The sequence below is a fragment of the Amia ocellicauda genome, chromosome 2, assembly GCF_036373705.1.
Source record: "Amia ocellicauda isolate fAmiCal2 chromosome 2, fAmiCal2.hap1, whole genome shotgun sequence".
Taxonomy (NCBI): Eukaryota; Metazoa; Chordata; class Actinopteri; order Amiiformes; family Amiidae; genus Amia; species Amia ocellicauda.
Window position 1 is genome coordinate 5,526,611 of NC_089851.1, and position 106,336 is coordinate 5,632,946.

General features: G+C 41.5%; 7 protein-coding genes across 9 annotated transcripts; 4 read left to right on the forward strand and 3 right to left on the reverse strand.

The window, feature by feature from the left end:
- Positions 1 to 4,062: 4,062 nt before the first annotated feature.
- On the forward strand, positions 4,063 to 21,519 carry wdr48a (WD repeat domain 48a). 3 transcript variants are annotated; one of them, XR_010820948.1, is made up of 20 exons: positions 4,072 to 4,134; positions 8,054 to 8,194; positions 8,570 to 8,648; positions 8,868 to 8,950; positions 9,807 to 9,936; positions 10,585 to 10,673; positions 11,410 to 11,511; positions 12,393 to 12,617; positions 13,290 to 13,364; positions 13,846 to 13,948; positions 15,921 to 16,018; positions 16,096 to 16,203; positions 16,973 to 17,069; positions 17,683 to 17,778; positions 18,569 to 18,674; positions 18,896 to 18,983; positions 19,162 to 19,238; positions 19,515 to 19,707; positions 19,791 to 19,947; positions 20,358 to 21,519. XR_010820948.1 is itself a non-coding variant. In XM_066716703.1 (19 exons), the coding sequence occupies exons 1-19, from the start codon at positions 4,087 to 4,089 to the stop codon at positions 19,887 to 19,889; spliced, it is 2,034 nt and encodes a 677-aa protein (XP_066572800.1). In that variant the 5' UTR covers positions 4,063 to 4,086; the 3' UTR covers positions 19,890 to 21,519. The 3 variants fall into 3 exon arrangements, 2 of the variants coding, with proteins under 2 accessions (XP_066572800.1, XP_066572789.1); XM_066716703.1 differs by having other exon boundaries at positions 4,063 to 4,134; positions 19,794 to 21,519; XM_066716692.1 differs by having other exon boundaries at positions 19,791 to 21,519.
- A 1,165-nt stretch (positions 21,520 to 22,684) lies between these two features.
- LOC136712274 (uncharacterized) lies at positions 22,685 to 31,180 on the reverse strand. The gene is made up of 10 exons (XM_066688742.1): positions 31,036 to 31,180; positions 30,169 to 30,307; positions 29,512 to 29,656; positions 26,999 to 27,254; positions 26,705 to 26,793; positions 26,315 to 26,619; positions 25,041 to 25,196; positions 23,582 to 23,718; positions 23,351 to 23,457; positions 22,685 to 23,167 (listed from the first exon to the last, which is right to left on the reverse strand). The coding sequence occupies exons 1-10, from the start codon at positions 31,178 to 31,180 to the stop codon at positions 22,862 to 22,864; spliced, it is 1,785 nt and encodes a 594-aa protein (XP_066544839.1). The 3' UTR covers positions 22,685 to 22,861.
- A 391-nt stretch (positions 31,181 to 31,571) lies between these two features.
- On the reverse strand, positions 31,572 to 39,858 carry gorasp1b (golgi reassembly stacking protein 1b). The gene is made up of 9 exons (XM_066716714.1): positions 39,700 to 39,858; positions 38,591 to 38,671; positions 37,960 to 38,163; positions 37,194 to 37,280; positions 36,814 to 36,944; positions 36,487 to 36,628; positions 35,623 to 35,752; positions 35,329 to 35,478; positions 31,572 to 35,230 (listed from the first exon to the last, which is right to left on the reverse strand). The coding sequence occupies exons 1-9, from the start codon at positions 39,760 to 39,762 to the stop codon at positions 34,971 to 34,973; spliced, it is 1,248 nt and encodes a 415-aa protein (XP_066572811.1). The 5' UTR covers positions 39,763 to 39,858; the 3' UTR covers positions 31,572 to 34,970.
- A 529-nt stretch (positions 39,859 to 40,387) lies between these two features.
- On the forward strand, positions 40,388 to 56,348 carry ttc21a (tetratricopeptide repeat domain 21A). The gene is made up of 29 exons (XM_066716730.1): positions 40,388 to 40,566; positions 40,824 to 40,950; positions 41,175 to 41,285; positions 41,660 to 41,826; positions 41,969 to 42,091; positions 42,313 to 42,470; positions 42,802 to 42,886; positions 43,142 to 43,240; positions 43,494 to 43,686; positions 43,975 to 44,072; positions 44,476 to 44,676; positions 44,814 to 44,943; positions 45,051 to 45,208; positions 45,355 to 45,564; positions 46,067 to 46,305; positions 46,623 to 46,695; positions 46,780 to 46,890; positions 47,153 to 47,291; positions 47,884 to 47,984; positions 48,426 to 48,614; positions 48,762 to 48,872; positions 50,156 to 50,237; positions 50,606 to 50,756; positions 50,890 to 51,051; positions 51,437 to 51,644; positions 51,917 to 52,141; positions 52,520 to 52,640; positions 53,154 to 53,221; positions 54,395 to 56,348. The coding sequence occupies exons 1-29, from the start codon at positions 40,540 to 40,542 to the stop codon at positions 54,470 to 54,472; spliced, it is 3,945 nt and encodes a 1,314-aa protein (XP_066572827.1). The 5' UTR covers positions 40,388 to 40,539; the 3' UTR covers positions 54,473 to 56,348.
- Positions 56,349 to 57,349: 1,001 nt separating this feature from the next.
- On the forward strand, positions 57,350 to 61,611 carry LOC136712280 (elastase-1-like). Its single transcript, XM_066688756.1, has 7 exons — positions 57,350 to 57,492; positions 57,922 to 58,031; positions 58,398 to 58,507; positions 59,178 to 59,306; positions 60,280 to 60,416; positions 60,654 to 60,799; positions 61,348 to 61,611. The coding sequence occupies exons 1-7, from the start codon at positions 57,459 to 57,461 to the stop codon at positions 61,609 to 61,611; spliced, it is 930 nt and encodes a 309-aa protein (XP_066544853.1). The 5' UTR covers positions 57,350 to 57,458.
- Positions 61,612 to 65,294: 3,683 nt separating this feature from the next.
- On the forward strand, positions 65,295 to 68,331 carry LOC136712287 (chymotrypsin-like elastase family member 1). Its single transcript, XM_066688768.1, has 8 exons — positions 65,295 to 65,325; positions 65,528 to 65,628; positions 65,896 to 66,002; positions 66,186 to 66,314; positions 66,874 to 67,010; positions 67,263 to 67,408; positions 67,550 to 67,696; positions 68,222 to 68,331. The coding sequence occupies exons 1-8, from the start codon at positions 65,295 to 65,297 to the stop codon at positions 68,246 to 68,248; spliced, it is 825 nt and encodes a 274-aa protein (XP_066544865.1). The 3' UTR covers positions 68,249 to 68,331.
- An 11,644-nt stretch (positions 68,332 to 79,975) lies between these two features.
- csrnp1b (cysteine-serine-rich nuclear protein 1b) lies at positions 79,976 to 96,287 on the reverse strand. Its single transcript, XM_066716744.1, has 5 exons — positions 96,054 to 96,287; positions 87,726 to 87,937; positions 84,712 to 84,971; positions 83,872 to 84,168; positions 79,976 to 83,587 (listed from the first exon to the last, which is right to left on the reverse strand). Exons 2-5 carry the CDS (start codon positions 87,907 to 87,909, stop codon positions 82,556 to 82,558), a joined length of 1,773 nt encoding a protein of 590 aa, XP_066572841.1. The 5' UTR covers positions 87,910 to 87,937; positions 96,054 to 96,287; the 3' UTR covers positions 79,976 to 82,555.
- Between the last annotated feature and the right edge of the window lie 10,049 nt (positions 96,288 to 106,336).

Here is a 106,336-nt window from a genome sequence, read left to right on the forward strand (position 1 = left end):
CGGATGCGTTCGGAGATGAGATGTCTGGAGGAAACGCTTTGGCTTGCAAAGTCCTTTAGCTGGAAAAATGAAAAGTAAAAACAGAAAATGCTCCGTCTTAGACTCAGATCCACACAGACTGCAGTGATCTGACATCATGGTGACTTGTTGGCTCTGCAATGTTTGGAAGGCAGCTTAATGTAACAGTCCAGGAAACCACGGGATATTAATTGAGTTGATGTTTGATTTCCTCGTGTTCGCCATGTAAACCATTTACTAATTAAATGTCACAGTATACCAGTCATTAGATTATCACCGCCATTAAGGAGCGGTTTACTAGAAATGCATCCCACAGCACCGACGTTCTGTAAATCTCCTGCGACTTTAATGCATTACAGGGAATGTATATGGCGCAGTTTACTTAATCATGTAACACGTGTAGCAATAGATCTATAGTTCTGCCCATTGAAATCGACTCCCGAACATTTTAGACCAAAATAACAAGGTCACACAGGCTTACTTAATAAATATGCAGCTAGGCATTATTCCAAGAGACAGTGTTACATCCAAAATGAGTAATTTTAAATCTCAGTGTTTAACACGATCACGGCAGCGGAAGAGAAGGCTCATCTGTCACCGCTCGGCTCGGCATAAACTGTGATGAGAGGGCATCTGGAGTGGAATTGCCTTTTTTATGTTCAGTTTATATAGTTCATGTATTTCATTTAAATTGTGTTGATTTTAGTAGATTTACAATTGGCATTTAACCTAATAAAAGTGACTGCAGATATTTGATTTATTTGCATCAGAGGCAATGTGTGGAATGAGCAGCCAGAAAGTGTCATAAGGGGACAAATCATACTTGGCCAAAAAAATGTTATATGCAACCAAAAGAAGTATTTTGTGCAACTGAAAAATGTCATACAGGACTAAAGACGTGTCGTGGGGGACAACACATTTCGACTGAGGACAAATAAGTGTTGCAGGGGACAGCCTAAATGGTTTCTGGAGAATCCTTCTAAAAATCATTATGATAGAAGTGATGATTTATTACCTAGCCAATTGACTTCCCTAATGCTGTACTACAATACAGTGTGTTGTAATACACCGGACTACACAATAATCATCTATTGTTCTTTAGATCGATTTAATTGGAGTGACTTGAATGATGATTTGAGGTTTCAGACTGAAAAAGGCAGTTGTTCAGCAGGGCCTTAATCACACAACATGGTGAAAGATATTACTTAAAACAGAGCCCATTGTGGTCAAGGTCTCCGGGCAGGCTTTTTCAGTTCCTCTCCACCTGTTGATAGAGGTCTGGCTCAGCTGACAGTGTTACTCGGGAGAAAGAAAAAGAAAACAGACTTCAGTCGTGGATGTTAAGGTCAGGGTCTGTGCATCGGTCTCATTATCACCCGCCTTCGAGCGTCTCTTTTCTCAGCTATGATAGTCACCGCTGCCACTCCTGCTTTAGAGTGGATGCCTCTTCATGGTGTGGTTGGTCCTGCTTTCAGACACCAAATGGAGCAAAGTGAGTGACGGTGAAGGAAAACGCAAACAAACAAGGCATGCCTGCAATAAAGAGATCCATGGCAAGACCAACACAGTGGCTCTCAGACTGCTCAGACTGATCGGCCTACATAGCTGTGTATAACGCTAGCCGCACAGATCACAAGGATCACAACCCAGTTTCGCAGAGACATTACAGTGCGTTCAGTTCACAGCACTGGGAAGGTCTGAGCGACAGGCGAGGGGGAGTCCCTGTGTGTGCGTCTAGTGTAACCTACAGAAAAGCTCACAACCAAAAGCTACGTTGATATAATAACAGTCACTGTATGTCAGATTTGTCAGCCAAAATAATATACATCATGTCAATTAAGGAAAGGATATGGAAAAGGCACTGCATGTCTTTTGACACTATTGTCATGACGTTAAATATTTTTAATGAGAACAATTGAGTTATAGTACGTTTTTTGTAGTAGATGCTGAGTAGAAAACTTGAACTAAATGACTTAAATTATTATTCCTCTTCTTGGACTAGAATAAGAGACTGAGCTGTGGGCATACTCAGAGCAGATGGCAGTGGGAAATATTGCATACATTATTATGACAAAGATGTTTTCAATGCATTCTTGGATTTTGTACATTGCAAAACTATTATTATATATACACTCACCTAAAGGATTATTAGGAACACCTGTTCAATTTCTCATTAATGCAATTATCTAACCAACCAATCACATGGCAGTTGCTTCAATGCATTTAGGGGTGTGGTCCTGGTCAAGACAATCTCCTGAACTCCAAACTGAATGTCTGAATGGGAAAGAAAGGTGATTTAAGCAATTTTGAGCGTGGCATGGTTGTTGGTGCCAGACGGGCCGGTCTGAGTATTTCACAATCTGCTCAGTTATTGGGATTTTCACGCACAACCATTTCTAGGGTTTACTAAGAATGGTGTGAAAAGGGAAAAACATCCAGTATGCGGCAGTCCTGTGGGCGAAAATGCCTTGTTGATGCTAGAGGTCAGAGGAGAATGGGCCGACTGATTCAAGCTGATAGAAGAGCAACTTTGACTGAAATAAGCACTCGTTACAACCGAGGTATGCAGCAAAGCATTTGTGAAGCCACAACACGTACAACCTTGAGGCGGATGGGCTACAACAGCAGAAGACCCCACCGGGTACCACTCATCTCCACTACAAATAGGAAAAAGAGGCTACAATTTGCACAAGCTCACCAAAATTGGACAGTTGAAGACTGGAAAAATGTTGCCTGGTCTGATGAGTCTCCATTTCTGTTGAGACATTCAGATGGTAGAGTCAGAATTTGGCGTAAACAGAATGAGAACATGGATCCATCATGCCTTGTTACCACTGTGCAGGCTGGTGGTGGTGGTGTAATGGTGTGGGGGATGTTTTCTTGGCACACTTTAGGCCCCTTAGTGCCAATTGGGCATCGTTTAAATGCCACGGCCTACCTGAGCATTGTTTCTGACCATGTCCATCCCTTTATGACCACCATGTACCCATCCTCTGATGGCTACTTCCAGCAGGATAATGCACCATGTCACAAAGGTCCAATCATTTCAAATTGGTATCTTGAACATGACAATGAGTTCACTGTACTAAACTGGCCCCCACAGTCACCAGATCTCAACCCAATAGAGCATCTTTGGGATGTGGTGGAACGGGAGCTTCGTGCCCTGGATGTGCATCCCACAAATCTCCATCAACTGCAAGATGCTATCCTATCAATATGGGCCAACATTTCTAAAGAATGCTTTCAGCACCTTGTTGAATCAATGCCACGTAGAATTAAGGCAGTTCTGAAGGCGAAAGGGGGTCAAACACAGTATTAGTATGGTGTTCCTAATAATCCTTTAGGTGAGTGTATATTACGGTTTATTATGCATGCTATATACTCCTGTTATAGTGTTGTATGTATTCGTAGGGAAACAGCAATTGTTATGACATCCAGAAAATACACCTTCAATTGTTGTTAATGTTGTTGCTTCACTTTTTATTTCTTCAAGTAAATAATAATCTTTCCCTCCTCTTTCCTCTGCTTTCCTGCTCTTCCCGCGGCCCACCCACCTACCAGTGCGGGAGCAACTTTACCGTAAAGACGTGAGTTTTGGCGCACTTTATCGGCCGGTCTGAAATAGTTGTGTATTATTTAAAAGATAATGCAGCAGGAAAGAAGAGAGCAGCTGCTGATTTGGGCTGCGGTGCATTTACTAATTCCCTATTTGCAAAAGCCTATCAAATTCAAAGTTTGATTGTGCACTGAATTCAAATGCAATGCCTTTATTACAAGGAAAAACAAGCTGCTTTCAGATGCTAAATTGATAATGAATCGACAGACTTGCATCGTGGTCGCACGTCAGAGGCCACAGGCGAGACGATTGGGCATCTGCTGTCGTTTCACGTACTTATTTACGCCATTAAGGAGTTTTTGATGACGCGGAGGAATTACAGCTGCGCCGCCTCACGCAGGTGTACGTGACAGAGGTCTTCCTCCGCAGCCTCGGCTTGATTGACAGCGGCCTTGCGGAAGTGCGTGCTGACGTATCTCGGAGGAAGTGACGTCGCGCTGTCAACATGTAAGATGGCGGCTCATCACAGGCAGAATGCAGCGGGGCGGAGGAAAGTGCAGGTAATTTCTCATTGTTCACAGGGTTTCGGCGTGTGCAGAGGCGCATACGGGCTCTATTTCCCGCACTCTCCCTCGGCCGGGGTGTCCAGGGCGGGCGAGGGGAGCCGGGAAGGGGCCCGCAGGCACAGCCGCTGCGCTCCGGTGCGAAGGGGGCAGGTGGTGGTCGCTCGGGCTGTGAGGCTGGGGTGGCTGGCTTGGCTTCGGGATTAAGTCATTGCACTGCAAGGGGACGTTACCGCGGCACGTCGTTGTGTTAAAGCAGATATTCAAGGAAGCAAACCGCCACCAGCCACCCGTAGATGAATGGAGAAAGTTTCGTTTACCATTCAGGGAGGAAAAGAAAGCGGTTACAGACAATACAAAAGGCCCTCGGGTTTTGTACACTTGACAGCAGCCCCTGTCGCCCTCACTTCGCCGCTCAAGTTGTGTTGCGCGGATAAGCAGACTCGCTACCTGCTTTCCTTGTGATTTGCCTGTTTCTGCAAACGTTACACTGACGAGCTGAGCTGAGGTCGGGATGGCATTTGCATAGATCGCAAGGGAATGACTTGTATGCGATGTTTGCAGATCGAATATGAATGCATCGTGTCTGCATTCATTATGATCTATTCTATTCTATTTTTTAAATCTTGTATTTGGATATAGCTTTGAATTACAGATTTCAGATGAAACCAATTACCAACATTAGCATGAATAGAATGTAGGAAATAATCAATTAGGCAATCATCAAAGCATGAAAGTTACGTGACGTGTTTCACCCCCCCCCCCCCCAACACACACGCAATTTGTGAAAGTCCTTTATCTTTATAGGATTCCACTCTAGCTTCCTGTTCCCAATAGAAAACCTTCTTTGTTTTGTTTTTATGACCAAATACCTTAATTCTACCGCCTATTGAAAACAAATCAAAAAAGTGTAGCTTTATTTACAGAAGCCTTTCGGTTTTCACTTTCTGTGCTTTAATATTTACTCTAATAGCTTGTAAATGTGTGGTACTCAAATGTGTTAAGTGTTTGAAGCCTAATTCTTCTAAAGCCTGTCTGATGTTTTCCATTGTATAAGTGCAAACTCACAGAAATTGCATGATTTGAGTAGGTTGGCTTCACCTCATCCAGATGTATCTTTTTTCTTGTGCATCAGTTATTGGGGAATGCATATGTGTAGTTGTGAAGACGTAGCCTTTTAAAGCCCAACCCAGGGCCTGTACAAAGTGCACAGATCCTTGCTGTGTAGAATAAGGAACACAACAGAGTTGGTGATTTACATTCAAAAATATTATACTGGGTGTTTTGAACTTAAGGAAATTGTGCTATTTAATTTAGCTGCATATTTCCGGAGACTGAATAGGACTATTGGGGAATTTGGTAGTTTTCTAGTATGCATGTTTTATTGATATCAATTAAGCAAAGTGACAACATTGAGGATAATGATCCCTTTCTATTTATTTTTTGAGCAGCCTTGCAACTGTACATCAACATATTTGTTCCCTAGGTCAGTCTTTCTTCCTTTTTTACTCTGCTGCAGAAAGACCAGAAAGACATCAGTTATGAAAGTTGAGTTTGTGTGGTTTGATGCAAAGTCTGAGACTTACACAGAGGAAAGGGACTGGTTTCTGCATCCTTTCCTGTATTTGTTGCCCTGGAACACTGGCTATATTTTAATCTTATTTTATGGGGAAGTGCCCAGCGTTTTACATGACTTTTTGTTTTCCGATTGTAATTAATTTGCCCTAGATGCATCCACTCCAGTTATAGTTCACACAAGTCAACACATTATGCTTTGCCTAATTAGACAAATAAAATCTATATGAATTATTATGAGTATAGGCTAAATGTGGAAAGAAAATTATGAACCTTGACGAGATGTTATTTTCGGATTTTGCAGAGTCATGAGTTTCTGCTAATATTCCCTTGGAAAAAAATAATCCAAAACTCGCTGCATTTCTGAAGAAACATAATAAATGTGGTAGCGAGCAAATTTTACAGCAGGTCAGCTGAGAAGGGAATATCTACCCCATATTGCTGATTTGCACAATATGAAAATTGTACAACTATTAAGGATGTCTGACAGTGTATTTGTAGTTACTATCGAGTCTACAGATTCAAAAGATCAATATATTTTGCACCTTTTGGGTGGTGAGATGTGTAAATGCATTTGAAGTTCATTTTAATATGTGAATGGATGTCTCAGATTGTGCTAGTTACATTGTCAAAGCACAATGACATTCATCTAGGTTTACTGCTGTACGTTACCTATGTAGTTGCCACCTGAGCCATGAATAACACCAAGGGGCATTTGACAGTCTGTTGCTAAATTCCAAATGCATTAAAAACCTTCCATGATGTTTCTGAAAGACTGACTAATCAAACTCAAACCCAGATCAATGCCAAAGGGCCCATGTTTTATTCAACCAGCTCACAACCCTCTGATGGCAGTAATGACATTCAACTCTCAACAAGTGTGTGGTTTGGATCTGGAAGCCTTTCCGTTATAATCTGTTCCAGGATTTGATGCTGACTGCAATCAGAAAATGGCAAATAACTACTAAATGTGAAAGAGAATGGCAGCACAATGACAAGGAATGCATTTTGGATTAAAACTGAAGCAGTATGGCCAAATTTGACATGGAAGGCTAAAATATGTTTGTCAGTTACCAATTCTGTAGATGCTGAAAGAAGCGTTTCTGCTTATGGCCAAGTTTTTACAGAACAATGACAATCAAAAAAGACGGTTAAACCGCAGTGATACTTCAATTTAATGGAAAATTGTAATGCACAGGACATTTTCTTTCATTAAACTGTAAACTGACACATAATGACCTTGCATTGTTGTTGTTATTGTCTTTATATGTAAAGGCATTGAAGGTTTGATTTCAGTATTTTATAGAAATTGTTCTGGCCATCATTGGGATTCCCCCCTCCCTGCTGTTGTTGACTAATTGATTTCCTATTAGTAAACTGGAACTTTTAAATGATTGACACATTCGACAAAATAATATTGTATAAGAGCTGTTAGTAATACAGGGATGCATGACTAAATAAAGGTCTGTACCTGCTGCAAAGTACTAATGCCTGTTCATAGAATGATAATTGAGATGATTAAAGGAATCGGGGAAATTCAATAAGTGGTTTAATAAACAGACTACATGACCACCTTGCCCTGGAAGGAATGAAGTGGAGCCTAAGAAAGCAGGTTGGATAAAATGCAGGCCCCTATTTGTGGGTGTTGGGGTGTGGCGGCAGATGGTAGATATCAGGATCTGGGAAGAAAAGTGGTCATCAGCAATAATATTATTGTTATCTTATTTTTTAGTAAAGTACCCTGTATTGGAAAAAATATTAAGATTGTGCCGCCTCTCTGTGTGAAGTGTCTCCTGTCTTGAATGCCTTGAAGCCCAATTTCCATTTGTGTCACCGGGTGCGTATGTCCCTACTGATCTGGAAAAGCTCCTCTGGTTTGATGTGGTCGATGCCCTTCATGATTTTGAAGACTTGAATCAAGTCCCCACGTAGTCTCCTCTGTTCCAGGGTGAAAAGGTTCAGGTCCTCAGTCTCTCAGTAGGACATTCCCTTCAGACCTGGAATAAGTCTGGTTGCTCTCCTCTGAACTGCCTCTAGAGCAGCGATATCTTTCTTGAAGTGATGGTTCAGGTTTTTAATTAAATCTTTATTTGTAATTTTATAACAAAAAAATATTTAACAGAGTGCGAAGTGACAGCATGTCTCTTTGTATTAGGGTTGGCATTGGAATGTGCTTTGATATGTGTCCGTCTAAATGTGGCCAGTGAGCAGAAATATAACTAATTTAAACTTTTGTCTCGGATTCAACTGACAGAATTCTGATGCGAAACGTTGCTCAATGACAGTGATTCCTGATATTCATGTTTTATATACGTATGCATGCATTTTCTTTTTCTCAAAGGTGTCCTATGTCATTCGAGATGAGGTGGAGAAATACAATCGCAATGGGGTGAACGCACTACAGCTCGACCCGGCATTGAACCGACTCTTCACCGCCGGCAGAGACTCCATCATTCGGATATGGAGCGTCAACCAGCACAAGGTAAGCCATTCATCGAGCTGCACTGAGATCATTAGTGCTGTTTTGTCATATGTTTTTATTTATAATCTGGTGACACATTTTCTGGCCTTCCCCTTATTGTTGGGCCAGTTTCCCTGTGTTGCCAAGTACGTTTCAAAGGCTGAATGATCTGTGCAGTCATCACTTTCACTGTTATATCAATATATATATGCATTCTACACTCAATCAAGTGATTTTAAACTTGCAAAATAATCATCCCAGCGATTCAGTATTAACTTGCATTGAAGAGGTTAATCTAATTTAAAGTTAAAGACATAGTACAGTATAATTGATGCAAAAAGGGACAAGACACCTATATTAGCATATGTCTGATAAGGTATGTATCTTACTTTGCAGCAAGATCCCTACATAGCCTCCATGGAGCATCACACAGATTGGGTGAATGACATTGTTCTGTGTTGCAATGGAAAGACTTGTAAGTATATCTTTTAGCTGCTGCTGAAGATACCTTCAATAGTGCCACTTCCTTAATACTCACCTGAGCGCAATATCTAAAAGATTAATTTGATATCCGTTCGAATGTAATCTTGGACTTGATTCAGCGCTTGGGGGATGTCCTTTATTTTGTTACTAGTTTTCTGTTGTTAAATATTAATATGCTTTGGTACCGATTTGTTGTTTTTGTGTGTTTCAGTGATATCGGCGTCCTCAGACACCACAGTGAAGGTCTGGAATGCACACAAGGGGTTTTGCATGTCTACGTTGCGGACACACAAGGTAAGATAGATAAATCAAGGCTCCTGACATTGAAGATGCTACAAAGACCAGCTCATGTATAACTGTCACAGTGAAGGTTGTCGGCCCGTACAAAGAGAGAGAAACTCGTCCACATTTGCAGTGACGTGTATTGAAGATATGATTTATAAACGGATTCAAAATAATATTAATACATCCGTGGAATTAACTTTTTTTCCTCCGTCTCTAAATACAATTGGGAATTCATCGTCAAACTGCAACCCAGTCTGTTATACTTGTTTTTGTATTTAACAGAGTTGTTGAAAGGTTAAACGTTGCCATACTTGTTTCGTCATTGCTTTTCTTCCGTAAGAATATATTTTGAAAAATGATGACAAAAGTATCTCAGATCCTCTGAATTTGCAACCCCCCCTTATTCCAGCTGTGCTGAATCTGAATCCTCAAAGTCTTTTGCTGCACTGGGTCTTTGAGATCCTCCAAAATGCATTTCTTTTGGATTAGTAAAGCAATTATTTTAATCCCATTTATATCCCGCATTAGATTTCAGTCTGTGCTTATTTCGGGCATGAAGCACAAGAATGCAAACCGCTATTTCGATTGAAGTGACGTGGAATAAAAATGGCCCAGCTCTTTCAGATTGTCAATATTGTATTTCAGAATATAAAATGTGCTTAATTGAGTGCCTTTGTAGTGTTATTTAGATCCAGCTGGCTCAGTGCTGAAGAAGACAGTGGACTAGATTTATTATTTTCTGTGTGTGTGGCATATGTGTGTATCTAAATAATTTGGGCAAAACATTAAATCTGCCCGGGTTATGACACAGCTGGGCTTCCCTGTGTCCTGTGTGATTAAATCTGTGATCCCTGTTCACGTGCAGGACTATGTAAAAGCTCTAGCTTATGCAAAAGACAAGGAGCTGGTGGCATCCGCAGGGCTGGACAGACAGATTTTCCTTTGGGATGTAAATACACTAACCGCACTGACTGCCTCAAACAACACTGTTACCAGTGAGTATGCAAAACTACGCTTGTACTATCAGCAAAGTTTGCCCGGATAGATTAACAAGAAATGTCTATTTATATGGGGCTTTCGTTTTTTAAACCTGTTGTCTGCTTAGCGGAATCTGAGATGCTGATTTTGTAAATTGAGAATTAAAGCCAGTGGCAGATTAGTGTTTTATTGCTACTTCTACAGACTGAACAGAACATCCCAGCTCGGGCTGACTTGCAGAGCTGGCTAATTTTCCTGCTGCTCTTTGCAGAACGGCAAACATGTTTTTACCATTTCTTCATGCGCGTCTTGAGCTGGATTCTAGTGTTGACCAGTACTGGAGCAAAACTGGTCCGTACCAATCGAAAGTGGGCCATACAGAGAGATCCAGAGATGACCAGATTACATTTAGAGTCACGTCTGTCCTCAAATTGTAGGTAAAAGCTCAAGCTTGTTAGCCACGCTGTAAAAGACAGGTCTGGCACGAATTCTGTTTTATTGTATAGTTAAAAATAATTTATACATGAGTGGACATAAAGTAAATGTAAGTACGTGCTTGAAAAGAAAAGGCGTAATTCTGTGTTTCCCATTTCTGTGCAACAGAGTTTCCACACAGGTTGTAAACTCACTATAATGTAACTTTTCTTTCTTCCTGTGTGGCACAGCGTCCTCTTTGAGTGGGAACAAAGACTCAATCTACAGTCTGGCCATGAATCAGATGGGAACAGTGATTGTCTCTGGGTCCACTGAAAAGGTATGTTTCTACTTTTAACGTGCCGGATGGACTTTTTGTTTAGGATTTCCGTGTCTAGAGACAATAATAAATGGTCCATTATAACTGTTTCCTTATTTGAAGCATGCATCAGTACTTATAGAATGAATCATTAGTTAAAATTGATGCATGAATCACATTTTGTGCTTTAAACACTTCACATGACATAAAGGAATAGGTTCGACATTTCACAAAGAGGAAAACGCCGTTATACAATGTTCTTCAACCCCTTCACTGCAGAGAGCAGGGATCAGTATCTGTCCAGGGGCTACCCACAAAATAGCTCTGTCACATAATCCGGGTGATTTCTGCGGTGTTAAAATGTGCACTCCTGTAATCCTGGCCAAATCGTATCCCGGCGGGATCAAATCTGATCGGATAAAGCCATTTCAGTGGGTGAAGTGAGGCGTCTTGCAAATCTTGGTCTGGGATTTGGTGGTTCACGAAGGCTTAAGTCCGTGTTATATCAGATCCCCTTAATATAGCAGAGATGTGCTAGAGTGACGTGTAGAATGCAAGTGTGGGTTATTGGGAGATTGTAATAAGATGTGTTCCTTTGTTTGTATCATTGTATTTACATTTAAATGGTAAAATCCCAAACATTTACAATATGGGCCAATGATTTCTTAACACCTTGGTGACTCTTTTTTCCACTGACACTTAACTGTTGCATCTTACATAATTTACCACTGTTAACAGATTGCTTGTTCTAATCCAGGTGCTGCGAGTCTGGGACCCTCGGACTTGTGCAAAGCTCATGAAACTGAAGGGACACACGGACAATGTGAAATCATTATTGTTAAACCGAGATGGAACCCAGGTACAGCAAACCAAAATGCTCTGTTCAGGGCATCCACGTTTACATTTGAATAACAAACCTTTTATTCTGCTGTGCAACACTCTGGTATGTATGGCAAGCCAAATTATCATTCATTTAAAGATATCTTAAAATATTTTGAGAGATCTCTAAATCATTTAAAGAAATCTGCAAATCAATTAGATATCTCATTTAAAAGTACATTTAGCGATATCTGCAAATAATTTAGAAATCTTTATAAAGCACCTTATTTAGATAACTATAAATGGTTTGCAGATATCTTGAAATGATTTAGAGCTATCTCTAAATTATAAATTGGCCTGCCATAGGTATTTGTCAGACTCTCCTGTCGTATCAGTTTACACTTCAGATTAACTAAACAAGTCATTGCCTCCTCTTTTCCCCCCATGCGTTTTGTAGAGTTGTAACTAGAACTCGTATTTTGGGTATAGTCATGGGGACATGCCGTTTGTATAACCCTTTCACAGAAACACTTCAGCAAAGATTATATATGCGTATCAAACTGCCTCAGTCTCTGGAAATAAGAATGGGATTTTATTAAAGCCCAGAAGACTTTACAAAGTGTCGACTCGTAAACAGCCTGGGAGATGTTCTAAAGAATTAACATGTAAAACAACGACGGGAATCACTTCAAATGTGCGCCTAGCTGTCAAGCGGGAAGGAAAAATAGATCTTCGTTTTTTCCTTTAACTTGAAAGCATGCATTTAAGTAGCTTCTTTGACCCCCTGATGTGAAAATGAAAACCACAATTGTGCCTGAACGGTAATCCCTTGGTTTAATGTACTTTAGTTGCTTTGTGAATCGAAGCTTCTCTGAGTTGTACTTTTTAAAATCCCTCATGCTAATGTTGTTTTTGGCACAGTGTTTATCCGGCAGCTCTGACGGGACAATCCGCCTGTGGTCCCTGGGCCAGCAGAGGTGCATAGCCACGTACAGGGTCCACGATGAGGGCGTGTGGGCCCTGCAGGTCAACGAGGCCTTCACCCATGTGTACTCGGGGGGGCGGGATAGGAAGATCTACTGCACGGACCTGCGGAGTCCGGACATCAGGGCGCTGATCTGCGAGGAGAAGGCGCCGGTCTTGAAGGTGAGGGGTAGGAACAGTGTTGTATGTCGTGTGTAACTAATTCGGCTATTCAGTTTCCATGAAAAACCTTGCAGAGACTTCCTGTTTTGTGATTAGGCAGAATTGCAAGACCAAGAAATTAAGTAATTTAAATTGATTTCTCTTGTTGTCTTGTGAGAAATGCATACCTCCAGAAAAGTAAGCTCGTTTGAAGGCCTTCCAGAACAATCGAGAAGGTTCCGAAGGGTCTCCATCTGTTTGGACTGTCTCTATTATTTATTTATTGTGAGAAAGTCAAAACTCGGAGTGGACTGATCAAGTCAGAGCCCCAGCTTCCTCCTCCGAAACCCAAGCTGCGCATGACTATTCTGCGGTCTGAGTCTCGTACATCGTCACATTTCCATTATTTGTGTGAGCATTTGTGTGATTCTCACTTACGCTGTGGTGCCCAGCAACACGACTCTAGCGTATCTCAAGGGATTGCTGTGGTGTTCTAAAACAGCTGGAAGAAAACCATGCACATCTGTATAAGCTATAGAGTCTTGATGCATTTATTGCACTTCAGTATGAGTTAATAATTTGTGCTCCTGCCCTTTGCATTTGTTCTAGATCGCAAGGTAAATGAGGCATCTTGAATTTTTTCTGTATCTTAAGTAGTTCTGTTTATTTGTTTATTTATTTATCCTTGTGTAGATGGAACTGGATAGGTCAGCTGACCCTCCTCCGGCTATCTGGGTGTCAACCACAAAGTCCTCCGTAAACAAATGGGTACGTACAGCCGTGTCCGAGAGCATTTGCATCAAGATGTGAAAAGCAGAATTGCCACCTGCCTCTGTGGTTTAACGGGCTGAGGAGTGCAATGGCATTCCTAGCAGAGGCTCATTACTGACTGTCACTTCCCCCGCTGCTGCCCATGTAAACCCCCTGGGAAATGTGTTTTGAGTGATCTGGTGCATTACTCAGGTCTGACACCACCCCTTTGCAGAGCAGCCATTTTGGATTTCTACAGCCGTCTCTCTTTAGAACTCAAGCACCTGATGCGTATTCAAATTGCTGGACAAAGTCTTTAAAGATTCATGTCCTTGGTGTCTGTTTAAGTGCTTTGAAGGCTAATGTATCCAATGGCGGGGGAACGTAAATAAATAAACACAAATCATGGGGCAGCTCTGTCTCTTTGTTTGGGCTGCAGATTGCTGTACTTGCAGGGACTGATTTTGTTTGTTTGCATGTTGTTTGTTTTGTTTTGCAGCCCCTAAAGGGCATCCACAATTTCCGGGCATCTGGCGATTATGACAATGACTGTAGCACTCCCTTGACGCCTCTTTGCACGCAGCCTGAACAAGTCATTAAAGGTAAACCCTTCTAATTGTTTCAGACACGGAGAAGCGGCGCATCTGGATGCGCGCACCGTCGTTTTCATAATCGAACGCTTGTCAGATACCATTAGACTGTAACCGTTTCGGAAGACGCAACTCTGACAAGCAAGAAAGTTACAAAGGTTTAAAAAAGGCTTAGTCCGCCTGTTGGGAGGCGAGAGGCGTCCCGTCCTGCCCCCGCACACGGTACCAACCAAAAATGATGTGTGTCAGCCCATCTTACGGGTTAGAAATATGATTGACACACACGCTACGCCTCAAATTACCCTGACGCTGAAAGAAGGGTGTCGGAGTTAATTGCGGGGCAGCCGGTGTGTGCAGAATACATGTGCCTTCCCTCTCCGTGTGTAGGTATGTGATTGAAGAGCTAGAGACATCCTGTCCCCCTCTCCCCGCTGTGCTGCGGTGACTCACGCTCATATCCGTGAGTCACGCTGCGTCTCTGGTGTGGGAGGACGCGGTTCTGCAGACACGCGAGGCTCGTCACCGTTATTCTCATCCCTTTTCCTCCAGGGCTGGATGGATCGCAGTTTGAATGTATTGGAGTCCAATGTCTTGGTCTTTGCAGCCCTTTTGGTTTTTGTCTTGTTTATACCTCCGCCGCCCTCACTCCAGGGGGGGGGGGGGGATTGGAGACAGGACTGCGTGCAGGTCCTTCGTTTCTCAATCGGCGGCGCCTGGAGCTCAGTATTGCTTCTTGACATCATACGCAAAGGGACATTTCTAAGTATACATCCTGCGTGATGCTGTATGGGGCTCTTGCTGGCGTCAGTGAAGTCTGTTTGTATAGTCTCTTCCATCAGCTGCTTAGGGCATCTGGCTGCGACTTTATTCCGCCTCTTGCATCTATTTTTGGATGGTCTGTGGTGTATACTTCAGTAAACGAGAGGCAGTCCATTCTCGTTGCTCAGAAGTGGAAGAGGAGATCGATTATTGTGGAGGTTGGCAGCCTCCGTAGTCTTTACAGCATTTAAAAAATATTTAGTTGTCTGTGATATGCACACTTTACATCATATTCGTTTAGTTGACCAGAACTGTTGTGTCAGAGGTTGAAGTTGATGCAGTAAGTGGATGATCTAGTACCAGGGTTCTCTGAGATTTTTTAAAAGGGAAACCTACACCTCTAAACATATTTTCCTGTATTAAGGGCTGTGTGGTTCTGAACTTGGCAGCGTTTGCCTCCGTAGCCGTTTTAAAGTGTGTAACTGGTCTATTATGCTACAGTAAACAAGCAGTTTCTTAGAACTCATTGGGAATTCAAATCGGGAGAAGTGATTAGCGTCCTCTGAGGACCCACAGCCCCAGCATCAAACACTTCTGCTGATTACATAAATTAAGAAACTGTACTTTGGCTAATCATTTTAGTGCACTTTGAATATTTATAGTACCTTCGCAAGATATTCATTTTTTTTATTTTTTTTCTCCTAATAAAATAGCCATGAAATACCAATACCCACATTAAAACTTTATTGGATTTACATGCATAGGACATAATTTCATGGTGAGCTCCTCCTAGATAAGTCATTATACACCTTTATAGTTCTTCAATATTGCAGACCTGTAACAATTGCTATAAGACAGTTAAGATGTACAACATGTACCAGTCTAATATGGATGGTTAGCCTCAACTGTTCTCCTCTAGGCCAAAACAACAGCAAATAAACCATTTTTAAATCCACTCCTGCATGTTTAATAGTGAGGCGAGTCAGTGGTGACCCCAATGCGGGTGATAGTATGGCAGAAGTTACCAAAATGGAGATCTAAATTAGCGTTTACAAAGGGGCAATGCAAAGATAAAAGACGTTCTTTAATCTCCTGATGCACAATGCAATGCACAGTCAGATAAAAGGCCCTTTTAGAAAGACTGAATACATTGATTTTAGGTCACATTTTCTGGACTCCTGCTTATGGAGACACCATCTCGCTTTGTTTTTGTTCTGTCCTCTAGGGGGAGCTAGCATAATTCAGTGCCACATCCTGAACGATAAGAGACACATACTTACCAAAGACACGAACAATAATGTGGCGTACTGGGACGTACTAAAGGTGAGTATTATACCTCCTTGTTTACATTTGCTTTCAAATGTGTAACCTCTAACTGGCTGCAATTCTTACTTTTCAAGGCGTGCAAAGTGGAAGACCTGGGCAAGGTGGAATTCGATGAAGAGATTAAAAAGCGCTTCAAGATGGTGTATGTGCCAAACTGGTTCTCGGTAGATCTGAAAACTGGGGTAAGCTTGTGTTTGTGTGTGTGTGTGTGTGTGTAGACATTGTTTATATTGTATTTGTATTGTGACAAATTAAATGCATGTCAAGGGTTGTATTCTGGATAGGCTATGTCACCTCCACCGATTAGCCATAACATTATGACCACCTGCCTAATATTGTGTAGGTCCCCCTTTTGCCGCCAAAACAGCCCTGACCCGTTGAGGCATGGACTCCACTAGACCTCTGAAGGTGTGCTGTGGTATCTGGCACCAAGACGTTAGCAGCAGATCCTTTAAGTCCTGTAAGTTGCGAGGTGGGGCCTCCATACATGAGACTTGTTTGTCCAGCACATCCCACAGGTGCTCGATTGGATTGAGATCTGGGGAATTTGGAGGCCATCATAATTTAGCCCTCGTCAAAGTTGCTCAGATCCTTACGCTTGCCCATTTTTCCTGCTTCTAACACATCAACTTTGAGGACAAAATGTTCACTTGCTGCCTAATATATCCCACCCACTGACAGGTGCCATGATAACAAGATTATCAGTGTTATTCACTTCAGCTGTCAGTGCTCATAATGTTATGGCTGATCGGTGTATATAATAAAGGTAATATTGTGGGGATGTTTTCCACCACTTGCTCCCACAGTTTCCACACGACCAGCAGTTGTGCAGGTCTGGTTCTGGTTCTTTCATTATGTAGTCTGTGAGATGGCAACAGTGATGTCGGTCTGGTTAAAACCTTGGTGCGCTTGTCATGCTGAAATACATTGAGGTTTTAACTTTTTCCGTAGATGCTGACAATCACTTTGGATGAGAGCGACTGTTTTGCTGCCTGGGTCTCTGCGAAGGATGCCGGATTCACCAGCGCAGATGGATCAGACCCAAAATGTATGTATTAAATCTGTGTAACGTTATATAGCCAATTACAAAACTAAAGCATATTGTGTTTAATCATTATTTGACCGATGTATGGACAACCACTAGACTTATTCTGTTTTTGGCCTTTTGTTTATGACAGTATCATGTATAGTTGTAGTGGAAACTATTAATTTCAAACCGTTTTATTGGGTGATTATTTTAATACATATTGTTTATTAGATCTACTCTATCCATATAATGACAATGGCACTGAAAAGAATAAACGGATTAATGCTTCGTTATTTTTGTTTGGTATATATATGAATATGTAAACCTCGCCCAGTGGCTCTTCCTAAACACAGTGATTTTACAATTAATTTCACTCTCACTATATCTGTGAATCTTGTGTAAGTGCTGTTTTAAGTATAAATAGAGTAAATAAGTTTAAAAAGATGTTAAGAGTTGATCAATGTTAAACAAGCATTAACTTCAGTATCTTTAATAGGAAGCTGTGGGCTTTTAAGGTAGAAAAAAAAATCCCACGCGTGCACACTAGGTTGCATGTGACTCGCCTCACGTAGCAGGTGGTCTCCGCTGCCTGAACGCAGCGGGTCTTTTAACGGGGCTGTTCGTCTGTGCGCAGTGAATCTCGGGGGGCTGCTGCTGCAGGCCCTGCTGGAGTACTGGCCCCGAACACACATCAACCCCATGGACGAGGAGGAGAATGAAATCAACCACGGTGGGCTTTCTTGCATTTCATTCCCATTTGTATCGCGTTTGTCGTAACTGAAGATGGCCGACTGTGTCTTCGTGACCTTCCTTTCACGTTCGCTCAGCTCATTATTGTAATTTGTAAGTAATATTGTAAGTTTTAATTTGAATGTTGTTCCTCTCGCAGAAGCCCAATTCCTGGATGAGTCATTCTTAAGCAGCATAAATTGCTATATAGTATTAAACATACAAGATTTAAGCAGGTGTGAAAAAATGCTGTAAAGTAAGAATGCTTTCAAAAACAGACATGTTAATAGATTATATTAATCACTTAACAAAATGCAAAGTGAGTGAACAGAAGAAAAATCTAAATCAAATCCATATTTGGTGTGACCACCCTTTGCCTTTGAACGGCATCAATTCTTCTAGGTACACTTGCAGAAAGTCAGGGATTTTGTAGGCATATAGTCAGGTGTCTGATTAAACAATTATACCAAACAGGTGCTAATGATCCTCAATTGAATATGTAGGTTGAAACACAATCATTAACTGAAACAGAAACAGCTGTGTAGGAGGAATAAAACTGGGTGAGGAACAGCCAAACTCAGCTAACAAGGTGAGGTTGCTGAAGACAGTTTACTGTCAAAAGTCATACACCATGGCAAGACTGAGCACAGCAACAAGACACAACGTAGTTATACTGCATCAGCAAGGTCTCTCCCAGGCAGACAGGGGTTTCCAGATGTGTAATTGTATGTTTTACATTTAACTTCTTCATGCTGCAATTTTGTATCTTACGTGTGACTATATTCCTGCAGTCAATGGCGAACAGGAGAACAGGATACAGAAAGGAAATGGGTATTTCCAGGTGCCGCCACACACTCCGGTCATCTTCGGGGAAGCAGGAGGCAGGACCCTATTCAGGCAAGTGTCTTGATATTCAGGCGTGTACTGTCGGGCTCTGTGGGGAGTGGACAACACATGGAAACGCCTGGGTCAGTGTCGGTTTTAAATGTTAATGTTAAGCTGTGCTCAGTGAGGTTTCACGTGGCAATTGAAGACCTTTAGCAATATGGTCTGTAGCAGGTGAGTGAATCAGTTTAGTTTGAGACTGAATCTGATTTTTACGGCTCGTTCTTCTGCAGATTACTATGCAGAGATTCGGGCGGCGAGACTGAGTCGATGCTGCTGAACGAGACGGTCCCGCAGTGGGTCATAGACATCACCGTGGACGTGAGTGTTGTGCGAGTCTGTGTCTGTGCATGCGTGTGAGTGTGTGAAGACCTTGCTGTGAAGGGTTGCTCCTTTGCCAATTCATATATTTCATCTTGACTCTTGGCCAAATAGTCTAATAAACTCTGTAAATTGCTTTTTGACCACATCAATTTATGTATTTATTATTATTTTCCAGAAAAACATGCCCAAATTCAACAAAATCCCATTCTACCTCCAGCCTCACTCCTCCTCTGGTGCAAAGACACTAAAGAAGTAAGTGAACCTGTCCGTCCTGGCTTTCTTTGAACCCGGTCTAAGGCTTGTCGGTTAATGACCGTAAAAACAGTGATGCCCGATGTGGACGAGCACACAGCTCAGGTCTGTTCGAATGCTTGGCCAAGAAGGGTGTTTAAAGCATCATTGAAAGTGACAATTGAACAGATTAGGGTTTCTCATCAGGTGCCATAGCTGTAGAGAATGCGCCTCACACTTTAAATACTACAGAACTCCAGTGTTTCCATCTGCTCTTCATTTGTCCCGTTTTCCCAGGGACCGCCTCTCGGCCAGTGACATGCTGCAGGTGCGCAAGGTGATGGAGCACGTCTACGAGAAGATCATCAACCTGGACAACGAGTCCCAGACGACCAGCTCGTCCAACAACGAGAAGCCCGGCGAGCAGGACAAGGAGGAGGACATCGCGGTGCTGGCAGAGGAGAAGATCGAGCTGCTCTGCCAGGACCAGGTGGGCCCCGCACGGAGATGCCACCGCATCGCTCCTGTGCTGCTCTCTCTCGGCATTTCAAACTGATCCGGTCTCTCTCCCAGCAGGTGTTGGATCCCAACATGGACCTGCGAACGGTAAAGCATTTCATCTGGAAGAGCGGCGGCGACCTCACCCTTCACTACAGGCAGAAATCGACGTGAGCCCGAGGTGGCGGAGACCCAGCGTCTGCCCGGCCGCCCCCCGAGCGAGCGCCAGCCTGTACGTTTGACCGCTGCACCGGCCCCAGAGTAGTACTGTAGACGCCCCGCGCCAGCCCGGGTTAGACGTCCCTCTCAATGATTAGGCCCGAGACGATCCCTAATGGTTGAGAGCTCAGGCTGGTCCGTATTGTAACATAGGAACATTATAGAATATACAATGAATCACTGTTGTCTGAATCAGGTGGTCAGAGAGCGTGGGGTCATGCTGTGTACAGTGGATCGGTTTAAAAATAATATCCAGGACATTATTATTTTCTTTTGCTTCCTAGTTGTCTTTTTTTTTTTTTTTTGTATGTATTTTCTTTTTGTTTTAAGGGGGCATGCCCGTTTTGCAAGACACCACGTTGGTTGTTTGTACACAGATTTTGTGATGTGATCGGTAAACTGCACGCTTTTGTGTTTTTTCAGTACATTCCAGACCAAGTACCCGTCTCCAGCCACGCGTTCGCCGCCGCGTTGTCGCTCCGTGCTAGTCGGGCAGTCGGATACAAAATCGGGCGGCGTGGTGAAACAATCGAGACCCTGCCCAGCCTCCCATAGTAATGGGTGATGGCCTGGCACGTGTGACTGTGTATTGGCTTGTAATACCTCATCACTACTTCGGAAGTATGTCTTTCCTAGCAAGACGTGCGACGGAACAAACGGCTTGACTTTTTAAGGCTGCGCAGCTGCAGTGTGTGGGAATACCAAGGGCTCCAAATATAAGGCATTATTAAGTTAGAGTCCCGTGGATTTACCGATACTTTAATGCTTTATGAGTGGCTGGCCTGTTGTCTTTTTTTTTTTTTTTTTTTTTTAATCCTGATCTTATCCATTCGTTGATATGAAGGCACTGTTTTCAGTAGCAGAGGGCATTGGTTTCTTTTCCTCTTGTAAATGATCTGTACTACCAAACCTTATTGTGTAGTAAGTGGTTTACTTTATCTTGGGGGAACCATTTTGGGCTTTTTTTTTTTTTTTTGTAGCATTTCATTTAGGGATTTTTTGAGGGGGGGATTAAACATTTAGCACAAGAATATTGTTCGCCTTGTAAAGAAGGCAGTGCCCATGTTGACAACAGTGGACTTCATGTAGGAATATCAGGATGTTCTTGTTGTTACCCATGACTGCCTGCGAAACATCATCTTTGTGTAGAAAACTAATCTCGAGTTGCAAACGAGTTTTGTTGAAGGTGAATATTGTCCAAATAGGTCGACAGAGCTGAGTCCATTTCGTTTCTTATGCAATACAATTTAAGCTGTGCTCTGCAAATCAAAATGTATAGAATGACAATGGAGAGACTTTACAGCACATCGTTCTAGATCATAACAAATATATTATATTTCAGCTTAAATAAAAATAAAAAAAAAGGAATATTTTCATTTGGGGTTTCATCCAAAAATAAATTTTAAACGAATCTCTTGCGTATGGTTGTTGTACAAGCTGTATATGAAGTTAAAATCTATGGGGAATATGTAAAGCTGCCATATCCACGACCCCTGTATTATTTATGCTCCCCGTGTTGATTGTAACTATATATGTAGTATATTTTGGTTTAATATCTGCTAAATAAATTGACCAATATAAAGAAGTGTGAAGAGATTTTTTTAAATATATTTGTCCAACCTTTTTTTTCTGCCAATGTACATTGATCCAAAGTTTTACAAGATCTGTTATCTAAACTAAACTAAAATCAGTTGTGAGTTACAATGTGGTATGTTTCTAGTCCTGACACAACTGTTGAAGAGGTGTCACAAAGTTCTCATTATTGGGATATGTCTGGGAGCAACCCAAAGACAAGCCAGAACCACAATAACGGACCGAGCATAGTGAAACCGTGACATTTAAACAGCCTTAAAGCCGTACCCAAACCTGAATAAATGAGTAGAGGAACATAATGAATGCAGATGCCTCCAAACAGGTGTATTACATGATACAATTAAGCAATTAGCATCCTATCATGGTCTGTGGCATGTAAACAAATGCTGAGCAGGCCCAGTTGACCTTGATTTTGGATCAAGATGGTGAGAGTAAAGGATCTAAGTGACTGTGAAAGAGGGTCATTATTGGGGTCAAATGGCAAGAGCTTCAGTCACAGACACTCAACTGGCTCGTGTTCTGGACAAGTGGGCGAGTGCATGTGTAGGACACCAAGAGAATGGGACAGGCCTGACTGCTGGACCCTACAGTGAGGGGGTCCGGAGGCTCTCTTGTGCTGTGGGGGGCATTTTCCTGGCATGGTTTGGGTCCACTTGTCCCCTGCAGGGTCACTGCAAATCATGACAAAGTTATTCTGAGTGATCACCTTTATCCTATGGTGACACATTTCTATGCTGATGGGAGTGGTCTCTTCCAGGATAACAATGCCCCCATCCACAGGGCACGAGGGTCACTGATTGGTGTGATGAGTATGAAAATGATGTGACTCATATGCTATGGCCTTCGCAGTCACCAGATTTCAACCCAATTGAACACCTATGGGAGATTGTGGACCGACGTGTCAGACAGCGCTCTCCACCGCCATCATCAAAACACCAAATGAGGGAATATCTTTTGGAAGAATGAAGTTCATCCCTCCAGTAGAGTCCAGAGACTCTACAATCTGTACCTGGTCTAAATAACTAATAAGTGAGAGTGCAGCTACAAAATTTAATTTTCTTTATATGTAGAAGTGAAGATGCTGTAGTGCGCGGATGTTTTTAAGTTTTTTATATATATATATATATATATATGACACAACAGCAAAAATATATTAAGGTGCAGTTTATTTCCTTGTAAGGATTTAAATGTCCAAATATACGCTTGAGGCACTCGAAGGAAGATTTGGCTGCGTTGTCAAACTAAAACATAAAACGCAAGTAGGCTGCTTAGCATGAAAGTACTTTAATTTAAGGTTGGTCAGCATTCCATAGAAGAATAGTCTCGGTCCACAATTAAGTTGGCTCTGCAGCTGGGGCCCTCAGTGTCGAGATCTTGAAGGGCGGGTTGGGGGTGAAGAGGGAGAGGAAATGGGCGAGCAGCTGCATCTCTCCTCGGGCTGGCCCGAGCCGCCCGGCCTCCTGCCCCCTACGGACAACACTGCCCCTGTTCGTTCTCCTCGGTGATCTCTCATTTCCCGGCACCGGCTCGCTGGGACTTCGACTTTTCTTCTCGATGACCGTCTGGTGGCCGAGGTCAACTCGACTGCCGTTGCAGCTGCTCTGGCCAGAAGGTCTGATCGAGCCCGTGGAGGACCTTCGCTGAAGACGGGGCGGAGCTGAAGAGGTTAATTTTTCGGGCTTATACTAAGAACAAAAAAACTAAAGGGTGACATTTGAAATCCCTCCTTTAATTCTAAGTTTAAAGATACATTGGTTGATATTAAAATGAATTATCTCTCCTATAGGATGAATGAACTACCATTTCTTAGTGTTCACCCTTACCTTGCGACTAATTCTGTAACACACTTCGTGAACGGGAACAAAGTGCCCACAGTTATCGAAGCACTGATAATATCTCTTTCCTTTGAAAACGCCATCATGTGTTCCACCTGTTAATATGAAATAAAAAATAAAAAAAACATCAATTGATTGTTTTTAATAGTAAATATGAACCGTGATGTGCAAATCGTACTATGATCAACTAGGTAATTAATTCCCGTTTTAAAAACTCACTTTGTTCGTCCAGTTCCACTCCGAGGAAGACTGCGTTTGCAGTGCCGGCGTCGTCCAGGTGTCCGATATAGTGGACCGTTCCAGATTGATTTCCGTTAACAATGATGTAGTCTTGTATGCTCACCTGCACCTTTTTTCTGGAATGCAATCGCAAATAGAAGGGGTTGGTTATCATCTTTTAAAACCTTCCTGATCATCTAAACAAACAAGTAATACACTGAGCAAACTGATCTGTTGTGTGATTGTGTGACGCAAAACAAACCTGAGTGGCTGATTTAATTAGACAGAGGATACCTGCGTTGTTTTGCTACCTATAAACATGGTTTTATTTTTCATCTTGCGTGGTCCAGCGGTCAGTTTGGTTGTGAGCATTTAGAATTCTGAGAATGCATGCGTGAATTAATGAATTAATGTATTGCTGAACCAACTGTGAGCAGCCCTCATCTTTTCCTGAAATTGTGACAGTAGTAGTATGAACAGATTCACATTTTTTATTTTAGACAAGACTGATTTCTCTAAGGCACTCATATACAGACGGGTGACAATTTAAAGGAAAAACCTGAATAAACGAGTGGAGGAAGATAACGAATGCAGATTCCTCCAAACAGGTGTACTGCATGATACAATTAAGCAATTGACATCCTATCATGCTCTGTGGCATGTATACAAATGCTGAGCAGCCCAGCTGACCTCGATTTTGGATCAGGATGGCAAGAGGAAAGGATCTACGTGACTTTGAAAGTGGGGTCATTATTGGGGCACGAATGGCAGGAGCTTCAGTCACGCAGTCGCTCAACTGGCTCGTGTTCTGGACAAGTAGGCGAGTGCATGTGTGGGACATCAAGAGAACAGGACAGGCCTGACTGCTGGACCCTACAGTGAGGGGGTCCGGAGGCTCCTTTATGCTGTGGGGGGCATTTTCCTGGCATGGTTTGGGTCCACTTGTCCCCTTAGAGTGAAGGGTCACTGCAAATCATTGCAAAGTTATTCTGAGTGATCACCTTTATCCTATGGTGACACATTTCTCTCCTGAGGGGAGTGGTCTCTTCCAGGATGACAATGCCCCCCATCCACAGGGCACGAGGGACACTGAATGGTGTGATGAGTATGAAAATTATGTGACTCATATGCTATGGCCTTCACAGTCACCAGATCTCAACCCAATTGAACACCTATGGGAGATTGTGGACCGACGTGTTAGACAGCGCTCTCCACCACCATCATCAAAACCCCAAATGAGGGAATATCTTTTGGAAGAATGGTGTTCATCCCTCCAGTAGAGTCCAGAGACTCGTAGAATCTGTGCCAAGAGCACTGAAGCTGTTCTGGGGCTCGTGGTGCCCAACACCTCACTGAGACACTTTATGTTGGTTTTTCCTTTAATTTGTCACCTGTCTATGTATTAATAGTTTCCTACAGTTCATGGAAAATAAGTTGAAAAAACAGTATAAGATTTCACCTCTGAAAATTGAGCAGAGATTTAAACTCCTTTGCGTTGTGCTTCCTGCCCTTGACGTGTCTGCTGAAGAAGCACAAGCAGCTGGTGCACTTGCAGCCGATCATAGGAAAGGGAAACAGAGACCAACCCAAGCTGGAGTCCCTGTGGAAGACAGCGCTGGGAACGAGAGCAGCATGAAGACACAACACTACTGGTGCTGCTTCTAGATACAATCATACAACTGGGGTCAATTATTATTAGACCTAGGGATTGTTGTGCACTCAAGGTGTCCTGAAAATGTATTTAAATATTTTTTGCATTGAAACAGTACTGGAAAGAAAATAATCCACAGAGTAAAGCAGTTACAACAAGGAGCCCTTTGAGTCTGTATACTTGTGTAGCCCAGGACAGACTATGTGGGGAAACAGCATAATTCAGCCTGTCAACTGCGTGACAGATTTTCTCAAGCAGGTCTTTGTTGCAGCTTCATAAAATGCAGCCTTTGTTCATCTATTCGGAGTCTGTTTATAGGGACGGCAACTCCAGGCCTTGACAGCTGGGCTACTGTAGTTTGCATTTCAAAATCCTCGTGCACGCCCCCACCTGTGTGGTTGTGGACAAATATAATATCTCACTAATTTACTATACGACTGAATTGTAAATTCCATTTTAAATGTTTCTTTAATATAATCTTACTAGCACAATTACTAAAATGACTGGTCTATATGTACTCATATGCAGTAAAAGATTACATCTCAAGAGCATTGGATTTGTCCTCCCCGCAGCAGTTACATCCAGCGTGAGTGTGACACTATGTCTCCGTGTCCACCGGGACACTCTGAGACGGAACGGGAAATACATTAACATTTTTGTCAGGCGTTATTTACACTGTTTGCCAAATTGAGTCCTGTTGCAACACTGCAATGACTACATCAAAGGAAGCGGGTTTAAATCCAGCCCTGTCTGCATTGGTAGGGTTATGTATTCAATGTTTAACCCAGGGCTAGAGTTAGACTACCCAGAATCCCATTAGTGTGTTTCTACCGCATTTCCACTGCCTAAACCCAGTGGAGGTGTTTTGAACTCCATATTTTGGTTCTGGGTAGGGATGTAGTTCCGGCTAATTAGGGCTAATAATCACTTAATAAGAAATCCACCAAACACAGCCTACACCCAAGTCTGAAGCTACACCCAATCTTCCACTTACTTTGTACCTTCCACTTACTTTAGTATGAGAAATGTATCTAACACAAGGGAATCTATCCCTGACTCCACCTGAACTCTAAAATCCTCACCTGTGTGACTTCTGATTATTTCCTCTGTGAGACAGGGACTGCAGATGCTCAGGAGGTGTTTGGTTTTCAAATGGCCCAGGTGGTGTCCCCCCATCCTCTAGGAACCTTGCCTCACCCCCTACAGGAGAGTCCTGTGCTTCCCGAGAGGTTTGTGTTGATCTGTGACAGACATCCCGGCCGCACTGGCTTTTTGAGGAGACGGTTGTGGCGCACAGAGATTGTGCTTCTGAGCGCCGTGGTGAAAGGAGATCTGAGATCTGAGGAGTCTGTTGTACTTCAGTCCTCTGCTGCCAACACCGGTCCTCCTGGCAGAGGTAAGTTAACTGTTAGATATAATAACTAACCGACTCGTCAACTGTCACACCATGAAAGCTTAATAATAACAACTACCTCTGCGCTCTTGAGACAATCCCTCAGCTTTTTTATTTGTCTCCATGCGTTTCCCAAGTCTTCTGTCAGCCTCGAATTCAAGAGTATCGCTGCAAATCATAAGGGTGGAAAGTCAAGCGTTTCTATGAACCCGTTTTCCTGTGGAGATTTATAAGTCTTGAGCTGAAGCACCTATACAGTTTTTTACAGGACAATTTAACTTTTCACCCGTGGAATGTACACTATTTCAGATTGTGTGTTTAACTTTATTCCCGATTTCTGCTTAGGACATATTTAACGTATTACATCACCTACTTTCCATGAATCGATCTTCACACGTCTTCTCCATGAGGAGACAGGGGCTCTCCACCTGAACTTCCTTGGACACCAGCATCTTGGACTTCCCTGCTGGTTCCACTTTCGCTGGTAGGTCCGAGTCCAGCGTGGTGTCGGCAGAACTCGACCCAGGATTTATCTGCATTAGCTGGTCATTTCGACAGGACTCGGTCTTCACTGCCATTGGGCTCAGTGCCGAGTCATCAGGTGGGTCCCCGTGGCAGATAGCTGTAGTCTGTAACCAAGAACAACACTTTATTATCAGCTGAAGAATTAGATGCCATAAAAGTGCATGTTTATAGAGCCATGAACAAAACTCAAAGGGGGATTTATACCAGGTTCTGACACATTTAATAATGACTTTCTTGTTTAACCTATATGAATAAAATAGATACAATCAATGCATATATCAAGAGATTAACTAAAACAAAATTCTGAACATCACTGCCCTTGTTCTCAATTCTACACTTTTGACAAGATACCCTAACATCCTGTTTGGCCTTTTTTATTGCTTCCACACATTGTTTGGATGGAGAAAGTGAGGAGTCCACGTAGACTCCTAGGTCTTTCTCATGCGTTCCAAAAATGGAAGAACAAGATGTGGCAAATGTTCTAAATGAGTATTTCACTGAGGTTTTTACAAACAAACACAAACAAATCACCTGAGCCAGATGGGATATTTCCAACAGTACTTAAAGAAATGAGGGAAATGATTTATAGGTCGCTAACTCAATTATTCCAAATGACACTTAGAACAGGGGATGTGCCAACTGACTGGAAGACAGCAAATGTCACACCAATCCACAAGAAAGAGGACAAAACTGAGCCAGGAAATTACAGACCAATCAGTCTCACCTGCATCACCTGTAAAATGTTGGAGAAAATTATTAGACAGAAAATAGAGGAGTGTCTTAATGAAAACCATATTCTTGGAGATAGTCAACATGGGTTTAGACGAGGCGGATCATGTCTTACTAATTAGAATTTTTTGAATATGCAACTGCAGCTGTAGATCATGTGAAAGCATATGATATGATATACTTAGATTTTCAGAAAGCTTTTGATAAGGTTCCACACCAAAGACTGAACCTCAAATTGGAAGCTGTAGGCATTCAGGGTAATGTAAGTAGATGGATTATGAACTGGTTGATGTCTAGGAAACAGAGGGTGTCGATTAGAGGAGTCGCTTCTAACTGGAGTGAGGTTGTTAGTGGAGTTCCACAGGGATCAGTACTAGGGCCTTTGCTTTTTCTAATCTATATTATTGATCTGGACTCTGGGATAGTTATCAAACTTGTCAAATCGGCAGATGATACTAAAATAGGTGGCTCAGCAGACACAATCTCGGCAGCACAGGCTATTCAGAGGGACTTAGATAATATTCAGTTGTGGGCGACACCTGGCAGATGAAATTCAATGTGGACAAGTGCAAGGTATTACATGCAGGTAACAAAAATGTCCACTATAATTACACTATGGGAGGAACAGAACTAGATGAAGTTCGACCACATTAAACCAGACGAGCTTTTCCAGATCAGCAGGGACACACGCACCCAGGGACACAAATGGAAATTGGGCTTCAAGGCATTCAAGACAGAAAACAGGAGACACTTCTTCACACAGAGAGGCGTCACAATCTGAACAAACTCCCCAGCGATGTGGCTGAAGAGACAATTTGGGAAAATTCAAAAACAGACTGGATAGGATCTTTGGATCACTTAGTTATTAATGGACACCAAACGATGTTCTAAAATATTAGCCTGGAAACGTGCTGATTCGCAGCTACCCAGCTTTAAAAACATGACTGTGATTACATTTTTGTTTGAATCCTTCTGTTAACTATACTGATGTTGAGTCTGAACACATGCAGGCTTTCAAGTCTATAAAGGTCAACACTCAGCTCAACAGTAAGTAAGGTGGACCAACGTTGGCAACCAGACGCAACATGATAAATCACACGTGTCAGTTCAACGTCATTCCTAAAAGAGAGTTTCAGACGCTTCGATGAGCTTCTTTTCTTTAACATCTATGAGAAATGAAGCACAGAGTTCTCTACAGAGAACACAGTGTTATTATGTCCGAAAACGTCCCACTTGCGTTTTCTTTTGTGAAAATGCACGACCAGTGCTTTTCCAGCTTCTCTTGGATCACTGTGTTCGGCGGGACTGGACAATCTCCAGCATGGTATCTCTAGGGGGTGATGTTTATTGAGCCGCTCCCTGGGGAGGGAGGGTGAGGGTGGTCACAGTTCATCAGACAGTCTCACAGGCAGGGGGGATTCTGTGACCCTGGAGTTCCCTCTGCTTTAAATGTACTATTTATACACAACTGCTGTTCGACAGAGTCAACGATTACCACAATTAACACCAGCCTTGGACTCAAGATCACAATCGGCACAAAGCAGTGAGATGGACCCAGAAAGAAAATACTTGATCGTACTGCACTGAACAATACATGGGAGAGTAACAGTAAGCATTAAGGCATTGATTCACCTGCTCGGAGCGTGACTTCAGTGTTGAGTCAGTGGGCTCAGGCAATCTGTCCCGTGAGCTGGACAAGGCCTGAGGTCCGAAGGGATGAGCATCTTTCTGTAATCGGCTGATTTTCATCTGCTGGGACTGGACTATTCGTTCAAGCCTTTTAAGAAAATAAACAACGAAAGGCAGATCTACCAAAACTGCCTTTGAACTTAAACTGACGTAGAAAGTTCGTGTCAATGCAAATGTACCCTGGTCAAATACAGTATGAGCTATAAAAACATGTGTAGATTACATGGGATTATCTAATAAAAAAAATCAAAAGAAAACCCCACGTAAATCAGTTCGGCAAATGTTAATCATCTCAGACTGCGTCCTTATTCAAAACGTGCAGATACAAAAAAATGCTTGTTCCCTCAGCACATTTTGATTACAGCTCATTAATCCACTGATGAGAGACACTTAAAAAAGCCATTAAGTGCTGGTTGATAATTGGCAATGTATGTCACAACAGAGCTGGTTTCCAGGCAACTGTGTTACAGTGGATCGCTTATGTCTCTTAAACAGTGACACAGATAAACATAGTTTTATATAGAAATACTACAAGAAAAAGTGCACAAAAGGGGGCTATTAGTATTTATTTGATATTTTAGAGTGCCAGCCATACTGTACCTCCTTTTGGACTTCATGAGTTGAGCCACATTAGAACAGAGGGGGATGATTCCTCTTCTTGTGCTCTGGATGACATAGGCCACCGCTTTACTGGCGATTCGCTTATCCTCTTCAGTGCTGTCCACCTCCGAGATGCTGCCTTCAATGCAAACAAATCAATACATTGCCAGTTATGCAGCACATAACACACATCTCAATGTGCTTGACATAGCTTTTAAAGTAAGGTAAAATATGCACATCAGGTACAATACATAACTGAGTGCCAAATAAATTCAACTGAATTAAAGCACACAGTGAAATTGACTTTGATGTAATTAAAGCTAATAAACAAGTACAGTTTGCATGATTGATCTGTTTCTGTTCAAGCACTGTAACACAAAGAATATTCCTAGAATATACAGGAAAGCTACATTAGCACATTTGAACATGCTGTTCCCTTCAATTTAACCCTCCGATTATAATGAACAATATTGATTACCTGTATGAAATACTCCATTTCATTTCACCTTTCAGAAGAGCACTGTGCGTATTTCAATTATTAACACTAACCTTGGTTTGGGGTAGACGCCTCCCAAAATTGTTTATATGTACTGATAATAAAAAGACAGCTAATGTGTTATATTCAGTCGACGTATTCGCACAGCTCTTATATACCTGGGCTTCATCGGTATTGAAAGGGAGTGAAGTGCGATCTGTAACCAATGCCCCCTGGTTGTGGCATAAAGCTCAGCACCAAGTAATAATACAAATGTGACACATTTTAAAGATGTGATACTTGTCTATAGGCACCTTATCAAACTTTCAGTGCAACTCCAGGGGCACCCCAGGTGAATTAGTCGAAGTACATAATAACCGATCAACACGCACCTCTTAATGATGAAAAACCAAGGCGCGCACACGCAGTGCGGAGGACCTCACCGAAGTGCAGGGCCGAGTAGTTGCTGCTGTCGTCCCAGGACCTGCAGCAGCTGCCCAGCTCGGAGCTCCTCTCGCTGCAGGACGGGCTGCGCATGCCTGCCTGACACATTCAAATCAACCTCAGTGATCCCATGCCAGCCAAGCTACAAGAGACATCTGAGCAGCCTGCCCCCAGGTGCGGAGGAGTACCTGAAGACACGGTATTGCAGTGCCGTCCCGGTCACCCGTAACTTCAATTCATCTTACTTTCTTGAGATGCAATACCGCTTTGTATATACATATACAACTACGCGAGAACAAAACCTTTAAACAAATAGAAAACGTGAGCAAAAATATAAAAGCAATACCTGCAGTTCGTTTCTATCTTCTGACTCACCTTAAAACATGTAATTGTGGCAAAAAATAGTACAGGAATAGTACAAGATATATATCTTCACTGCTGTGTGTGAAATATTCTTGAAATATAATAAGACCAAGACACACAATTTTAATGCTTTGTGTTTTATTTGTGTAAGGTTAGATCGCTACATTACCAAAAGTCCCAATGCATCTCTTAGTCTGTTTCAAAACCTACAAAGCAGACACACCCTGCATCCCAAAATTAACTTAAATATATTTTAAAAAAATGATAATAAAAATCCATTCAGTGTTACTTTCACACCCAGTTTCTTTGACTTCCAAACAACCATATGTTGCCTTAAAAGAAAATCTACATTTAAAAAAACAAAATCCTGCTAGATTGTTAAATCTACTATCAAGCAGCGACAAATTAGATTTACAGAAAACATTATGGATAGAGTATGTAAATTTATTCTAATCTGTATTAAAATACAAAGAGAGAACCAGAAGAAGGGAAACAATGATTAACATGTTTTTGGAAAAGGGCAGCAGAGCTGTCGTCTGCATCATCTCACTGCGCAGGGAATGCAGACTGCAAGCTGCAATCTTCCACACTGAAGAACGGATACCTTTGTCTTTACCAGTAATTGCATAGACCCCCATCACCCCAAAATAAACTAAATCAGATAGTATTTCTATGTTTTTTTACACTGTAATGGTCTTGTAAACAATAACATGAAATATTAATTGGAAGAGAATAAAACATTCTGTATTTGTCTTCTGATGTCTAATAAAAATCCTTAACAGTCCCATCATCTATAGTACATATGACTCTTGTGCATAGCAACTTTCATCAGGAAAGCACGTTGTATCTTGGATTTACTCAAGATTTTATCATACACGCGTATGGCCTATGAAATAGTTTATACAAACAGTTGGAGAGGTCTGTACAGTACCAGGAAGAGAATCTGTGTAATCCGAGGGTTTAGTGCAACACAATATATACCATTTCATGTGCAAAAACTAAACTAAAAGTTATTCTCATAGTCCATAAAGGTAAATATATTTTCTAGACAGAAGTACAGAAAACTGCAAACAAGAAAAAGATGCTATTCACCAACCAGGATTGTTTGGAGTAATTTCTGAGAACTTGGAAAAACACTCCCGAGTGGAAATGGTACTTATTGTGAGTAAGTATTATCTGTATCAGAATAAAATGAGGAATATAAAGAGGAACAGAGACCGCAACAATATAGCACAGAGATGTATCTAACCATGTGTTTCCTCTACTGTTTAAGTTAGTTTCCTGTGGTTTTCCTTTGATTGAAGCTGCTGTCTGTCGGAGTCTCTGACAGCTTTTGGAGAAATTACACCTTCCAGCAAATCCATCAGACAATGGCTCGAAAGAAGGTTTTTCTCTAGCAACTCAGACATAAAAAGCAGGGTCAAGGATGCATGTTTTCGTATTAGCATTAGATTTAGAAGCTGTGAGTTTAACTCATCAGGATTTGAAAACTGAAAAGAAAAATCATTAAAGTTAAAGAAACAGGTGTTGTTAAATAACACAATATTTTTCCAAACAGTGCAACCTATCCTAAATTTTAAACAAAAATCTAGTGGCGTCTAAACGTGGATCAGCAAAACAAAAGAAATATCCTTTAGCCTGTTTATCATTTCTGTGCCAAGCTATCTTTCAGATTTAAAAATGAAGGTAAAATATTTTCCATTAACTTCAGTACTATATATATGACTGAGTCATTACTTAAGTCAATTCTTGTGCATTAACACATGGAAGTAGTACTAATTTATCAATTAAGCCAGCCACAACTCTAATGCTGAATTAATCTGAAATGCATTCATGTTTTAAGGAGTAAAAATTGAATATAAAATTATCTGAAACATCTAAACCTACATCATTTATGTTTTTAATGATCAAATGTGAATTTCACCGACGGTTATTTCGAAATTATTTTTTAAATAAGAGCAGGTTTATCTTTTCCCTTGAATGGGGTTATAATTTATAAAAAAGTGATTGAAGAAAAAATGGTCTCATGTTTTGCAGCTTCTTGCCTCTGTACTTGTCCGACGCATGCAAAAGATTCACAGAGCACACCCGTATCGAGCATAATCTTCATCTTTCAGTTCAACAATGAGAAACGCAAGACAAAACAGTTCCCATACACTGTAAAATCATTTCTGAATCTCTACAAATTACCCCGAAGATTTCACGTATTTCAAATAAATAAATAAATAAAATGACAATCAAGAGATTTCTTTGTCAGACTACTTATAAAGGGGATGAGTCAAAAAAGTAATGCCAATATTTTAAAGCAAATCTGTCCCTTCAGAAAACGATGATAAAAACATGGATTGGAAAGGCTAAAAAAATATAATTTCACTGTGATTCAATCCCAGAAGACACACAGAATACAGGACATGACTATTCTAATAAGAGGATGACACCATATAAAGACCCTTAAAAAGTTAGTTTCGATTTCTGTTATTAGTGTCCAGAGCTTTGGCTTTGCTAATGTGAGGTACTGGAAGCTGATGTACCAGGGAAACTCAAACATTGATGCAATGAAGCTTAAAATGCCGCCTTTAGCTGCCTGTAACAATTTATACACAGGGAAAATTTCAGACTGTGCCGAATTTGCAACAATTTCCTGACAAAAAGTGTCAACTTGTAACTACCCAGGTAGTGATCACAAAACTGTGGGTTTAAAATGTCTCCCCAATATGGATAACTAGTTTATCTGATTGTAAAACATGTCAACCAAAAAGCAGTGCAGTGAGTTAATGTTTTGTCCTTCTGAGGAGAAAGTCTCCATATATATATATATATATATATATATATATATATATATATATATGGTGCCAACAGACTGACATATTGCATAGGTAGAGATAAGACTGAAAAAATATTTCTCCAATAATTAAAAAAAATAGAAATCTAAGGCCTGGGTCATATGAGATTATTGTAAACCAGACGCCATTGGTTTCTGCGACACCGAATTCACCGTTCATGGGATAGATTTAGTTTTCCAGGGTCCCAAAAACGGTGAAAAGGCACCAGAATAACATGTGGGCGAGTAAATGTACATGCGGGAGAGAAAGAGACTCGGTCACATATACAGTATATATCATCAGTGTGTGTCGAGGGGCCTTTAAATCGTGTCTTGGGCCTCTTGGAGTTGTAGTAGTGAAATAGTAAGTGTATTGACACTAGAAAAACAAATGTAACAACACAATGTAAAATAATGATGTATATACTTCTGGATAACTGTAATAATAATAATATATTGATAGTGCTTTTCATCTTGAAGGAAGTTCCTCCTCTTTCAGTGTTTTACTTTTGTTTCACTGTAATTTCGGCAAATGCAATCGCATTTGCATTTTTCAACCCCCCCTAAAACCTCTGGACCGTCACATCCAAAACTGCACTGCTGCTGGTTTAAAGTGACCTATAAGGAGGGATCTTAAACGTCATCGCATGAGTGAGCATCTCAGTAGTTAAAATCGGTTTGGTGAGGTCCAGAGACCCCCTACTGCGGCCCGCTCTCCGCAGCAGCCGTGCGTTCCTCCTTGGGCACCATGTCCCACTCGAGAGGAGCGCCCGTCTGCGCCAGCACGTCCCGGGCCTCGGGCAGAGCAGCACCGGTGGCCTCCGGACTGTCACTCTCTCCCGGGTGGAGGTCGGGGGGCTGTAGGGAGATGGAGTCGTCCATGGGCTCCACTCCGAGCTCCTTAATGTCATACTCCAGGAGGTCTTCTGTGATAGCGGGCAGCTCGGTCCTGAACTCGTCTGCCGAAGCGATACAAACATTCGTTAAGAGCAACACAAACCGGGCCTCGCGTCAAAGTGGATGCCCTGACACAAGCGGCAGCTCATCCTCCACTTACCAAAAGCAGATCCGTTCTCCTGACTCCAGGCAGCCCTGTCGTCCATAAGCAGGGAGGGGTCAGCCATGTCAATGGGAGGCAGAGACAGATCCAGACTCTGGCTCAGGTCTGCGAGCTCTGGGAACGGCGCCCCAGACAGATCAGTAAAGCCTGGTGTTCGGGAATAGAGAAATGCATTGGTTAAACAACAACAACGACATCAGTTACTTGGGCCAGGCTCTGGACTATCAGACACGGCACTGCACTTCATACAAATCATTTTCTCTCCACGCCGATTGTACACCACCACCACACCTGGATCCATGACCCTCTGAATGGGCGGTGGCAGAGGGGAGTCCTCCATCATGTGACCTGAGCTCAGCCGGGCCGGGCCCTCGTCCGCCTCACTCTTCCCTGCCTCAATGGAAGGAGCCATCAGAGGAACCTGGGACCGCAAAACACATCATATATACACGTATCACTCACACGGGCATGAGCGTGTATGCGGGGGGTTGTAGAGTATGATGGTTTTACACTGGGGTGCCATATTTAAGTCATTATGTAAACATCTGGGAGGGCTGAAGACCGGGGGGTGAGGGGAAGGCTTTATTTTTTCCCGCAGTCCTCCACAGAAGTCTTTTCCTGTCGTCCATTGTTTTAAATGACATCACCTCAAGTATCATAAATAACAGTGTCTGGATATCACATCCTAATCTGAAATCCGATAGATTGGTGCTAGATTAGAGACAGTACCATTCTACAGTGTCTATTGAACCACCATGAAATCAGGAACCTGTACTGGCAGGTATAAAAGGAAAGCAAAAGAAAACAAAGAAACAAAGAAAAAAAACTGAAACTCTGAAGCCTAGTTCAAAAACAACTGTCAGGAGGTCTGGTAGAAACATTTCCAAACGTGAAAAGAAATTAAAAGCTCAATCTATATGACTACATACCCAGACCGGGACCAGAAGACACAAATGGACATTGAATACAATAGAATTGTTTACTCAAAATTCTCTGGAATGCTTTAAGGAATGTTACATAAGGAGATCGTTACATTAACATGTTTGTCGAAACTAGTCAGGCAAAGCGGGCTGAATGGCTCCCTCCAATCTGACTTCCTTCCTAACGTTCAATGAAGAACAGTATGTATTAGTCTTGATTGGACACGGTGAATACCTCAGTGTAGCCATTGCTGGGCACCTCCAGGCGAGCGCTGTCTTCAGGCAGTGGCGACGGGGGCTTGAGTTCACCCATCTTCGGTGTGACTGGTCTCCCGGGGATGCGATGCAGGTAGCCGTAGCCGATGCCACACCCTAAGCTGCACACACGACAACAACACTGTAACGCTGCTCACAAGGCAGGAGCAGAACTGTGTTTGGTGACTTCCACCCTACGTCTTTTCTGACGCATCATTTAGATCAGTGGAAGAGGTTATAATGACACTGAATGTGTGGAAATGGAAAGCAGGTCTTGTCCTTCCAGTGAAAACACCCAATCACATACCTTCCTTCCCCACCCCAGGCCCCATTGGGGGTGACCACCACCTCTCGGCACAGGTCGGTCTTGGTGTTGTACACCAGCAGCTTCAGCGGCTTGCCCTCGTGCGACTCAATCAAGGAGAAGAAATCTTCTGACTGCGGCGTGGAAGAACAGCACAATTCAACACAATTTCCTCCAGAACCTCTAAACGCACCAGTGATTTAAACTCACGCGGTCAAAGCTCTGAGCTGGTCCACATTTACGGCAGGTTGAATACCTAAAAAGCCTATCTTCCTTTCTAAGATATCTGAAGTGTTCGTTATGTGTTTTTATTATTGATTGACAGCCTGGCTCCTGTATTCTTGGGGGAAGACCTGGAGAATATACAATCAATCCACACTCACATCTTGCAGCACCTGATCAGCTCCTACGATGAAGTCTGCGTGTGCCTGTAACCCCGCCAGCGCCGCAGGTGAATTGGGATCAACGTCCTGAAAAGAGGAACCTGTATTAATCACTAGAACCCCTGTCATCAGTACTTATCTTAATATAAGAACATAAGAAAGTGTCCAATCGAGAGGAGGCCATTCACCCCATCGTGCTCGTTTGGTGTCCATTAATAACTAAGTGATCAAGGGTGCTATCCAGTCTGTTTCTGAATGTTCCCAAATTGTCTCTTCAGCCACATCGCTGGGGAGTTTGTTCAGATTGTGACGCCTCTCTGTGTAAAGAAGTGTCTCCTGTTTTCTGTCTTGAATGCCTTGAAGCCCAATTTGCATTTGTGTCCCCGGGTGCGTGTGTCCCTGCAGATCTGGAAAAGCTCCTCTGGTTTGACAGTATTTTAGGGGTTAACAAAAAAGGGAAGCTAAAACAGATCCAACTAAATCCCAAATTAAATGAATTAGACATTAGGAATCTTTTCATCTACTGATGAAAGAGGCGTGTGAATTCCCATCGATGTTTTTAGAGAGCGTTGCTCGCTTCACATTGAACTACCCAGGCCTCCCAAAGAGCTTTCCATTAAACCCAGGGGATAATATTGGATGAAAGGCAGATGCTTAATATACTTCTCTGAGGAATTAATGGATAAAGTAAAGTCTCCCACTAATGATGTAGTATCTTCTTTATTTGAGCAATTTCGTTTATAGAAGTTTAACAGTTTACACTTACCAGGACATGCCACACGTTTTCGTTGGCTCCCTGGAAACTGCAGAACCTCACGCTGGCTCCCAGCAGGCCCTGTCCGCCCCACATGTTACTGGGAATGACCTCCACCTCCCGGACTTTCATGGCTTTAGTATTGAAGACTTCGAGTTTCACCGGCTTCTCCACGTTGGCCTTGAGGAGGTCCTTCAGCATGTCATTCTCTTTATTCTAGAGACAAGGTGATACAAACGCACAATACACAATAACCTCTTGTAATACAACAGTTCCTGCTGCCATAAAAATAAAATGCTTGCATAAGTACAGTGCCTTTCAGTGGTATAGTTTATAATACAAGATTCCTATAGATTAAGTTTGAATTAGTTATTATCATGGCACGTTATGGCACTACGAGTACACAGACTGAAAGGAACGTAAATCCGAAAAGGACAGGAAAAAAATAGACCATCTATCCAAAGAAACCCCAGTAACTTCTGATGGCAGATACCATTCAATAAAACACGTGGCAACAACCTGGGAATTATAAAACTGCGTTATTGGAAGCCCGCCAGCTGCTTTCATGCACACAATAAACCCGGTGTTTGTTAAATTGGTGCTGTGTTGAACTGTAAACAATGGCGTCTCTGCAGGTCCTTACCAGTCGTGTGTTTCCTATTGAAATTATGAAATCGAAAAAGGGTTCCAGTCCAGCTTTCTCTGCTGGAGAGTTTTCCTGAACCTGAGGAGAGAAAAGTACTGTAGCAATGACACTTGATACACACATACACAGAGAGACAGACCACGCGACTGGTGTGATATTTGAATGCTAGTGTAATTGCAAATATTCATAGTATAATTTAGGTCTCATTAAATTACCCAATCCAGGAAGTTGGCACTAACTATAGGCCACACATTTATTTCAAGAAACACAGCACAGTAAAAGCAAGGAAATATAATACACAACATAGTGATTTGATTTAGGGGTAGTTCGGGAGTAGTTCAAGCAAGAGCAGATAATATGGCAATAGTTACATCAGTGGGTAGTCAAAATGTAGTACACTTATAGTACAAATACATTTTAAATACACCAAGCAATTTAAACTACATGAGTAGAGAATAAAATGAGCTATAGTATGGAGCATCATAGTAAGCAGCAGATCAGTGCAAGTTAAAAGTGCAATAAAGGTTGAATGGCATGTCAGGATACCTAGGTCTATCTATATGCATATCTCTGATAAGTGGTTAAATGAACTCCAGGGTACCAAAGTGAACACCTCTAACACAAGCCATGAAAGCACCCGCTTGACTACTTGCATTAGTTGAATAACATTGTATCCACAGTAGACTCATCTCATAATAGTTTATTGCGCAAAAACATATGTAAATGTATTATTATGGAAGAATTCCTGGTTTTAAAAAGCAGACAGACCAGGGTCGCGTGTTTAAATGTGCATGTGAATGTAACTGCGATGTGGGAGCCATTCCTGACAGGTTTCCACTGGGATAGCTGCCTGGCATGATCACTAAATCACTCCTCACACATCAGCACTTGTGTCGTTTTATTTGCTTCTTTACTGCTCATTCGTTACATTGTGTCCTTTCAACAGAGCATTGCACATGGCAGGGCGCTGATCAATGCCAGTGCCACCTCATCAGACGAGAGAGAGTGGGCCGGCCTAAACAAGCAGCTACTACAGCAGTGCTCCGAAAGTGTGGAGTAAACCTGGAGTAGCGACACAAACTGCGGGAGAGAGAGCCATGCTGTACCCCGTGTACGTGGTAGCCGTCCGTCCCTCCGTCAGGCACGTCCGAGCTCTGTGACAACCCCATCTCTCCGGCCTGCCTGCACACGGCGCACTTTAATACAGTCAGCAAAGAAACAGGGAAGCAGGATCTATCGCTCTGTAGCCATATTGACTGCACTCACTCTGCCAGGCCGGAGCAGCCGAGCGCAGAGGGCACCGGGCAGCTGTGTGCGGTGTCATTAAACATGTGTATTGTCATTTAAACAGTTTCACTTTTCACTGAGCGAAAATGCATCATATTTCACTATTCATATGCACTATATCTCACTATATGTACAAGTTTAAGCTGTATATATGGGGTAGTTATCTGTATTTTACGTATTAAACAACAAATGTGATTAAGTAGATCATAACTTTGACCTACCGGCGACTCGCAGTGTACAAAACTGATTTATCTGCTAAAAGACACTTTTGCCATTTGCGATTCGCGGGGGGGTCAATCAAGAGTTTAATTTTGTCTAGTCCTAAGTTTGGTTTCGGCATTGTTTTCAGCATTTTACCCTGGTGGTGTAATATTATATACACGTTTTGCATACGTGGTTAAACTGCCTATACAAACAGATGCAATCATTACAAATACATTTCAAAATTGCTTTGCACTTCAGCACAGGGAGCCGAGTCGCCTGACCGGCACTCGATTGGTTTTCCTGGATTGAGCCGCTGCGGTTGTGAGGCAACCGAGGACGCCCGAGCCGGTAAAAGTAACCAGAGAGGGTTGCGTCACAGTACCTGCGTGAACTGACACAAATCAGACCCCGCCACAGTGCATAGCATCCACCTACTGATAAAACACAGACCCCAAATGGCAGAGACGGATCCAACATATCTGGTAAGTTGCAAACAAGGACAGAAGAAGAAAATTGGTAAATATTATAAGATGTCATGTTGTGACAGAAGTTTGTCAAGTTCACAATTACCCCCTAAATAATATGATTAATAATACTTATGATTATTATTATTATTGGCCATTAGTACTTAATACATTAATATGCAGTTGTTTTATGTGAACCCTAATGTATATTTTGTACACAGAGTGATAGATAGTTCAGCTCTTTAAGGTTAATCTTTGCATGTTTTGTGTTTCAGGCCTCAATAGCCTACTTCTTCCAGGAGGAACACTACCGCCAAGTCATCAATATCTCAAATGAATACTTACAGAACTACAGTGATCCAGTGTCCCAGTTTTTCAAAGCCTGTGGAATCTTAATGGAAGGTGACTATCAATAATACATTCAATTAGTAGGACATTTAAAGGACATTTAAAGGACATTTAAAGCTTCTCCTCTGGTCAGAACTTCCCCCCACATTTCCTGAACTAAAATGTAGAATTTCTACATGCTACTACAGTTGCTCATGTTACTGCATTTAAATGCTTTTCTGGAAACAGGACTGTCATCCTGTATGTCACTATGTATTCCCGATGCTCCTCCAAAACAGGTCGTGTCCAAGAAGCACTGAGAGAGCTGGAAAGGGTGAAGGACAAACTGGATATAGCCCTGTGTTGTACTATGGCACTTATCTATGCACACAAACAAAGCCAAACCATTGGTAAGTGTTGTATGATTTTATTTTGAGTAAATAACAGTAATGTCCATTAGTCTATTGATGAGAGCAATAGAGATGCTAAAATCCGTGTTAGTTGAAACATGGCACTACAGCCAATTGTGAAGGGTTTGAATGCTTTGCTGGTTCTGTTCGTTGGATATCATTTTGGGACTTTGTTGAATTGCCACATAGTCAGTGATTGATCATTTAGAGAGAGCTTGAACGCCTGCAGGATTGTGTCTCTCTGGGAGCACGGGCAGCCACCGCTGGAGTAGTTCATAATATTACTGGCATTTCCCTCTGAAGACAATTATAACAGGGAAGGGAAAACGAAAGGAAATGGTGTCAGAAACCAGAACATGCATTTCTGTTCAAAGATCAAGAGGCTCTGGCGGAACTGGACACTCAGCTGAAGACCAGCAGGAAATCAGCGGGAGAAAAGGCGCTTTATTATGCTGGGATGTTTCTTTGGCTCATGGGGCACAGTGACAAAGCCAAAGACTATGTTGGCAGGATGCTGAAGATATCAAACTCCTCAAGAGAGGTGGGTTTACTACATAACTCTATATAACTACATACTACATAACTGATAACTTTGCTTATGCATGCATTTGTGGAAATTACCCACAGTTTTGTTTGACCCAGATGCATTTCTCTGTATGATTTGTTTCGATCATCTTGAGCAGGGTCTGATACTAAAGGGATGGATAGAGCTTGATTCAGACAAGGAGTATAACAGAAGCAAGTCCATCAAATACTTTGATGACGGCATACAGGACTCCACACATGTGCTGGGCTTGATGGGAAAGGTATTTTGTGAACCTCTGAGAATGTATATTAATTTAGAATTAACAATTATGTACTATAATGTGATTATTGTAAGTTATGGCGAACTTGCTCTCTGTCTATTTCTGTCTGTCTGTCAGTCTGTCTATTCACACACTCATATAACGTGATTTGTTATTGTTGTTATTCAAGACTTGACAATTTTGTGGGAATGATTCTCACAAAAGACTGGTTTACTTTGCAGGTGAGGTACTTCATTAAAAGACAGAACTTTTCTGGCGCCATTGAAATTGTGAACCAGATCATTGTGGCACAGCCTGGTTTTCTGCCAGCCTTGATCGTTAAGATGAATCTGTTTCTAGCTCAGCAGGACTGGGAGCAAACGATGGAGACGGGTCAAAGGTCAGCAGGAATCTCGAAAATACTCTTAGATTTTTTTTTTTTACCTTAACAGATTGAAACTGATATTTGTTTCCATGAGGTAATTAAACCACCAAGCAAACAATAATCATCATTATCATCATTTTACTTCAGTCTTTGACATTTGAGTTTAATTGCACATAATAGATGTCAACTTTAGGATTAATCCAAAAAAGCAAACGTGTGGGTTAGAATTGATATATTTTTATATATAAACTCCTCATGGCCAATTAAATCTGATTCTATAATCCTAAAGATGTTCTTGTTTCATTTCCCCGGTTTCTGATCATTTTCATATCTATTTGTATTCCAGAATTCTCCAGAGAGATAAATTCAGCTTAAAAGTCCTTCAGATCATGACAGTGCAAGCTTTAGCGAAGGAGGGCGATTTATCTAAGGTACAGACGAACCTGGAAATGGGTAGTGTAATAATAACACTAATATAAAAGGCATATCCAAATTAACATGTTAGGAACTTTCTCAACAATAAATGCATATTTCACTAAATATAACAATAAACAGCTATTTGGTAGCTATAAGTGTTATAGCACCGGCTGTGTTTGGTAACCTTCTTTTTTGTTGTCAAGATTCATGACTAACATTGCTTTGCTTAATATGACAAACATTGCCTTATATTATTTAAAATGTTCCAGGGGATGGATTGCTTACAACGGCTTATTAGCGCAGCACAGACGACCGAGCCTTGCAACCCAGCTCTGCATCTCAGTCTGATGAGGCCTGTTAGCAGACTGGTAAGCAACATATTTCAGAAAGCATCTCAGTATAGCTGTATTTTATTGTATACACATATACATTGAGTATTAAGGAAGTACACACAATACAATTTCACTATGAAATACAGAATATGGTTACATACAAAACGAAGTTGATACAATCTTTCCCCCTTGCATTTTGAAGGTGTGTTTCCAGTATTACAATTTTTATGATCACCATTTTATCTATAATCCTGCACTTTAACAGATTCCTCTTTGTTTCTGTCTATAGTGTGGAAACAACAAAGAGATCCTGCAGAAACTATATGACTTTGCCGAGTGTACCTTCAGGCTGGCACCTGCAGATGCCAGGATCGCCAATGAAATCGGTCACCTGCTTGTTCTACAAGAAAGGTTTCCAGAGGCTGCAAAATGGTACTCGAACGCACTCAACCTTGATGGAAGCAGTGTCCCAGCGCTGGCAGGTAGCTTTCTGATAATGTTCCTCTTGAGGGTTACTGTGTGTTTACAGTAGCTTTCTTAACGTATTGGTGTGGACACTGAGAACAAGTATTTTGTGGGTCCTGAGGGTGACTCTGCTAGGCAGTGACTGACATGGTTAATAAGTGCATAATAATAATAAAAATGTGTTTGCAGAACCGCCCTAATGCCACTACAGCCCACGGCCTCAGGTTGTCTATAAACACAGGGTCCTAGGTGCTCTGACACACTAACCTTCCAGAGTAAATAAGAGTGCTTTACTGTTCTCACAGGAGTCATAAAATGTCAGCTTTTGGAGGGGAAACTTCTCGAGGCGGAGCAGCAACTGGAATTTCTCAAGGAAGTGAACCAGTCCATTGGCAAGTCAGGGGTAAAACACCATTGTCCTGCTGTGCTGTTTAAAGTGTGCTATGGCCTGTCGTGCTTAATAAGGTGGCTGTACTGGGCTTACCTCAAAACATCCATCTATTCAGATTGTGTGGCTTACACCAGAATTCTTGCAATGTCTATAATACAGTTTTTCTGTTTAATATTTGGGAAATTATACACCTATAGTTCTTCAAAGGGATAGTCATGGAATTAAATTCATAGTGTGATCATTTTGGTATAACAGACAAGTTATCAGTATTAGTATCCTGCAAGTCACTTGGGATAAAAGTGTCTGCCAAATTAATTAATAATAATAGCTGAAATCCTACATGTAAGAAATGTAATTTAATGTTTTGGCATCCAGTTTTTAATTGAATTCAGGCTGATGCACTGATGTATTTCAGGAGCTGTCACTGCTCCAGGCTATGCAGGTTTTTAAGAGAGGAGCGGGCCAGGAGGCGGTGAGCGCCCTCCTGAAGGAAGCCGCTGAGCTGCACTTCCTGGCCATCGAGGGCCTGCCGCTGGGAGTGGAGTACTTTGAGCGGCTCGACCCCGCCTTCCTCTTTGAGATTGTGAAGATACACCTGGCTTTCTGCCTCAGCAAGGTAAACTGTGTTACCTGGAATGTAAACACTGACTAGCGACATTTTCTAAGATGATATCATGGTTTTCTTTCTCTGGATGTACTGTGTTTATGGATTTGTCTCTCTCACTCACTGTTGTCCTCCATTTTGTATTCCAGCCCAGGTCCCCCAGTCAGCCCCTCTCCTTTGGGTTGAAGCACTCATCTATGATCTTAGATCCCGTGATTAAAACAGCCCCTGGTCTGTTGCCTGCCGCGTTTCTCATGGCCAAAGTGAAGTTTTACTCAGGTAAGAAGATTGTGAGATGTCTGAGCTGTTTGCCCGTCACATTATGAATTTACTTCTCTGCGGGACTGTTGGTTTGCCTTTTCAATGAAGAAAAATTGTGTTTCTAGGTGACCTCCTGGCAGCTCGAGGTTTCTTGACTCGCTGTCTAGAGCTGGATCCCACTATGGCCGATATTCACCTTCTGCAGGCCCAGGTTTACTTCTGTCTGGAGGATTACAAAAAGTGCTTCCAGAGCCTGGAGACAGGAGTGAGCCACAACTTCCAGGTAAAGGCTGATGAGTCTCTATCCAGTCCTCTTAGTTCTTCAACACATATGAGACTTGATTGAATCCTCAATTCAAGGTGTACCTTCACATTCAAACTAAAGCCATGCCATTCATCTCACCAGCTGTATGCCTTCCCTTGTGCCAGGTTAGGGAGCTTCCTCTGTACCATCTCATCAAAGCCAGGGCCCTCAAGAAGACTGGCAGCCTCCCAGAAGCCATCCAGACCCTGAAGATGGCCATGGGCCTGCTCGGGGTGCGTAGAGGAGCCAAGGGGAAAGACGCCGCCATCAGCATGAGTGACCGAGTTTCCGTGTATCTGGAGCTGGCCGAGGCTCTGCGTCTGAACGGGGAACAGGTGAGCGGCAACAGGGCTTGATACATCCCTCTGCAATGGAAAACCATTTCATATTTTAAGTGTTCCTCAGTTCTCCTAAGAATTGGGTCCTCAAGTAATACAACAATATCATGAACATAAGATCATAAGAACATAATAATGTTGACAAACAAGAGGAGGCCATATCCTCCATCGGGTTAATTTGATAGCTAGTACTTAGTGATCAAAGATTCGCATCCAGGCTATTTAAAAATGGTCCCAGGCAGTCAGGTTCAGTAACATGGACGAGGAGTTTGCTCCAGACAAACTCTAGTGTCTCCCGTTTTCTCTTCCAAAGGCCTTTGGAATCAGTTTCCATTTATATCTCCTAGTCATTATTTCTTTATTGATCATGGAGCGGCCCTCTGGATGTTTTAACTTTAACTATTTGTGAGTCATCTTTTTTTGATTGCCACTCATGATATGCTGAGGTTTTCTTTGTCACGTTTTGTTCACGTCTCTTTTTGGTGTTTTCTTCACACAGCATGAAGCTACAAAGATTATGCAGGACGCCATTGTGAACTTTGCAGGAACTCCCGAAGAGATCCGTATTACTGTCGCCAATGTGGACTTGGCTCTGGCCAAAGATGACACAGAGACAGCATTGGCCATGCTTCGAAATATCAATCCCAGTCAGCAGTATTACAGCGAGGCTAGAGAGAAGATGGCCGCAATTTACCTTGAGAAACGTAAAGATAAACAACTATACATAGCCTGCTACAGGTAGGTAGCACACTGCTGTCCATAACTGTGCAAATATCTTATTCATCCTACACAGAAGCCATTTATGATGGGCTGCTCAAGCACACATTTTACATTATTGTTTTCTGCGAAAGCAAAATCTGCTTCAAAGCTCAATTTTATATGGATGCTTTTGCGGTCTTAATTCCAGATTAAATTTTGTGGTTTTGTTTCTTTTTATTTTTTTAATGCTTCTGCTGTCTTACATTGTCCTCTGTTGACTTTATAATCTGTTTCCTGTCACAAAAAACGCATACGGGCTCAGACAAGCGCTTCAGTGCTGCGTGTTGTCATTGCAGGGAATTATGTGAGGACGAACCAGGTCCCCATACTAGTCTCCTCCTTGGGGACGCTTACATGAAAATACAGGAGGTACGACACCGTATAAAACATCTTGCATATGTGTATTTAAACTGTATGCATTTTGAAATATATATAAAACGTTCTGTTCCTCAGCCCGAAAAAGCCATCGAAGTGTATGAAGAGGCACTGAAGAGGAACAAGAGAGATGCGACTCTGGCAAGCAAGATAGGGCAAGCTTTTGTAAAAACCCACCAATATAACAAGGTAAACACTAGAGGTAAATAGTACGTGTTGACCAGAAAAGTGAAAGTGTCCATCAGATGCCTTACAATATAAATGGCATTTAATTCCTAAGTTCTCAAACGTCCGATTTAATATTTTGTTGAGGTCATGGTGTCTAAGTGGTTAAAGTTGTTAACCAACTGAATAACTGGATTATGTAAATAATACAGGTCATGGTCTTGTGATGGTGATACAGTACGTGCATTCCATATATGGTGATAATTTCATTCTGATTGTCTTGCAGGCAATAAGTTATTATGAAGCAGCTTTGAAGAACAGCGGGCAGGATTTCCTTTGTCACGACTTGGCAGAGCTTTTGCTGAAGCTAAAACTGTATGAGAAAGCCCAGAAACTCCTCGACAAAGAGCTGAGCCACGACTTAGGTGAATTACGATTAGAAATGGCTGTGAAGTGTAATGGAATTTGATTATTATTATTATTATTACTATTACTGTCATGGAAGTGGAATTTATCTATGATGAATACATATTTGTGAATTTATTGATCAATTTATGTTTTTAATAAAATACAATATTAGTACAACACAGTAGAGTAGGAGAACAAAACAGAAACCTATTCTAAAATAATGAAGTTCGGTTTTAAACACCTGTATGTGTTCTTATATTCGCAGGTCTTTCCACACCTCTCAAAGATTGACATTATCATTATTTTATTAGAGGAAAAAATCACATACAACATATGGACATAAAATAGGTTTTAATTTTAAAGTGTATGTATGAACACTATGATGTAGACACATAATATAAAAGTAAAGTTTATGGTTCTGTCTGAAATCTGCTCCAAATGTCCTATGGCCAGATTGTGTTGTTCTACGCACATTTTAAAGCACTTAACATAAGGAATTTAGTCTGCGAAGATTAAGAATTAATTCTTAGGATTTAATCTGCTAAGCTTTTGACTCCTACTACAATGCAATGTGTAGATGATTGATGGTGTTTTCAAATGATGTTTTAGCACATGACTTGTCTACGATGATCAGAGATGTGAGCAACTTAACTTTACTGGCAAAGGTCTTCATCTCATGGAAGCAACCTGCCATGGATACGCTTAAAGAGGTGAAGCATTGGACACAGTCGCCATAGTGTACACGTTCATTAGAAATAAGGGAAGCCCCATGTGTTTTACTGTCTGTGGTTCATTATTCATTTCCGGTTAATTTGGAATTAAATCACATAGGAAAAATGTGTCTGTTTTGACAGTGCAACCAATAAAACGTGAGAAGAATAACGCAGTTTGTGGATTATACTGATTCCTGTTCAAAATATAAAAATAGACTGGATAAAGAGTGCTATTTCTTAAAAATCGATATTTATTCTTTTATCACAATCTCTTTGTTTATGTTGATTGGTGTAGTACACTATGTTATTGAAATGGTTGTGCATTCTATGAAAAAATCTGTTACAAATCTATTATCATTCTTCTTCTCATTATTAATATTTATATAGTTGATTATTGTGACAATTATAATATCTAATATATTACTTTTGTCCTGTAAGGCTTATGATATTCAGATAAGAATCCTGAAACGGCTTCCACTAGAGCAACCAGACATATTACCAGCGCAGCGACACGTGGCGGCTGAGATCTGCAGGCACGTTGCCCAGCTGTACCAAGAGCAGGGCGACTTCGAGAAGGCAGTGAAGTCCTATAAGGAAGCTCTGTCTTTCTCTGATGGAGATAGCAAAGTGAGATTTTTGATTATTACCAGTGTCTGTCTTTAATATAATGTATTCATAGTGTGGGTTTTTTTTTTTGCGACAAGGCTTCACAGGAGTAAACTCAGTTGCCATAACTCAGTGGGAGATCATTGTGTGTCTGCTCTGCCATCTCAGGTGATGCTTGAGCTGGCACACGTATACCTGGAGCAAGGAGATGTGGACGGATGTCAGCATCAGTGCGAGATGCTGCTCCAAACAGACCAGGACAGTGAAGACGCAGCTATGGTATTCCTTCGTTTGAATTTCCCATAAACCAACACCAAAGCGACTGCATTTCTATTGTCTTGTCCCACTCCAAGATGCAAACATGCACACATCAGGTTAAACCATAGAACTAGTAACTGCATTTTAATTTAGTTTTTTTATTATGTATTTAAAGGATTATGAGGCCATTCGTCCCATTTTGTTAGCAATGGTAATCCACAGAACCTGCTTAAAGGATCACAGTGATTCCCCATAAAAATCAGTGCTGTTCCAGACCAAATAAATTATTTATGATCTATTAAATCTGAGCACTGTATATGACAGTCAAATGTTACCAAATATACAGTACTGTGCAAAAGTTGTAGGTAGGTGTGTCAAAATAGACATGTTAATAGATTATATTAATCAATTAACTAAATGCAAAGTGAGTGAACAGAAGAAAAATCTAAATCAAATCCATATTTGGTGTGACCACCCTTTGCCTTTGAATGGCGTCAATTCTTCTAGGTACACTTGCAGAAAGTCAGGGATTTTGTAGGCATATAGTCAGGTGTCTGATTAAACAATTATACCAAACAGGTGCTAATGAACATCAATTCAATATGTAAGTTGAAACACAATCATTAACTGAAACAGAAACAGCTGTGTAGGAGGAATAAAACTGGGTGAGGAACAGCCAAACTCAGCTTGAGGTTGCTGAAGACAGTTTACTGTCAAAAGACATACACCATGGCAAGACTGAGCACAGCAACAAGACACAAGGTAGTTCTACTGCATCAGCAAGGTCTCTCCCAGGCAGACATTTCAAGGCAGACAGGGGTTTCCAGATGTGCTGTCCAAGCTCTTTTGAAGGAGCACAAAGAAACAGGCAATGTTGAGGACCGTAGATGCAGTGGTCGGCCAAGGAAACTTACTGCAGCAGATGAACGACACATCATGCTTACTTCCTTTCACAATCAGAAGATGTCCAGCAGTGCCATCAGCTCAGAATTGGCAGAAAACAGTGGGACCCTGGTATACCCATCTACTGTCCGGAGAAGCCTGGTCAGAAGTGGCCTTCATGGAAGACTTGTGGCCAAGTCTTGTGGCTAACTAACCTTGCATTTAGTTAATTGATAAATGTAATCTATTAACATGTCTATTTTTGAAAGCATTCTTACTTTATAGCATTTTTTCACACCTGCCTAAAACTTTTGTACAGTACTAATATATATATATATATATATATATATATAATTACATTTATCAATTATATATATATATATATATATATAATATATAATTGCATGAACCCTCTCCCATAGGTAATGGCAGGTGTGATGTTCAGAAGACAGGAGTTTGAGAAATCAACACTGCACTGCACACAGCTGATGGAACGGTCTCCAGGTACTGACATTGACCGCCCTTTCCACTGAACAAAACATTGGTTCAGACATTGCATTTCCCCTTTAAGTCCACTGAAGTAATGACATTTAATCATCTAACACAGTTTCCCTTTTAGTTAAAAATAGATGAATAGAAACTGATTTCTATGTGTACCTAAATCAGGAGAGTAGTGAAAAAGATACTTTAAAATTTTTGTTATCAAAGGCATAAGGGATACATTCAACAAATTAATGTTAACTCTATTTTGAGGTCTGAAATTGTATATGTAGGCCAGCATGAATTAAAAAATCGAATATTTCTTTAAAGACTACAAGTATGGCAATTTGTGTAAAGATGACATAAAAACAAGACCCTCATTGCGTTGACAGGTAACTTCGGTGTCCTGGCTCGGGTCATTGACTTGCTGAGGAGGACTGGCAAACTCGATAATGCGCCGACCTACCTGGCCATGTCAGAAAATCACTCTAGCAGGGCAGCGATGGAACCAGGGTACAATTACTGCAAAGGCCTTTACCTGTGGTACGTCTATACATGTAGAATATATTGGGTTTATAATTTAAAAAATATTAATTCCATAATATTTAACTTGCTAAGTATTTACACTGCATCGGTTCATAAATGTATCTCGCTATTGATCCACTTATTTTTCCAGGCATATGGGGCAGCCCAATGAGGCTCTGAAGCATTTCAACAAGGCCCGTAAAGACACCGACTGGGGTGAAAAAGCCGTTTTCAACATGATTCAGATATGCCTCAATCCTGACAATGAAACGATAGGAGGGGAAGTGTTTACAGCTTCTGACGAGGAGACCAGGTACACCAAACCAGGGATTGTAATCTGCACCGACCGTTCCCCTGCAGCTCTCTGACTCTGATTACACTCTCACCACAACCACACGGGAGCCACACAGGCCAACACCCTACACTGCAGCCTGCAATAATGCTCCCCAAGGAACGGCAGTGCTGGGACAATAATCCCGATTGTATCTCACCCCCACAAACAGGCGCACACACAGTCAAATTAGCGCTCCACCCCTCCCTGTATTTCTCACTTCACCTGGGCTGACATTTTGCTCCCTGGCCAACTATCCTCAGATCGTATTTTGTAGGATAGAAAGACTGTGTTCATGTTTTGTGGATTTATCCTTTTAGAGGAATTACTATTTAATATTGTTTGTTTGTGCCATTACTCACCAAAGCAGCAACACCAGCTATGAAAAGGAAAGGAGGGAATTAGGGCAGCTGGCAGTGAGGACGGCAGAGAATCTACTGAGGGAGTATCATCCTCGAACGAACCTGGGGCGGGCGCAACTGATGCTGCTGAAGAATCGCTGCTTGCTGGCATCCAAGGACCCCAAGCAAGTGGAGACGGCCCTCCTCGCCTTCACTGGAATGGCGGCATCGGAGGTATTGATGGTCGTTGGCACAGTAATTTAATTATTTTCTTTAATAAGTGTATTCTTTGGGTTTAAAATTAGCTATAATTATCTGTAGAAGAGTACACTCTCTTGCTTTCCAGAAGGAATGAAAGACTCATTCCAAACCCCTGGATGGTTCTTGATTACACCTATATACAACAATAAGCACGACTTCTCTCTTTCTGTCTGTCCATCTATCCATCATCCATCTATCTGTCCATATGAAGTTCTCAGTAGTGGGTATGACTTGATTTCTTTCAGAAAAATCATCTCCCATCTCTCCTGGCAATGGCTCAAGCGTTCATGATCCTGAAACAAACCCCCCGAGCCAGGAACCAGCTGAAGAGGCTTTCCAAGATGGAGTGGACTGAGACCAACGCCGAAGAACTGGAAAAGGGTTGGCTGCTTCTGTCCGACATTTATATCAGCGCCGGCAAATACGACATCGCAACAGACCTGCTGAAAAGGTGCTTGCTCTACAATAAGGTATGACTCGCAGTATTTATGGCAGATGTGTTTAATGTTGTATAGGAAACCTGGTCCTCAATTTCAGATACACTCTCTGAATTGTAAGATGCACGTTGGTATGGATCTAAAGTTTTGGATGAATGGTATTATAGGACACACTTACCAATCGAAAATGGAGGTTTTCCCATATCTATTGGGAAGAATTCTGTCCAACAAAACCACCATTGAGTTGGAATTAAAATGTGTGATTGGCGGTTTGGTCATTAGTTGTAATTGGTCCTCGTCTAATTCAGTCACCTGTTTGCTCAATTTTTATTTTATTTCATATTCTTCTGGCTGCAGAAGTTGGGTTTGGGCTGTCTTTATCTGTGACGCTGGTTTGTGTTTATCTCTCAGTCCTGCTGTAAAGCGTTTGAATACCTGGGTTTTATCATGGAGAACGAGCAGTCATACAAGGATGCTGCAACTTACTACGAACTGGCCTGGAAATACAGCAACCAGATGAACCCGGCCATTGGTAAGATTCATCTGTTAATAATCGTATTACATTTCTTGGAAGAGGTTTACAGTGTGCAAATGTATATTGATTGATTTGAGCTAATCGCTGGTATGCACAAGAGAGGCATAAATCAGATAATGCTAAATCAAACATGTATTGTATTGAGCCAACAATAAAAGTGTTTATATAAGAGTATCCTGTTTCGTAGCTCTCATGTGAAATGTTGTTTCAGATCGAGAGAATCTAAAATAAAAGTTTATAAAAGTTGGGTGAAAATGTGAAGAGCAATCTAGGCTGTGTTCAATTTTACAAAAAACATCTATTCAAATATTACACAGACAAGGCCTTACCCGCCTTCTATGAGTTATACGAGTTTCCCAATGAGATTCACGATCAGAGATGGTAACAGACAGAAACAGGTCCACTGGCCTCTCTCTCTCCACACTGAGTCAACCCCACAACCCGCTGAGGGCACTTTAGTTTTAATTCTGCTCATTTGCAATGATCTTTGTCTATTATATCTATCTACAGGTTTTAGGCTTGCTTTTAATTACCTGAAAGACAAGAAATACCCTGAAGCCATCGATGTTTGCCACAAGGTATGTATATAAAAATATAATATTCAGATTTCTAACTCATATCAGTGAGTTACTGGCTTTGTCAATGACGGAAACAAAAGAGAAAAATGTCATCACACATAGCTTCGGTGGCAACTTAAATATCTTCGCCTTCTAACAACAGAATCCCACTAGGATCATCTTTACCACTTCCTTGCTTATTATTAACGGTTTGGAGTATACACTGATCAGCCATAACATTATGACCACCTGCCTAATATTGTGTAGGTCCCCCTTTTGCCGCCAAAACAGCCCTGACCCGTCGAGGCATGGACTCCACTAGACCTCTGAAGGTGTGCTGTGGTATCTGACACCAAGACGTTAGCAGCAGATCCTTTAAGTCCTGTAAGTTGCGAGGTGGGGCCTCCATGGATCGAACTTGTTTGTCCAGCACATCCCACAGATGCTCGATTGGATTGAGATCTGGGGAATTTGGAGGCCAAGTCAACACCTTGAACTCGTGATTCATCAGACCAGGCCACCTTCTTCCATTGTTCCGTGGTCCAGTTCTGATGCTCATGTGCCCATTGTAGGCGCTTTCGGCAGTGGACAGGGGTCAGCATGGGCACCCTGACTGGTCTGCGGCTACGCAGCCCCATACGCAACAACCTGCGATGCACTGTGTGTTCTGACACCTTTCTATCAGAACCAGCATTCACTTTTTCAGGAATTTGAGCTACAGTAGCTCGTCTGTTGGATCGGACCACACAGGCCAGCCTTCGCTCCCCACGTGCATCAGTGAGCCTTGGCCGCCCATGACCCTGTCGCCGGTTCACCGCTTTTCCTTCCTTGGACCACTTTTGATAGGTACTGACCACTGCAGACCGGGAACAACCCACAAGAGCTGCAGTTTTGGAGATGCTCTGACCCAGTCGTCTAGCCATCACAATGTGGCCCTTGTCAAAGTCGCTCAGATCCTTACGCTTGCCCATTTTTCTTGCTTCTAACACATCAACTTTGAGGACAAAATGTTCACTTGCTGCCTAATATATCCCACCCACTGACAGGTGCCATGATAACGAGATTATCAGTGTTATTCACTTCACCTGTCAGTGCTCATAATGTTATGGCTGATCGGTGTATATATATCATTGTTAGATTTAATCATTGTCTTATTAAGATGATATAGGAACGTGTTTGCTTTTTAATTTGTAGGTTCTGACCGACCACCAGAGCTATCCGAGGATTCGACAGGAAATCCTGGAAAAGGCCCGGATTTCTCTCAGACCTTAATATACGAAGAGAGAAGCCTTTTTATATAATACAGTTGTTCTCTTTTAATTAAACATTTAATTATATGTTGACAGGTTTTAAAAATTAGTACTATATAAAAGAACATTGCATTTATATTCCTTAAAACATTATTTATGTGTTCATTGCCCTAGATTAGAATGATAATTGTCTTGGAGAAGTCAAACGAGGGAGTAAACAGACAAACAAACACGTCTCCAGGATGTTGGGTTCGTTCTCAGGGAACACAGCCTTTAACAGCACAAATAAACAGAGCAGTTTAACAATGCCCCCTGCGTTATTGCACATTAAGACTTGATCTGTCTCCAGGGTGTGATTATCACGACACTAAGCTTGTAAACCCTTTGGAGTTGAGCAATAAATCTCCCCAGGAGGCTGTGATTTTCAGCCTACAGTGACACCTGCTGGGAAATTAATAATTTGCCCCTCAAAATCGTTTTCTTTGGACACAATAGTGTATAGTTGCCACAGTCTGCAACAGCACACACACATTAAGATAACCTGCCTTAATGATAGAGTATGGCAAAGATTAAGTCTTCTTAACATGTATGAAACCTTTTATCAAATACTGTGTACAGTTATTATTATTATTATTATTATTATTATTATTATTATTATTATTATTATTATTATTATTATTAGTGGAAAATAGACACTGATTTTTTTCCCTGGCATAGAAAATGTAGATATATGAATATTTTAATTACAATCTGAAAATATGAAAAGCTACCATTAAAGCCTTAAATTCTTGAATATTTACCTCTTTTTCCTTGAATTTATTTTCCCTATCTTTAAATTAAATGGTATTGCTTTGCTGTATGCGAGACAGGCAGCTGTTACCAAAAATATGTGATGCATATCGGTCTTCCAGAGTCTGAATGCATTTTAAAAGATCAATATTGGTATCTTTAATTCTATAATATCGATTGTCTCCTATATTGTGTAACAATCATTATGCTGTATACTCAATTTGTAAATCTAAATGAATAGTAACTAATGTTAATGCAAAGCTGACAAATTATTACTGACAAATAGCTACGTGACACGATTAAACTTTAATGTTGATGAGAAGTAAGCAGCTGAACTCATGACAAGGTCTACTTTGGGAGTGGAAATTGGCAATTTGGTGATCAGATAAAGCTGTGTATGTGAATTAAATGACCCTCGGCATAATATTTCACAAGTAACGGGGACAGTGTTGTTGTCATTTTTATGAAGACAAACATCACGTATCTCTGTTTTGTCTGTGGCCCAAAGCTGTTGTGCACATTCTGACGTCAAACGCTGGACCCCGGGCCTGTCCGGAAACTGACCAACTGTCACTTACTCTGCAAACTGCAAAACACTAAACACACACTAAATGGAGCAAAATATCTCAAGTGTCAAATGTTGCATGCTCCAGATCGTGCTCTTTGCCTGGCACTGTTGTGGTTATTATGGTTCCTTGTTTCTATATTCACTCATACTGTACATACAGAAACACGACGGTTCATCACACGGCTCCATTTGGAGACGTTAAGCCACGAGATGACAGGATCTTCACTCCCGATGCGTCTCCCGTGGCTTCACGTCTCCCAAACGAACACAGGCTTGTAACACTTGGGCATTCGTGTGGTAATTATGAACAGATTAGTGCTGGAAAATGGTAAACTCAAGCAGGGGATAATGTTACAAATGTGCATACCGCATCTTTAGATTTTAATTTAGACTTGTTATTAATGCAAAGGTTTATAGATGCAAATTGAGTAGATGTTTAAGTCACTGTCATGTATTTGTTATTCTCTGTCTCTGTTTTTTTCTCTCTCTGTCACCTGACATCCATTTAGGGCCCACGCATTTTCCGATTGATTCCTCTTCTCATTTGTCTGGCTTGTTGACTGTTCCAGCTTTTCAAAAGATGTCCAGAGGAATTTTAATTAATTAAAACAACAACAACGACAATCATAATACATGTCCCGCGTTTTGGCTGATACTATTTTTGTTCAAGAAAGAAACTATAAATACCAAAAAAAACTGAAATACAAACTGCTTGGGGAGTGAAAATGAAGAGAAAACGATCAACGCTGCATAATGTGGTTTAGCCTTGAATTCTGCGGCGCGTTGCTATACTTGCAGCCTCAGCAGGGCCGTTTTTGTGCTGTCCCAGCGGTTTTAAATGGCAGGTGACATTCTAAGCAAATAATCCACCAAATATTATCAGTAAAAGTACACACAATATGACATGAAAGAAGCAAATTATATAACAGGTAAAAACAAGCTGACACGCCAATAAAAACAGCCTCCGGTTCGAAAAAAACGCACTGCAGAAGGACAATACATTTAAGTTGCTGAACTAAGTTAATCTTCGAGATGCTTCACAATCATTGTGCGCCACACAGCTCGTTTTGCTTCACCCAGCAATCGAATTACAGTCCCCAAAGCTTTATTATACCTACACAATACTAGCAGATCCTCCATCCAATTGGTGTGTCAGGTCTCCTTGCTAATATAATGTAGACAGGTTGGCAATCAGGGTCAAGGGAGGAAAATAAATAAATTAAACATTTGCAGAGATCCCGGTACAACGTGCTCTAATATGGGAACCTTTTACAGAACTTATTTTGCCCAAATTGACTTATTAATGAAGGTAAAAACCTCAAGCAGTCTTACTAATTCAAATATTGTACGCATACGTATTGTACAGATATTTAATAGCACAAATTAATAATAAAACTTATGTCTTTGAAACCTGAATGCAGTTTAAATGATTCACCGAAGTGTCGTAAATCTGGAATACAGCTAAACATGTTAACAATGTCCTTAAATAGTCTCAGAAAAAAGCCAGGTTTTGTAAATATTAGATATTGCCTGGTAGACCTGATAGAGGCTAAAGTTATCTTTTTCCACGGGAGCGCTAATAATTTTTCCAGCCCGGACACCTATAAAAGTGAATATGTTGTGCTACGGAGGCCTACATTTCTAGCTGAAGATGATGCTGTTCCTTACATTGTTGTCCTGCCTTGGTAAGTCACTGCAAAAGCATAACAAACTGAAGAAGATAAATACAATGTAAAGTTTTAAATGTTATTCAGATACTGTATAAATATGGAAAGCATACTTTGAGGTAGCAAGTGAAATACTAGTGGTCAATGGAACACCTCATCAGTACAAGTACACATACAATATGCCAGGTAAGAAAAACATTTGGTGGCTGTGATAGTGTAAATAGTTCACCATCACGATTGATTTCCATGCATTGTCTGTCAAAGGTTTACACACATGCACATGCACACACATGCAGTTTTAACTTCAGTGCAGGGAAGTGGAATCTCTACAGTTTTCTCTAGACAGAAACCCGTGCACGATGATTTGAGTCTAGTTATCGATAGTTCACTGAGGTTTTGACCGAGCATTGCCTTGTCCTCTCCTTGGGGGGGGCTGTGCTGTTCCAGGTGTGATACATGGGGGTCCTGCTCCTTTACACCATGCCGTACACAATGAGAGGAGTGCCGAGAGAGTTGTCGGAGGGAATGATGCCCGTCCAAACTACTGGAGATGGCAGGTCAGTATTCCCACAATGTGCCAGAATCTAAAATCGGCATTATCCGTAACCCAATAGCATTGATCGGGCCTGCAGGCTTGTATTGGCAAGTTCCCAAACGTGGCTCTTGCATTGCCCTGCAACTAAGATCCTAACAGAGGTAAACGGTAATAATTTCACATTTTACCTTTGTGATTGTGTGACTTTTGAAATGAGCGATTTCACATTTACTATTACAGATTGAAATTTACAGAGTAAAATAATTGTACTTTGTCCTTCTAGACCTTCCTTGGGTTTTGGGGGATATTTGAAACATCCATACTAATGTAAAAAACATATTTTCCACTGGTTTGTAATATGCACTTTGTTTCCCACACCTCCTCACAGGTCTCCCTGCAATTTTCTTATGAAGACAACGAGACTTACTTCTACCACACCTGTGGAGGCACCCTCATTTCTCCCACGTTTGTCATGACTGCGGCCCATTGTATTCTCAAGTAAGAGCAGGATATTGAATTATTTTTAACAAAATGGATGTGCGGAGGCACAGATCGGCCCACACAGCCCAGAGAATGAGTCACGGATGCAGCAATGCACTTTGCTCGCAAACACAGACTCCTGAGAGGTTTTCTTTTCTGGTTGTTCTGGTCACAGCTTGGATCTTTCTATACTGTTATATAATTCATTCAATGTGTAAAACAGTAAAGGGACCATTTAAAAAGTAATCAATTTGTCTGTTATGGTTTAGCACTTATTGTACTAATGGTCAGAACACTTTCTATACCCGAAGAGATCATAATTTTCATCAGAATAGCTGGCACAATTAATGTACAAATCATGTGTTTGGACTGATCTGTAACATACATTCTTACCACACAACCCTTAATCATTTTCTCTTTTCTTCTGTATTAAATCATCTTCATATATCCTCAAATACAAAGGACTGTGATGAATGAAAATCTAATGAGACCAACTGATGAATACAGGAATGTTTCTGTAGGTTACAATAGTACAAATTGCCGTCTTCAATCCACACATCCTGTACTACATGTATCAGACTAATCTACATTTCAGTTCACCCCTTGAAGTTTATGACATGTCAGGGGAACTTGGATATCAACAGAAGTACTGCCTAATCCTACTTTCTCTCTTTCTCTCCCTCTGCAGCCCTCAAGGTACAAACTATCGTGTTGCTTTAGGAGATTACAACCTCTTTGAGTATGAGGGCAGCGAGATCTTCATTCCTGTGAAAAAGATTGTGCTGCATCCCAAGTGGACCGGTGACCTTGGCAATGGGTAAGAGCGGAGAAAAGCTTTTGACTTGACTGTAAAGTGCTGATTTCCTTGAGAATGTCTTTGAGAGGTTTTATTGAGCAGCACAAGGAAGGCAAAAAGAGTTCGACACCATCTGATTCTGGGCGGACACCTGGCACTTAAAGCTAGACGTCAACAAATGCAAAGTGCTATTGTTCTCGGGGGTACCAGGAATGAATGTGAATGTACAGTGAATGAATGTTAGAAAGTTACTTAACAGATTCTGAGATCACTCTGAGTCATTATTTTCTTCTAGACTATGTGGATTTGAGAATGTAATGGTATTTACCTTCTTGAATGTGACTGATGAAGTGGATTTCAAGCAATGAAACAGGGCCATGAGTTTACCAGTAGAATTCAAGAATACACTGGGACTGAGGAAGAGGTGCAGGGGTCCGAAAACTCTGCCTCAAAGGTCAAGCCAAGGTCAGGCTGAATCCCTGGCGAAAGAAATCCAATTAGTAAGATGTTTATTAGATAACGGTATCTAATTCAATTAAATGGTGTCTAAGACCTTGAAACCGAACACAGATAAAGTCCATATATGGGAATAATTGGAAGAAGTGATGATTATTCATTAAATGCTTATTAAGTCTTCTGTGACCTTGTGGACGACTCTCAGAAACAACAGGAAGGTTTGTTATCAATGTCACCATGTTTACCTCATCCTCTAAATGTTTCAAGCCAGGGAAATCAGAAGTTTTGAGAACTGAGTGTCTCCGTCTGCTACAGACTTCTCAAGACACAGAAAGAAAGGCAGATACACACAGGCCCTGAATTAATGAATGAATGAATTCAATTGGATGTCTGATAGAGTTTCTGATCAATACTAGAAATTCTCAATATAAACTAGCAAACCAGATGGACTGAATGCTCCCCTCATACTCGTAACCTTTTTACGTTCGTGTTCATTTTTGATTATCTTATATATTGAAAGAATCTCATTTTATTTTAGATTTGACATTGCCTTGTTGATGCTGGCTTCCCCAGCCTATGACAACGGCTTCATCGAAATGGCCAACCTGCCAGCGTTCGACCAGTCCCTTCCCCACGGCTTTCCCTGCTACATAACGGGATGGGGGCTGACCCAGTGTAAGTGAAGGAAGCTGACAAGAACAATCTAGTGACTGAAATCTGTGTGATGGGATAACACAGCCATTTGCCGGTATTGTCTCCTGTGGTTGTGTTTAATAACAAGATTTTTGATGAAGAGCTTTTCATTTTTAAACCACAGTTATTGATTTTATTTGAGGATTCTTGGGAAAAGTGGCACTTAGCCTTAAATATTATACTTCTCTCTCTCTCTCTCTCTCTCCCTCTCTCTCTCAGCTGGAGGCAGTGTTCCTGCCATTCTCCAAGAAGCTGTGCTTCCTGTAGTCCAGCACTCGGTCTGCTCCAGTAATGAATGGTGGGGTGGCCTTGCGAAGAAAAGCATGATCTGTGCAGGAGGAGACGGCTACTTGGCTGGGTGTCAGGTAGAGACGATCCCATTTTCTCATTAATCTGAGTATTTCTAATTCTTGTCCCTCTATGCGACCCATGTACATCTTTCTAATTCCACTTCTCCTGTATATCCGTCTGTGATATTTGTTTCTAGATCAGTTGAATCCCCCTGTGCCTAACCTCTGTCCAGTCACACACTGTCACTAGTAGCAGAAGAGGGATTGTCCTGCCAACACATGGCACACTGAGGGTCTTTTATCTCAGCGGACCCAACCTGACTCCTATAAGAGTGCTTTAACCACTCAATGGACTGGGAAACTATCATAGCTAACTGAATTATCTTCTGTGGAGATGTTATACTGCCTGCCTATTTATCAATGCATTTCGTACATTATTCATGTGCAAATCTATCTTTATTGTCAGTATTGCTGATAAATATATATTTCTCATCATTGTGTAGACATCTGAAATGGAGTGCTACACTTTCACCAATCTATTTCATAATTAAGATCCAGATGACAGCTTTTTAAATCAAGGAAGTGCGCTGCTATAAAGCCAATGCTCTGAACTCTTACTGCAGGGCGACTCCGGTGGCCCATTGAGCTGTTTCACCGACGGCACCTGGAAGGTTTACGGTGTTGTCAGCTACGGCCCCGCTGGGATGTGCAACACCTACAGGAAGCCGACCGTCTTCACTCGTGTGTCTTCGTACGTCGACTGGATCTTCAGTGTAAGCTTTGATTCATTCTGCCACAATACCCATCTTTGTTTTTCCAGGAAGACAAACACACATACACGCAAGAACACCACAGTTTTATCAGAATCAGTTGAAGAGTATAATTGATCAATTGATTCCAACTCAGACACATATGACACAAGTACAGGGCTCTTATGATCCAGCTGCAGTCCAGCCCAGATCTCATCTCAATCTGGTGAAGAGGCTAGCTGCTTAAAGTGACCACCTCACAACCTCATTGATAGTCCTGAATATGTATTATAGCAAGCTTACATCATTTTAGACACCAATAATTAATGGTATCATCGAGAGACAACGGCTGAAGTAAACACATACTGTAAACACTGCCACAGTTAAAATGGACAGTTTGCACAAACTTTGGATCACCTGTCTTCCTTTTCTCAGCTGACTTTGCTCCTATGTGATACGTTTTGCACGCAACTCAATGGCTTTGTGTGATCTTTATGCTATTTTAATGTAAATATGTTCTTTTTTTTCTAGGTCATTAAAAATAGTTAGAAGTGAAGAGAAGGCATCATTTATTGTGAAATAAATAAATGTAAAATAAATATTTCATTTTAAAAGTATATATTGACATTTTTGTCTCATGTTGTCACATTTGTTGTATTTATTGCTTCCAACGCAACCCTCACAAAGACAAGTTTGCATAATACACAAACAACTTTACCACCTTAATCTCAAAATCAAAATCTAATACTTACTCTTACCCAAAATTGAATCCTTTACTAACCCTAATCTTCCCAAATTGTTATATTACCAATTATCTTAACCCAAACCCCAGTCTAATGACTTCAACTAAACCCAAGCTGGACCTGTGCCAAAACCATCATTAAAACATAACCTATACTACTTGAAGTCTAAGATGGGAACCAAAAACTAACCCAACCCAAACATAAACCCTAGGATCAGTGCTATTTAATCCTAAACTTAACTGTTATCCAAATGTTGTATTACTAGGCTGAAAATACACTGACACAACCCAAATGTAACTAACAGCAGCCACAACCCAACAGCATAATCAAATCAATCCGGCCACTGATCCTGCCATATTCAAGCATCATCACTGACCACAAATTTAAAGTAACATTAATACAGTCTGAAAGCAGCGCCAGTTCTAACCCTGTCCACAATGCACATCTTTTGATCACACTCAGTCATGAATATATGTAAAGAACAGGTCACAAACCTTTCAGTATTTAAGAAGACTGAGGGACCTGAACCTTTTCACCCTGGAACAGAGGAGACTACGTGGGGACTTGATCCAAGTCTTCAAAATCATGAAAGGCATTGACCACATCAAACCAGAGGAGCTTTTCCAGATCAGCAGGGACACACACACCCGGGGACACACATGGAAATTGGGCTTCAAGGCATTCAAGACAGAAAACAGGAGACACTTCTTCACACAGAGAGGTGTCACAATCTGAACAAACTCCCCAGCGATGTGGCTGAAGAGACAATTTGGGAACATTCAAAAACAGACCGGATAGGCTCCTTGATCACTTAGTTATTAATTGACACCAAACGAGCACGAAGGGGGTGAATGGCCTCCTCTCGATTGTAAACTTTCTTTCCAACATCATCTTCCTAGTCTGTCACTTTTTTAACTCGTGAAATGCATGACTGAATCCAGAGAAAGTTTTATTACTCCTGGTGTCACCCTGGTCAGGACTGTTTCTTGCCTTTTGGGGGCCCTAAGCAGGATTTGATTTGGATGTCCCCCCCTCACTTTTTTTTCCTGATCCCATTTTTCCCAATGACATAGGTTTAGTGCTTTGCACATTTTTGCCCCAGGCTCATCAGCAGCACGTCATGTGTCGTCTGAAGTCTGTCAGTCAACAAAGGTCCTGACTGATATTTATTACACACTTTGCCTCCTCATAGTTTACTAAAACAATACAACAATATGTTGCAAAATCATGAATATAAAAGTAGGGTTTTGATCAATACACAGATCAGTAGCTAGTGGTTTTCAAACTGGTCCTGGAGTACCCCTTGCCCTGCTGGTTTTTGTTCCAACTGAGGTCTTAATTACTTATTTGATTGGTATATTGCTTTGATAGGTCAATTAAGCAATTTAGACCTCAGTTGGAACAAAAACCAGCAGGGTAGGGGCTACTTCATGACCGGTTTGAAAACCACTGGCTCAGATAAAAATGTACACCCACTTAAGAAACATGACACAAACCAATGATACATTCAATCCGTATAATATTCATTATTCCCTATCAGTGGGGTTGCAATTTAAACACACAAGTCTTCCGAAGAAAGCCGGGCCGATATTGTGTTTTAATTGCATTTAATGCTGAGAAGCAGCTCCATGTAAAGTCCAGTTTACCAAAAGCTTCGTCTTATTCTGGACTTTTGCGGTTTGCTTGGACCTCCCACGTCGCTCAATTTACTATAACAGCGCATAATAATATCGTGTTTAGGAGGACGAACAATTGTTTTAGTTATTTTAGAGTATGTTTAATATTATAAAAAAAATCATCATATTAATCTACACTTTTTTTAAATCTGTACCTAGCTCGATCCTCCCTCGACACTCTGCCAATCACTGATGCTGCAGAACTAGACTGCAGTGTTGCAGCACAGAAACGCGCAACATTGACAAGCCTCTTGCAGATCCTATTTAAGGTCAAACTCGCTACAGATGCGCAGCCACATGTTTTAATGAAACGCTCTTTGGTGGCCGGTGAGGTGAACTTGGACTGTCCACATAAAATAACGAGAAAACTAAACATACAGACATTTAGCTACACATTCAATGTCATCGTCATTAAAACAGTCAGTATGCAAGCAGGCTCTGTACAGTGATACAAACGAAGCATAATCACATAATATTACAATACCTTTCTCTTGTGCTTGTATTTCCTTCAGTTTATTGGTAAGCTGGGATTTCTTGGTCTTCTCTCCGCCAATCCTTTTTTTTTTCCTACTACACCTAACACATACCAAAACCAGATTTGTGACGGGTTTCTAGAGCATTACTTGTGTTTGATTGCATGATCAAACATAAAATCCAATCTGAAAACTGATCACTGTGATCAATTATAGAAAATTGAAAATATATTCAATTTATTAATAATTCGTTTTTACTAGGGTGCCCCCTAGCGGCCGGGGCCGTAAGCAGCCACTTATGTCTCTTACGCCTAGAAATGGCTGAAAGTATGTCATTTTCACTGTTAGCTCACTGAAAGAGATGTGTTAAACACTGAATTCTGGTTAAACCCTTCCTGTGAGCAGCTTAGTTCACTTCAGAGTAAGTGATTAGAAAGCAGAGTGTGTGAGAAATGTAATGATGTTTTTGTTTTGTCTAAACTGTCATCTGGGAATCCGACAGCTGCTTTTGAACAGTTGCTGGACTGATTTTTAAAATATGAGGACCATGAAGCGAAGGACCTTACATATCAGCTAAGGTGATATTCAGACAGTCCTTTAATCTCTAAAGTATTTCACCTTTACCTTCATAGAATATGATCTCCACATGAAAAAGCAACAGTTTTCTTGAACTATCAACCCCTTGACTTATTTCACATCTAATTAAAATAATGTTGACAACTGGAAAATCGAACAGCTGGGAAAATCTCACCTTCTCTCTTATCTTGAGGTATTTAAAGAAATAAAAAGGTTCTGTTCTGTTCTATGTTGGCTGAGACCCCAGTCAAGGTCATGTTTGGTGAAGTTACCCAAATGGCATTTTGTCAAAAATGAGGAGAGACTTATAAAATGGAAGCTGCCCCTGGCGCCTGGCTCTCAGTGCTTTCAAAATGTGGCGCCTGTTCGTTCTGCTCCTCGTTGGTAAGTCATCTGAGAAAACATTTCCTCTACAGTAAATGAGATGCTTTAAAATATTATTGTGGATTTGCTGTACCTGTAGATAGGTGTGTGTGTGTGGGGGGGGGGGGGTCTAGTTTATCAGGGTAGAAGAGAGACTTTACAAAACTAAACAAAAGTAAAAAGTGTATTTGCTCCTCTGTGACAACTCTGCAATACCCTTTAGGTTCTGCGACAGCAGGTCCAGCTGAGAGAGACTTCACTATCATCAACAAACCCAAGGTGGTAGGAGGGGTAGAAGCCAAGCCGAACAGCTGGCCCTGGCAGGTAACTGCAGCGTTTCCATTTGGAGAGATCATTGTGTTCATTGCTTATTCTTCCTCTGTACTGTTGAATACCTTTGTGAGAAAGTCACTTACAAACACACCATGCTGGCACATTGATCGTGTTTCCTCCTGTGTGGGACGCCTCAGGGAAACGAAACACATATACAGACTGAATGCAGAGTAAATGACAACTGTGGCATACATTACTTGAGCGATGTCAGATGAATATGCTATAATTCATAATCAGATGTATTTGTTTCCCCTTTAGATCTCCCTGCAGTACACCTACGTTAATGCCGGGGGCTGGGGCGTTGTGTGTGGGGGCACCCTGATTACACCCAACTGGGTCATGACTGCGGCTCACTGTGTCGATTTGTAAGTTGGAACAAATGGAAATAGAAGTCTTATTAAATTTAAGAAGGGGACCCACCTTCCCTCAGCCCTTCGCACTGCGCCAGAACCAGTTCAACATGATTACAATCAGAGTTTTATTCACATTGTGAGGATTGTTTGTTATTTTTTATTTCTGTACTAATAAATGTTGGCTGTATTTTCCAGTGACGATGGCTCCATCTACCGTGTGGCTCTGGGGGAGCACAATCTGTTTGTGTACGAAGGGACTGAGTTTTACAGGGATGTTGTTAGGATCATCATACACGAGGAATGGACCGGTTCTCTGGCTAAAGGGTGAGCATCAACCCCGAATACATTCTCCATTGTGTTCGCACTATTATTAGATGTCGCTTAATTCTGATCTGAATTGAATTTTACTGACAACATACTTACAACATATGATAATATTCACTTGTTATTGTACAGTACATGATATCCAAGCTATGCATGAGTCACAAAAGTTTGCAATCTGTGGACACACCGTGTAAAGAATATATTTAAACCAAAAAGCTGATTACAAGCAGAAAAGGCCACAACATCAATAGATGCAATTATTTCACTTCACTTATTCTCCTTGGCAGTTTCAATTGTTGCATAACTGTAAACCACCCACTATTGTTTTTACCTTCAATTCTTTATGTTTGAGTTTGTGTACTTTTTTTACATTAACTGTATTGTCTTGTGAAAGTTCTGGTTATTGTAAAACCTTATTCTCTTGCTCACGTGTGATATAAAACCTTACCACAGCCAGTTTCTTATTGAAGTCATGTCTAATGGCTTAAGTTTGCCAACAAAGTCATTGACACACAATGCCAGCTCAGTCCATGTAAACTGCACTGCTCTGCCGGTACAGGTTCGACATCGCCCTGCTTCGCCTGGCCCAGCCTGTCTATGACAGTGCCACCGTGCAGGCGGCCGCCCTGCCTCCCGCTGGTGCCATCCTCCCCAGCGGATTTCCGTGTTACATCACCGGCTGGGGCTTGACTGAGGGTAGGACCATTGCACATACACGAGGGTGCAATCCTCTGCCAGACTCTTTAACCGCCACAATAATTCAGTATATTTCTTGCATGCAGGAAAAGGAATGGCGAACAACATATAACAGAAACACAAGGTTTAAGGGTGGGGTGCCATGTCTACGACCAAAGTCTGTGACTGTAATTGAGACAAATGAACAGGCAGTGAAAGCCAAGTGAAGCTCGGCACGTTGTGACAGCGCTCTTCCATCCATGTCCTCCACAGACAGAGGCGACCCGTCTCCCGTCCTCCTGCAGGCTCTCCTCCCCGTCGTTGACATCCCCACCTGTGCCACCAACGAATACTGGGACTACTACGCCCAGGAGAACATGATTTGCGCGGGAGGAGATGGGATGCTGGCTGGATGCAATGTAACGGCTTACAAACAAGTCATTTTACTGACACCTCTTTACTTGACCTCTCTGTGTTGTTTATATAAAAGAGGACAACACTGTGCACTGATTTAATCCATGTTTTGTCGTTCAGTTAACCCTCTAGCTTTCCCCCCGCAGGGCGACTCTGGTGGGCCCCTGAGCTGTCAGGTGAACGGAGTCTGGCAGGTCCATGGCATCGTTAGCTTCGGCCCATACATCTGTAACATCTACAAGAAGCCAACCGTCTTCACTCGAGTTTCAGATTACATCAGTTGGATGAAGAATGTAAGTCTTGTCTGTTTAATTGCTTTTTAGTGTTTTCAGATATCACTTTTAAGAAACAAATTTTTAAAATAGTCTCTTTTACAAGGTTGTCCTGACATTGCTTTATACCAGGCAAATTGAGCCTAAATGGGTCTGGATATGTATTATTGTTGATGATTAAATGATATGTACTTATCCTTATTGCACAAAATAAGTCACTAATTATGTATTTTCTGTTTTCAATGTTAGTCTAAACATCAACCAGCTTTGGCAAAGAAAATAAGAAAGATTACAAGCACATTTTAAGTATTCAATTGTTACATAACTTTAATTTACAGTTATTCTAAAGTAAATAGTTTTAGATTATAAATAATTCTGATAAATGTTCAGTTGAAAGCCGGATCCTGATACAGGATATTGTGTCTCAGACACCATGAAAAGCACTACTCATGAGATTAAAACACTAGACAGTTGTTGTTTTTTGCAGTGTTGTGCAGTACTTTTGTATCATGACCTGATCTTTATCACAATTTCTTCCTTCCGCAGACAATGAACCTTAATGGAGGCGCTTAATTGTTTTTGTTTATTTTCCTGTGATGTGAAAAGGAAATTATGGAATAAAACATTCTTAAAACCTGCCTGTTTTTAATCAAATGAACAGAGGATTGTGTGTATGTATCTGTGAATAGGTGTGCGTGTGTCAGAACAGAAAACTTGTCCCTTGCATTTATTGCTAATCCAATTGTCCAGTAACCAGCAGAGGGAGATGTTGTCCCACGTAAAACCCTGCAGTTTGTTTTATCATATGAGGCAAAATAATCAATGCAATTTAGTTTTGGCAAAAATAAACCACGTCTTTAGTCTGACGGTCCTGTGTGCAACTGAAGAATGAAAGTTTTGTTCTTGAATGTCCTGCTTTGAGTCGTGTCCTCAGTGTCCAGAGGTCATTAAAACTAGGAGACAGATGACCTTCAGCCCTCCTTTAGAAACTACTAGCCCAAGCAAACTGGAGGAAACAACACTTTATCATGTTTATAGGGATTGTTTTTTGAGCTGGCTGAGCTTCAGTCCCACAATAACAGGTCATCAATTAAAGACTGTTTTATTCTTCGGGAATCCATTCTCACTGACTTTTTACAGTATGAGAACATTAGTGCTATGCTATGCTATGCTAATTTAACAGCTCCTTGTTACGCTGATGTTCCCAATTTAAAAACTAATAAATAACTCTGAGTATAGACACTCCAAAGCCATAGAGGTATAAACACAGAAGAGACGGCCCGGTGCACAGCTGGACACAGGCTCAGCTTGTGTCTGTGGAACAAGACAGGGAGACGACACAAGAAGAAAGCTTGCGGCATGTTGTGCTCTGAGACAAGGACTTCTAGATATTGTTGCATTTTAGGATTCACCGCTGACAAAAACAACAATTAATGAGAGGCAAGTGCGAGTCGGGTCAGTACAACAGGTTTTAGGCACAGGGTTAACTGTCAACCCTGTAAACTACAACAATTCCCCTTAATAACCAGATCCCCTAGCGATCTGCCCTGCCCCCAACACGACGCAGTGACAGACACACACAGCAGCCCCTCCACCCCACACAACAGACCCAGATCACTGTCACACAGCAGCACTGCAGACACAAAGGGAAACGGGCGCCCTTGACGCGTTAGACAGCTGTGAAAACATCCTGTCACTGTCAGACAAGTGCACTAATTGCATAAATTGAAATTATCTGTGAATAATTCCAAAAAATGCTTTCCACTTTTCCAGCCTCACATTCTAATTGATTAAATACATCCAAACTTACGCAGGAATAAAATATTACACTGTCAAGTCTTTCCCTCATTTAAAAAAGCTTCAGAAATGATGCTCCTTCAGTCTGGCTTCATTACCTGTGCCCCGAGGCCCTGTGATCAGTCTGGTCTTTGAGACATCGATACACGGTTATATTTGTGAAGATTGGAACTGAATGCAGTATTCCAGATGTTACCACACAGCTGTTGGGAAAAAGAAGCGGAACAAAAGCACTAAAGCACAAGGACGGATGCATCTGATGCGAGGATAGAATCGATAAATCAGTAATTGGACATTTGAAAGTCAGGTTGATGTTATACTGTTGTCAATCAAGGCCAAAATAAACAAAAAATATGATATCCTCCTCTTGAATGCAAATATAGAAGAATTACAAAAAATACCTTTCAGTACTAAGTGGAAACCATAAATTAATGAATCCGGTCACAGCAACTTGTATTTACAGTCTTCAATTTAAGGTCAAATGTTCAGCCTGTCAAATGTGTGATAGATTATATATTATAAATCACTGGCTGGCTGTCACTAGTTAAGGGCACCGTAAAGCCCTTAAGGGCAAAGGGAAGAAAAGCCCAAAGTGAAGTCTCCTTTGCTAATCACAAAAGGGGGCATTTGTGACTCCATGACTCATTTCTCTCCGGCAGCATCGCCGCTCTTCGGAAAGTTTAAGCTCATGTTGTATTGCCATGGAAACCGCAGTTCTCTGCCTCCGGACCCCCTCTCAAACCGCCAGGGTGCCGTGCCAGAATCTCTCTGCAGCGGCTCGGTTTGGGAAGTAGATCAGTCTGCAGTCAGGATACAATGAATTATTTGGAAGAGAAGAGCATAATAAAAACAGTATGGGTTTTTCATTCCGGCTTGGTAAATACTGTGTTTACGGATCAACCCTCAATAGCGCTTGTTGGATGTCCTGGCTGGCTGTTGTGTGTTTCTCTGGCAAAGTAATCCCAGATTTGCTACAGAGAACTTTGCAGAATTATACTATATTATTATTATTATTATTATTATTATTATTATTATTATTATTATTTATTTATTTATTTATTTATTTATTTATTTATTTATTAGCAGATGCCCTTATCCAGGGCAACTTACAAAATATAAGCACAATACAAAGTGCAAAAATACAGTGCAGTTCAGTGTATAAAACATTACAAATTCCAATTTAAATAATACAGTGCAATTCAAAGCATAATACATTGTACAAATTCCAATTGACACAAATGTATACAATATATGAGGTCTTACATCCTGGATTGTAAAAGCCGAGTGCAGACAAGATGTTAGGTCCCAGTCAAGGGCAAAGGGAAGTGGGAGCATAGGGGAAATCAAAATAACAGTACGAGTACTAGTAATACAAGGCAAGTAGTATGATAAAACAATGTAAAGTGCTATTTTACAGGAGAGTAAAGGACTAAATTACAAGTACTGTCTGAAAAGATGTGTCTTGAGTAAGTGCTGGAAGGAGGTCAAGGACTTCAGTGGGAAGGTCGTTCCACCATTTAGGGGCCATGAATGAGAAGGAGCGGCTCTGGAGGAAGGGGAGTGCAGAGGAGGCAGAGTTAGTCTTCTGCCACTGGAAGAGCGCAGTGGTCTGGAGGGGATGTATGGAGAGAGTAGCGTGTGTGAATCGGGGCAGAGAGAATACCAGACGAGCCGCAGAGTTCTGGATGAGCTGGAGCGGTGGGTAGTAGATGCAGGCAGGCCGGCCAGGAGGGAGTTGCAGTAGTCCAGGCGGGAGAGGATCAGTGACTGGACGAGCAGCTGAGTCGAGTAGTCAGTGAGGAAGGGACGGATTTGGCGTATGTAGCTCAGGAAGAATCTGCAGGTCCGTGTCAGCGTGGTGTAGGAGAGCGCAGGATCGAGGGTGACTCCTAGATTTTTAGTGGAAGGAGAAGGAGAGAGTGTCATAGATTCCAAGGGGATTGAGATGGAGAGATCAGCAGAAGGTGAGGAAGAGGGGGGGAAGAGGAGATCCAATTTGGAGAGGGTGAGCTTGAGGTGGTGCGAGTGCATCCAGGTGGCGATAGCAGACAAGCAGGAAGAATTGTGAGAGGGGATGAGGGGGTCAGAGAAGGGAAAAGACAGGAAGATCTGGGCATCATCTGTGTAAAAATGGTAATAGAAACTATGGGATGCAATGAGGGGGCCCAGGGAGTGAGTGTAGAGAGAGAACAGGAGCGGGCCCAGGACGGAGCCTTGGGGAACGCCTGTGAGGAGAGGTTGGGGGGTAGATGAGGAACCTCGCCATGTCACTTGGTAGGTCCGGTCACTATACTAGTGATCATAACTTCCAAGTCTAGCTGTTTATGTTTTTTTTTAAAGGATATAATGTATTCAGGTCAAGAATGTGTCAATTCAAATAATGACAATGAGTCCACTGGAGCCATATTGCACTGAATGTCCTGTACTGCACATTCAGGAAGCAACACACAATCAGTTTGTTTATTGGAAACTTAAAAGCATATTATCACGGGTGGTAGTGACAGTTAATCCCTTAAATCTTTGACCAGGCCACCCTGAGGATTACTGAGGATGGGGACCCTCAACACTACCCCCAACAAGCCCTCAATAAAGCCCCTTCCCATCCGCACAGTGCCTTGTGTCTTTGCCAAGCCTCCTGCCTCCTCTCTACTGTGTGTCGACACAGGGCGAGCTGAACAACAGCTGCAAGGAAAGGTATCACTTCACTTCACAGCCTTTTCCCCGAAGCCGCTTCCAGCCCTGCCAGGTGCCGCCTCTTCTCTCTCTCTGCCGGTGCTGGTGCCGTCTATCCCTGCAGCCCGACTAACTGAAAAGGGAAACAGGTGTGTGCGAGTCTCTGGATTGGGAGCCGGCCAACGCCCTGACCGGCAGGTGTGCCTTTCAGTCAGTCACTTGGCTCCTAGAAAGAAAAAAACAGGCAACAACCACAATTAATGAGATATGCAAACAATCATTAGTGAACGGAAACCAAAAGAAAAGGAATAATCGATTAAGAAACACTTTAACCTCTCTATTTATTTCCTCTTCCAATTACTCACAACACATCCAATTAACATCATAGATTACTACGTTTTCTCAGGCTGTCATATCTGGTTGAGCATTTTTCTCCCCAGCTGCGCAGACACTAGAGGCATCAATGAGTTACCAAAGGCCATTATATTAATGCACTATAACAAGGGAAGGCACATATCACTGTTCCAACTGCAATAAATAACTGATTGAAATATTTATAAAACACAAATATGTTATCGCAACCCTCCAGAGAGAAATATCTATGAACCAAACAATACAAAGGTGCAGAAACAGTCAGAAATAAACAGTTTCTTTGCACCAGCTGACAAAGGATGTCAGTAAAATTGAAGACAAGAGCAAATGACAAAGAATTCTTGAGGCAACAAGTATTAAATACGTCCCAACTGCCAGACACACCAGCGAACATCTCTATGCAACTATTTATAGATTTAGCGTAGGCGGTTACAAAGTCAGTTTATTTGTACACAGGTGTTTGCTATGTAATGAAAACAAATTCACATTCTGCTACACAAATGGATTTGAATGTCATTAAAGACAGAAATCCGTTGATTGATTTACTGTAATTGCTGGTAACAACACAGGGAAAATAAAGAGCAGATGGAGGGGTTACCAGATTTGCTACAGCTCCAGCCATCGCCACTGTTAGCGACTTTCCATCAGTAATAATAATCCGGTCATTGTGTTGTCATGGTACTATTCTCCCGTTGGTACTTCAGGAAAGCAGTTTTAGACTTCATTACTCTGTTAATGACTCCCACTTTTATTTATTAGTGCCGAGGAGGATATTACTGGTATGTTTTATTAGTCATGATATTATTATTATTATTTTTCACTTCTGGGACTTGCACTCACAGAGAACATAATGTGATAAGAGGACCTCCTCTAGATCGTTTTATTATTAATTACCTGCTCAAGTTGTAGAAGCTAATTCAGTGGGATTCTTGAAAAATCATCACAATGAGGTTGTTGGAAAAGTGAAATACAGGCAACGAAACACGTAAGATGTCACACAAGTGTGGAAAATGGGTGGCAATCTTGAAATTGAATATATAGTGAAGAAATATTTCCTACAGAAGCACAGTCATTCTGCTTCCATTGCACAGCTCCTGGATTTGAAATGCACATCTGATGAGAAGTCAAATTTGAATCTAATCTCGTCTTAAATCTTTGTCGGGGGGATCCCAGCGCATGTACTCATGCATTATCTGACACTATCATGACAGTCTGCTTTGCCTCGTGCTGTCAGGAAAGATTCACCACCAAACCTCATGCAAGTTTATCTCTAAATTAACCTTTGAATTCGTGCACCTTTGACATGTTTTTTACAGTTTAATTGACAGCATCCCACGTGCCTTCACTGTGCTTATAGACAACCACAGTAGGTGATATTGTAAATGAAGCTTCACCTAGTGACATCCTACATGAACACAACGTGACAAACAGGAGCTCTTTGCTGCTTTGCTATAGCAGATATTTTTGTAGTTTTTTGGGGAGACAATAAACCAGATGTGACCAGAAGTCTGCCTCTTTGATAGAACTGTTCGAGTCACAGACAGCTGAAGACTAGAGACACGTGCTAAATGGGTGTAAAAACATAATTAGCTCAATTAGGTAGTACAAAGCTCAACCAGTTGAAGACACTGTGGCTCTTAAACATTTCGTCTCGTGCTCCTCTCCAGTAACTCACCAGTAAACCGAGCTTCCCACCTGTGGAGCGGATATTAAAGAAAGTCAGAAAGGCCCTTTCCATAAACAGGTCATGAATTCTAGTCAATATAAAACCCTGCCAACTTCAATTATAGTTATAGCTTCCAGCCTCTCTCTCCAGGCCTGCCTTACAACGGAGGTTTACAATAATACCAACGCAACGTTTGCAGGTTGTTGGCCGCGTTGCCACGAGTTCACAGGAAATATTCCAGCATTTCCAAATAAAAAGCATCGTCTCAGCACATCTTATGGCGGTCGGGGTGACGTCAGTCCAGAAGATGACTGTTTCCTATTCACGTTGCAACTACACAGCCCTGACAATTTCGTTACGGTCGTGCATGTGTCACCGTTGTCAGCCATTGCAAGATTAAAGTCTATTATTACTCTGCTTAGATGGGATAATCTGCCTCCTTCATATATCGATAGGATCCTCCCAATGGGATTCATAGAGGAGCAGAACTTAGATCAAGTAAAGATAATAGCTCACTTTTATCAATTTTATCTTAAGGACCTTTCAGAACAGCTTTTATCTGGAATATACTTAAAGAACCCGGGCCTGAGAAGACCATTAACAGTTTGTAATGTTAATACTCTCGACTATAGCTCTACTACAATAACAGATTACTGTATTAAGATGTTATTGACAGCACTTCTGATGGTGCTTCTCATCAGCAGCATCGTAATCATTTTGATTTGTCTGGACAGGAAGTAGTTTGTTCTGACGATCAGTCCTGTATCAGTGCTATAAAGCTGGAGGTCAAGTATTGAAGTCACATTGAAGGCTGTCTATCTGTATGAATTAGTAAAGATAGCCCCCTGAATGTACGCGAGAACAACACAGAGGCATCACAAGAAAACATGAGATGATAGGAAGCAGGCATCTGGAGCAGGGAGTCATAAAACTGTATCTTAGTAATCCCATCAAGGTTTTGAGATGCATACAATTATTTATTTAGTGCATAATGAACATACTATTAACTATTCATCATCCTGTCATATCACTGTCACGAATGTGATCTGTTGCTGCTCGGGTAATAAGCATTACCTCCATGCTATGAATATATTTCAGGACTTAGTCATATTAATATTCAGTCATGTAACACATTCATCACAAAAGGGAACCTGAATGGCACTGCTGTTGCATCTGATGGAAGTTGAAATGGGACAATGGTCATTAATCGATTAAACCACGTTTGTCGTAGGTTTACTGTCTTTAAATTCTCTATTAATTGTATAACTTTATTTAGCTCTCTATTAACTTTAATGTCTGCTAGAAGCATCCACATTATTCTAAAACTACACACACACACACACACACAAAATACAGGGCACCTTTTACATTAGAATTGTTTTAGGATTATTCAGAATACATGGTAATATATTACAGGTTTTTTAAAGAAGGTCCTCACTGATTAATTGGTTTTCTGCACAGGGGTATGGCGTCTTCAGATTGTGTAATGGTATTTTATCCCTAATCACTTACCTTGAAGCAGAATGCACCCTCAATCCTATGGATTATGCAGATTAAATTTGATTCGGCGCTGCACCTGCTCACTAAATTGGCTATTTCATTTATCTCTGGTCAGCATCCTACAGGAATGTGGATTTCATTGTGTCGTCTCCCTGCTGCTTAACAGTCCGCACTTAAGATGCCACAAAATGTCTACAAGCTTAGTTCTTATGCAAAGCCAAACCTTAAACAATTTTCTGAGCCCAGAACTTGAAATGAATTATAAATTGGAGGAAAAAAATCCTTTGTGGGGGATTGCAAATGTCTTATATTGAGTTGAGTTTGGGAAGGACTACACATGCAAATTATAATGAATAAATAAATAAAATATCTCCACCTTCTGCAGAAAGACATTGGGCAGGAAGCAACATGGCACAATTGCACCAAAAATATAGCAAGTGTAGTTATATATATATATATATATATATATATATATATATATATATATATATATATATATATATATATATACACTAACCTAAAGGATTATTAGGAACACCTGTTCAATTTCTCATTAATGCAATTATCTAACCAACCAATCACATGGCAGTTGCTTCAATGCATTTAGGGGTGTGGTCCTGGTCAAGACAATCTCCTGAACTCCAAACTGAATGTCTGAATGGGAAAGAAAGGTGATTTAAGCAATTTTGAGCGTGGCATGGTTGTTGGTGCCAGACGGGCCGGTCTGAGTATTTCACTGTATATTCTGTATATTCTGTATATTCTGTATATTCTGTATATATTCTGCTCAGTTACTGGGATTTTCACACACAACCATTTCTAGGGTTTACAAAGAATGGTGTGAAAAGGGAAAAACATCCAGTATGCGGCAGTCCTGTGGGCGAAAATGCCTTGTTGATGCTAGAGGTCAGAGAAGAATGGGCCGACTGATTCAAGCTGATAGAAGAGCAACTTTGACTGAAATAACCACTCGTTACAACCGAGGTATGCAGCAAAGCATTTGTGAAGCCACAACACGTACAACCTTGAGGCAGATGGGCTACAACAGCAGAAGACCCCACCGGGTACCACTCATCTCCACTACAAATAGGAAAAAGAGGCTACAATTTGCACAAGCTCGCCAAAATTGGACAGTTGAAGACTGGAAAAATGTTGCCTGGTCTGATGAGTCTCGATTTCTGTTGAGACATTCAGATGGTAGAGTCAGAATTTGGCGTAAACAGAATGAGAACATGGATCCATCATGCCTTGTTACCACTGTGCAGGCTGGTGGTGGTGGTGTAATGGTGTGGGGGATGTTTTCTTGGCATACTTTAGGCCCCTTAGTGCCAATTGGGCATTGTTTAAATGCCACGGCCTACCTGAGCATTGTTTCTGACCATGTCCATCCCTTTATGACCACCATGTACCCATCCTCTGATGGCTACTTCCAGCAGGATAATGCACCGTGTCACAAAGGTCGAATCATTTCAAATTGGTTTCTTGAACATGACAATGAGTTCACTGTACTAAACTGGCCCCCACAGTCACCAGATCTCAACCCAATAGAGCATCTTTGGGATGTGGTGGAACGGGAGCTTCGTGCCCTGGATGTGCATCCCACAAATCTCCATCAACTGCAAGATGCTATCCTATCAATATGGGCCAACATTTCTAAAGAATGCTTTCAGCACCTTGTTGAATCAATGCCACGTAGAATTAAGGCAGTTCTGAAGGCGAAAGGGGGTCAAACACAGTATTAGTATGGTGTTCCTAATAATCCTTTAGGTGAGTGTATATATATATATGAATATTAAATTGTAGGGATAACTGACACAATACAAAGGCTTACAGACAGGTTACAGGTTTAAAAGGTGATTATTATTAGAACCTATTACCATATCTATTTCAGGATTAGGCTGCGGAATTTATTCTCTCATATATATCAGATTCACAGTCAGATAGGAGAACATCTTCAATCTGTGAAGCAACTGCAAAACAACTGCATGAAGACCTTGCCTGTGCTGACTGAAGATTGCATTTAGAGGTTTATTTGAAGGATGAGTGACCAAATGCAGTGTTAAAGAACAGATCTGTTTGCATCGGGTTAGAGAATCCTGTTTTAAAGCCTCTTCTGAGCATTTATTTATCATAAAACTGGCAAAGGAGTAACTAAAGTTAAGCCTCTGCCCTCCAGAGACAGATGCCCCTTCCATGCTCAGCAATCCCACGTGTTATTGCTTTCCTAGGCTGTTGCTCAGTGTTCGCCATAGAGCTCCTTCACAGGTCAGGATTTTGCATTTGTTATGTAACCAGGATTTGCAAGAAACACGCAACCCTTCACAATTTTGACTTTTCTCTTCTCTTGACTTTATTTGAAACAGTCATTCGGTGACTAAGTAGTTTAATCAAAAGTGTTCATGCAAAACAGGGAGAAATTGACTTGTAAAGTTCACCCACACCCTATGTTCATTACTTTAATCAACTGTAATATCTACAGTTTCAATTTGAAGGGTGTATAGCCTTAGCTTGAATCTGAACAACACTAAAACACTACTAATTTTCCATAATGTAAATGAGACCTTAATAGCTTTATTTATTTATTTTACTGATTTGAATCCATTACAAAATGACATTTTAGACTAATGTTTCTGCATTTTAATTACATTGCCTGAAGCTACTAAAGACAGTAGGGGGGGAATAATTTGCATGTCTTTTCATGGTTGGAAGATTTCCAAATCAGCAGAGATTTTTACCTTGGAAACTACAAATAAATAAATACACGTCGATTGTGGCACATTGTCATGGCCACCAAAAATTACGATGATTGCGGATGATGGCGGTGAAAATGAAACTCTGAACCTTGAGCTGGCCTTTTCATTTAAACATGTTCCCATCTTGAATCCAGCTTAGAGCCAAAGTAATCAGGACCAAATAGTTATCGACTCGGCAACTTTGTGAACATGGAGGGACCTTGTGTTTATTATAGATTATATATATATTTAATGTATATTATGACAGAATACTCAATTTTTAATTGGTTTAATGTTTTTACAATGTGACATTGCTATGATGTCATTATTGGACAATATCATTCAGACCTTGTTTATTTCTTATAATTCCAGTCACCACAGATGCAAATAAGGGGGCCTTTCTTGAGTTGTGAGAAAATATGCCAAAACCAACAAGTCTTACAATAAATTCCATAATGTTTTTACACAATTTATACTATTAAACAGTCAAATATACCATCATGGCACAGTCTTTTTTGAGGCTATGAACCAAAAACACACAGATCTGAAATTCCAGAACCTGTTCTTGGTCTTTTTTCGGAGATGTCTTGTTTTTATTCTTTACCAATGACACACACTGCCATGGGAACAGACCGCTGCTTTGGAAATAGTTTGCAACGCATCAAAACCACTGACCACCGCCCTGTTTTTAGAAACTAAACTGGAGGAGATTGGAGATGTTTCCACAGCACTTTGAGCATCATATGGTGTTCATGAGGAACTCGTCTTAAAGTGGCACTTGACAGTGCAGGATATCCGTCTCAGGATGAGAATCTAATCGGGGGGAAAAACTTAAAATCTCAACATTTACTCTGAAGGATTTTCAAAAGTTTTTTTCTCCTAAAGACTAAAATATAATAATGATAGATTGCATTGATGTTCAACATAATACCTCAGAATACCTTGAGCTGATTTTTGGCAGCTTTGCAGATGGTTAATAAACTGAAATCTCTTCTATATCACAAGTCAAGACCTGCATGAACTGATAAAGATCATCCTCCAGAGTGAAAGTACTCAGTTATGTCAAATTATGTCAATAATAATAATAATAATAATAAAAAAAAAACAGCTTCCTAAATGATAGCATTACATATATATTAAATGTTTTTAATTCCACCATGGATAAAAGCATCCTTTTAATTTAGTGTAAGCACAATACATTATTCAATTTAGATTAGCAGCATGTATGTCAAAAATACCCAGGTTTAAATGTATTTTAATATCAAATACAAAAAGTTCTAAACATTAAAACTGTTTTGGAAATTGGTTTCCTATAACCACTTGTATTTTGTATAACAATTTTATGGCATGGCAGTAAACATTTACATCTCATCTCACTTCAATAAACTAGAATGATTTCAGGTCTCAAGGCTACAATAAACTCTGTAGAGAGATCAATAATAAATCAGCGAATTTTACCAAAATCCATCTTTCTAAATTAGCAGTGAATACTTTATCTGCATTGAAACCTTGTAGTTGAAACACACTCGTAAAATTTAAAAATGACAACAGGAAAATCAATCAAAGTTTGGACATTTATTTGAAGTGATGGAAACATTGTCATATTGCTTGTATGAAATGAAAACAGCTTTATAAACAATGATTTCTTTACAGTGAAAAAGTAAAAAATATGAAGCAGCAATCTTTGCTCTGCAGTACCTTTTAAGCAAAAAAGAGAAAAGTAAATCTGTACAACAGAAAAGGCAAAAGTAAGAACATTGTGAAGCAAAGCCTCAGATCAATAATACAATAATTGGAGTACATTAATAAATACCCAAGATTTGATGTCTTCATAACAAGCAATATTTGTACAAGAAAAAGACAACTTATTTACAAAACACTGCCTTCTTGTTGGCACAAAACTTAAATAAATTATAAAGAAAGCATATAAAGGCAAAGCGCACATATTTCCAAAGGTTCATTTTGTATTTTTTATATAAATTATATGCAGAGAAACCGAGGAATGTGGAAATAAATATAATAGATAAGGGCCTGCATATGCATAATGCCTGTAACAAACAAAACGGTCGTAAAACCAGATTAGTATTGATAGGATATGTAGTTGACTGTAGTGCCCTAAAAGTTTCAACACAGGGGAGATTTAATGCATGTTCACCCTCTGATATCGGCTCAGCGTCTTGGCCAGTGAATTAATGTGAAACCAGCAGTTTATACCTAAAAAACAGGCAACATTCCTGTAACAAAAGTGAAAAGGGTTTATAAATAGTTTTCCCAACCATTACCAGGGATTCAAAATTAATTATTTTCAGTAACTTTGCGACTGAACTCTATTTCAACCAAACATATTTTAAAGTACACATATGCGGATAGGTTGGTGTAGTTTTGAACAGCAAGACGGGTTTACAAATAAGCGAATCCCTTTTGCCATCATAAAGACTTCAAATTCCGATTAATGCTTCAACACTATAGGCATATATTTATATTTATAGTTCTCTTTATATTACAAATGCTTCAAAATTGGAAAAGGTTTTATACAAGTATCTGATCCTTCTAAAATAATTTGTCCCCGATACACATTAGAATTTTTAAATTTATTTTTAAATAAACAATTTAGTTACAAAAAATTAGAATAATTATTTTTGATATACACATTTTACGCAGCGATGCGATAGACCCATGTTTTATCACGATTAGAAGGTAGATCACTAGGATATTAGTACACAGTTCACAGTCCTACATCTGAATAAGGCCGTCCGTGCATTTCAGGGACTGTTTGAAATTGGTTCCTCTGCATAACAGGCACATCCTTTGGTCACCGTCACCTGAATGACCAAATCTCTCATTTGATTTAATAAATAAAAAAAAAAATGAAATTAGGAAGATAATTTAAGCTGAAATGCATTTGTTGGTTTGTTTTAAAGAGGAAACTATAATTTGCTCTATGAATCTTCTCTGGATCTGCACAAAACTACGGACATCTATCCTCCGTGGATTCCCAGAACATCCAAGAGGGTTTCCTGTCCAAAAAGCCAACTGAACTGCAAAAAACTAAATGCTTGTATATTTGTTTTAGTTGGTAAACATGTCGAATAGATGACTCTTTCAGGTCCACATTACACAACCACAGTGCTACTTGAAACATGTTTTTTTCCTTCTCCTCTTTCTTAAGTTCGGTGTTCATAAAATAAATACAGATGCACAAAATAAATTAAAAGTACATGTAATACTTTTTTTTAGGTATTACAGAGTTATATTAGTTTTGTATCTCAAGTTAAGCTTCAGAAGAAATTAATTGGTAGCTCGTAATAAATAATAAATGCTCAGCATGGCGTACTACGTAAACACTTTGTACTGTTGTTCTGAAACCACAACAACATCGCCAGACAGACGGCTCTAAAGGGGCAGAGAGAGAAACGATGACCACAAAATACTTATTTCTGCAGCAGTTCATCGGGTTGAGATTTCACAGCTGACGTTGCTGCCCGGGGTCTCTTGCCACACACACACCACCGAAGTACCGTGTGCCCCATAATGGGAAATTGGGTGGAATACTGGTGTTCGATACATTTCAAGTGTCTTCCAGTCGGAACGATCACACTGTTCTAGAATCACTGCAGTCAAATGACAATGGGCCTGTGGAACATGGCGTGCTTTTTAGGGCTAAATATGAAAACACTCAGATTGAATCACAGCTATGGTCACAACACACTTCGCTGAAGAGTTCTAAGTCCCTGAGGCACACTTTGAATGATATTTAAAGATGACCCATATTTTTTTTAGTTTAAATAAAATAAATTACAAAAAATGTGGCAGCTCCGCGTCTGAGGAAAATGTATTCCTGAGCTTCTTACAAAAAGGTATCAGAAGCTAACGTTACAGAGAAATTTAAGGACAGATCTATGAATTGACCCATTGACTTCTCCAGCTTTTCACAATGTTAGCTGCCATGTTGTACTGCAATGACAGTGGATTTGATTTACTAACATTTAGTAGGCCAACAAGAAATCGCATTAAAAAAAAAAAATCACAGCTTTCCTTAAAATCAAACATTTTGCTCTAAAACTGGTTGTTTAAAAATATATATACAGTCCTCACTCAATTACAGATTTATATTGTCCATTTTGCACAGATTTCCGTTATTCAGACCTTCACAGACTCCATCATGGATGACTTAATGGCTTCCTCCAGGAGCTGATTGTCCGTGAAAGTGGCGGGGGGTTCCGGGACGGATTCGGACAAGCCGATGAGCGACTCCAAAAAGCAGGTACCGGGGTCACTGGCCTGGGGGAAGCTGGGGTAACTGGGCAGCTGAAACTGATAGAAATTGTCCAGATTCTCGTACTCTTTCAACGAGTTATACAGCGGGCTGGGACTGTAGCCCGGGAACCCATCGAAGAACTCCAAGTCCGAGTCCGAGGACAGGCTGAGGTCCATGTAGCTCTTCGAGGAGTGATCGACCGATGGGGACGGGGTGTTGGGGAAAGGCGGGATCGAGTTACTGTTCTGGAACAACGTCGTGTCCTGGTTGGCGTTCTCGTCCAACAAGTCCGAGATGCTTGATCGGCGATTGTCGACGTGGTTGCGGTTCTGGTCGTCGGCGCTCACCCGGGGCGGTGCCTCGTCCGCCATGTTGTCGTTGAAGAAGTCCGTGGCGCTGAAGTACCCGAAGCCGACCGGCTGCTGTTGGCTGCAGCTGAAGTCGCTGCTGCTGCTGCAACAGTCTTCGTTATCAGAGTCGTTGAAGCTGAGGATCCTCGCCAGGCCGTTGTCGTCCACGTCGGACTGAGGCTTGTCGGACTGAGGGCTGTTCCCACCACAGGGACCCTCCGAGTCCTCGCTCTGACAGGAGAAGCTTGACGAGTCGGTCATGTCGCTGCTGCAGCTGTTCTCCCCGACCGGATCGAGCTCGGTGTTGAAGTGGAACGTGGGACTGGCAGGGACAGTCCGGTCTTCCTCCCGGGGGAAGCCGAAGCGGTTCTCTTCTGGCTGGGGCAGAAGCCGGCCCACCTGGTCCCCAGTGTCGGGACTCTCCTCCAGCCTCTTCTCCAGCTCCAGTTTCATGATGGTGTGGATGTAGTGCGTCTGGACGCGGCTGGAGTTGAACTCAATCCGGCCCTCCGTGTTGCCGCAACCGTCTTTGGTACAGCCACAGGGGAAGGAAGAGTGGTCCATCTGTGGAGGAGGAAGGAAACCAGTCGAGACATGAGCCAAGTGAAACTTAACCAAACCTGGAAGAACTTGTCACGTATGAGGAGTCAGAGTTGAACCTTTCTAAGATCTACACAAGATTAATAGAAGCAAATCCATCACAAACTGTGGGGCCGGTCGGGACAAATCTCCATCTAGTAGAAGAACCGTTAATATCTGAGGTATTTTCCTAAAGATATCACACTCTTTGCAATGTTATTAAAGTTATTAAAACACAGCCACCATTTTCCTCCTTCTCCATCACGTACCTGACACTTGATGCCGGCCAGGCTGCAGCCGCAGGTCTCAGGCTCGCAGAAGCCCTGGCAGTCGCAGCCACAGTCCTCCCTGGAGAGGCGGATCGAGTGCAGCTCACGCTTCTCCTCCTTGTCGATCTTCTTCACGCCGGCGGTCTTGAGCAGTGAGTGCCTCCTCTTCGAGGGGTACGGGTGCAGGAAGAAGCCGTCCTCCAGGTCCACCCCGCTGATATCAATGTCGTCCTCGGATATGTCGTCTACCGTGAGCTGATCGGCTTCTTCTGACTCCCTGGTGCCGTTCTTGGTGAGCTGTGGAAACGATCGTGTACAGAAATTTAGACCATTGTAATACCTTCAGGGGCCCAACAAAATAAAGGCAAATGAAAAGCTACTAAACTGGAATTACAATATGAATTGAATGAGCTTTCTGCTGCTCAACCAACAATGAATGAACCTTCAGATTTAGTTTAATCTTCGTTTACTTCAGCTGCCAGAGCTGCTGTTTTTGTGTTTCAGGAACGCAGGCCAAACTTAACCAGAGCTGCAGTTCGAATCTCTACACATACGTGCGGCATCGAGGTCTCAAATTTAAGGAAGAGCCGAGCTGACAGTTGGCCAGTTTGTGGAATCTGCTCGTCTCGCACATTCAAACAGAGCTGCTAACAAGGGCCGAATTTGCACGCCATTCAAATCGGCAGCTGCCAGGCTTGTGTAAGTGGATAAGCATCAGTTTTGAGGATGTGCTGCAGCACTAACAGTAGGGGAAAAAACAAAACAGACTAGCTAGTTGGTTGCAGGTGCACCCTTCCCTTCCCCACAAAACAAAGTGGAAATGACAGGATGTAAACCGACCTTTAGTTTCAGGGCTTCCAGTTTCTCCTCCTTGAGACGGTATTTGAGTTTCTCCCGTCTGAGGTGCTGCTGCTCCAGGGCGAACTCGGCCAGTGTGTACTGCCGGCACAGGCTGTGCTGCTTCACCATGCCCAGGGTGCATCCGCCTCGGCTCGGCACGCTGGTGAAGCCCTGGCAGCGCGGGAAGAAGAACACTGTGACGTGGTCGAAATGCACGGTGCCCTTGTGCTCCCGCTTGGTCCTCTTCAGGATGGACGTGACTGCGGAGGAGAGGAGAGAAATGGAAAATATAATTGACCCTTCTCAAAAAAGCTTTTCTTGAATTCCTTCGCGTGTAACTACTGCCTTTTTCAAGGGAGAATTGGAAAATCACCGGAGAAAATAAAGGCTACAAAAAGGTTAGTTCATTTTCCTTACAGATATTGATTACATTCAGCGGGATTCGAAACACAAATCTGCATAGTTTCCTGGATGGCCACTTTGTATTTTTTGGAGAGAGAGAGAGAGAGAGAGGAAGAAAAAAAAAAAAAATTAAATGTTACCAGATGCATTTTTTGTGTAAATCAAACTTTACTTTAAAAAGAACAAGGGGAAAAAAAGCTACCCAATGAGCTGTATTATGACTATTGAATTGAGGAATGCGCGACTGGGCAGCATGCCAGAGGTAATTGGAGGATTTTAGTGGAAGGAGACTGAAACAGCTCAGCAACACTCATGTTTCCAGATAAAAGTCTGTAAACACAGCCAGCCCTGGAGCCAAACAGCTGCTGCGATGACATCATCCACTTCACCACTAGGTGGAGCATTCTGTTCAAACTAAACTTTGAAACTCTGAACTCGTTACATAGTAGTCTAGTATCTGTACAAGAGTGTTTTATTGCATATGAATGCCCATATTTCCTTAGAGAAACTTTGAATTTCTGGATACCAATACAGATTTCAGTATCACAATTTTAATATACTGCATACTACTATACACAATCATAGTACAGTTTGCGCACACACACCTTCGTTTTCATTAATTTACACAATTACCCACACCCATAGTCTCCTGCCAGGTGCCTATCGGATGGGCAACAATCAGATAAAAGTAACTCCAAAAGCACACAACCACCAACAAAACACTAAAAAGGTATGGCTTTCAACCTTAACCATATTAGTGACTTCATCCGCCCCTAACTGTAAGGGTTTAAAACACAGCCTCTTCTGAACAGGCAGGAATTCGTTCAGATGCATTAGCGTCTTAGTTGGTCCAGTCATCATTCCTCACTCACATTATATATATATATCTGACCATTTTCATGCCAAATAATTAGATCTAACCAGTAATTTAAAGCTCAAATGGGAAACGGCCTTCTTTGGTTACAGGAAAAAAGCTAATAATATCATAATTACACAGATGAAGTATGAGTTCTTGATAAAAGGAAAAGCTAACAAATAGATCAGAAAAAAAAAAAAAAAAGGCTGGGACTGGGCCCACTCAATATGCCAGAGGGGTGCAATTACTGCAGTAAACCTCAATAAACCTTGAACCCCAAAGCTGCTGAATGGCCCAGGGTAGCTTAGTGGACAAGAAGTGATCTATGAGTTAAACTACAAAATAAAAAAATAATGCAAAACAGAAAAGGGGTACCACAAAGCTCATATGAAAACCTACATAAGGAAAATAAGCCAAAAATCAAATGCAGCTCTCCGCTCCGTGTGAGTCCAAGCCAAACAATATTTCTTTATTAGTATTAAGTGTAGACTCCCACTCTTCCTTGCAGGAAGGATGTATAGGATATTCCACCCGCCCCCCGAAAACCTCAGAGAATCATACATTCTCCCCTTGAAGCTGGCCGCTCACTGATGCTTATCTTGTATGCACAAAATGTAAAAAAATCATAAACAGCTGTTGTATGTTTAGCGGCCTGACAAGGATTTGAGGAGGGGAGGTGGCCGTCTGGGTTGGGTCTCGCACACGGGCCACAACTGAAAGCTGCGGGTCTCGTTCTCATTCGCGTGAGCAGAAACAAAGTGATCTCTGCGTGCTTCCAAGTAATTTCTCTTCGACACATGAGAGACGCACCTGAATTATGTCACGACTACAATGGGGGAGCACAGACAGACACTACAGCCTCTTATCTGCAAGTGCTGCTAGTTCTGCACCCGTCTTCCTTGACAAAAGTAACACATTACACAATTCTCCGTGTCCTTTTCTGTTGCCTGTGCATTCAGCATTTGAATAAAAGGGGGTGGAGAAGGAGAGAGAGGAAAAAAAAACCTTCCTTTTGCAGGTTGTGCAAACATTGAGACTTATTCAGAGAACCACAGCAGACTTTGACCACAAGATGTTTCTTTAAAGCATGACCAAGAGGCCGTGCTTTTCCTGTCAAAGACCTGACTAACTGCCTTCTCTGAAGTCTTCATAGATTGTTCCTCAAATTTGATACCCACAACAAAAATAAAAACACTACATCTTCGCTTGCACTCAAAATAGATCAGAAGCTGGCCTGAGTCTTTACAGCTTGGTCAAGGATAAAAGTTCTTTATTTCAATTATAATTTAGAAGCTTTGAAAGTGTAGATAGTGTTTGTTTGGGGGGTGGGGGGCAGTTATTCCTCCAGTAGGCAGGAACCACTTATTGTGCCAAGTGGAAGGCCTGCCTCAGTAAAAAGCTTTCGCCTTCTCCCTCTACAGCAGCACCTGTATTGGGATTGTGCCGAGCTGCCAGACAGAGCACAGTGTGTTCTCTCTGCCAGAGCGCCACGCACGTCACCAGCCAGCCTCACTAACTGGAGTCCAGCCCCAGGATCTTAAAAACCCCCGCTTACAAATGTTTGCACTCCCTCCTTTATCCCTGCAACCTTTTCTACTGTGTACCACTGGCGAGACCCATGCAGGATTCTGTGCATTGACACTTCTATCTCTCGCTCCCTCCTTCTCCAACAAAAGTTTTCATTCCTTTTAAAATGCTATCCTTAAACATTTCAGCTCAATATGTGTATGTATTAACAGTTATAATAGATACTCACTTGGAAAATTGGCCGCTGGAGAGTTGGGATTGCTAGGCCTGGAGTCCAGGGTGTCAGAGTAGCAGCTCTCCCCATCCGAATCCCACCCCGATGAGGTCGAAGAGGAGAGGGAGGACGGGGAAGAGGAGGAGTAACATTGGTCTTCTTCAACCTCGTTGAACTTTCTTTTGAGGGTCCCACTCATGGCTCAGCTGTTGTGTGTGGACAATCTGCTGGAAGAACAACACACGGGGGGGGAGTTGGTTTTAATAATGTATTACAAACATAAAATAGTTTCCCTCAAGTGGCTCATAAGCAAACCTACATCCAACCGGTGTAGTTTAATTAGTCAATGGGGAGTTCTTTCACATCAATACTAAAATAAAAAAATGTACATTTCACACACAAAAAACTACATTTAATCAAAAAGCCAATGCTTTAAGCAAACACTTCAAGATGACTAGGAAACTGCAAAGAGCTACCCAAGCAAGGCCTGACATTTCGTGGAACAATGTACCTTTTAATACATCTAATTAGCTGTGCAAATAGATTGATCTGTAGACAATAGGCACCACTAAACCAGGCTGCTAAGCAAACCAGCTCCAATTAGACACATTTAGTGGCCTGCTTTCACATGCTCCCCGTGAACACTTTGGCAGATCCACGAGGTTCGCAAAACACACCAAAACCGAAAGCCGCGATTTCAAAGCCTGTCCCAAAGCTAGACCCAGCTCCCTCCGTGAGTAGTGCTCAACAGTACCTTAACTTCCGAGAAATGTTTGTTTGTTCAATGTAGGAACAGCTAATCACTTCAAAAAGGGAAGAAAGAAGAACCACAAAAGTCAAGGAAACGCCGACTTAACGGAGGCTCATTTACATACTAGTCAGATGTCAGTCAAACCGATTTAAGTGCCTTACTTTTGTGATTGGGAGTGGAAGAGCTGGGGGATTTGAAAGAACTGCTATCACATACAGAAGAAACATTTATCTCCAGCCCTTCCAAAGATGCTAAAGCCATTTTATAACTCTCTCAGTCAGGGTCCCCCCCAGTCTGTGCTGCTTGTGTGGATTAAACCTGTCAGTCACGATGATGGACGCCTTTTGAATTTCACTCCCAGGGCCAAACAGGTAGTTGTCAGCAAAATAATCCAACATTATCATCAGATGAAATTTCAATTAAAGCTAGATATGAACTTGGAACTAGTCTGAATAATAATAGAATGAAAGCATTGCGGTTTATTTATGATGAATCTTTTCTCCCATGAACAGTAATCAATTTTCATAATTTGGCAAATTACTAAAAACAACGACATGATCTATAGCTAAAATCTATTTTAAGCAAACAATCCCCTTCATCACGATACTTAACCACAGCCGGCTCTCTGGAACCGATAGGGTTAGCCAGTTTACCAGTCCCATAATTAGCTCTAACCGATCACGCTCATTAATTAACAAAGAAGCCAATACGACAGCTTCCGCCGAGGAGCAGACTGCTGGCGTCAATTACAGGAGGGACTCCAGAGGGGGAGATGGTCTTAGCCTGTTATTAAATGAAGCATCAAATGCACACACATCAACTTCAACAGCAGTCAGGAGGAAGGGCTGTCAATTAGGAGTACATTTCCCAAGTTTACCGCTCAGGCTACAACCGGGCATTAAGCAGAATCAGACTTCCTGCTGACCTCTGTGCGACCCTGTAGTAAGGGCACCTGGCACGGACTGCCAGAAGCTCAAGGCGAGTGTAAGCATGTGTCAAATATCACCGAAATGACATTTAACATATACAACAACTTCTGTCCAGCTGGGTTTCGAGAAGTAGGTGTTGCTGCTCATGAGGGTGGGCGGATCACGACCTTTTCACATCGGTGCTGATGCAGGACCAGCCGAGTCATGCGCCGTGACTCAGCCGATGTGACTGACCACTTGAGGAAAACATGAGGCCTGAAGGTTCCACCCGCGGGCATTGTGGCCTAAAGCTGATGTACAGTCTTCAGCCAAACACGAACTCCAGCGGGTGAATGAGGTCATCACGAGCCAAGATGCCAACTGAGAAACTTACTCTGCTGAAAAGATATGCAATTGACATCTAGTACAAAAGGAAGGCTTAATTGAAAATAATGAACCTCAGAGTTTGTGCAATCAAAAGGACATTTGTGGTGTGGACTTGGAGTGCTTCAAATATCTCTGTGCTGTTCATTAATAAATTAATTACGTAAAACCAGAAAGGAATGTCTCATCTGAATACAACCAGATCGAATCCTCTTTCAAAACCTTTGCCGCTGCGAAGCCCATTGCTTCGATCTTTAGCACACTTTGAGAAAAAACCAAGAGGGCAATTAGATGAAAGGAAAAATGTATTTCCAACCCTGCAAAATTCCCAGGTAATACGATGAAAGCACAACATGAAATATGTCAAGTTGTCAAACTGGAAGAACCTGAAGGGATCAAATAGGTATGCACACACCCCCCCCCACTCGACACTAAACCGACGTCGATTCTTAGAATATTTTTAACAAGACGCTCCGTTTGTTCCTCCACCCCCACCTCCTGGCACACCGCGTCCCGAGCGTGCGGCCCTGTACCTGAGGAAAATGCCGAGCGAGTACAAAGTGCACAACAGATAATCTGGCCCTGCTGTTACTCGAGCAGAATTCCACTTTCAAGATACAGAAGCCGTCCCTGAACAGCCCTCAGGAGCACAGAGCCGCGACCGCCGTCCAACCGGGAAACCACATGCCAGTTAAATCTTATCAGTGCAAGTTATGAAATCGCTTTGTTTACCCTTATGGCTTCGGCAATCCACCGACATTAATATGCAGTTTTGCAGATCAGAGGTTTTGGCTCAGAGATTGCAGCATCAGTTTTAATGCAGTTATTTATTTCTTAGCCTACGCCCTTAGCCAGTACAAGTGTTTTACATTAAAGAAAAACAGCTTCCAAAAAGTTGTGATCAGAAATATGGTCTGTATAAGATCAAACTTAACTGTACTAAACACTCTTGATGTTATTCTTTGCTAATTATGTTACTGGAGGAACAGGAAATACGGAGCTCGTCTGATACAGAATTCATGTTTTGTATGGATTTGCCCAAGCTTCTCTGATGCTTTTCCATGTGCATGCATTACCCCAAAGCAATTCTGATCCATCTATGAATCTAAAACAGCCTTTACAAGGAAGTTCATCAAGTCAAATTATGCTTTTAAGACCCCTCCCCCCTCTCCATTATGTTTTACCAAGAAAAAGTCTGGTGACATTTTGCTGCATTGCTAAGATGCTCTCATATAAACATAAGAGGCCTGTTCCCAGTCATGCATATAAACACTCACAGCGAGCTACTGCCAGTGCACAAAAATTATAAAGAACGGATAAGCACCAAAGTAAAAGTGTATCCTGAACGTGTCTAAAGAAGTACTATATATTATATATTCAGCTGTGGTGATAGAACATTGTTTAAAAAAAAAAAAGTCTGCAGATCACTGCCACTCAACATGCAACACTAAAGCAGTACCTTCCTTAAATGTTATCAGGCCAAACAAGCAGACTGGAGTAATGCACAACTATTTAAGGATCGCCGTCATGAGGCAAGCTACCAAAAGCAGGTCAGCCACAATTGGCATGCAAAATGTCTGGTACGAAAATGCACTTCTTCCAATCCATAAAAATCGAAGACAATGGAAATAATTGAGAAGGGCCTCGTAATTTCCCTACAATCATTCCAGCTAAATATTTCACATGGCGAGCCAAATGACTTGTTGAGATGTCACAACAATGCCTCCGTTAATGGGCGCCTCCGAGGGGGGTCTTTTCAAAGGATCTGGATTACTTGACTCGACTATATCCTGTAGAGAGCCATTTCTATTGACAGCAGTGAAATCAGAATTCCTGAAGGGAGGATGTGAAAGCAGACTGGACTTAAAAGATCTTTCCCCGAGTATTTGCTATTTAAAGAAAACAATTCATATTTAGTTTCAATGCTCTGAAACAGGGAAACGTGTATTAATTGGAGCTATACCAATTAATGAAAGATTATAGATACATTGTAACTAATAAAGCACCAAATTCAAATTGTAGTAAAAACAATGTGTCATGCAAAATAATCTTAGCATTCCAGGCCAAATCCCTGTTAGCTGAGATACCACAAACCTTAATGATACAAGCGTAATATTACTCCACCAAACAAAAAACTAAAAAGTATGTTCTGCTTGCTCTGGGGAGGCACTAAGACCAGCCTCACCTTCTGCTTACAGCTGCAAGAAACCCGATCCTGGATCAATCCTTGGTGCAATATTGATTAGACCACCTGCCATTGAGGAATTTCTGCTAAAGGGAGAGAAACTCTTCAAACAGCCATCTTGTCCAAACCGCTCTTATCTCCTTTAATGGCAGTCTAGAGGCATAAAGGGCAGGCCTAGTGCATGTAGATGACTGTCCTTTGAATCGTTCACCTGGCAACTCCTGTCGATAACCCGGAGAGTGTTCACGTCATGCAAACGAGCATGAATTGCTGGGGCAGATTTGCATGGCAAACAGTGTGGAGGAGCATGGGAGTGCTATCTTTCAAACTATGTACATTAAACACTTGTTTCACCGTTCTGCTTCTTACTGTGCTTTAATAATATACAGAGAGAGGGAGGGAGAGTTATTATTTTAGGGAGTTGCGTAGTGTTGAATATTATTATTCATGTAAGCTGGGTCTGATAAATAAAAATAGAATATAAACTGCACAAAACTAAGTGTCAAACAACTCCACCTTGTGGTGCATCAATGGAAAGTACTACACTTTACCATGTATTTATTTTTCTCTCAATAAACTAATCCTTGCACAGTACACCTCGCCAAGGAGACATTCTGTTCCTTGGCCGCAGCCGTTCGCTTGTTCATTCCAGAGGGGAAAGAAAGGCTTTTAAAAAAAAAAAATAATGTGACGGATCAAGCCCACAGGAATTCCACTCTGGCACCACAACTCCCACTGTCCTGGGGATAACATGACAAATATTTAACCCAGATGTGCTCCTCTCCGTTTCTTCCTCTGCACTTTGTTACTATTCCCACAGGAACAGACTCCACTCCAGATACGTCGCCAAAAAAAAAAATGTTGTGTTCTGCACATATAAAGCAGGAACATCCAAAAACAGTAAGGTCTTAATTAAGAAAGGTGAAGATAAATGTTCTTGTCTGCACACAACACAAACTGCACACACCCTATTACAGCACAACACTCCCTTGTGTCTTTCAGTACTATTTAGCAGTAAATACACATACAACCTGGCTCAGGAACAGATCTAGCTGTTCTTTACTTGTCAGATAAGAAAGCTCTCTTAGATGACAAACATGCAGCAGTACAGACAGTTACCTGAAACGGAAACCAGGGATTACCCACTTGCATGGTTCCTGTGAGAAATTAAGAGGAGGCGTTTCCCATAATAATTCTACACAAGTTCCTGAAGTGCCTATCAAAAAAAAGTCTCATTGCCAAGAACAGTACAGCACAGTTCAGACCTGAGACAACCGTAACAATACAAGTACAGAAAGTACTGCCGATTACATTCTTTAAACACAAGAATTATTGACTATTAAGACCGAGACCAGTTATATTCCTTAAAACATAATGACTCATTAAAAGTGATTAATGGCAACTTCCAGTTAAAGTAATCTCATTTTATTTTATTCTGTCTTAAGATAAATAATCTAATTCTATTTGTGAAGCATTGGACTGTGATGCTTTTAAATCTGCACGGTCATCTCCTAAAGCAGGCCAGTCTGTCTTCAGGCAGTCAGAGAGAGAGGGGAGGTGGGGGGGTATCTTGGGTGAAATCTGTCTGGGGCACCGGGGTCACCATTCCCACTCCGCTCCGACAGGCTTGTCCACAAAGCAGATGGATCCTCGGCGCTGCATCTTTTCCAAAGGAGTGATCTTGCAGGAATACAAAAGCAAACCACTCCTTCGACAGACTAACGAGTGCCAAGCAGCACTGAGATACGGCGCTCCTTCCCGGGGCTTTAAGCACTGAAGGCCTTGACTGATAAGGGCGTAATAAAACTGAGCACTTTCCTACGACTAGGAAATACGCAGCACAACACACAGATCGCTCCAGACAACTCTTTCATGAGGTTTCACCCGTGCGCTCGGAAGACAACCGCATCACGATTGTGAACAATGAAGTGAAACAGGAAACCAATAAGACAAGGCTGCAGGAAAAGGGGGTTTTAAAATGAAAGAAAGGGGCAAACAGAAGGGGGGTTTTGGCAGAAAAACAAGATATAGTATGCTTAGTTTATTCCTCTCTCTGTCACTCGTAATAAATAATTCAGAGCTATTTACTTGGACACATGCAGGTGAGGTAAACTGCAAAACAGTCCATTGACATTAATTATAACAAAATCCTTAAAGTGGAGAGGAAATGTTACCAAAAAATGCACCAGTAATTGGACAAGATGTGAAGTAAATTCCCACTTTATTAAAAGGCTAATATCCTGTGGTAGGAACGTTCCACTGTAACATTGCGATTGTATGAAATGTTTCTTCCATGCACCACTAATATAACACGACACCAGTGCTAATTACAATGGCTGCTTAACTAATTACATTTTTTTGTATTGCTCTTTTTATAGCCATCTCGGGCAAATTAAAAATACTTCAAAGAAACAAACGACTTCATGCATTACTGCCAAGACTTCAACTTCAACTATTGCACCCCTTCTGGTGTGTGTATCAATCAATATTCCTTATCAGTTCTTTATGCATTGAGCCTTAAGGTTAGTTTACATAAAGGCTTGCATGTTTAAAAAGGTGCAGACATACACATTTCTGCTCATAAAGACATGGGGGGAGAAAGTAGTCAAATCATCATTAAATAAACGAAATAAGACGCAATAGAGGCAATGACGTACAACACACATGGAACTCCAAAACCACATTGTGACGAAACCAGCCAATTGACACCACGGAAACTGTGCTTATTTGCATAATTTACAGGAATTACAGGCTGAGAGAGAAACACAGACGCATCCATTAGAAAGGAAATCACACAACAGTTTCATTTCTGACCTCTAGACAAGGGTGGTATGTGAGCAGACAGGAAAACAAGTTGCGTCTCCACAGAGTCCCCACAGAGCAGACAGACCGTCTCTCTCCCAGTCCCGGTCCACTGACTCCAGGGACACACTGCCTGGTCCCCGTCCTCAGCCCGGCGCAGAGGTGGACACTTGACGGACAGATCATTAGATCCCACCGCTTCAACAGGGTTCAGACACCAAAGCGCTTGTGGTTTAACATAATTAACCCGTATTTGCTTAAGATGCCACTTCATCAATCCCAATGCCATTAGTCACGACCTACACTACTGACCTACGCTAGCTTTATTTGAGTAGTATACATCTAATTATGATAATTAATAATAAAACTAATTAAAACGCCGATATCAGAAAACGTCATAATCAATGGCCGATGTTAACCGATAAATCGATTAGCGTGTGAATCAATGACGTAGGCAGGAGACTCACGACACGGGCAACGTGCCGCGTTGCTCATCCACCGCTGACCTCCTGACCCCGGGTGATTAATGCTAATTGCAATTAACTGCCCAGTCTCTGGTCTTAGACACCGCAGATCCGATCAGCTCTTGTAACAAGCAAGTATCCTCAACCGAGGACCAGGGGTCAGCCTGAGCTACTGTACACCGTCTCCCCAACGACACAGCATTACAACCACGACAGCATGAATCAAAAGTCCCGACTTGGTCACCCAACATATGATCGCACACGAAGAGCCAGGCAATCCGATATGCGCGGCTGTGCAAGTCTGCAAGAGCACTCCCGGCTAATTAATTAATTAATTAATCACAGTGGAAATATGTCCTAATCTTCGCTACCTGGAGGCATGCAGCTCTGAACAAACGGGTTTAAATCCCTCACCTTTTCCGCAGCGCCCTTCAGTCAAACCCACACTTGTAACAATAGTAAGTTACATTTGCTTTTGTCTAATAAGTCCTATCATGCAATGCATTTGAATGCACGAGTTTAAAACACAAAAGCTGCCCCGGTGTGTGTGTGGAAAGCAGACGGAGTGCATGAATAAACCCGGACCACAGTCTACACAGTGCCTTTCCGACAGGGCTTTAAAACAACTCCACTTTCGCCCCCTTTCCAGAAAGTACAGCAGAGGTCGGTGCCTCAGCAGCCCAAGACAATCCCAACTTCCCAGTCCCACAGAATGACCACCCCTGCTTTTTGTGTCCCGGTTACATACGAGAGGTAGCATTCAAACTATGTGGCTGCTGCCCAGGCTGCCCAGCTCCTCACACACCAGTCCACGTCCAGAAAATGCCCCCGAGCAACCCAGTTACTCACCAAGAGCTCGCCTATCCGTCCACCATGGGGTAAAAGGTGGAAATCCGCAAGAGAAATGAGTGTATGTATCCCACCCGTCCGCGCTCATCCGTGCATAGTCTAGACTGCTGCTCGTCTGGCTGCGGTCCTCCTCCTCCTCGGCAGCGCGGCCGCTCGTCACTGGAAAAGTCCCTCCCGGGCGTCTGACGCAGGCGGTGACAGAGAGAGGAGAGCCGGGCTGCCGCCGCTGCCTACACGGCTTCCTGCCTTCCCAGCACTGGCTGTCTCACGTCTGCGCAGCCAATGAGCGGCCCGCCTGCCCGCCTGCCCGCCTGCCCGCCTGGCCCTGGGGACATGTACACGGAGCCGGGATCGCGCAGTGCCAGGGTGAAATGAAAGTAAAGGGCGAGGAGCGCGAAAGGCGAAATAAACTCCCTGCAGTGTCCAGTTACAGTGGCTGTTGTTCTGTTGCTGTTGCATGAACATTGCCGGGGTGCAAGTTTGTAATATGAAGTGTGTTTTGCAATTGTAACTGGGTGATCACAGTTTTTTTTTTTCTTTCTTTTTCTTAGTGTGTTGTGTGTTAACCAGGATTAAGACTGAATCTCCCAGTTCTGCGTCTTCATATAAGCAGATGTATTGTGCTCTGCGTCGCCTCATAGACATTTGTGTGCAAATCAAATGACTTGATCAGTTTCACACCAATAGCTAGTTTTATAATTGGTTTTGTACAATTATTTCTATGTGGCCAATGCAGATTTCTCTTTTGAGTGAGTTATACTATTTTGCTTGTATAGTATTATTATTATTATTATTATTATTATTATTATTATTATTATTATTATTAAAGTCTCTGATTTGAAAAAAAGGCAACTGCTTTCAGTTTAGTTATGTGAGCATTGCATAATTTACATTTGAAACTTCTTTTTCATTTGGTCCTTCTTTGAATATAACATGTCAACTGTACTTTTATTAAAATCTTGGAGTCACGTGACTTTATTTAAAGTGTTGTAAAGTGGTCCTCCCTAGAGACAGGCTGCATTGAACACAGATGGATCTATTGGCTGTTGTTAGAGGCCTCTACCCTCTGCTTGTTCAAATATAAACTAAACACACAGCCATTCTCTCTGGCTTTCCTGTGAAACTTGGACAGGGGACAATGTTCAGCCAGCCCGTCGCCCCCACGCCTCATCTCCCACCCACCACAGGTTCAACATCCTTCCTCTCTGCACTGTTGACAGACTAATAGCACCGTCGGGTCGGGGTGTAGGGCTCTGATTAACGCTGCCGCTTGAAAGACGTGAGTCAGCTGCACGTCTCCAGCACACACCCTGCCACACAACTCGTGCATTTTGAACTGCCATAGCTTTACAGTTCACAGTCTTGCAGAATCCAGATCACTTCCAACTGATAAAGAAAAGCAAACATAATTAAAATACAAACATAATGTATTGGGAATTTGAAGTGAAGGAAAAACACTGAAACGTTGTGCAGATCGATACCCTGCTGACAAAAAACCTCAGGACATATGGCCTTTAAAAAACATCAAGAACATATGCCTTGTAGGTCAGAGGTGAAAGTCAACTTCACTAGATATTTTTTGCTGAATGGTTAATTACTGCTTGTGCAGCAAGATTCATTTCAGACGAGGCATCTGCATTTCACAGGATCTGCCCATCTGTGGTAGCACTGGCCAACACCCCAACGCACGTCGAGCACGACTTTCCGAACATGTACGAGTTGCAAAAGACTAAAACAATAAACATAAAAATCATAGTTCCACAATAAAGCCGTTGTAACGCATCCAACAACATCAAGAGCAGAGGTGCATCGTGCACTGTGTGATGCACGTTTCCCCATAGCTGACTCCCAATGTGGCATCAGTTAAAGAACGTCTCATATTTGATTACAGACCCGCAACAGAAGGCTATTCTTTTAAGGTTGCTGTGCTGCTCTTAGATACATTTTCTTGACAACAATCCAGCACCACAACATTCATTACAAGACACTCTTTGTGCTCCCCGGTTCATTCCTGCTTATGATGGATAAGTTGTGTTTCTGCAGCAGCACAACAGCTCGGCTGTGTGTGAGAATCGAGGGGTCAGCAGGCTCGGAGTTACGCAATGCAGGACTTAAACACTAGTTACCGAAGGGAGAGCATTGTTTTTGGCACTGGGGCAATCTGGTTAAAATACCAACGTGCATTTCAACACAAGTCTCTTATTTTTCTTCTGTAGTTTCTAGTATGACTTTAAAATTTTCACCACAAAGGAGACACTGCGTCTGCTAAACATCGTTAATCACAGCAGAGATATTCATCCAGATTTGCAAATCTTTGGTTGGGTGTTAACATATTTCCTCTGTGGAGTATTTATAGTGTATATTAATCCTCTGCTGGTCAACTGATGCCTTTTCTCTTGCATAATTTAAAAATAAGTAATGCCAACACACTGCCGATGTAAATAATGTGTCTTAATCAGTAAGACAGAAAGGCGTTGCTTCAGAGAGGTAAGTGCACGTGCTCAGAGATGCAATTGAAGCCTTTTTTCAGCATTTTGTTATCCATCGGGGCACAATAGGGAGTTCACCTGATACCACTGTGAAATGCAGTGAAACTAGATGGTTGTGAAACTTTCATTGGAATATTGTAATTATTGTGTATGGATCCAAACACGTTTTTCCAGTTGACTAATTATTATGCCCATATGCCTGAGAACATTAATCAATTTTAAGTTTAGTTCATCAGGTTTGTTTATAGTGGAACTGAAATTCCTAAACACACACACACACACACACACACACATAAGCAGACAATCAAACTAAAATAAACACAGAATACAGAATGCGCAGGTAACACAAACTCAGTACACATTGAAAGAGCATACTCTCATTGTTTTCCTTTACTTGTGAAAATGTATCACAAACATGCATGGAAATCTAAAGACAGTGTCATCTGCTCTCGCTTCATTGTTCCGTCACTTCAGTATTTAATTTAGTCTCATGTGAAGAAAATGTTTTTACCCAGAACTAGAAAGTGAAACACATGAATGTGCAGAGGAGAGATGAACCTTCAGGGCTGCAGCATCATTCACACCTCAGGTGCCTGCGAAGTTTCCAGGGCGGAAGGTCACATGAGCTCCGTGGCCATCAGCTATTCAAATCACGCTCAGTCTAAGCAAACCTTTTATGAAAATATGGTTCACACCAGGTTTCCATAACAAAGACCTGCTGCATGAATGTATTTTTCTGTTTGTATTATATATGCTTGAAGTACGTAGGGGATAATTTACCCAAAGTGTTTTGAGATTCTTTTGTATGTTGTTTTATGAAGGAACAATTAGACCGAAACGGTCCTACAATCACAGTTCATACAGTCACAGCAAGAGAGATGTTTTAGACAACATTATTTTAGTATTTGTAAGAAAAAAAAAAAATCACTTGTTAAATATTTCCAATAACTATGAAAACAAACAGTATTTGAAATATCTGTATTGTATTTCTTAGGTCATCAACAAATACATATACAATTACTTCTTTGGACTCAAATTATCATAGAATAGCGTTTCATTATGAAAAAAAAATCCTTTATGTTAATCAAAAATCAAATATATATATATATATATATATATATATATATATATAGTACTGTGAAAAGTTTTAGGCAGGTGTGAAAAAATGCTGTAAAGTAAGGATGCTTTCAAACAGACATGTTAATACATTATATTTATCAATTAACAAAATGCAAAGGGAGTGAACAGAAGACAAATCTACATAAAATCCATATTTGGTGTGACCACCCTTTGCCTTCAAAACAGCATCAATTCTTCTAGGTTCACTTGCACACAGTTGTTGAAGGAACTCGGCAGGTAGGTTGGCCCAAACATCTTGGAGAACTAACCACAGTTCTTCTGTGGATTTAGGCAGCCTCAGTTGCTTCTCTCTCCATGTAATCCCAGACAGACTCGGTGATGTTGAGATCAGGCCTCTGTGGGGGCCATACCATCACTTCCAGGACTCCTTGTTCTTCTTTACACTGAAGATAGTTCTTAATGACTGTCGCTGTATGTTTGGGGTCGTTGTCATGCTGCAGAATAAATTTGGGGCCAATCAGATGCCTCCCTGATGGTATTGCATGATGGATATGTATCTGCCTGTACTTCTCAGCATTGAGGAGACCATTAATTCTGACCAAATCCCCAACTCCATTTGCAGAAATGCAGCCCCAAACTTACAAGGAACCTCCACCATGCTTCACGGTTGCCTGCAGACACTCATTCTTGTACCGCTCTCCAGCCCTTCGGAAAAAACTGCCTTCTGCTACAGCCAAATACTTCAAATTTTGGCTCATCAGTCCAGAGCACCTGCTGCCATTTTTCTGCACCCCAGTTCCTATGCTTTTGTTCATAATTGAGTTTCTTGGCCTTGTTGCCACGTTGGCTTTTTTGCCGCAAGTCTTCCATGAAGGCCACTTCTGACCAGACTTCTCCGGACATGAGATGGGTGTACCAGGGTCCCACTGTTTTCTGCCAATTCTGAGCTGATGGTACTGCTGGACATCTTCAGATTGCGACGGGAAGTAAGCATGATGCGTCGTTCATCTGCTGCAGTAAGTTTCCTTGGCCAACCACTGCGTCTACGGTCCTCAACGTTGCCCGTTTCTTTGTGCTTCTTCAAAAGAGCTTGGACAGTACATCTGGAAACCCCTGTCTGCCTTGAAATGTCTGCCTGGGAGAGACCTTGCTGATGCAGTAGAACTACCTTGTGTCTTGTTGCTGTGCTCAGTCTTGCCATGGTGTATGTCTTTTGACAGTAAACTGTCTTCAGCAACCTCACCTTGTTAGCTGAGTTTGGCTGTTCTTCACCCAGTTTTATTCCTCCTACACAGCTGTTTCTGTTTCAGTTAATGATTGTGTTTCAACCTACATATTGAATTGATGATCATTAGCACCTGTTTGGTATAATTGTTTAATCAGACACCTGACTATATGTCTACACAATCCCTGACTTTGTGCAAGTGTACCTAGAAGAATTGATGCTGTTTTGAAGGCAAAGGGTGGTCACACCAAATATGGATTTGATTTAGATTTGTCTTCTGTTCGCTCACTTTGCATTTAGTTAATTGATAAATATAATCTATTAACATGTCTAATTTTGAAAGCATTCTTACTTTACAGCACTTTTTCACATATATATATATATATATATATACATATACACACTCACCTAAAGGATTATTAGGAACACCATACTAATACTGTGTTTGACCCCCTTTCGCCTTCAGAACTGCCTTAATTCTACGTGGCATTGATTCAACAAGGTGCTGAAAGCATTCTTTAGAAATGTTGGCCCATATTGATAGGATAGCATCTTGCAGTTGATGGAGATTTGTGGGATGCACATCCAGGGCACGAAGCTCCCGTTCCACCACATCCCAAAGATGCTCTATTGGGTTGAGATCTGGTGACTGTGGGGGCCAGTTTAGTACAGTGAACTCATTGTCATGTTCAAGAAACCAATTTGAAATTATTCGACCTTTGTGACATGGTGCATTATCCTGCTGGAAGTAGCCATCAGAGGATGGGTACATGGTGGTCATAAAGGGATGGACATGGTCAGAAACAATGCTCAGGTAGGCCGTGGCATTTAAACGATGCCCAATTGGCACTAAGGGGCCTAAAGTGTGCCAAGAAAACATCCCCCACACCATTACATCACCACCACCAGCCTGCACAGTGGTAACAAGGCATGATGGATCCATGTTCTCATTCTGTTTACGCCAAATTCTGACTCTACCATCTGAATGTCTCAACAGAAATCGAGACTCATCAGACCAGGCAACATTTTTCCAGTCTTCAACTGTCCAATTTTGGTGAGCTTGTGCAAATTGTAGCCTCTTTTTCCTATTTGTAGTGGAGATGAGTGGTACCCGGTGGGGTCTTCTGCTGTTGTAGCCCATCCGCCTCAAGGTTGTACGTGTTGTGGCTTCACAAATGCTTTGCTGCATACCTCGGTTGTAACGAGTGGTTATTTCAGTCAAAGTTGCTCTTCTATCAGCTTGAATCAGTCGGCCCATTCTCCTCTGACCTCTAGCATCAACAAGGCATTTTCGCCCACAGGACTGCCGCATACTGGATGTTTTTCCCTTTTCACACCATTCTTTGTAAACCCTAGAAATGGTTGTGCGTGAAATTCCCAGTAACTGAGCAGATTGTGAAATACTCAGACCGGCCCGTCTGGCACCAACAACCATGCCACGCTCAAAATTGCTTAAATCACCTTTCTTTCCCATTCAGTTTGGAGTTCAGGAGATTGTCTTGACCAGGACCACACCCCTAAATGCATTGAAGCAACTGCCATGTGATTGGTTGATTAGATAATTGCATTAATGAGAAATTGAACAGGTGTTCCTAATAATCCTTTAGGTGAGTGTATATATACAACAAATATACATAAAATGTTGTGTAGGTATAGAGTCATCAAAAACATACATCCTTGTCTGAGCTGAATGAATGTTAGGACTTTTTAAATGCACTGTCCCATAAACTCAACCATTATGAGAACATTATAATTAAGTGCCAGGAGTACTGTGGCTCATGATGAAAATAATTATACTTCAGTGCACTGTAAAAAATATATTTGGAGCCTGACTTCAGCAGGACTATTATTTTAATGAATTATAACAATTGTGGGAATCTATTCTATAAACAGATGAAATGCCTGTAATTCCTTTTTAATTTCCCATGAGCTGTATTTCATTTGACAATAGTAGATCTAATTGTTGTCTGTCTACCAACGACCTTAATGCTTAGTGTCATATTTACAGATATATGCAGTTATTAGAGATGCCTTAATTTGCTGATGTGGAATGTTAAGAACAGTTTAGATTTAGAACATACATAAATTCCACACCGTATCTCGACAGTTTACTTATATAATTTATATAATTACCCTTAGTGTGCCTACTGCGCTTGGTCTTAAATTTAAACATCTGTAAGAGTTTAAAGGTCTATATCTTCTTCTTATATATATATATATATATATATATATATATATATATATATATATATATATATATATATATATTTCTGCATAATATAAATATAACAACACTTGTGAAAAGGAGGTGTGAATTAGCATTGATCAGAGTTTTTGTCCAAACATACTTCCAAAGTGACTAAGATGTTTTATTAGACATTGGCATGTATTGGGTGTATTGTTTGTGACAGTATTCAGCTAATTCATCACCTTCTTTTGGAGGGAAATAGACTGAACATCTATAGCCAATATCCTGCACAAGTTCCTTATGGAGTGCCATGGAAGTTTTTGTAGCAACCACATACACAGTAATGCCATATGTTTTGAAAATATTGTGAGCATGGTTTATTGTGGGAAGGCAGGTGTGCAGAAAAAGTCATGCAAGAGGACACACTGCATACTCGAATAGAGAAAACACTGACCTGCTGCTCGTTTGTAAAAAGATGTATATTTCTTTAATTGCAGCTGTTTAGTATTAAAAGTAGAAGTACTTCCCATACTACTACTAGTACTATGAGACTACCACTAAAATTAAATCAATGAAACAGTATGGACAAAAACCCCTGGATAAAGATGTTTCTTTTTGTCTCTCAGGGCTTGAAGTGTGTTCATAAGCTGTCCAACTGCAGTAAAAAATAAAGAGCAATGCACTTGCAGAGGGGTCAAACTAAAGGCAAAGGAAAAAGACCCTCCCCCCCTGTTACGACTATTCAACCAATTACTTTCCGGAGGAGCTGGTTGGAGTCCAAAGTACTTGTCTAGCAACGTGACATCATCAGCTGCCGATGAAAGGAGAAGCTTTTTTAATTGAAACAGACTGCGGAAATGTGACGCTGGTCTCTGGGAACTCTTTGTCACCGGAACAGTGAGGGCTGTGGTTGTGTTACCAAAACAGGGCATAATATAAACCAGCTCATGGGATGCCATTCCCTAGAAACACTGCAGCTCTCCGTAACAAGTGGGTAGTTCTGTGGAAGTGTGAGTCTGTTTACAACACCAGAGCCGTGAAACAGGCAAACAAGTATGCTGACTAACCCAGCATGGACAGAAAACAATGTGGGCAGAGTTAAGGCGAGGATTACATTATTTCACAACAAAAGGATTCAATCAGAAGCTTTTGATCTCAGACCTGTCTTGTTTGTAACTCTGATCAATTGTTTGTTTCTCTGCCCATTGTTTTGAAAGTATCTCTTGATTGAATTTATATAAGGGATCTAATGGTTAATGATTAGTGCAGGACGAACTGAGCGACAGACTTATTATTATATGAGATTATTAAACTCATATTAGTGTTGTAAAGAATATATTATTTTCAAACATTAGACACCTATCACACTTCAGGTAGATAGACTAGTTTCCTTTTGAAAACAAATAAACAACGAACAAACAAACAAGTAAACAAACCACATCTATGTCCACGCTCGTTCTTTTCCCATTTTCCCAAGAACACAATATATATATATATATAAAGTGTGTGTGAGTGTCAAAATGTGTTGTTTTCTCCCCACAAAGTCTCCTACATCTCTTTTTAGTGGCAGAATGCCCCTTTGAACCCAGAATTAGACAGTCAGGCTAACATATGCATGATTTAACCTCCAGGTTCAGATCCATCACAATTCGGTGAACCCCATCTTCATTCCTACGCAGCATAGTTTGTGAGCTGCGTGTCGTGTTTCAAAGAAAACGTTTTAACTTTCTCATCCAGGGGGAGAGCGATTGCTTTTAGAATCATACAGAGATCGGTTCAGAATGCGAAGGAGGCATTTATGGATTTAAATGTTTTATTATTAGCCTCAAACATACACAAGCGCGCATAGAAGACAGAATTTCAATGTGTCACGTCACCCAGCTGTTCCTTTTAAACAGTGAGTAATGGCTTGTCAACCCCCTATTAAGACAACATGAAGTCAGCTCCAGAAATGTGCCTGCTGCACGGAGTTATGTTAATCACGAGAGGAGAGACTCAAGACTACCTTTGTGTCAGTCTGGCTCATTTATATGGTCAACTACCAGTACATCAGCTCTTAAAAATAGAAGCCAGCTCTGTCATTTCTGCCAGTCACCTCCCCTGTTCTCCCACCCATCTCCACAACGACCTTGCTTCCAGACAAGACATGTATCACACTGTATCGGTGTTTCTGTGAACCCACCTAGTTTCTGAGCAGGTGTTTTACATCTTAAAATGAGCCTGTGAGGCGGCACTTTAGTGCTGCCTTCTGTTAAGTTCTGTTTCACACATTTCTTTACTTCAAGTCACCTTACAGACGACTGTTTAGTCAGATCTCTCATCACTTAGAACAACTGCAGACCCACCTAAGTTGAAACATTCAGTTAACTTTTATTGCTGGAACGTGAGAGCGTATAAACAAACAGTAACCAGCTTTTATCTGCCATATATCTTTTAAAGTAAATATATGCATACACTGTGGCGTGGCTCATAGCACTAGTTGGTTATTTGATCAATATTTTAATGTGTACCTGCAAACACTGAAGACAACGGCGATTAGCAGAGAAATACTTTGACAATTAATAAATAAAGCTGCTCCCAACTAAGTTCTACGCCTGTCTCACAGTCAGGAGAAGGGTTTGAGTTGCACTGGAAAGGGTGAAGCAGGGAGCTCAGCAAACAAGAGACCTACTTTCATAGCGTATGGCTCGAACTCGGGCCTGGACCAGGATCTGTCCAGTAGGGTGAACTTGATGAACTCTGATGATTAAGTATTCTCTACCATGAGGTTCACTTTGCCATACACTGCTTTTTGGGGAGAGCATAGCTTCCAACACGTCATATCACATTCATTAAAGAAGCGTGGATTCTAACAAACACACCTGCACTAATCAGTGCCGATGGATGTTGTTGTCATGAGATGCCCTGGTGAGACCCTGTCTCTCACCTTCTGTTATAGACACACAACACCCCTTTGCCTGTGGGCTGAGCATGTTGCTTTATTTAGGTCCTCCACCTGTTGAGATAGCTGGGGAGTTACACAGGGATTTAGAGAGACATTTTCCCCCCACTGGGTGTGAGGCCGGCTCACTGCAGGCGTTGTTTCTGAATTCCCAGAGGGGCGGGGGAGGGGGATGACTGCGCCTCCCAGTTTGTTGAATAATATACAACTATACTATACATAATATTAAAAGTATGCATCTTGCTTACCTCTAGAAACAATTTCAGCATCTTTTATTTTTATTTTCTTTGTCACTAGCATTTAATACAATTCTCAGTATTCTAGGGGATAATTGAGCACCTTATTTAAATATATGTACAC

Excerpts from the sequence above, each read along its gene's own strand:
- wdr48a (XM_066716692.1), top strand. The coding sequence starts at position 4,087 with ATGGCGGCTCATCACAGGCAGAATGCAGCGGGGCGGAGGAAAGTGCAG. Across the intron at positions 8,951-9,806 it reads CTACGTTGCGGACACACAAG|GACTATGTAAAAGCTCTAGC; the intron begins GTAAGATAGATA and ends GTTCACGTGCAG. Across the intron at positions 12,618-13,289 it reads AGAAGGCGCCGGTCTTGAAG|ATGGAACTGGATAGGTCAGC; the intron begins GTGAGGGGTAGG and ends ATCCTTGTGTAG.
- LOC136712287 (XM_066688768.1), top strand. The coding sequence starts at position 65,295 with ATGTGGCGCCTGTTCGTTCTGCTCCTCGTTG. Across the intron at positions 66,003-66,185 it reads GCGGCTCACTGTGTCGATTT|TGACGATGGCTCCATCTACC; the intron begins GTAAGTTGGAAC and ends TGTATTTTCCAG. Across the intron at positions 67,011-67,262 it reads CGGCTGGGGCTTGACTGAGG|ACAGAGGCGACCCGTCTCCC; the intron begins GTAGGACCATTG and ends TGTCCTCCACAG.
- ttc21a (XM_066716730.1), top strand. The coding sequence starts at position 40,540 with ATGGCAGAGACGGATCCAACATATCTG. Across the intron at positions 41,827-41,968 it reads TATCAAACTCCTCAAGAGAG|GGTCTGATACTAAAGGGATG; the intron begins GTGGGTTTACTA and ends CATCTTGAGCAG. Across the intron at positions 46,696-46,779 it reads CTTACATGAAAATACAGGAG|CCCGAAAAAGCCATCGAAGT; the intron begins GTACGACACCGT and ends TCTGTTCCTCAG.
- LOC136712280 (XM_066688756.1), top strand. The coding sequence starts at position 57,459 with ATGATGCTGTTCCTTACATTGTTGTCCTGCCTTG. Across the intron at positions 58,032-58,397 it reads CAAACTACTGGAGATGGCAG|GTCTCCCTGCAATTTTCTTA; the intron begins GTCAGTATTCCC and ends ACCTCCTCACAG. Across the intron at positions 59,307-60,279 it reads ACCGGTGACCTTGGCAATGG|ATTTGACATTGCCTTGTTGA; the intron begins GTAAGAGCGGAG and ends ATTTTATTTTAG.
- LOC136712274 (XM_066688742.1), bottom strand. The coding sequence starts at position 31,180 with ATGCGCAGCCCGTCCTGCAGCGAGAGGAGCTCCGAGCTGGGCAGCTGC. Across the intron at positions 29,657-30,168 it reads CTCATGAAGTCCAAAAGGAG|GCTTGAACGAATAGTCCAGT; the intron begins GTACAGTATGGC and ends TTTTCTTAAAAG. Across the intron at positions 23,719-25,040 it reads TCTCTGCTCAATTTTCAGAG|AAAAAAGGTGCAGGTGAGCA; the intron begins GTGAAATCTTAT and ends ATTGCATTCCAG.
- csrnp1b (XM_066716744.1), bottom strand. The coding sequence starts at position 87,909 with ATGAGTGGGACCCTCAAAAGAAAGTTCAACGAGGTTGAAGAAGACCAA. Across the intron at positions 84,972-87,725 it reads TCCAGCGGCCAATTTTCCAA|TCACGTCCATCCTGAAGAGG; the intron begins GTGAGTATCTAT and ends TCTCCTCCGCAG. Across the intron at positions 83,588-83,871 it reads TGGCCGGCATCAAGTGTCAG|ATGGACCACTCTTCCTTCCC; the intron begins GTACGTGATGGA and ends CCTCCTCCACAG.
- gorasp1b (XM_066716714.1), bottom strand. The coding sequence starts at position 39,762 with ATGGGGTTGTCACAGAGCTCGGACGTGCCTGACGGAGGGACGGACGGC. Across the intron at positions 35,479-35,622 it reads TCAGAGGGTCATGGATCCAG|GCTTTACTGATCTGTCTGGG; the intron begins GTGTGGTGGTGG and ends CCCGAACACCAG. Across the intron at positions 35,231-35,328 it reads GGAGAACGGATCTGCTTTTG|ACGAGTTCAGGACCGAGCTG; the intron begins GTAAGTGGAGGA and ends TCGCTTCGGCAG.